At 52.5% G+C, this 131,727-nt stretch overlaps 10 protein-coding genes across 17 annotated transcripts; 5 read left to right on the forward strand and 5 right to left on the reverse strand.

The window, feature by feature from the left end:
* The first annotated feature begins 11,292 nt into the window (after positions 1-11,292).
* Positions 11,293-14,366, forward strand: TYROBP (transmembrane immune signaling adaptor TYROBP). 4 transcript variants are annotated; one of them, XM_065899459.1, is made up of 5 exons: positions 11,293-11,413; positions 11,795-11,821; positions 11,979-12,113; positions 12,294-12,337; positions 14,140-14,366. In XM_065899459.1, the coding sequence occupies exons 1-5, from the start codon at positions 11,362-11,364 to the stop codon at positions 14,197-14,199; spliced, it is 318 nt and encodes a 105-aa protein (XP_065755531.1). In that variant the 5' UTR covers positions 11,293-11,361; the 3' UTR covers positions 14,200-14,366. The 4 variants fall into 4 exon arrangements, with proteins under 4 accessions (XP_065755531.1, XP_065755530.1, XP_065755532.1 ...); XM_065899458.1 differs by having other exon boundaries at positions 11,323-11,413; positions 12,291-12,337; XM_065899460.1 differs by lacking the exon at positions 11,795-11,821 and having other exon boundaries at positions 11,362-11,413; positions 12,291-12,337; positions 14,140-14,199.
* Positions 14,367-14,507: 141 nt separating this feature from the next.
* Positions 14,508-15,954, reverse strand: HCST (hematopoietic cell signal transducer). The gene is made up of 4 exons (XM_065899469.1): positions 15,847-15,954; positions 15,429-15,452; positions 14,882-15,013; positions 14,508-14,656 (listed from the first exon to the last, which is right to left on the reverse strand). Exons 1-4 carry the CDS (start codon positions 15,887-15,889, stop codon positions 14,616-14,618), a joined length of 240 nt encoding a protein of 79 aa, XP_065755541.1. The 5' UTR covers positions 15,890-15,954; the 3' UTR covers positions 14,508-14,615.
* Positions 15,955-16,560: 606 nt separating this feature from the next.
* Positions 16,561-24,596, forward strand: NFKBID (NFKB inhibitor delta). Its single transcript, XM_065898340.1, has 14 exons — positions 16,561-16,606; positions 17,070-17,160; positions 17,297-17,397; positions 19,040-19,140; positions 19,337-19,397; positions 19,792-20,009; positions 20,312-20,457; positions 20,540-20,645; positions 20,764-20,910; positions 21,028-21,079; positions 21,164-21,312; positions 23,280-23,396; positions 23,685-23,849; positions 24,543-24,596. Exons 1-14 carry the CDS (start codon positions 16,561-16,563, stop codon positions 24,594-24,596), a joined length of 1,554 nt encoding a protein of 517 aa, XP_065754412.1.
* A 4,288-nt stretch (positions 24,597-28,884) lies between these two features.
* Positions 28,885-38,240, reverse strand: APLP1 (amyloid beta precursor like protein 1). Of its 3 annotated transcripts, none has more exons than XM_065899391.1 (17): positions 38,018-38,240; positions 36,969-37,112; positions 36,010-36,142; positions 35,672-35,784; positions 35,306-35,439; positions 35,011-35,195; positions 34,419-34,549; positions 33,972-34,046; positions 32,947-33,105; positions 32,740-32,868; positions 31,711-31,810; positions 30,559-30,666; positions 30,272-30,295; positions 30,011-30,081; positions 29,707-29,769; positions 29,432-29,575; positions 28,885-29,330 (listed from the first exon to the last, which is right to left on the reverse strand). In XM_065899391.1, exons 1-17 carry the CDS (start codon positions 38,144-38,146, stop codon positions 29,232-29,234), a joined length of 1,941 nt encoding a protein of 646 aa, XP_065755463.1. In that variant the 5' UTR covers positions 38,147-38,240; the 3' UTR covers positions 28,885-29,231. The 3 variants fall into 3 exon arrangements, with proteins under 3 accessions (XP_065755463.1, XP_065755464.1, XP_065755462.1); XM_065899392.1 differs by having other exon boundaries at positions 30,011-30,072; positions 38,018-38,183; XM_065899390.1 differs by having other exon boundaries at positions 29,232-29,330; positions 30,272-30,298; positions 38,018-38,146.
* Positions 38,241-40,081: 1,841 nt separating this feature from the next.
* KIRREL2 (kirre like nephrin family adhesion molecule 2) lies at positions 40,082-50,255 on the reverse strand. The gene is made up of 18 exons (XM_065898341.1): positions 50,229-50,255; positions 48,438-48,514; positions 47,450-47,502; positions 47,081-47,230; positions 46,321-46,470; positions 45,999-46,159; positions 45,471-45,621; positions 45,093-45,198; positions 44,828-44,976; positions 44,372-44,499; positions 44,148-44,280; positions 43,746-43,846; positions 43,365-43,584; positions 42,798-42,900; positions 42,380-42,488; positions 41,965-42,030; positions 40,423-40,461; positions 40,082-40,153 (listed from the first exon to the last, which is right to left on the reverse strand). The coding sequence occupies exons 1-18, from the start codon at positions 50,253-50,255 to the stop codon at positions 40,082-40,084; spliced, it is 1,995 nt and encodes a 664-aa protein (XP_065754413.1).
* Positions 50,256-51,118: 863 nt separating this feature from the next.
* Positions 51,119-68,456, forward strand: NPHS1 (NPHS1 adhesion molecule, nephrin). The gene is made up of 29 exons (XM_065898342.1): positions 51,119-51,257; positions 51,365-51,580; positions 51,657-51,779; positions 51,986-52,114; positions 52,765-52,846; positions 53,232-53,335; positions 53,519-53,646; positions 53,734-53,905; positions 54,093-54,250; positions 54,517-54,661; positions 54,764-54,888; positions 56,085-56,271; positions 56,497-56,626; positions 56,776-56,948; positions 57,365-57,505; positions 57,596-57,736; positions 58,243-58,364; positions 59,351-59,522; positions 59,618-59,774; positions 59,870-60,021; positions 61,393-61,504; positions 61,588-61,769; positions 63,366-63,422; positions 65,119-65,238; positions 65,379-65,403; positions 65,511-65,586; positions 65,742-65,835; positions 65,921-66,036; positions 68,325-68,456. Exons 1-29 carry the CDS (start codon positions 51,119-51,121, stop codon positions 68,454-68,456), a joined length of 3,810 nt encoding a protein of 1,269 aa, XP_065754414.1.
* An 11,459-nt stretch (positions 68,457-79,915) lies between these two features.
* On the forward strand, positions 79,916-91,904 carry PRODH2 (proline dehydrogenase 2). Of its 2 annotated transcripts, XM_065899415.1 has the most exons (10): positions 79,916-80,176; positions 80,253-80,449; positions 80,540-80,678; positions 80,761-80,847; positions 86,322-86,402; positions 86,489-86,644; positions 86,747-86,913; positions 90,108-90,218; positions 90,607-90,692; positions 91,672-91,904. In XM_065899415.1, exons 1-10 carry the CDS (start codon positions 80,003-80,005, stop codon positions 91,854-91,856), a joined length of 1,383 nt encoding a protein of 460 aa, XP_065755487.1. In that variant the 5' UTR covers positions 79,916-80,002; the 3' UTR covers positions 91,857-91,904. The 2 variants fall into 2 exon arrangements, with proteins under 2 accessions (XP_065755487.1, XP_065755488.1); XM_065899416.1 differs by lacking the exon at positions 86,489-86,644 and having other exon boundaries at positions 80,003-80,176.
* Positions 91,905-101,086: 9,182 nt separating this feature from the next.
* ARHGAP33 (Rho GTPase activating protein 33) lies at positions 101,087-113,620 on the reverse strand. Of its 2 annotated transcripts, XM_065899373.1 has the most exons (21): positions 113,557-113,620; positions 112,119-112,224; positions 111,955-112,039; positions 111,520-111,600; positions 111,273-111,410; positions 110,748-110,840; positions 109,672-109,794; positions 109,507-109,584; positions 109,355-109,421; positions 109,212-109,271; positions 108,969-109,121; positions 108,783-108,885; positions 107,215-107,359; positions 107,056-107,138; positions 106,864-106,971; positions 105,326-105,471; positions 104,537-104,690; positions 104,308-104,453; positions 104,153-104,227; positions 102,439-103,104; positions 101,087-102,345 (listed from the first exon to the last, which is right to left on the reverse strand). In XM_065899373.1, exons 6-21 carry the CDS (start codon positions 110,838-110,840, stop codon positions 101,087-101,089), a joined length of 3,459 nt encoding a protein of 1,152 aa, XP_065755445.1. In that variant the 5' UTR covers positions 111,273-111,410; positions 111,520-111,600; positions 111,955-112,039; positions 112,119-112,224; positions 113,557-113,620. The 2 variants fall into 2 exon arrangements, with proteins under 2 accessions (XP_065755445.1, XP_065755444.1); XM_065899372.1 differs by lacking the exons at positions 111,273-111,410; positions 111,520-111,600; positions 111,955-112,039; positions 112,119-112,224; positions 113,557-113,620 and having other exon boundaries at positions 101,087-101,869; positions 101,954-102,345.
* Positions 113,621-118,511: 4,891 nt separating this feature from the next.
* PROSER3 (proline and serine rich 3) lies at positions 118,512-128,196 on the reverse strand. Its single transcript, XM_065899387.1, is given in 12 exon segments — positions 118,512-118,653; positions 118,809-118,890; positions 118,990-119,941; positions 120,081-120,256; positions 124,433-124,575; positions 124,676-124,758; positions 125,419-125,519; positions 125,627-125,754; positions 126,732-126,934; positions 127,243-127,259; positions 127,262-127,323; positions 128,186-128,196. Coding segments are annotated over 12 exon segments (2,100 nt in total).
* A 1,216-nt stretch (positions 128,197-129,412) lies between these two features.
* HSPB6 (heat shock protein family B (small) member 6) lies at positions 129,413-130,981 on the forward strand. The gene is made up of 3 exons (XM_065899454.1): positions 129,413-129,610; positions 130,574-130,696; positions 130,808-130,981. Exons 1-3 carry the CDS (start codon positions 129,413-129,415, stop codon positions 130,979-130,981), a joined length of 495 nt encoding a protein of 164 aa, XP_065755526.1.
* The last annotated feature ends 746 nt before the right edge of the window (positions 130,982-131,727 follow it).

Consider the following 131,727-nt stretch of genomic DNA (forward strand, 5'->3'; position numbering starts at 1 on the left):
TATCTAGATTTTTTAAAAAGTCTTTTACAGAGTTTCCCTGTACAGGCTTTTCATATAGTTTGTTAGATTTATTACTAGCTACTTGGCCATTTATGCTAATGTAAAGGGTTACTTTTCTCCACCTTTGTTTGGTTTATGGCTGGTATATAGCAATAAAATTGATTTTTGTAGATTGATTTTATATCCAGTTACCTCACTAAATTCTGTTATGAATTCTAATAAATTAGTCTATAGAGTCTTCTGAATTTTCTTTAGCCAGAATCATATAATCTATGGATAATGGTGGCAATAACCTTTTATTTATTTTCCTGCTTTACTTCAGAGTTAAGGTCTCCAGGACAAAACTGAACAGAAGTGATGACAATAGGCATCTTTCTTTGTCTTAGTCCAAGCTTAGAAGGAAAACATTTTTTTTTAGATTTTTGTTTTGATGTGGACCATTTTTTAAGTCTTTATTGAATTTGTTACAATGTGGCTTCTGTTTTATGTTTTGGTTTCTCGGCCCTGAGGCATGTGGGGTCTTAGCTCCCTGACCAGGGATCAAACACACACCCCCTTCATTGGAAGGCAAAGTCATAAACACTGGACCTCCAGGGAAGTCCCAGAAGGAAAACTTTTAATATTTAACCATTAAATGTTTTAATACTTAACCATAAGTGATGCTAGCTCTCGGTTTTGGTAGTGCTATTCATCAAATTTTTATAAAACTTTTTTATTGGAATATATTTTATTTAAAATGCTCTATTAGTTTCAGGTGTACAGCCAAGTGAATCAGTTATACATATATGTGTATCCACTCTGTTTTAGATTCTTTTCTCATATAGGTCATTACAGAGTATTGAGTAGAGTTCCCTGTGCTATAGAGTAGGTCCTTATTAGTTGTCTATTTTATATATAGTTATTCATCAAATATTTAAATTCACTTCTATTCCTAGTTTTCTGAAAGAATGTTGAATTCCATCAAAAACTTTTGGCATCTGTTGAGGTAATCATATGCTTCCCCCCTTAACCTGTTAATGTGCTGGTTTACATTGATTTTCTAATATTCAACCAATCTTGCTTTCTTACTATAACTCTAACTTGGTCATGATCTATTCAAATATTGCCTCTACCCCATTCTTCTATGACTACAATGAAATAAGTTAGAAATTCTCTTTCATCCTATCTTTTGTATTTCTCTTTTTTAAAAAAATATCTTTATTGGAGTATAATTGCTTTACAATGGTGTGTTAGTTTCTGCTTTATAACAAAGTGAATCAGCTATACATATACATATATCCCCATATCTCCTCCCTCTTGCGTCTCCCTCCCACCCTCCCTATCTCACCCCTCTAGGTGGTCACAAAACACCGAGCTGATCTCCCTGTGCTATGCAGCTGCTTCCCACTAGCTATCTGTTTTACATTTGGTAGTGTATATATGTGCAGTGGCTTCTCTTGTTGCGGAGCACGGGCTCTAGGTGTGTAGGCTTCAGTAGTTGAAGCACGCGGTCTCAGTAGTTGTGGCTCACGGGCTCTAGAGCACAGGCTCAGCCGTTGTGACACATGGGCTTAGTTGCTCCGCAACATGTGTGATCTTCCTGGACCAGGGCTCGAACCCGTGTCCCCTGTACTGACAGGAGGATTCTTAGCCACTGCGCCACCAGGGAAGCCTTTAACCATTTTTAAAGTGTACAATTCAGGGGCATTAAGTACATTCACAGTGTTGTGCAACCATCACCACTATCTATTTCCAGAATGTTTTTGTCACCTGAAGGCTTCGACTATTCTCTTCTTTGATGTCTGCCCTTGCATCATCTCTGGGATTCCTGTAAAGTAACCCATGATGACATCCCTCGACCATTCTGTGTCCCCTCTCTTGCTCTTGTCCACCAGTTAGGAGAGACCAGTGTAGAAGTAATCCTTCAGCAGTTGGCGCTGTCCTTTTACGGGAGGGGTGTCTTCGAACGCGCAAGCGCAAGAACACGGGGACTCCTTCTGGGGCCAGGAGGCTGGTCAGCCCTCCCTCAGCCTGACAGCTGTGTCAGGAGGGTTCCAAGGGGCCACAGTGGGAAGTACAGGAGTATTTTATCTTTGTTTGCAGGAGTTCTGCTGAGCTGGGAGTCCCTCATGAGGGCCCTGGAAGGGAAGCGGCTTTATGCCCTCCATGGGGATTATTTATTTATTTATACTTTTTTTTTTTTTTTACATCTTTATTGGATTATAATTGCTTACAATGATGTGATAGTTTCTGCCTCTACTGAATTCTGGATAGTTTTTTTTCTTAATTTTTTTAACCTACCTCCTTTTTCCAGCTATGTCTAATCTCTGTTAAACACATTCATTGAGTTTTTAATTTCAGTGATTATATTTTTTCCATCCTAGATTGCTTTTTGTTTTGTATTCGAATACCGAAAAAAAAAAACCTCTCTCACTTTTTATAATTTCCAGTTTCCTGATAAAAACTTCAAACTTGTGTTTTGTTTTCTTGAAAATTCGTGTAGCTATAGCATAGTGAAGGGGGTATAAGGATAAACTGTAAGTTCACATGAAAGCTAGGTGACTCCGGGCTCATTCTTACCTTGAGTGTGATGGCCTTCAGGTCTCAGCTTAAAATGAAGAGCTGAGGTTCAGACTCTCCAGTCTGGGTGGATCTGGGCCTTTACTTTTGCTCCTCTACTCTCAGACTGTCTTCTGATTTGGAAAATGCCTTTGGGACAAATGAAGGCATTTGTCCCAAAGGCATTTGAGTTTTGAACTCCTCTCTTGTTTTATTCTGAGTTTTCAGTACTGTTTCCTTAGCCTCTTACTAGTGCTTTGCTGCTTTTAGTAAATTTTTTTTCCCATAGATTTCATCCTGCATTTTTATCTGTTCTCCAATGGAGGGTGGTTTCTGATTTCTTTAGAACATCACTCCTGGCAGAAGAAGTCCTGTATTTTTTTCTTCTGCAAAATTGAATTTATTTGTTTGTTGTGTTTTCTGATATTGAAATATCTTTTCCTCCCAATTACATAGATTAAAAATACTCCCCATAAAAAAAATCAAATTTTTAAAAGTAAGAAAATATAGGGCTTCCCTGGTGGCACAGTGGTTAAGAATCCACCTACCAATGCAGGGGACATGGGCTCGAGCCCTGGTTCGGGAAGATCCCACATGCCGCAGAGCAACTAAGCCCGTGCGCCACAACTACTGATTCTGCATTCTAGAACCTGTGAGCCACAACTACCGAGCCCGCGTGCCACAACTACTGAAGCCCGCATGCCTAGAGCCCACACTCCGCAACAAGAGAAGCCACAGCAATAAGAAGCCTGCGCACTGCAACGAAGAGTAGCCCCCACTCGCCGCAACTAGAGAAAGCCCATGCACAGCAACAAAGACCCAACACAGCCAAAAATAAAAACAAATAAATTAATTAAAAAAATAAATAAATAAATAAATAAATAAATAATCTAAATCCCACTGCCCAGGGATACCACAGTTGGCATTCACTTGACTACACATTCATACTTCTTTCTATGCAGATATACACAACTTTACTTACATCATTTTATGTAAATGGCATCATGTTATACCCACATTGTTCTCATATAGTTCCTTCACTTTGTTTTTAGATTTTTTTTTGATGTGGACCATTTTTAAAGTCTTTATTGAATTTGTTACAATATTGCTTCTGTTTTATGTTTTGGTTTTTTGGCTGAGAGGCATGTGAGATCTTAGCTCCCTGATCAGGGATCGGATGCGCACCCCCTGCTTTGGAAGGCGAAGTCTTAACCACTGGATCACGAGGGATGTCCCAGTTCCTTTCCTTTCAACCCTGTTTTGTGATTACCCTCCCCCATCTCCTATCCTGATCCAGGTCACAAGTATTACCAGCGTTAGCAGCCCAGGTGTGTCCTTACATAGTTTACTCCACCATCACTCAAATATGCAAACATGTATACATATATTTATAAGGGATTCTTTTTGGTCATTGTTTGGAATCGTACTAGATTCACTTCTCTGCATCTTGCTTTCCTCAGTTAAAATCCCTTCAAATCAGCTTGTAGAGTTCTAATTCATTTGTAATGACTGCGTTTATGATATGGGTAAAACACAGTTGATAAATCTATCAAGTATTGCTTTAATTATATTTAAAAGGCCTTCATTTTATGAATAAAACTTGGCTGTTGTGGTCTAAGATGGGTGCCCACTGCCAGTGTCAGGGCCACACTCCAGCCAAGAGGAGGGGCAGAGACGGGCAGGGCACACTTTTGCCTTCAGAAACACAACCGGGCCACTTCCCTGGCGGTCCAGTGGTTAAGATTCCGTGCTCCCAATGCAAGGGGCACGGGTTCGATTCCTGGTTGGGGAACTAAGATCTCGAATGCCACACAACGTGGCCAAAAAACAAACCGAAAACAAAACAAACAAACAAAAAGACAGAAGTTGCTCATTTTGTTTCTTCCCACATTCCATTGGCCAGAAGACAGTTACAAGGCCTCACCTGGCTCCAAAGAGACTGAGAAACATAGTCTTGGCCAGGGGACCAGATGCCCAATTCCAAATGCTATTTCAATAGAAGAAGGGGAGAAAACAATGTTTGCTGATCACTAGAATTCAGGCTCACCCACCTTCTAGCCAAACAGTGCTTGCTAGCACTTTCCCTTACGCCAGAGTGGGAAACATCTGGGTAGTCATCCACTGATAGGAAATAACTGATAGGAAATAAAGAGATTGTGAAACCTCTTTACCAGTTTCTTTGGTGCTTACGGCTGTCATTTCATTAAAAACAAAAACAATTTTTTTTATTCAGGTAGAATTTACATAGAGTAAAAATCACACCCTTTTTAGTGTATTTTTCTATGGGTTTGAAGAATGCATATAGCCATGTCATTGTCACCACGAAGAAAACATAGAATTCTGTCACTCTCGGATTTCCCTTTGTGGTCAGCCTCTCCCTCTACTTCCAGCCCTTGGCAGGCACTGATCTGATTTCTGTCCCTATAGTTTACCTTTTCCAGAATGTCATGTGAATGGAATCGTGTATGTAGACTTTTGAGTCCGCCTTCTTTCACTTAACATGATGCATTTCAGATTTGTCTGTGCTGTTGTGTGTATTAGTAGCTTATTCCCTTTAATTGCCGAACAGTATTCCATTGTATGGAAGTATCACAGTTTGTTGATCCATTCATCTGTTGACGAACACTTGGGTTGTTTCTAGTTTTGGGCAATTATGACGAAAGCCACTATTCATATGGCATACTGGTTTTTATGTGCACTTAAGTTTTCACTTCTCTGGGGTAAAAACCTAGGAATGAGGGCTTCCCTGGTGGTGCAGTGGTTAAGAATCCGCCTGCCAACGCAGGGGACACGGGTTCGAGCCCTGGTCCGGGAAGATCCCACATGCCATGGAGCAACTAAGCCTGTGTGCTGAGCTCAGCCTGCACTCTAGAGCCCGTGAGCCACAACTACTGAGCCTACTTGCTACAGCTACTGAAGCCCGCGCACCTAGAGCCCATGCTCTGTAACAAGAGAAACCACCGCAATGAGAAGCCAGCACACTGCAACAAAGAGTAGCCCCCATTCACCACAACTAGAGAAAGCCCGCGCACAGCAAGAAGACCCAGTGCAGCCACAAACATAACAAAACAAAACAAAAAACCACCTAGGCATGAGATTGTTGGGTCATATGGTAAGAATATGTTTAACCTTAGAAGAAACAGCCGAACTGTTTTCTAAAGGGTCTGTACTATTTTGCACTCCCGTCGGCAATGTATAAGAGTTCTAGTTGTTCACACCTTTGGCGGCTCTAGATGTTGTCAGTGTTGTTGTTTGCCATTCTAATAGATGTGTAGTGGTATCTCGTTGTGGTTTTCCATTTTATTTTGACCAAAGAATCAAACTATTATCTAGGAAGGGTAAGGCAGGCCAGATGGATGGGTCCCCCTGGTATTCTGGACAACTCTCATGCTTTCTATCCAGAGGTCCAGGGCTTTCTGAACATCAGCTCTACATTTTAGGAATTTCCTACCCTATGAATTTGGCCTCCCCAGTCTAGAAATCAGAGACCACTTTTCCACCCTTCCTTGCAGCTGTGGTGTGGGCATGTTTCCCATACTCTGCCAACCAAATGCACCCATGTTTGAAAATTGTTTTTTTAATTTGGAAAATTTTGAAAAGACAGAAAAGTAGACAGAAAAGTATGAGGAGTCCTCAATAATCTATCTACTCCCAACAACCGGCCAACCATGGCCCATCCTTTACCACTCATTCCCCTCTTCTGTCTTGTTATGTAGCAAATCCCAAACATCATATTTCATCTGCAAGTATTTTGGTACTCACATCATGATTCGATTTGAAAGAGAGTGAGAAGGAGGCAACCTGTAAAATCGATTCTGATGTGGACATCAGAAGTCTTAGCAGAAAATTCTGTGTGGGCATTAGGATTTGTGTAGCCCCGGGAGTGCTTCTCTGGCCCTCCTAGAGATTCAGCAGTTTCCTTAACATCACTGAACACACCTCCTTTTTTGTTGCCTTGGTTTCTATGGTATGTAACGAAGAACCCTGACTGCTATGTTTGGGTCAAGTGTAACGTTGGTTTAGTAACAGGTGCATGGATAATTCCTACTTTCAAATTGTGGAAGCAGCAAGTCTTTTGAGAAAGGGGTAGATTAAGAGATGTCACGGGCATCCATTGTACTGATGACCCGGTGCCCCTCTTTCCTTCTGGATATTAAACTCCCTTTGTCTTAGTGTAGGTTCCCGCAGAAGCAGACGCTGAAAGGGGATTCAAGTGCAAACCATTTACTTGAAGTTCAAAGAACACCAACAGGGAGTGGGGAAGGGAGACAGGGTAGGATGAGCCAGTGAAGGGTGTGTTATCTAGAGCAGTTGGAGCTTAATCTTGCTGGGGAATCCTGGAAGATGGTAGAACAGTCTAGAGTTGTTCATCCAAGGCTTGAGGGAGCTGGGGTATTTATCTACCGACTCCCGTCAGTTATTGGTAGAGAGCTGCTCCCGGGAGCGTTAACTCCCTGGCCCTTTCCAGCTTGGGCGGAGTGGGTTGCAACAGCCAGAAAGAGCCCTCAAGAAGATAGCCACAGTGCAGGCACTCAGAAGCCAGGTTGTGTGCTTGGAAATGGTAAATGCTGAGGGAATATGGGTGAGACACCAACAGCATCCCCTCCACGCTGCTTCTAGGGACTTCCTCCCTCCCGCTCCATTTCAGTGTCCTCATGCATCCTGCCATTTTCTTACAGATTTCACCCCTCACCCCAGTTCTGAGGTGGGCAGATGATTTGTGTTGAGCCAATCTTTGCCCTTTCCCAGGATATATATCTATATCTATATTATATATCCCTATCTATCTCTCTATCTATCTAACCAACCAGGGTTCTTGGACTCCTTAATCAATAGTAATTGATAAGAGGCCAGATGAGAAATTCAGGCAAGGCTCTACTGGGACTCGAGCTGCAGCACGAAGGAGGAAAAACAAGTAACAGTTCCCCTTGCTAGCTTCCTGAAGGGGAGTGAGCTGGTAACTTAAATTGGGTGAGGGTAGGGGTGGGTTCATGGGTCCCGGCCCGGAGGGTTGGCTTGGGTGGTTGGCCAACCCACTTGGTGGTGCTGTGTGCAGGGACCACGTGCAGTATCCTGCTTTTGCTCTTGACACCTCAGAAGTGGTAGTTGGGTTTTTGATCTTTTTTGGTTTTTTTAATATTTATTTATTTATTTTGGCTGTGCTGGGTCCTAGTTGCAGCATGTGGACTTCTTAGTTGCAGTATGCATGTGGGATCTAGTTCGCTGACCAGGGATCGAACCTGGGACCCTGCACTGGGAGCGTGGCATGGAGTCCTACCCACTGGGCTACCAGGGAAGTCCCAGTCTTTTTTTTTTGCGGTACGCGGGCCTGTCACTGTTGTGACCTCTCCCGTTGCGGAGCACAGGCTCCGGACATGCAGGCCCAGTGGCCGTGGCTCACGGGTCCAGCCGCTCCGCGGCATGGGGGATCCTCCCGGACCGGGGCACGAACCCATGTCCCCTGCATCGGCAGGCGGACTCTCAACCACTGTCCCACCAGGGAAGCCCGAGGAGCCATGTTTAATACAACCTGTTACCACTGGTGGTCATTAGGGCCAAGAGCCAAAGAATATTTATTGAGCATCTGCTATGTGTGCTGGGGACACAACAGTGAACAAGACAGAAAGATTCCTCTTCTTATGGAGTTTCCATTCTAGAGGAAGTGGCGGACCGTAGAAATAGGAATACGTAAGTCAGAGAATTTCAGGCATGACAAATACAGGAAGAAAATGAAATTGGTAGGAGGTGACTTGAGCAGTGGTGACTAGGAGAGGACTCTGTGAGTGTGTAGCATTTGGGTTGACACCTGGAGGATGAGAAAGGGTCAGTTATTCAAAGACTTCAGGAAAAGTATCACAGACAGGGGGAACAGCAGGTACAAAGGCCCTGAGGTGAGAATGAGTTTGACTTATTCAAGAAACAGCAAGAAGACCAGTGTAACTCGAGTAGGGGAAGTGAGGTGAAAAGAGGCCCGAGGGGAGGACACAGAGATGGGCAGGTCTTTATATGAACATATGTTTTTATTTCTCTCGGGTAAATGCCTTCTTTTGCAGAATTGCTGGATCTATGCGTAGGTGACTATTTAACTTTATAAGAAACTATCAAACTCTTTTCCAAGGTTCTATTTTACATTTCCAATTGCTCCACGTCTCTGCTGACACTTGGTAGGGTCCGTGTTTTTAATTATTGTCATTCTAGGGACTTCCCTGGTGGTCCAGTGTTTGGGACTCCACACTCCCAATGCAGGGGGCCCAGGTTTGATCCCTGATCAGGGAACTAGATCCTGCATGCCACAGCTGAGACCGGGTGAAGCCAAATAAATAAATACTTAAAAAATTTTTTTTTTGTCATTCTAGTAGGTGTGTATTTCATTGTGGTTTTAGTTTGTATCTCCCTAATGACTTATGATGTTGAGCGTTTTTTCACATGCTATTCGGCCAGTCACATCTCTTGTTTTGTGACGTGTCTGTTCAAATCTTTCAGCCATTTAAAAAAGTGGGTTATTTGTCTCACTTTTCAGAAAGCTTCCTCTGGCTGGTGTGGGGAAGATGGACTGTAGGGGGCAAAAGTGGAAGCAGGGAGAGTGGGGAGGGACTGTAGCTTCCACAGAGGCAAGCTTGTCACAGACTCAGCACAGAGCCTGCCTTCTGGGAAAGTCAGCTTTGACCTTCCCCAACTCTTGGACTGCTGCCAGGAGAGACTGAGACACTAACAGATCTGGTGGCCAGGGGGGCAACCCTGCTTCCTGGAGTCTGGCTCTGGGAGAGGAGGGCGCTGCCCTCCGTCTCAGCCTGTTCCTTTTCCTGTGGAATGGAGACCAGGGAGTGGAGACCAGCCCAGGCTGGCGTATTGGGGTCTGCACCAGTAAAGTTGTACCTGTCGCTAAAATATTGAAATACTTCACTTTTGGTTGGTAAAGAGCCTCTATCCCACATCCCACAAATATCTACCACCACCCCAGTCGGCTCCCTTGGGACACCTCAGACTTCCCCACATCTCGTCAACCAAAGGGGAGCCCCAGGACTCTGATCCAGCCCTGTGGCCACGTCTGTTCTGACTAGGTGCTGCCTGGGTGTGGGGCTGTTAGACTGGGGACAGCCTGGGCCTGGTTGGAGTTGGAAGAATCAGATCAGGAGGCTGAGGCTGAGAGGTAGAGGGAGGATTTTTCTCAAGGAGAGCCCAGAACTGAAGACTTGAAGTACTAATAACAGTAACAGCAATGATGTTGATAAAGATTAACATTCATCGAGCACATACAGGGTGCCAGGAAGCCTGATTCTAACAGACCTCACAAAATCCTCACAAGAAACTGGATCATTGCAGCAGCCTGGCCCCCAGCTCCTGCCCCTGCCCCCCACAGTCTGCTCCCCACCCCCAGCCAGAGGGAGCCCTGGGAACACCCGAGTCAGATCAAAGCCCTCCTGGCTCAGAGCTTCCTCTGGTCTCTGACTGCCCCCCCGGCTTGCTGGGCTTTAGCCACCTTGAGATGCCTGGTGTGCCAGTAGGGCCTGCAGGACCTACTCCCTCCAGACCTGGTGGTGGTGGTGGTGATGGTGGGGTGTTGATTCTTCTGCAGCGGAACTCGGCCAGGCCTGGGCAGTGGCGGCGTTAGCAGCCAGTGCTGTCTGGGACTCGGCCCTGGCCCTCTTCCAGACTCGAATACTACGCCCCCGCAACAGGCCACTCAGCGTCTGTCCCATGACCAGCATCCAGTTTCCCCTTTTTTCTCCTGAGCCCGGCCCCCTGGGGAGCTGTGGGTGTTCCGCCTGGACAGGGGAGGGGGGCTTCCTGCTGCTGGCCCTAACCTCAGGTTCCTCCTTCCCCAGCCACAGCTCATCTCCTGCTGGGGCTAGAAGTCCTTGTCATCTCCTGGGTGGCCTCCCTCAGTGCTCGCTTCCAGCCACTTCCTCATTTGGTGGGAGGAGCCTAACCTGGCCCAGTGTTACCACGTTTCCTCCACCTGCCTCATCCCAAAGCCCCAGTCCTGCATCTGTGCTGTGTGCATCTGTGTCACTGCCTATTCCTCTCCCTCTTTCTCTGCCTTCCCGCTACTTTCTCCTTCTTCCTCCATCTTGGTTCTTTTTTCTTTCTAAGGGTCAAATATTTGTCTTTGGGTCCTGGGTTCCATTTCTGCCTTTATGTTCTGTGTCACCTTGGGCAAGTGTCTTTATCTTTCTGTAAAATGGGGATCAGAGCATCTCCCTCAGAAGAGTGTTCTTGGGGGTTAAACGCATGAACACTTGGGACGGGGTGCCTGCACGTCGTTAGTACCCGTATCCTGATGGCTCTCTTTTAATATCCTATGAACATCACACGGTTCTGACTGTCAAGTAATTATAACTGGTTCTTGTAAAAAGCTGACAAGGGTCAGACCCTGTTCTAGAAATATTAATTCATTTGATTCCCCACAATAGTATAAAGTAGGTACTATTTTACTCCTCATTTTACAGATGAGGAAACTGAGGCCCAGAGAGGTTGAGTGACTTGTTCAAGGTTGTCCAGCCAGGAAGAGGCAGAGATAGCTTCTATCACAGTCAGCCACAGACCCTCCTGTTATAATGATGTCTGACCCCTGCCTAGGGATGGAGGTCGAGTTGACACATGTATCTTTTGCCCTTCGTTCCAGCCATTGGGGGCTGCAGCATGGCCCTCTGGGATGTCTGGGCCTGACTCTTTGGTGGTATCCATCTCCGTTCCTCCTCCCCCATTGTCCCCTCCTCCCTCCTGCCACCACCCACCTCAGACTTCCTCCTTTCCTTGGTTGGACACTACGTCACATCCCACCCGCCTTGGACTGTGGTGTCTAGCAGCGTCGCCTGCATCATGGGGGGCCTTGGACCTTCCAACAGGCTTCTGTCTCTCCTGACTGTGGGTGGTGAGTTGGGGGCTTTGGCAGCTCTTGGGCTCAGCTCTGGCCAGGAAAGGGAACAGGGCGGAAAGAGAGAACCAAAGGGTGGGGGTTGATACCGGAGCAGATCCCTGGCACCCAAAACCCTATGGGTCTCTCCCAGAGCCTGTGCCCCACAAGATCTGGCCTCTGGGAGAAGCAGAGGGAGGGGATTCTGAGGGTGTTGCAACAGGACACATCGATGTAGAAGTAACACAGTCCGGTGGCCGTGATGCCGGCCCGCAGGTCCCACCAGACGTGGCTCTCCACCCGCGCCTACTGCCTGTTAGGACCCACCCTACCCAGCTTCTCTGCCCAACCCCCAGTCATAGTCACGTGTCTCAGTTTACCTTCTTTTTCTCTCCTCAGGTCTCAGCCTCGTTCAGGCCCACGCAGGTAGGCCTAGACCTTGCGATCTCCCTCCCTACCTCCCAAAGACCACCCCACCTCTGTCCCTTCCCCAGTCTCTCCACACCACCCCCTGATGACTGACACCACCTCCCAATTCCCAGCTTCCACTGGTCTCTGACTCCTGTGCCACTTACGTTCCCAGACTGCAGCTGCTCCTCAGTGAGCCCCGGCATGCTGGCAGGGATCGTGCTGGGGGACCTGGTGCTGACCCTCCTCATCGCCCTGGCCATGTACTCCCTGGGTCGGCTGGTCCCTCGGGGGCGAGGGCCCACGGAGGGTGAGTGGAGCTGGCCGGGGATGGCCTGGGACCCTCTGAGGACTTCCCTGGCGGGGAGGGGTAAGTTCCCAAGTCACAGTCCACCCAAAAGGAGGTGATGGAGGGCGGCTTTTGCAACCAAATGGTCCCAATTCTCACCCCGTCTGTCTCTGAACTCTGCTGTTCCCCACCCCCAAGCAGTGACCGGGAAACAGCACATCACTGAGACAGAGTCGCCTTATCAGGTGAGGAAACCAGCTTTTCTTTCTCACACCTCACTCCTGCGCTGAGGGTGTCCTGTCCCAAATACCCCTCCCCCAGCCCCTGCAGAACCTAGGCCCTAAAGCCCACTTTCTCAGCAGCTCCTCAAACGCTTGAAGACAAAACATCCAAAACTGCTTTCAATGATCAATCACCACCTTATGCACAGCTTAAAATGCGTGGAGGGGAAATACAGGGAGAGTTTGTCTCAGCCAGAAGGCAGGCTCTGAACTGTTCTGCAAAAGCCCAGCCCAGGACAGGCTGATTTCTCAGAGAAGTCCTCATGAGGGCAGAGGACATAATTCAACCCTAGTTTGGTAACTCTAAAGAGAGGAGCTCTGAATTTGTGGGGGAGGGACCCTGCAGCCTTTGAGAAACTGACGAAAGCCAGAGACTCTTCAGAAAAATCCACACAAAAAATACAAAATTGTGCATATAATCTAGAGGCGGTGCAAGTATCCTTGAAACCCTTCTTAAGAACCATAATGCAAATGTCATCTTTCCGTCTCCCACCTCCTGTCCGTGCCATTCTTAACCCTTTAGGGGGTCATGACCTCCTCTGAGAATCTAATGGAAGCCAAACAGACCCTCTCCAGAAAGATGAACTCCAGACTGGGCATTTGTATATGATTTCAGGGATTCTATCTGAGGCCTGCATCTTGGGGCCATAGAACCCCACCCCATCCCCATTGTGAACCCTGCTCTGTGAAATCTGTTTTACTTGTCTGCAGCCAACTTTGCTTTGCCTCACTTGTGGATAAAAAGTCTCTTTGTAAAGTATAAGAATCTCAAGTTTGGCTCTGTGAGGTCCAGAGGACTGAAGGGGCTTTCCAGTTACTGGGGGAGGTGGGGGACAGTGAAATTTTAGGGCAAAGCCCCAGTTTATTCATTCCTTTGGTGGAATTTGTTGAGGGCCTATATATGCTAGATGTTGGAGACACAGCAGCAGAGCTCACATCCTAGTTGGGGAGACAGACTTTTTTTTTTTAATTAATTAATTAATTTTTATCTTTGGCTGCGTTGGGTCTTTGTTGCTGCGCGCAGGCTTTCTCTAGTTGCGGCGAGCGGGGGCTACTCTTCATTGCGGTGTGCGGACTTCTCACTGTGGTGGCTTCTCTTGTTGCAGAGCACAGGCTCTAGGCGCGCAGGCTTCAGTAGTTGTGGCACGTGGGCTCAGTAGTTGTGGCTCGCGGGCTCTAGAGCACAGGCTCAGTAGTTGTGGCTCATGGGCTTAGTTGCTCCGTGGCATGTGGGATCTTCCTGGACCAGGGCTGGAACCCGTGTCCCCTGCATTGGTAGGCGGATTCCTAACCACTGCGCCACCAGGGAAGTCCTGGGGAGACAGACTTGAAGCAGATTAACAGATAAGATCATTTGGGGAGGCAACATGAAGGAAATAAAGTAGGTTGATGTGACAGTGAGTGACTCGAGTGTGTGGGGAAGAAACTATGGATGGGGAAATCAAGAAATGCTTCTATGAGAAAGTGACGTGAGCTGAGACTTGAAGGGTGAGAAGGAACTACCCATGGGAATATCTAGGGGACCAATGTTTCAGGCAGAGTGAACAGCACACACATAAAGGCCCCTTGGCTGGGGCATAACAATGAGGCAGAGGAGAAGGGGGAACATTGAAGGCACTTGAATGAAGTCCAGATCTCTTTCATGGCTACAAGGTTGAAGAAGCTGCCAGGGGCCTTGCAGGCCCCTGGGAGGAGGCTAGATTTTATTTTCAGTTTATTTGGTGGACCCCCTTCGCTGATGGTCCACACCCTGTCCATCCCTTTAGGAGCTCCAAGGCCAGAGGACAGATGTCTACAGCAACCTCAACACACAGAGGCCATATTAAAAATGAGCCCAGACCAGGGCAGTCAACAACCTGATGCCTGGATCCAATCATTCCTGATGCCTGCCCAGCACTCTATTTCTACTCCCACCAAGATACAGATCCACAGAGTGTCCACAATGACACATCAGACCTCTCCCCACTACTGCCCCCAAATAAACATGGAGCACACAATGTTGAGTTATTCCAGATCCCTGGGCTGACGGGATGGGGATATGCGGGGTTCTAGGTGGATCAAGGACCCAGAAACAGCTAAATGAGAGGGAGCCTTTGGGGAACCTGGGTTGTCTGAGAAAGAATCAGAACAAGAAGTATTTCAATTGCTTTATTCCAGCCCAGAAGAAGGCTGGATTTCCTGTGCCGCCACACACAATCCAGGATGACAGGCTCAGAAGTCCTGTGTGGCAGTTACTGGGGAGTCAGCCCCTGCCAGGCATGTTGATGTAGATTTTGCCATCTTCTGGGGGTGGGGGAGAGAAAGCACGAGGCCTGACCACCCACCTTCCACCCACATCTCCACTTCCTTGGGGACCCCCTGCCTCAGGGGTTTCCTCAGGAGTTCCCCTAAGCACCGCCCCCAGGGTTTCCCCAGAGCCTCAAGGGCTTGCCCGGGGGCGCCCGCCCTGGGGACCCCCTCCCTAGGGACACCATGCCTCTTCAGGCCCAGCTCTGTCCCTGCCCTCACCTTGGGTGGGCCTGCTGCGTGGGCGCACACACACAAACAACACCACCACGATTAGCAATGACACGACCGCATCTGCAGCCACGAGGCCCGCCAGGAGTGGCAGGGAGAGGGGCCCACATCCAGAACAGGAACCTGAAGGGGTGGGAGCCAAGATAGAAGGCAGCTGAGGGGGGTTCCAGACACTTGGGCCTGGGCTTTGGGCATATGGGTCAGAGGAAGTCCCTTTGGAGGTGGGTGTCCCAGATTCCCTGGGGAATGAAAGGGGAGAGGGAGATCCAGAGAGAGGCTGGGGGCTGTCCCAGGGCTCCCAGGACTGTGCTTTGGGCATAGTAAGTACTCCTGAAGACAGGCTGGCGGATGGCCGAGTCCCTGGGCCTTCAGTTTGGTGATGAGGACAGTGAGATGGGGACCTAGAGAGGGCTGCAGATCCTCTGGGGGCTCTGATTCAGGGATGTGAGGTGAGATCCAGGACCCACAGGCCACACTTCAGGGATGGAAGCAGGACCTGAAGCGGTGCTGCAAAGGGGACAGGGTGTTGACTTCTCACCTGGGGTCGTCTGAGCTGCAGCCACTGAGGAAGGAGAGGGAAGGTAGATCAGTGGGGAGAGGTGGTTCTCAAAACAGGGTGCAGGGAAAGGTGATGTCCTGAGAAGTAGCCTCCACTCGGGAGAGGTCAAATAAGAAAGAGGCACCCAATGGGAGGGAAGCACCCAGAGACACAGAGGGAGACAGGAAATCAGAAATCTCACCTCACAGCAAATCTCACCCAGCGGTGAGAAGGGGACGAACAGCAGCCATCCAAACTCAGCTTCCCTCCGCAAAGAACCAGGCCCAGAAGTCTCTCTCTGGAAGGGAAAGGGCACTGGGAGAAGGACCCATCCTCAGCACCCCTCCCTTCAGATGCCACCCCAAGCCACTCCTTTCACAAAACTCTGCCTAACAGCCCCCATAACCACTGGCTTCACTTGGGAGCAAAAGCAGGAACAGGATGTTGCCTGCAGGAACCATGGTGGGCCCGGGGCTGGAAGAGGTCTGTCAAAGGGTTTTGGTCCAGAGAAGTCCTGAGGAACAATGGGGAGTAGAGAGGCAGCAATAGCGGATGTCACTCTGCTGGTGGCAGGGCCACCTGCTTCCTGTGTGTGTGTGGGAGGGGGAGAGGTGATGGATCTCTCTGACAGCCTTTAGGGACAAACTAGGGGGAGGGTTAGAGAGATCAGGGAGGCTGCTGTGATCGTCCAGGTGGGACATGACAGGTGGACCAGGGTGTGGGCACTGGGGAGATCCTGGAAAGATTTTGAAGGTAGAGCCAACAGAACTTGCTGATGGAGTGGATATGAGTGTGCATGAGAGAGAGGGGTCCAGGATGACCAAAGCTTCTGGCCTAAGCAACTGAGAAGACAGAGCATCCTTTGACAGGATGGAGAAAGAGGGGAAGCAGGCTTAGGGGGGAGAGTGCCAAGGTTTGGGCAAACTGGGTTGGAAATGCCTGATAGATCACCCTGTGGAGAAGCTGAATGACCACAGCTGCCTCTTTGAGTTCAGGTGGTAAGTCTGGTCTGGAGATGTAAATTTGGGGATTGCTGGCTTATGGATGGTATTTAAAGCCATGAGACTGGATGAGATCATCAAGGAAGTGAGTACAGACAGAGGAGCAACAACACCTCCTCCCAACACCGAGAATGGGTGAAGAGGAGGAAGCAGCCAGTAAAACGGAAGGAGCAGCAAGTGAGGGAGGAGAACCAGGAGAGCATAGAGTCTTGAGGGCAGGGGAGAAATATGATTTACATGGTCACCAAGATGGGAACTGAGAACGAGCCTCCCACTGGAATGTCAGTTGGCTTGAGGGTTGGGAATTCCTGCCCGCTTAGTTCACAGCTATACCACAGCACCCAGCAAAGTACCTCCCTTGCAGTAATTATTTTTAATGATGAATGAATAATGAGAACTGGCCTCTGAGAAAGGTGATGTGTGGAAGGGGGTAAATTTGAGTTCACCTATATCCCTCTTACCTACAGACCTTTCTTCCCTAGAGACCAGGGAGTTCTGAACCCCAGCCCCCTTCTCTCTCGGGATCCAATAATACTGGCAGCGTCCCCCCACCCGCCCCTCGGCCAGCCCAGGGCCTGGGAGTCAAGGCCTCCAACAACCCCTGGACAAAATCCAGGTCCCCAGTTCCCTCCTCTTTCAGGAGTCCGCTACCTCAGGCCCCTTCTCCCTCAGACCAAACACGGGGTTCCCAATCCCTGTTTCCGGGGAGACTTAGGAGTCGGGCTCTTAAAGTCAGCCGCGCCCATTTAGACACCAAGTTTGCTCGAGCGCAACGCGGGGACTCCCGGGCTTGTGGGCGGGGCCCGCCCCACGACTGGGCGGTGCCAGAACCTCAGTTTAAAAAGTCGCGGGGGGACCCGACCCAAGATCGGGGACCCGGCGGCGGCTCCGCGGGGAAACAGCGAGGCTGGCGCAGCGCCGAGGCCGGGGCCCTGGGGCCCCACAATCCGCACCACGGAATCCCCGAGGTAATGGAGGGGCGGGGAGGTGAGGCACGCTCGGCCCCTAAGAGAGGGGCTGTGGGACGGACTCTTGAGGCTCTGAGGGACGGAGCTGGAGCATCAAGAGTGAGGGGTGTGGGCTTCCCTGATGGCGCAGTGATTGAGAGTCCGCCTGCCGATGCAGGGGACACGGATTCTTCCCGGTACGGGAAGATCCCACATGCCGCGGAGCGGCTGGGCCCGTGAGCCATGGCCGCTGAGCCTGCGCGTCCGGAGCCTGTGCTCCGCAACAGGAGAGGCCACAACAGTGAGAGGCCCGCGTACTGCAAAAAAAAAAAAAAGAGTGAGGGGTGAAGCTGAGAGTGAGGGTACCCGGTGTTTGGAGGGGGCGGAGGGTCCAGACTCCTGGGTCGTGATCCCGGAGCGGCTGGGATTCTGGACTCTTGAGTCCCGGGGTGGGGGGGGGGGGGGCGTGGGGTGGGGTAAAGGACTGTTGATCCTGAATCCTAGGTCCCGGGAATGAAAGCGCTGGGAGCCCCGACTCCTGCCTGGGTCCTGGGAGGAGGGGGCTGGGGACCCGGACTCCATGCTGTAGAAAAAGGCTGGATCGAGTCCTTGGGGGCGTTGTTTGAAATCAGCCAAGGTCTGGGTGGGCAAGGTCCGGAGTTTGGCCGCAGGAATGCACTCTGGCCGTGACCCTGCCCCACCCTGGGATTTCCCGAGTCGCCACCCGGCCCGGGTCCCCGGGCTGAGCAGGAATTTCCCTTGTGCGGGGATTCCACGAGCGCCACGCTTGGCCACGCATCGCGTCTCGGAGCGGGACACCTGGGTCGCCGGGCGGAGAGGAAAAAGGAGATGGAAGATTCCCTTGCGTGAGCGACGTGACGTCAGCGCGTCGCGTCTGGGCGGTTTCCGAGTCCGCCCTCCGGCGCTTAACCCTTCCTATGCTCGAGCGGGGCTCGGAAGGGTGAGGGCTGAGGGCCTGGCCTTCTTGCATCGTGCGAACAAGGAGTCTGGAAACTGGGATTACCAGGTCCTAGAGGGGAGTAGGCTGAGGGCCCGGACTCCTGGGTCCTGGGGAAGGGTATGCGAGTCTCCCAGACTCCCGTGAGGTGGGGCTTGGACTTCTGGGTCTGAAGAGGGGGGCGAGGTCTGAACCTTTGGATTCCTAATGAGCTAGGGGGCTAGTGACTTCGTGGTTCCTCAGGGAGAGGGGCTGGGGACTCGGATGCCTGGTATCCCGAGGAAAAAGTATCAGGGCAGCTTCTAGGGCAGAGAGATATTGGGAACCTGGATGTGCGTCTCTGGGGAGTGATGCCCGGCGACGCCCCGAATCCCTCAGAACTGGGAGATCTGGGGGTGGGGTGGGATTTTTCACGGAAGTGTTAGGCAGAGGGAAGGGGGCTGCAGAGAGCGCCCTCCACCTCCTTCCTCAGTTTCCACGACGCTGGCGGAAAGTTGGGTCAGAGGGGAAAATGCGGAGCAAAAGGAAGGAAACCGCGGAGGCGGCGCCGCACCCGAAATCTTAGATTGGCTTTGGAGTTCTCAGGCGGCATCAGTGTGCCAGTTTTTCCGCGCGGGAGGGCGAAGAGGGCGCTCAGATCCACTCCCCGGCGCACTTGGGTGACGTAAGGACCCCTGATAACTTCCCTCCCTCTTCACCCCGCAGTGAGCCGGAACGAGCGCAGCCACTGCCCATCACAGACGGTGAAGAAGCTCCTAGAAGAACAAAGGCGCCGCCAGCAGCAGCCTGACGCTGGCGGGCTACCGGTGAGGCCCATGAAGCGCTGTAAACTACAACTCCCGTGAGGCCATGTTCTGTTGGGCAAGGACTTGCTGCCTTGCTGGGCCCTCAGGGCTGATGAGAGACGTAGTCCTGACTTAGATGCCCTGTAGGTGGGGAATGGATGCTGAGGAATCTGCCAGATAAATTCACCCTTGTTTCTTTTTGCTTATGCCTCTACAGGGACAGTTCCTGGCTCCCCTGGCCCAGCCCCTGACCCCACCTGTGAATGAGGGTGAAGCTGGTAAGTCTGGAAACTCAACCTGGTTCCCTCAGCTCCTAGCCCCAGCTTCCCTCAGGGACTCAAACATCCCAGCTCTTAGAACTTTCAGGAACTTAGGAGTTAGACCCTCATTCTTGCTGAGACCCGCAGAGTAGAGCCAGATTCTCTGGAGCCCAGTAGTCTATGCACATAGTCCTTCAGGGGCCCAGGCTCCCAGCCTGGAATCTAGGCCCTCAACCCCTCAGTGTCCCAGGCATTTAGGTCCCATAAGTCCAAGCTTCCAGCTCCTTGGTGCCCCAGAAGTACTAGCTTTCAGTACCTTGAGGACTCCAGGCCCTCACACAGGTCCTGTCTGGGCTGTGACTTCCCTAACTCTGGTAACCAGGCCTGCCTCTGCTCCTCCTCTCACATGCAGGCCATACTCACTTCCCAGCACACCAGGAGACTGTGGGTTCTGGACTTGGCAGCCTGGCACCCCCCATGGGCTTTCCAGACTGGGACCCCAACACGCATGCTGCCTACACGGACAGGCCCTACTCTTACCCTGCTTCTGCTGCTGAAGGTTTCCTGACTCCTGACTTCTACTCACACTCGGACCCAGGGCGGCCGTGTTCATTTCCCCTGGGGATGGAGGTGAGATACAGAATGGGAACTGGGTGCTGAAGGGCTCCTAAGATTCCCAGTTGCCCTTATGCAGCATTCTGAGATGTCTGGGGTTGGATTAGGATCCCATTCCTTAGATGGGCAAAACTGAGGCCCAAAGGTCCAAGGTCACTTGGCACAGATGGGACGCCCAGCCACTCTGCCTGGCACTCTGTATGTGTATGTGTGTGTGGTAGAAAGAGGGAATTCTCAGCTGACTGGCTCTCCCCATCACCTGTACCCTTCAGGACCCCCTGGATACTCGGCTCTATGTAGAACCTCCCCTGCCACAGGCAGGATCCTGGAGAAGTTCTGGACTCCCTTCAGGACCCCCACAGTTGCCTCCTGTGGTCAACGGACCATCCCTGGACGCTGCCCGTGCTCACATGCTGGCTTTGGGGCCACAAAAGCTGCTGGCCCAGGATGAGGAGGGAGATACGTGAGTATAGGGGAATGGAGTCTGCAGGCTCTCCTGCTTAGCTGGGGTGCTGTGCTCATTGCTTCCTTCCACCTATCCTCAGGCTCCTGCACCTGTTTGCGGCTCGAGGGTTGCGCTGGGCCGCATACGCCGCAGCTGAGATGCTCCAAGCCTACAGACATCTGGACATTCGTGAGCATAAGGGCAAGGTGAGGGCTGAGGGCCTGGACTCCTGGATCTGAGGGCAGAGGGTCTGGAGGCCTGGATTCCTGGTTTTCAGAGGGGAGGGGGCTGGGGGCCCAGACTGACCTTTCCTGACTCCTGCAGACCCCTCTTCTGGTGGCTGCTGCTGCCAACCAGCCCCTGATTGTGGAGGATCTACTGAACCTGGGAGCGGAGCCCAACGCCACTGACCATCAAGGGCGTTCTGTCTTACACGTGGCCGCTACATATGGGCTCCCAAGAGTTCTCTCGGTATGTTCACCTGGCAGGTGGGATGAATGGGATGGACTGATTGCCTAGATCCTGGCTTTCAGGGCTAGGAGGCCTGGGGAGACCCTAATCCAGCTCTCTACCTCCTCCTCCTCCCAGGCTGTGATTAACTCAGGGGTTCGAGTTGACATCGAAGCCAGAGACTTCGAGGGTAAGTTGGGTGGTGGGCAGGGTGGGTGGGGCTGGGTGGGGTCGGTGCTCCAGATGTAGAGTCTTCACTGTCTCTACTCTGCAGGCCTCACCCCTCTCCACACAGCCATCCTGGCCCTCAACGTTGCTATGCACCCACCCGACCTATATCCCCCAGTACTGAGTACCCAGGCCCAAGACAGGCTGGCTTGCGTCAAGATGTTGCTGCACGTGGGCGCTGATCATACCAGCCAGGTGAGCTGGGCAGTGGGCAGCTGGCCTCCAGGAGGGCATGTGGGATGGGGGCGCCTGGCTATCCAGAGGCTCGAAACAAATTCTGACTTGCCTCTTCCCAGCTGTGTGACCTTGAACATGCGACTTCACTTCTCTGTGCCCCAGTTGTCAACTGGGAGTAATATTACTGATCTTAACTTGTATTTACCAAGCACTTACTATTCATCAAACACTGTTTCATGGATTAGCTGATTGAATCCTCACAAACACACTTTGATGTGTATACTATTATTACTTTCTCTCTTTCACTGATAAGGAAACTGAGGCTCAAGGACTTTGCCTTGTGAGTGTCAGAGAGGGGATTTGAGCCCAGGTGGCCTGACCCCAGAATCCAGCTGTGAATACATATAGTTTCCTCCTTCCTGACAGTGGCTCCTTCAAAGGCTGGCTGAGAGAATCAAACATCTACTCATTGTTTTGGATTTTTACATTTTAGTTCAAGAACTTTGAACATAGATAAAGTAAAGAAAATAGTATAATGAACTCCATGTAGCCAACATAAATAACCAGCAACTCATAGCCAGTCCTTTCCCATCCACTTCTCCTGTATTATTTTGAAGCAAATCCAAGCTTATAGTTTTACCCATAAATATTTGTCTTTAGAAGACAAGAACTCTCGTTAACCTCAGTACCTTTATTCTACTTTTAAAAAAATTAAAAGTCTCATAATATCAAATATCCTGTGTTCAAATTTTTATTTGGCTTTAAAGTGACATACATTTATTTTTTTCATTAAAAAAAAAAACAAAAAAAACCCTAGGATTCAAATAAAGCCCACACATTGCAGTGATAACGTCCTTTTAAACTCTTAATTTAGAGCTACCCCTCCTTTAGAGCTTTCTCTTCATAATTTTTTTGATAGAGCCAGCTAGGTTGTTTTGCCCTATATAAACTCACAACTCTTTTTAAAATTGAAGAATAGTTGATTTACAGTGTTGTGTTGGTTTCTGGTGTACAGCAGAGTGATTCAGTTGTACACATATACACATATTCTTTTTCATATTCTTTTCCTTTATGGATTATTACAGGATATTGAATCTAGTTCCCTGTGCTATACAGTAAGACCTTGTTGTTTATCTGTTTTACATGTAGTAGTTTGTATCTGCTAATCCCAAACTCCTAATTTATCCTCCCCCATCCCCTTTCCCCTTTGGTAACCATAAGTTTATTTTCTATGTCTAAACACACAATTTTTAATGTTTATTATCATTACAAATTCTTTAAAGGCACATAGTAAAGTTTCATTGTGGAAAATGTCTTTACTTGCTTCAAAATATGAAGAGAGGGGCTTCCCTGGTGGTGCAGTGGTTGAGGGTCCGCCTGCCGATGCAGGGGACACGGGTTCGTGCCCCGGTCTGGGAGGATCCCATGTGCCGCGGAGCGGCTGGGCCTGTGAGCCGTGGCCGCTGAGCCTGCGTGTCCGGAGCCTGTGCTCCGCAACGGGAGAGGCCACAACAGTGAGAGGCCCATGTACCGCAAAAAAAAAAAAAAAAAGAGAACAGTTCAGGATGGAAGTAGATACAGGCTTAGATAGGCCACTGATTAATGCTGCTCAGTTCCCATCTTTATAGATAAAATACAGTCCATGTGGGATGTGGGCGCATTTTACTGTGTTTAATAGAATGTGGGCTGGCCAGGGCAGCTGCTAGTCCAGAGAGCTCCTTTGGAGGAATAGAAAAGAAATCTTTTTCTCAAAGATACTTGGGCTGGAAAATTGTCTTAATAGATGTACCGTTCGGTGATGTGTATGATGTGAATGGCACCCCCTTAAATCTGGTATTCCTGTAGAGTGCACAGCACGTACAACTGAATAAGGCACTCCTGGGTGCTTGAAAAAGAGAGACAGGGTGTCTAAAGGCTCTTGGGTTCCATGGGTGGAGGCTTGGGTGTGAGGACTGGCCTGACCTCTGTCGTTCCCCTCCTCACAGGAGATCAAGAGCAACAAGACGGTTCTGCACTTGGCTGTGCAGGCTGCCAACCCGACCCTGGTTCAGCTGCTGCTGGCGCTGCCACGGGGAGACCTGCGGGCCTTTGTCAACATGAAGGTAGGGGCCTAGGCTGGAATGTGCAGATTGGGTGAGACGTGGCAGAGAGCGGGCAGGGGGATGTTGGGAGTCCCACGGGCTGTGTCTGGGGAGGGGCTGCTGTGTGGGTCGTGGACGGGGCACGTGTAGGGCCTAGAGGGGTGTGTGGAATGTGGCCCTGGAGGGGGCTTCTGGGGGATGTGAGGAGGGACATGTGGGACCTGGGTGTGACGGAATATGAAACGCGCCATCGAGGGCCCAGGCCAGCTGAGCCTGCGTCTTCAGTAGACCCCCCCTCACCGTCCCCAGGCCCATGGGAACACAGCCCTCCACATGGCGGCCGCCCTGCCCCCTGGGCCGGCCCAGGAGGCCATTGTGCGGCGCCTGCTGGCAGCTGGGGCGGATCCAACGTTGCGCAACCTGGAGAATGAGCAGCCTGTCCACCTGCTACGGCCCGGGCTGGGCCCTGAGGGGGTGAGCACTGAGCCCGCCCTGACTGCAGGGTGCACCCCCGACCCCAGCATTCCTGATTGTAATCTCAGAAGGTGACCTTGACCCTTATCCAACCCTGACTTCAAAATGTGACCTTGAGGGACTTCCCTGGCTGTCCAGCGGTTAAGACTCCACGCTTCCACTGCGGGGGGCATGGGTTCCATCCCCGGTTGGGGAACTTAAGATCTCACATGCCATGTGGCACGGCCAAAAAAAAAAAAAAAAAAATGACCCTGGACCTCAGTGTTTGCTCCCTTGCCTGATAATGGTGACTCCTCCTGACCTCTACTTTCAACCCTGTATCCTGACCTCAAGTTGTGACCTCTGATCCCCAAGCATGACCTCCAGCCCCCTGACTTTTAGTCCTGACCTCAGAGTGGGACTTCTGACCCCCAAATGTGACTCTGGCCCCTTGCTTCTCCCCTTTGACTCCCAGTCCTCAATGCTAATCCCAAGGTGGCAACGCCCAGCCAGCAACACCTTTGCTCAGGAGCCTTGATTCATTGTGTGAATGAGCCTTCATCCCCAGCCCCGCATCTTGACTCAGAACCTCTGACCTTCAAACCCAACTGACCCTACTCACTTCTCTCTGGCCCCCAACTTCACACCCCAACAGGGTGTGCCTGTTCTCCTTGCAACCTCTCAAGCGTCTCCCCCATCTTGTCTTGTCCACAGCTCCGGCAGCTACTGAAGAGGAGCCGTGTGGCACCCCCAGGCCTGTCCTCTTAGGACTCAAACCCAGAACCTGGACTGATTTTCCAGTCCCCACCGTCCTGTGGGACAGCCAGCGTATGCTAATGTTGCAAATCCGTGATAATGTATGTGCATAATGTCCTGCCATCGGGGTCTTACATTAAAACCCCAAAATGGCTGTTGGTGGGTAAACAGTCCCCAATATTTGGGGTGGTGTGATACCCTTCCTCCACCCACAAGGAGCCCCCTTGATGATTTCTGTGAAATCGAGGCCCCTTGATTGTTTCTGTGAAACACACTGGACCCCCAACCCTTTCCCCACCAGGATCTTTTGGGGTCCAGATGTAACTCCCCTATATGGTACTTGGAGTACGCCAAAAGAGCTTCCAGTACCATCCTAGTAGAGCTCCTAAGATGACCCCTGACCTCCCCAGGACCCACCCCCTTCAGGTCCTTAACCCTGAGACATAGGAAGGACTCTCGATCATAGTCCCCTAGGTCCTACTGCTTTAAGTCAGAACACAACCAGGCCCCTGACCCAGACCTCAGTATTTCTAGTGAATCCCTCCCCTATCTGAAACTCTTGATTAAACTCAGTTTGGACTAGAACCGTTACTGTCTAATCTCTAATCATTGTGCAGGGAAGCGGCTGAGGAGCCGTGTTTGGGTGGATGTGTCTGGGTGGGGGGTTGTAGCAGACACGGCGGGTGCCAAGTCCCTATCCTGTCCCCCTCACCCTGTCAACACCTGGTGGTCTAACTGCCAGGGCCGGCACGTGACTCTGCCTATGGGCATTCTCAGACCACTGGTGCCCGCTTTGCCCTGGGTATGAGTGTGGTAAGACTTCCATGCCAGGAGGATCATGCCTCTTCCCACTCCAACAGCTCTCAACCAGTGACTGACTGAAGGGAGATGGTATGTAAATGCTCCAGGTCCCCTGCCTCCGTGGGGATAACTGGGAAGTGTGTGTTCTACACGGGCTCTCAAAGCTCCCCAGTGGAACGAAGCTCCGGTTCTCCACCATGGTTCTGGCTTGATAACGTACCCTTTCTTGGCAGCTTTCCCTTTTCTGGGTCCCTTCCTGCTCCCCTATCAATGTTCTCTACTCCTTGCAGGTAATCTTGTCCTCAAATCCTTGCCTCAACCTCTGCTTCCAGAGAAACCCAAACGAAAGACGGAAGACCTCCACAATGCCCCCTTGTACCTCTGTCCCACAGCCTCTGCTCTGTCCTCCGTCCCAGTCTCGTCGCTCCAGAAAGCCCTCTGACGCACAGTAGCCCCCACTGCTTGGAGCCTCTCACGGACAACAAACCAAGCACACTTCAGGGCATATGCCAGAGTCTCTACCCCAAAACTTAAGGCTTAAAACAACCACCACTTTCGTTTTTTGATAAATTTATTTATTTATCTTTGGCTGCATAGGGTCTTCGTTGCTGAGAGCAGTCCTTCTCTAGTTGTGGCGAGCGGGGGCTACCCTTCACTGTGGTGCGCAGGCTTCTTTGTGGTGGCTTCTCTTTGTTGCGGAGCACAGGCTCTAGGCATGCAAGCTTTCGTAGTTGTGGCACCCGGGCTTCAGTAGTTGTGGCTCGTGGGCTCTAGAGCGCAGGCTCAGTAGTTGTGGCGCATGGGCTTAGTTGCTCCGCGGCCTGTGGGATCTTCCAGGACCAGGGCTCAAACCCGTGTCCCCTACATTGGCAGGCGGATTCTTAACCACTGCACCACCAGGGAAGTCCAGCACCACTTATTTTGTTCATGATTCTGCGATCTGGGCTGGGCTGAGCTGGGCAGTTCCACTATCTTGCTTTGGTCACACACGTGGCTGCAGTCAGCTGGAGGCCCGATTGGCCTAGACAACAGCACTCACGTGTCTGATAGCTCAGCTGAGATGGCTGGAACTTCTGAGAGTGAGCCGAGCATCCCTCTCCCAGTGGTCCCTCCAGGAGGGTAGGAGAATCTCCTCATGCAGTAGCTCCAAGAGGGAATATTCCAAGGGAAAAAGCCCCTGCTTGCATCATGTCTGCTGATACCCCATTGGTCAAAGTCAGCCATGTGGCCAAGCCCAGAGTTAGTGGGGAGGAAGGTACTGCACTAGAACGAGAATACTGGGAGGTGGAATTACTGGTGGTGCTGGCACAAGTCTCCCACAGCAGCCGCCTTGGACCAGCATGAGTGTGCTCTTCTGTGGTACTCACATAGTGGCAGCTGACCCATGAGAAATTCATAATAGTATGTTGTATTTCATTAATTCTAGGAAGAACTTAATTGGAATTCATCTTACAATTAGGTGGCATAGTTTAATGTCTGCGTAGTTTTCCTTGTGGTACATAAAATAATGGTATTTCTTATTATTATTTTTTTTTTTGCGGTACGCGGGCCTCTCACTGCTGTGGCCTCTCCCGTTGCGGAGCACAGGTTCCGGACGCGCAGGCTCAGCGGCCATGGCTCACGGGCCCAGCCGCTCTGCGGCATGTGGGATCTTCCCGGACCGGGGCACGAACCCGTGTCCCCTGCATCGGCAGGCGGACTCTCAACGACTGCGCCACCAGGGAAGTCCGGTATTTCTTATTTTTGATGGCATCTTAGATTCTGTTGACATATAAGATGTGTTTCCCGATATGTATCAGCGCGCACACACGCACACACACACACACACACACACACACACACACACCACTAACGTGATAACAAGTCTCTAGGAAACTTTGCTTTACTGAAAGAAGAATTAAATCGTATTCAGGGGGAAAAGAAGAGTGGTTTAGGGGCACAAGAGCATCAAATGAGCAATAGTAAAGTTATTTTTCCTGCTGGAATTTCAATAAAAACGGTGTTTTTAAACTAATTACTCTAAGTATTGCCATTAAAATGCAAATATTATTAGGGAATCATGCACTGAGCGTATTGAGCAAAATGGCCTTTCATTTCCTATCCCACCTGCTTGGAGCTCCTTACCTATTGTTAGCCTGTGAATCACCCTTGGCTGTGAAAATACAAAGGCAGTTTTTCCCCTGCTTGTGGTGCTAGCTATAGATTTCTACTAGAATGGTCTGAGTATACCTGATGGTAAAGCCAGTATCAGAAGTTGCAAACTGGGTTCTTAATAAAGCTGTGGCATTGCATCCAACTCGCATCATGTAGGCATCTTCCTCCCAATACCTACCACGTCTATATTTAATATACATGACCTATAATTCACGTATATCTTATGTAGAGCTCATCACTGTGAGCTCATCGGTCCGTTGGAAGGATTAAAAATACGTGCTCCCTCCCTTAGCCATCTGTCAGAAAATTGTGCTATCCTGATATTAGAACATGGCACACTACTGCTGTCTGCTGGGAAGTTGTGGTAAAAATGCAAATCTACAATGTCTGGGAGATGAATGGTATCACTTACAATTTTGCAGTGAGCAACCCAAACACCATATGGGACGGCCATGAATTATTAGCCAGGAGGTTGGCAAAATGGCCTAGAGTATGGGCACTGGAGCCAGGTTTCCTGGGTTGGATTCCTAGCTTCATCCCTTCCTAGATGGTGACCTTGGGAATGTGACATAACTTCTCTTTGCCTCCCTTTCCTAATCTATAAATGAGAATAGTCATAGTACCTACTTCACGGGGTAGAAATAATGATTAAGTGTGCCAGTGCGTGAAAGCCCTTGGAGCAGTTCCTGGCACAGGGTGCCATATGAATGTTTGCTGCCATGTCATTTTAGAATTTATTCAACAAGTACTTGCGAAGTGCCAGGCACAATTCTAATGTCCCAACAAATATCACTCCTTTTAATCCTCGTAACAACCCTCTTGAGACAGGTAACAGTATACGTAGAGGGACAACTCTGACATGTCACAAAATGCGATGCACTTGCAGACATCACATAACCCTCTCTGGGACACATGGTTGGATTTCCACACTCCAAGGGGATTCTTATCACCTCCCCCAGAAGGGCTTAAGACTCAAGAATGGGAAGAGCAGTTCAAGATTCCCTGTCCCTCATCGAGTTCACAGGTTGGGGGTGGATGTTGTATGTGACTGTGTATGAGGGTGAGTGGGAGGCAGGGGAAACTTGCTAGAGCCCAGCCTCCTTGGAGTCCACCCTGGAACCCAGCTGATACAGGCTTAGAAGTGGCTGCCCGTTCAGTACCACGGAAAGCTCCTGGGTGGGAGCCTAGCCTAGATCTCTGGACCCCGCCCCTTCCCAAGGCCCCGCCCAGATTTAAAGATCTCTCCAACAGTTTAAAGAGGTGAAGGAGGTCTGGGCGGGCTTGCACACCAATGTCCAGAGCTGATTACACCCTGATTCCCCCACAGAGACGGAGGATGGCCTGGTGGGGAAGAGGACTTTATTGGGATATTAGTGGGGGACACGTGGGAGGGTGAATTCCAGGGAACAACAGACAGTGGGACCAACTGGTGGTCACCTTAAGGAACAATACATAAATGTACAAAATAAGTTAAAGTGAGGAGGTCCCAAGCAGGGAGGCAGCTGGGAATACCTGGGGATTTCTTAGGGATTAAATTTGGAATTGGACAGGGGAAATAAGAATTTCCAGCCCCCTCACAAAGAGTGTGAAATGAACTTTTTCAAGACCCCTCTCCCAGGCTGGGAGTTGGGCTTCTGGGGCTCCAGGAAGAGGGAAGGTCTGGGCTCAGCCACAGGGGTGAAGGGGGCTGGTTCAGGGTCGTTCCTCCAGGAAGCGGTAGGTGGGGTTCTCATAGCCGTGACGCTGCAGTTCACGCAGCTGCTGCTCCTCCAGGGTCAGCATGGGGTCCACCTGCAACAGGGGCAGGGGAAGCAGAGTGGGCCACAGGGGCCTGGCCGCACACCTCCCAGGCTCTGGAAGTCCTCCCCATTCCAGGTCTCTCTGCCTCTCACCTCCACCACTCCATGGCTGATAGCCCCGTAGGGCTTCTTCCTGCGTAAGAGCAGCACGGAGAGGATGATCAGGGAGCCACCACCCGCTCCCATGATCAGCAGACCAGACACAGCCTCTCGGGACATGCCTGTTCCAGCTGGTGCCTGCAGGGAGAGGAGATGGGGCCGGGGTCATCTTGGAGGCTCACCAGGGCCCTGTGTGGCTTTGGGAGTCACAGCCTAGCCACTGACCTCTGACCTCTTCCCCTAAGTACCCACAATATTCCTCCTCTTACCAGCTCATCTCTCTGAATCTCCGATGAGTGGAAAGGAAAACCCCTTGGAACAGACACATTCACCTGGGGGAGCAGGAGGTGTCAGGGACCCAGAAGTCTGGGCCCCTGCCTCCCCCTCCCCTGGGCCCCAAGAGGGCATCCCCCAGCCCTCTTCTTCCCTAGGACCCTGAAGTCCATGTCGTCAGTCCCTTCTTTCCTCTGAGGCCAAGGAACCCAAACCCCTAGCACCCTCCTCCTTCAGACCTAGGAGTCCAGGCCCCCTGGCCCATCCTCCCTCCGATGCCCGCGGGTCCGACTGACTTACCTTTCGTTCATACTGCTCCAGGGGGGACATCTTCTCTTCCTCAGAGGATGCAGCATCTTGTTCTGTGGACCCTACCCCCCAAATCTTATCTCATTCCTGAGAGCCCAGAATGGTGCTACCCCCGCCTGAAGAGGGGGTCTGAAGGGGCACCAGACTCCACCCCAGGAGGCCTGGGGTTCCCCGTGTACGGGCCCTCTTCCATTCTGGGCTCAAGGACTCAGAGGGATTTGGTGGCTGGGGGCTACTCTGTGAGATACTCACCTTTTGGAAGGGCCATGGGGGTGTCTGCTGGCAGCCAGAGGAGGCAAGACAGGTGGAACAGTGAAGAGAGGAGAGCATCACCAAATATAGTGTGGGGAAGCCCCCTCCCAGGGGCCGAGGAAGGAGGATCGAGGATCCTACAGAGGCCTCTACAACCTCAGACATTCCTTCCCACCCTCTTCCACTCACTGTGGTGGCTAAGACACCCCCAGATTTTAGGGGATTAGAATTGAGGTTGGGGACCTGTACCCCAAAGTCTGGGATTATGTAGATTTGGGTTAACTCACCATCCTTGGAATCCAGGGGCTGCAGCCCACCCTTGTCCTCATTGCTGCTCCCCGGGGCAGGGACTTCCAATTCACTGGGGCCCAGTTGTTCAGAGTGGAGGAGTTCCTCTGAGGGGAACATGCAGAAAGGTGGTGAGGTTGTGAGCATGGGGATCCACAAAACAAAAATGGGTGAATGGATGGCACCCTAACAATAGAGCGATCGGGGTGGGGGAGCCATACGTGTGACCTGGGGAAGTGAAGCTGAGTGTTGGAGGATGGAGGTTGAAGTTCAAGAGAATAGCCTCCTTAAAGAGCAGGAGAATTAGGGTTTGGCATGGGACATCCAGGAGGAAGTCGCAGTAGATCTGGGGGTTACACTTTCCGGTCTTCATGCTCTTGTGAAGGCCCTGCAGCTTGAATCTGGACTGGGTTTGTGACTTGCTTTCACCTACAGAAGGTGGGCCCAAGTCTTAAGAAGACCTGGCAGTTTCCACTTGCACGGTATGGGGAGCCTGAACCACCATGTAGGAAGTCCAGCTCCCCTGTTGGAGAGACCACGTGGAGGGGCTCCATGGAGAAGAGAGGCCCTGAGCCTACACAGAGAGGGAGAGAGGCTCATTCGTGCCAGAGTCCCAGCCCTTAGCTGACCTGCTAGCCAAATGTAGTGACACGCTTGACTACTGACAAGACCGGCAGAAGAAGCACCCAGCAGAACCCAGAGCAGACGGCAGGATCATGAGCGATGAAAATGGTTGATTTAATACAGCTGTAATACCTGGTACATGCTGTCCTATGACCAGAAGATGAAGATTTCCTATCCTCAGTGTGCATTTGAATCACTCAAAGAAGTTGTTAAATGCAAATTTTCCATCCATGTCTCAAAAGATTCTGATTCAATATGTGTGGAGTGAGGTCCCTAAACTTGCATTTTTAACAAACTTTTCAAGTGATGCTAATGAAGGTCCTTGAAGGACTGTGGACCATTTAAATTTAAAGAAAGACTGGAATAAACCTTGGTTTTCCAAACTCAAAAAAAAAAGAAAGAAAGAAAGAAAGAAAAGAAAAGAAAGTGGTGGATTTAAGCCACTAAGTTTTGCAGTTTGTTACACAGGAATAGATAGCTGAAATGGCAGGGGAGTCAAAGGCTGGGGGTCAGGACTGGGCACTCACGGATCTGGGGCTGCAGCTCCTGAGCCAGGCGGGGGTTCTGGTCAAGCAGCCCCAGGCTCTGATTCATCCTTTCCTCGATTACTTGAAGGTGAGTCTGCACCTGTGGGGGAGTGAGTACGAGGGATGAACTGAGCAGTGCAGGCTAGAGATGGGGAAACGGAGGCAGGGTGAAGGAGGAAGGTCAAGAGGGTCCAAGCAAAATTAGCACATACAATGGACAGGAAGTAGGGTACAAGGGCAGGAACTTGGCCATGGGAGGAAGGAAACTGGAGAAGGAGAAGTGGAATACAATGAAAAGGAAAAGATGTACAGAAGACAGGCTGTGAGAGTCTTGGGAAAGAAAGTAAGGAAGAAGGAAAAGGAGTAGCTGCTAGGAAAGGTGGGGCACAGGAGACAAGGTAAGTATAGGGTACAAGGAATATGGTATAGAAGATGGTAAGTGGGTAGGAGGGGCAGCGAGTAGGGTCTGAGGAATAGGAGGTGAGGCTTGAGGTTCTGAAGAAGGAAGAATTGGAGGGTCATATAGAAATGATGTGGTTCAAGGGCAAGACTTGGAGTTCAAGAGCATAGAATGGAGTATTCTTAATGGCTTAAATGGACAGGAAGAGGACATCCAAGAAACAGGAATTAGGATCTGAGGGCACAGAGCAAGGGTTCCAGGGAGAACAAGTGGGGTTAGGGAAAAAGGAGAGTTGAGGGGCAGGAGCAGGGTTCAAGGCACAGGAGGGGGATTCTAGGAAAGGAAGAATCCAAGGGACAAGAAGTGGGGTCGAGGGACAGAGAGTGGGAATTCAAGAAAGGGGTCAAAGGCACAGGGGTCGGGGAGGCAGCATTCCAGGGTCAAGAAGTAAGGATCTGAGGGACTGGAGTGGGTCCCAAGCACAGAAGGGGGAGGTTCCAGGGATACGAAGGAGGTCCAAGGGATGGAAAGAGGGTATGAGGGGCAAGAGAAGAGCTTGAGGGATGGGGTCCCAGAGGCCGGGGTCTGAGGGCTAGCTGAGCATTTGGGAGCTGGAAGAACCTGAGCACCTGGAGGCGCGTCTGCTGGGCCTTCTCGGGGTCCACGGCAGCCACGTGCTGGTAATGCCTCAGCGTGTGCCTTTGCTCCTTCCGTTCTGCTCGCAGGTAGCGCCGCAGGGCCAGCAGGACGCGCTCTGGCTGTGGAAGCGAGGAAGGCTGCCCAGGCCTGCCCCAGCCCTTTCCACCCCCTGCCCTCTGCCCCCACGGCTCCCGCACCTGAGGCGGATCCTCCTGCAGTGCCGCCAGGAAACCTTCCAAGGCAGCCCGGCGCTGGTCGTTGATAAGGGCAGTGACTCGGGTGGCATGGGTCTCCACCAGGCGCTGTCGCTCACCAGACACCTGCTCCTCCAGGGTCTGCAGAATGGACTGGAAGTGCTGGCGAGGGGGTGGGCACAGGGCCAGGAGAGGCGTAGTGGGGTGAAACCCGGGTCAAAGGCAGTCTGGAAGGGTAGGGCTATAGGGTCAAGTGGCGGGGGAGAGGGAGGCGTGCAGTGGATCCAGGCCTGGGCAGAGTCAACCTGGGGTGGGACTAGATGACGGGAGACCGACTGGTGGAGCTGAGGCTGCAGGGCCAGGTAGAGTGGGGGCAGGGCTAGGCCTGCTGGGAGCCCCGCTGAAGGTGTTCACTACATGGGTGGGAACAATCTAGGCACAGAGCTGGCCTGTGTTGAGATGAAAGGAGCCAAGTATTGTAGGAAAGGTAGGGCTCAGGCCTGGACAGGACCCACTGGAGACAGGCTGTAACTAAATAAGACTGAGCTGGGTAGGAGCAAGAGTCAAGTAATGGGACGCAGCCAAGTGGGGTCTACACAGGGTAGGGCTGTACTAAAGTGAGGCCGAGAGAGGTGGGTCAGAGAGTCATGAGGCTGGGACTACTGAGGAGGGATTGAGTAAAAGGGAGATTACAGGGGCAGGATCAGAGTCAGGGAGCAGGGCCGAGCATCAAAGAGAGGCTGAGAAGGACCGGGCTGTGTCTGCAGAGGCCCAGCTTGGGAGAGGCCTCCAGAGCCAGCCCTCAGAGGCTAGGATCAAGTTAAGACAGGGCAAAACATGGCCAGTGGGAAGAGGAGGGAAGCAAAGTCAGGTTGGATGTAGGCCAAGAGGGGCCGAGCCGAGTGTAAGGGTGGGGCCCGGGGAGGCCCGTGCAAGTAGGAAGGGGTGAAACTGGATGAGGCCAGACAAAGCCAGTGTGCCCCAGGTAGTGGACAGGCCTGAGTAGGACACCCTGGAGGCTGTCCTACCTCATTCAGGGCCTGTCTGTCGGCTTTAGGCAGGTTCTTGGACTGGTTGTCCGCCATGGCCCATTCACGCATCACCTGGGGACAAGGGGGAGCTTCAGGATCCTAGAATCCACCCTGCTCTACCCACTGAATCTCCCCTGCCCCCATCCTTCTTCAGAGTCTCCAGATCCCTTAAGTCCCTCTGCCTCTTGGATTCCCGAGAGGATTCAGAAAGAATTTAAAGTGGAAGAGTACCATGCATCAGAGTTTCCATAGAATCTGGTGGCATCTCAGTGGGATTCTAGGTGGGTCAGAGATCCCTGGTCCTCTTAGGGGTGGTGTTGAGGACTGGGGGTTAATGGGGACTTGGGGACTCTTTAGAGGTAGTCTCAATGTGTCCCTGAGGAATTTCCTGGTATTTAGGGAGCTCTGCGTTATGGGGGGTCCTGGGGCCCCCGGCACCATCACCTCGTTAATCTGACGCATCCTGCGCTCCTCCAGATCCATCTTGGCCCGTAGGAACCCCTCATGCTCGCTGACTTCTCCAGGCATGCCAAAGTACACGTCCACACCATCCGTGGGCCTCGGGGTGGGAGTCACTGCAAGGCCAGGAACCAGGGAGTCAGCCAGAAGCCCAGCTCCAGGTCTCCTTCCCTTCCCAGAGAACTGCATTTCCTAGAGCTCACTGGAGACCTTCATGTGTTCACTTCAGCCATAGCTGCTGCCTGGCATCATGCGAAATGTGGTTCTGAACTGGGCCTGTTCTTGTAAAGCTTAGGAATCCATTACACTATCCTCTAAGCTTTCCCCCCAATAATCCTTCAGACCTGCCAAATGACTCCTCCACTTCCGGGCACCCCCAAACCACCCTCCCCCTTTGCATTCCTCACAGGCTGCCCCTTCCACCTCTACTTTATTCAAAGCCATTCCCATCCCTCCCATTTTCCCCACCAGGGCTTCTCCCCCACAGGTCCCTCCCAAAGAGGCCCCTATACCAAGGCTCCCTTAAACCATCCTCCCCCAAGGGTGGAGGGGACTGGGGGTTCAGAGCCTGCCTCACCTTTGCTGACCCCTGCAGGGGGATGGGAGCTTGAGGGTGGGACTCTTTCCTCCTCTTCTTCCTCCTCAGCCCGTGGGGGCTCCACAAAGTAATCATCTACTGGCTGTAGGAAGGATTCCTCTTCTTCCTCATCCTCACCCCCCTCAACTCTGCCCCCGGGGGGCCACGACCGAGTGGAAGGATCCCTGAGGGAGCAGAAGACCCAAGGCAATGAGAACCTGGGCCCAGGCCCCCAGGCTTCCATCTCCTGCCTCAGGAGTCTTGGGTTGGGCATGGAGGCTTCCCTCCCACTCACCCAACTGCTGTCCCAGACGGGTTGGGGGTCACTGGAGGGGGGCAGCACACATACTCCACACCTCGGAACCGATCCGCGCCACAGGGCAAAAGCATGCCCGAGCCATGCAGGATGAGGCCCTGGGAGCTGCAGGCCTGCGGGAAGAGTGGGCCCAGATGCCAGGACTGTGGGGTAACAGAAGGTAGGGGGTAGCCTGGATGCCTGGGTCTTGGGGGCTGATGGGGCTGGGAGCCTGGATTCCTGGTTCTGTCCCATTGGGAAGAGAAGGCTGAGGCCCAGACTCTTGGGTTCTGGAGGAGGAGGGTGTTAGAGGACTGGATCCCTGGGTTCTGGGGGGCGGTGAGAATGAGTGAGCTGGGTCCTGACCTCCTGTGCCTCCTGACGCCTCCGGGTTGAACTCTCGCACTGGTCCATGCGCTCCTGGTGCAGGAACCGGCAGCCTTCAGGCACCAGCAGGGCCTCGCTCACAAATTCACCCTCTGGCAAATGGGGGTCATCGATGTGAGACACTGCCGCAACCACTAGCCCTACCCTCCTCAGAATCCAGATCTCTTATCCTCCATAGGCTTTTCTGTCCCACTCTGGACCCAGGCATCCATCTCCCTAATGTGAGCCTGAAACCAGGGCCAGAATCTCACCCCTCGGAGACGCCCCCACCCCCACCCCCGCCTCCTACCGTTCCCCTCCCCCAGCCTGTGACTCACCCAGGCAGCGGAAAGGCACAACCTGGTGGTGAGGGTGGGCACAGCGGCCACCTCGGGCATCCCCGCACCATTGCTCCATGGGGATGGCCTGTGTCGCCTGTTCCACACGTGCAATCTGCAGCTCCGGGTACATCTGGGGGCACCGGGTGGGGGTGATCAACCCACGGCCCGCCTGCGCTTCTGCACTGGCCATGTCCCTTTTCAAGTCTCTAGTATTCATAAGGACCTCTCCTCCCTAGGCCCCGCTTCTCTGTAGAACAGGTCTTAGATATCTAAGCCCCTCAAGCCCGTTGGCCACGCCCCCTAGTACCTCTCCCTTAAGCCACGCCATCCTTAGGCTCCGCCCCTTTGCCTGTCCAGTTTCTTTACGAAGGTCCCTCCATTGCCCAAAAACTCAATCCCTCTAAGCCCACCTCTCTTGTAGTCGCCTCTGCCCCTTCCCCCTATCAGGTTTATCTCCCCACAGATTCCTCCCTTCGTTAAGCCTCGGCTCTCTCTCTGGCCTCCCAGTAAGTATCCTTTCTTTGTGTTAGACCTGCTTTCATAGCCACGCCTCCTAGCTTTCCACTCTCCCATTGGGTTCCACCCCGTTCCCAGTCACGCCGGTCCAAAGGTCTTTTTGTCTTAGCCCCGCGTCTCCTTTGGTCACGCCCACCTACACCTGCTCTTTAAGAAGTCCACCACATTATTGCTAAACTCTGTCTCTTCACTGGACACTTTCCTCAGCGGGCCGTCTTTGGCCGGTTCTTCCCCTTTCCTGACCTAGTTTCTCAGGAACAGGTCCTGTCCTATCCTAACTTCGCCTCTTTGTTGGCCACGTCCCCTAGTTTCCCATGCCTTCTTGGATCCCTCATCTCCCTGGACCTTGCCTTTGCACGACTAGCTTCTCACGCGCGACACGGTCCCAAGCTGGATCCCCTTTCTTGCTGGCCACGCCCCTCCCAGTAGGTCCCGCCTACCTGTCTGCAGTACTCCAGCACGCGTTGCGGGTCCCGGAGACAGCGTCGTGAGAGCTGTGGGTCTGGTTCCCAGCGCCCGGTACGCAGGTCCCGGTGAAGGGTTGGGCGCCCGCATAGTCCAGCCACCTGAGCAGACCCTGGGGCCTGGGGGTGGCGACGGAGGGGTCAGCGAGGGCACGGGGGACGCGGGCATGTGAGTCCCCTGGTCCTTTGCTCCCTAGGACCCAGATATTCACACCCCCAGCACCAGCCCCCTCCACCAAGCACCGCGCACCGCCTCCATAGACGTTCGGTTCCCCGGGAAACAGCTCCCACAGGGCGGGGGCGCCCCAGCTCTGCCGTTGCTATGGCGACCCGGGTCCCCCGGGATTCTCGCGGCCTTGTTGCCGCGGAGACAGGCTCCGCCCTCACCCCAGCTCAGCCGCACTAGAGCTGAAAGGGTTAAACGTGAATGGCGGGGGAGGAGGTCAGAACCCAGGCGTTCTGACCCCTCCTCCCTCCATCCCTAGCTCATGCTCGCCTTCTCGGGTGCAAAGACCACAAGGCCTGGCTTCAGCGCCCCGCAGGCCTGGACACCAAGTCCTTGAGGGATGGAGAGCTACATCCTGGGTTGGGGGGCGGTGGCTGGAGGCCTAGACTTCTGGGTCCTAGGAGCCTTGCGGGAGGCCTCATATGGATCCAGAGGATGCAGGGGGCCCAGATTCTTGGCTGTAGGTGCCTTGCTGCCTGGTGGGTCCTGTTCAGGTGGGAAGGGTCTGGGGCTGAGTCACCTAGGTCGAGAGGGTCTGAGGGGGCTGGACTTCTGGGACCAGGAGCTCTGGAAAAGCCAGTTCCTACGCTGGGGGCTGGAGCGGACTGGGACGACAGATGATGAAGGAGATGGGGCCTGGACTTACGGTTTTCTGAATGCCTAGTGCAGTTTGCGGCGCCGGGGAGCCCGGCAACCTAGCTGGAAAGACTGCGCTTTCTGCTCTGGACCTGTCCGCATCGGGGTCCAGAGGCCCGGTCCCGCCCCTTCCCCCATCCCCTTGGACCCGGCCGGGCCTCACCTCGGCAGCGCTGGGACTCCCACCGGCCAGGCTCCCGACGGCGAGCTGCGCGCGCAGAAGCAGCAGCAATAGTGGCAGCAACAGCGGCAGTGGGCCCAGACCGCGAGCGGCGGGGATGGCGGGTCCCATGTCCCGGCCCTCGCGCCCTCAAGTCCCCAGCACTTCCGCCCGGCCCGGCCCGGCCCCAGCGGTGACAGGAGCTCCCAGCGCCACGGCCGCCGCCGCCGCCTCCTCCTCCCGCCGCCCCCGGGCTGCGCCGGCGCCGCCAGCCCCGCCCCGCGCTGGCCCCGCCTTCCTGGCCAGGACAATAGCGTGGCAGCTCTGCGCACAGCGGAGAAGCTTGGAAACCCCGGGTGGGAACCTGCGCCAGGCCCCCGCCGCCTTGAGATTCTAGGCGTCCCACCCCATGCAAGCGCCTAGCCAGGAGTCTGGGTCACGGGCTTCCTGGTTGGGGATTTTGTGTTCTCCCTCAAGACTCTCACCACCAGTGTTCCCCTCCCTCGGATACAGATAGTCACAAATCATCTCCCTTCTCCTCTAGGGATGCAAGCATTGGAGAGCGGCCCCCACCCCCAAATCGTCTCTTGAGGTCCCAGGAATACAGGCCTCCAAAGTTTCCCCGATCAAGAACATAGCACTTGGGCTTCCCTGGTGGCGCAGTGGTTGAGAGTCCGCCTGCTGATGCAGGGGACATGGGTTCGTGCCCTGGTCCGGGAAGATCCCCCATGCTGCGGAGCGGCTGGGCCTGTGAGCCGTGGCCGCTGAGCCTGCGCAACGGGAGAGGCCACAACAGTGAGAGGCCCGCGTACCGCAAAAAACAAAAAAAACAAAACAAAACAAAAAACATAGCACTTGAGACCCAGTCCCCTTCTCCCTCAGATCCAGGAGTCTGGGTCCCAGGTACCTTCTCTCTCAGGACCAGAGACCAAGCTCTCAGCCCTTTCTCCCTAAGACCCACGAGTCCAGGCCTTCTGCTCTGCTTCCCAGGAACCCCAGTCATCTAGACCTTTAACTCCTAGATCAAGGATTCATGAACCAAAGCCCCCAGACCCTTTCTTTAAGGATGAGCTGAGTCAGGTAGCCAGCACCTCAAGGTAAGAGTTGACCCCCATCCTTGCTGTAAGGATCAGGGCATTTCTATTTTCCCTCCCCTAGCCTCTCCTTCGCCCCCTCCCCTTCAGGGCTCACTTCTTTGTCTCCTCAAAATGCAGTGTAGAATTGTCTTCCCCAAGCTGACTGGGGCAGTCCTGTCATGTGTGTGCACCTGTGCATGTATGTTTGTGTAGATGTATCTTAAAAGAGCCTGGAGTGCTCAATGGGTAGCAAAGGGCTGGGGGGTGGCTCACGGTTTTTTCTACAGCCACTTCATAGTCTAGGGTAAGAAGAAGGGCCTTGGGGCAGCTTCGATGGACCCCTTCCTTGACAGACAGTAATAATGCCAGGAGAATCTCTAAGACATTCACTTCGCAACTTTTTTTATTAAACATAAATATTCTCATTCTCAGATTCCAACACCACCCCCTCACCCCCACCAACCCCACAACAGCTCTCACCCTATCCTTACTCCTTGGGTCCAGTTCTTCCAGGGCCTTTAAGGAAGGTAGAAAAAAAATCAAGATAGTGACCATCTTGGATTCCCAGGGAGTGAATGGGCATTTTGGCTGCAATTCCACGGGTGAAGCAAAGTGTCCCTTGGGGAGAGCCAGGACAGGTCCTCCATCTTAATCTGCCTTATGTTGCCTTTCTTCTCAATGCAGGTGGTCATCTTGAAATATCTTCTTCCAGTGTTGGGAAACAACTTCCTTCTCTGCCCCTAACTCCCATCACCCCCTGCCCCCCCATCCCTCTGCAAAGGGTCCATGTGCCATCTTGCATCTCTTTTACACAAGGGAAGAGGTAGGCACAGTGGCCTTCTTGTTCCCACTTGGGGCATCCCCTTTGGCTGAGCTGACTGTATATCAATGACCCAGACAATTGTAACGCTCTTTCCCTCCCCTCAATGTTCAATTTTGGAAGAGTAAGGTAGCCAACTTGTTCTGGTTCCTCAGAAATCAGGACAATCCATTATGGGAAGTTGAAGATCCCAGGACTCTTCAGTTGGAGAGATGTCACACATGAGTCTGGAGACGTGGGTGGCTGGGGGTGGGGAAGGCAGCATATGGGAAGGGGGGAGTGCTGGGGGCCAGATCTGGGGGTCCAAAGGATGTGGGTTTGATGTAGCTGGTAAAAGCTTGAGGATGGGGTGTGGTGAGATAACCTGCCTTGGCTCTATATAACCTGCAGGGGGGGACAATGCCCACATGTGTTTTGAAATCATAGAAGGTAGGGGTCCCTGGAGGTCCAAGAGGGGAGGAGGGTGGTAGGAAGAGACCTCCTCCAGGGGCTTCTCCAAGGCTCAGGCTCACACTGACTCCTCGGACCTTGTAGTAACCATTGGTTGGGTCCTGAGGGGACAAAATGGGACTTGGTAAGGTATATAAGGGTACAGCGGGGTGAGGGTCACTGATGGAGAGACACACTGAGATAGAGCCAGACCTAGGGGGAGACGAAAAGATAGAAACAGGAGCAGTCAGAGACCCAGAGACATATGGACTGGTAGAAGAACAAAGTGACACAGAAAAACAGTGACAAGAGATGAAGGGACAGAGGAGATGGGCAGAGAAAGACAGAGACAGAAGGATATAGGCCTGCTGAGGGGTGGCGGTGGGGAAGGAGATGCAGAGGGAACGAGAGAGAGAAATGGAGATCAAGACATTCATTCATTCATTTGCCCAACAGCCTTGAGGCTTTGATTTTGAGTCATGCCCTGTGATGCATGCCTAGGATAGACCTAGCCCTGTCCTCATGGAGATCCAGGCCAAAGGAGAAATGATGAATCACTAGATAGAGCCAGGAAGGTCAGGGTTGTGATGGAGGAAGTTCAGGGAGTGACTGGGACAGCTATGGGGGGATCTTCAGACTGAGATGGGGAAGCCTAGCTCACAGTGGTCATGGCTATGACAGGTGAAACACAGACAGAATGATCAGGGCTACGAGGAGGGAAGCATGAGCTTTCTGGAACCAGAAGTGTTTGAGTTGAGACCAGAGGAATGATGGAGAGAATTAGGTAGGTATGTGAAGAAAGGTAGGAGTGTTTCGGGCCAAGAGAATAGCATGTACTAGGTACAGAGAAGAGAGAGAAGGGCTCTGGATTGGGGACTGGGGTCAGTGGGGCCTAAAAGAGATGGGACCCTAAAGGATGTACAAGTTTGGGGAAATGTGAGGCCAGTGTGGAACCTGGTAGGTAGAAGGGGCCTGGGTGAAGCAATCAGGGAGAGGCATCTAGGAGGCCTGAAATATGACTGTGTTGGGGAAAGCACAAGCAGACTGAACTTTGATCTGGGGCTCAAGATGGAGGCCAAGGCTGGGGCTGATATGTGGGCACAGTCAGCAGATAAACAAACTGAGACTGGAGGTGGGTGAGACAGCCCAGGAGGCAGCAAGAAGTGGGTGGAGGGGGTTAGGTGCCAGCTCTGGGGGCAACAGAATGAAAAAGGAGGGAACAGAAGTGGAGAGAGGGACTTCTCTGGTGGTGCAGTGGTTAAGAATCCACCTGCCAATGCAGCGGACACGGGTTCGAGCCCTGTTCTGGGAAGATCCCACATACCACGGAGCAACTAAGCCCGTGTGCCACAACTACGGAGCCTGTGCTCTAGAGCCACAACTACTGAGCCCGCATGCCACAACTACTGAAGCCAGCGTGCCTAGAGCCCGTGCTCTGCAACAAGAGAAGTCACTGCAATGAGAAGCCCACGCACCGCGAGGAAGAGTGGCCCCTACTCGCCACAACTAGAGGAAGCCCACGCGCAACAACGAAGATCCAACGCAGCCAAAAATAAAAAAATAAAAAGAAGTGGAGAGAGAGTTGGAGATACAGTGAAGGGAGCCCCTCTTTTCCCAACACTCACCTTGGTCTCCAGAGCTCCCTCCTCATCCAGAGCCAGGTCACTGTGGTCTGTGTGCACGATGGGGCCCTGGGGTAGGGTGCTTAGTGAAAGGGAGTGTAGAGGACCCTCTGGCCCCAGTGCCAGACCCCAGAGACCCTCAGTTGAACATCTGAGGCCAGGCAGGAGGGACCAAGGGCACCTGAGAGCTGGGGTCTGGGCTCAGGACAACAAGGAGCCTTAGGGACATATTGGGTCTAGGGAATAATTGGGTCAGTGGTGTATTTGGATTTGGGGAATATTTGGATCTGGGGATCACTGTTGGGACTACGGCTCTTTTTGAGTTTGGGGCACCCAGTTGCAACTGGGATCACAACTGGGACTGGGTTACTATTTGGGTCTTGAGGTACCGTCAGGTCTGGGGACCCTGGCATCCTACCTGGTTCTTGCTGCTGCCTGTCTCCTCCTCGGGACCCCTCGAACTGGAGCCGTTGCTGCTCCCTGGGATTCGCACCAGATTCTTTTGCTTGGAGAAAGAGGCTGAGGCCAGGGACATTGGGGGTGGGGGCAGAGGTAAACGATGGGGCTGGATCACGGTCTGTGGAGACCAGTGCGCAGGAAGAGAGAGGACTGGGGCAAATCAGGTCGGGAGACTGGGAGAGAACCCTGGCCTAGGAGAGTAAGGGGTGTGTGACCCTGAGGAGATGGAGTTAGAGCTTGAGCAGGGAGTCAGGTCCTAAATGTGAGCCAAGGCCATGAGGGTCTAGAGAGGCAGGACTGGGACCAGGTCCAAAGGCCAGGCCAGTCAGTGGGCAGGGCCTGTGTCTGGGCCTGCGGTGGGGCTCAGGTACTGACCCTTGCCGTGGCGCCAGCAGCAGAGGGCCACCCCAGTGACGGCCATAAGGAGAGTCATGGCCACAGCGGCCACTCCAGCCACAATCCGCACAGCAGGCAGCAAGTCTGTGGGAAGAAGAGGGGGTTCCTGAGGATGCTGAGCAGGAACTGGGGAACAGGGCTTGGGGCTTTTGTAGGGAATCTCTGGGTTCAAAGGTCACCAAGTTTGGGGATTCCAAGTTTTGCAGTCCCCTAGCTTGGGGTCCCTTGGGTTTAAGGACTCATGAACTTGAGGTTTCACAAGTTTAAACTCCCTGGCTTTAGAGAGTCTTAGACTTTGAGGGTATTTTTACTTTGCCTATATTTGGAGGTTGCCTTCTTTGGAGCCCCTAAGTGTGAGGGGTCTCTTAGTTTAGGATTCCATATTTGAGGGAAATTATTGTTTGGGGATCTCAGGATTCAATGGACTCATAGTTTTGAGGCTCCCAAGGTTTGGGGGTCTCAGCACTTGAGGGTCCTCTGTTTGGGGGTTGTGGCATTTTGGGGGCTTGAAATATTCAGATTTGGGGTCTTCGGGCCCAGGGTCTCACCTCTACGTCCCAGCCTGACCTGGGTGCCTCCTTCGCCCAACCGGTTCCGGGCAGTGCAGTTGAAGCCCCGGCTAAAGTCGGACTCCTGGGTCCCCGAAATGTGCAGGACAGAGATCAGGCCTGGACCCTGTGCCCCGCGGCCCTCTGGGGCTGGGAATGTCTCCACCAGGAACCGACCCCTCGACCCCGCCGTCAGGAAGCCCTCATCCCAAGACCAGACCTGGGGCACAGAAGAGGAGGGTCACTGAGGAGACGAAGGAGGGCGGGAAGAGGAGGTCAAGGTGTCGGGAAAGTCACAGATAATCCCAGCAGTTTTGGGAGTCCGGCTAGGAGGTCTGGGATCACCGCTGGAAGGGTCATGAGAGTGGGAACTTTCCTTACCACGGCTTCTGGGGCGGGGGAGGCGAAGACTAGACACTGGAGGCGGGCGGGGCCCCTCAGGAAGGCGGGCGCAGAGTGCAGGGCGGTCACCACTGGGGGAGCTGGTTTGGAGATTGTGGACCAATCAGAGGAGAGGCCCCGCCCACCCAAGGCCCGTTCTCAAGCAGGCGAGGCCAGGCCTGGGCACTCCCCACTAACCCCGACCAACTAGGCCAAGCCTCTTAACAAACTTCGAACCCCTCTGAGGCTTGCCTTCCCTAGGTCCCGCTTCAATCCAAGGGCCCCAGCCGTCAGTTAAGCTCCCCTTCTCGAGGCCACGCCCACTTCCATTAGCCCTCGCCCCCTCTGTCCACTTCTTATCCCAGGACATGCCAGGTCCACTAGGAAGCACCGCTTTCTCACCGTTCACAGTCAACCTAGCTTCCGCAGCGCCACCCAGCAGGCCCGAGAGCCCCGGCCCGGCTCTGCACACGTAGTCGCCTGCATCCTCCGGCCCCACCGCGAGAAGACGCAGCGTGGGCCCGGAGGCCAGCACCTGGGATAGGGAAGGGGCGTCAGGGACACGACCGTGGGAGAAAGCCGCATCTACTGCTAGCCATGGCCACAAGCCCCAGGTCTGGCCTCACCTGCGCGTCCCCGCGGCGGGTCCAGGTTACCCGTGGAAGAGGATTCCCGCGCCAGACACAGCTGAAGGAGGCGTCTTCCCCTACGTCCACGGATAAGGGTTTCGGCTTTGCCTGCAGAATCGGCCCGACTGGAGGAGACAGAGGAGGGGTCACATGACCAGGGAGGGATGCAACTTCTGACTTGGGATTAGCCACTCAGAAACGACACTCCCAAGGGCCATTGGGTTTAAGTCCCTGGTTCACAAATCAGCTCGTACGTCCGGCTCACAAACCCCGGGCCCGCTCGCGCCCCGCCCCTACTCCACTTTGGTACTGATCCAGCACAGCCAAATCCCGCCTAAATCCTACTTCTGCCCCACCACCTCCCGCAGTCCGTCAGAGCCGCGCCTCACCGTAGCCCCAGTCCCATTTCTCTCACCCCACTTTGGCCACACCCACGGCCCCGCCCCTGCTCACATCGCACATCCAGCGCTGTGCTGCGGTTGGCGCTACCCACTGCGTTGCTGACCTCGCAGGACACCGGTGCAGTCAGGAATGAAGCGTCCGCCACTACCTCCAACGTTGGCCCGCGGGCCCCAAGCACAGAGGAGCCCCCCTTTGCCCACCTGCGAAGGTGGTGGGCTGTGTTGTCCTTGCTCCCGAAGCACACCTACTCACGTCCTAGCCCCAGCCCTCCCCAAGCCGGTTCTCCCGGCTGGGGAGAAATGATCTGTGTCCTCACCTATAGCCAGTGACAGGAGGCTGGGCTGTGGCCTGGCATAGGAAAGTGACCTTCTCTCCCTCCTGCACTGTCTGTGGTTCTGCAGACAGAGTCACCACTGGGGGGTCTGTAGAGGTGAGTCAATGGTCAGCGGTGGGCAAGGACATGCAACACCTCCATTGATGACCTAGTGGTCCAATTCTCAGGTCCTCCACCCCAGGAGTCTGAGTCCCCAGTCCCCTCTTCCCTTTCAGCTAGGAGTCTAGGCTTCCAGTACCCAATTCCTCCAGGGACCCGAGGTCCACAGCCCTCTCCTTTCTCATACCCTGAAGTCCAGGCCCCAGCTGCCTCTTTCCCCAAGGACCTCAGGCTCAAGGCCCAGTGTCCAACTGCACTCACACTGCAGGCTCAGTGTGATAGCTGTGTCCTTCCCCGCAGGCAGGGCCTGGCTCCGAGCCCGGCAAACCAAGATGGCTCCATCATCGTGGCTGGAAGGGGTCAAAGATAAGATGCTCTCCACTGACCCAGTGGTTCCTTCCTTCAGCAGGGTCTGTAGGTTATGAATAATAACGATGATTTCATCTACCCTTAGGTAGTACTTACTTTATGTCAGGCGCTCTTCTAGGCATTTATAAGTATTACTTTATTTAATCTTCACAACTATCCTAGAGGTGCATACTACTATTAACTCCATTGTACAGATAAGTAAACTGAGGGACGGAAAGGTTAAGATCAACTAACGAGTGGCTGAGCCAGGATTTGAACCTAGGTAGTCTAGCCCTAGAGCCCTTATACTTAAGTACGTACCAAGGATCCCAAGCCTTGAATCCCTGCCCTCCCATGCCTCCTCTGGATGAGCCTGTGGTCTGAGTGGACCCCCAAATTTCCCTGAATGAGCAAGGGCTGGCATAGAGACTTGGACCTGACCTGGCGGAAGGTGGCCCCATCTAGCCGGACCCCATCTCGGAACCACAGCAGGTCAGGGGTGGGGCGGGCATCCCCACGGCTCCGACAGGTCACATTCGCAGGAACCCCAGCAACCAGAGACACAAAGGGGCCACCCAGCACCTGGGGGGCTTCCGGAGGCACTGTAGGGTGGATCTGGGGTCAGAGCTGGATCCTGGGCCCAGAGACCCTGATCTTCCCAGCTCCGACCGACCACTCCTCCGTTCTCCCCGGACTCTCATATTCCCAGCTAGCACTGGCCATCCGCCTGGGCTCCCCAGGGGCAAGTGGGCTGGGTCCTCACCCAGCACGTGCAGTTGGGCTCGTCGAGAGCGGAGGCCTGCTTGGGTAGCTTGACATTCGTAGGACGCTTGATCCTCTATCTCTACGGGCCTAATGTGGAGGTCGTGCTGGCCACTGGCTGCATTCCCTGATATCCAGTACCGGGACCACCCTGGAGTCAGGGAAAAGGCAGTCACACCATGGTTCTGAGTTCTTGGCCCCAGGCCTCCAACCCCAGACATCCCACACCAGAAAGACACTACCAAAAGTGGGTGCTGGGCCAGAGAGACACTAATCCTCTCCCAATCCAGAGTCGCTGCAAACTTGCGGGGGGTGGGGGTGGGGTGTGTGTGACAAATTCAGGGAAAAAAAAAAAAGCAAGAAAACAATTGTCATAAAAGTCAGATTAGATACTACCTCCTGGGTGAGGAGGGAGTGGGCCATGACGGGGGAAGGGGATAAGGAGGGCTTCTGGGGAGCTGGCAATGGACCTGGGTAGTCGTTACATGGCTGTCTATTTTAGAATTATTTGGCAAATCTTCCATTTATGCTTTATGAGCCTTTCTGCACTTATGCAATATTTTACAATAAAAATTAAAATTCCCAAACCCTATGGGGTCACCTCTAAAGAAGAAGCTGAAAATTCTGAACTTGCAAATGTTTCCTTGAGCCCATTCATTTCCCAAACTTGAAAACGTCAAAATAGAAGCTTCAGTTATAGCCCAAGCCCAACACCCTCACCCTGGAGTCAGCCCCTCCCTGAATAGATAGAACAGCCTCACCTGGCAGGTCTCTTTCGCCCCCTAGAGCCAGTCCATCCTTAGTCCACTGAACCAGCCCCCAGTATGCGCCCAGGGCACAGGGCAGACGGGCCTCGTCCCCCAGCAGTACTACCAGGTCTTCTGGCTGTTGCAGGAAGTAGGGTGACAGGCCTAGGAGAATGGGGCGGAGGAGCAGAGCAGAGCTTAGCACATTCAAGAGTTCCCTCGCTCAGGAGGGAGTTCAGTCCCCAATCCCCTCTGCCGTCAGATCCAGAAGCCCAGGGTCCCTCAGATCTAGGAGTCTGAACCCTCAGCTTCACTTACCACAGGAAAGCGACAACTGGCAAACGACCCTCTCTTGTATTTATCTGCCCCTGCCCCTCGCGGTACCTGCACGCCCTCTGAGGCAGAAGAGAAGGACAAGGAGTGCGGGGACCAGCATCCTGAGTGTGTGTCCCCCAAGATCCAGCAGACTTGCTGTTGCACTGGCTTCCCTGCCAGCTCCTTCCTCCCACCACTCGAGCCTGGAGTCCCCTTCGCTCCCAACTCTTCGCTCCAGGCTAGCAGCACCCCCTGTCTCTGGCCCGGAGTTCTCCTAGCCTGCTCCGCCGCAGGCTCCGCGGCTCTGAAACGCAGGCCAGTTCCGCGCGCTCGGTCTCGGAGAGACCCTGGAGGGCCTGATCCCCCTCGCCCCGCCCCGGCCCGCCTTCTGGGAGACCCGCCCTCTTCACGCTGAGAAACTCCCGCGGCCCAGAAGCAGATGAATGGGGGCATGCAGGGCCGGGTCCCCCCAGCGGGAGGACACCCCAGCGCCCTTTCAGTCTGGGAGCTGGAACACCTGGGTTGAAGAAGGGGGTACCGGCTGGGTTGGACACCTGCACCCTGCTGGGGTTGGGGGGTAGCTGGGGGTGAGGAGGAGGGAGGGGAGGGAGTGGAAGAAACTTGCTCAGCCCGGGTCCTGGAGGGACCGCGCTGAGTGGAAACGGAGCTATAAATGGGAACCCCTGGGGACTCGCTAGTTTCCGCGCCCCGGAGAAGCGGGGCCCGGGGCTCCTCGGGGCCTGGTGGGTCAGGAAGAGGGCGCCGTGTTTGCCTGGGGGGCAGCTGGGACCCTCCGAGAAGGCGGGTTCAGCTCTCCCCACCTCAAAACCCCTTCTCAAAATATCCCTCTGCCTGCCTTGCTACCGCTGCAAACCATAGCACGTCCTAAGATCCAGGAATCCAGGCCCCCGGCCCCTCCTTTCCCAGGACCCTGCGTTCCGGGACCACCCCCTCGCCCCACTCGGCCGTGGTTGCCGGGCGACGGCTGGGAGGCGGCGGTGTCCGGGCTGAGTCAGGCGGGGAGGCTGGGAACCACGCAGCTTGTCCTGACGGCTACATGCCGCCCAGCTGGGGCGTTCCCACGCTGCCGGCCCGCGGTGCGCTGCGCAGCTGGCCGGGCAGGTGGGAGGGACCCTGAGCCGACAGAGCGGGGACTGGGGGCCTGGGACCCTGGGTCTGACATTCTTGAGCCTGTAGGGACTGGGGCTCCACACTCCGTTGTTCCTGAGCTCAGATTCTTGTGTCCCTAAATAGCAGGGGCATGGATCCCCAGGATTCTAAGACTAGGGGTTCAGACCTCTGAGGACTGAGAAGCTAATGGCCTGAACGCCAAGTTTCTGAGGAGTTGGGGACTCAACTAGGTCCCCTGCCTGCAGAAGAGTGCAGTTGGGAAAGGATGACCTGGGGTCAGAAAATCTGGCCTTAAATCTTAGAGTCAGTGGATTTAACCACCAATCTCTCTCCCACCCCCACTCAGGCCCAGAAGGATTTGAAAATCAGCAGACAGTGAACATCTGCCCTAACTCCTGTGTGTGCATGGGGGGGTGGGGTGGGTGGGAAGGATTGGAGGCCTGAACTCCCAGGTCCTTAGGAAGAAGGGGCCTCGACTCCTGAGTCTGAGAGGGTAGATCCTGGGGGCCCAGACTTCTAGAACTCTTGGCTTTTGTTTTGGGGATCCAGCCCCTGGATTTTGAAACAGGATGAGCTTGGGTCCAGGACTCCTGAGTCTTGGGGTGGAAGTCAGGTAGTAAGGCTGTTTTTCCAGACACCTGACATCACTTCCCCTTCCTGGCTCTCTGGGGCCACAAGCATGGAAAGATGGAGAGCCTGAGGTCCCAGGAATATCCAGAGAAGGAAAACATCCAAGGTGGAGGGTGGAAGGTTTGTGCTAATTAAAGGTCCCAGCAATGGACAGCTCTATGCCCTGGCCCCGAGGGACACCATCTGGTGACGGTGCTGTGAGAGAACCTCCAGCTCTGCATCCAGCCCATTCCCCAGGAGGCGTGGGGGCGTTGGGAGAGGGAATGTGGGAGGAGCGCAAGGAGTCAGGAATGGGAGGCAAGAAGAAAGATTAGAGGGAGCATCAAGGATGGAGGTGTGGGGACTCAGGCCAGATGCCTCATCTTGTTTCTGGATGAGGACCAGATGGGGGTCATAGTGGGGGAGAGAGAGAGAAAACGAGCAGTTCCAATTCCTGCAGGAGATAAGCGGACAGAAGAAGCTTATCCCATGTGGGTGTGTATGCACACACTGGAGTGGGGAGGGCAGGCCAACCAGCATATGGTCATAAAATCCAAAGATGTAAACAATCAGGAGGACTCAGAGATGAAGAAACAAATGAAAGAAAGACACACAGTCAAAGGCTGACTGAGAACAAATATTTATTGAACTCCTGGTGTGCATGAGAGACAGAGTATGGGGTGGGGGAGAGATAGAGATAAGAACAGAGACAGAAAGTGAAAAACAGAAACATACAGGCACAGACAGTGACAGAGTTAAAGGCTGGCTGACATGTAACCACCTAATGGAGGGGGGGGGGGAGAAAGACACTGAGTCAGAGAGGGAGAGTCTCAAAGCGATGGAGAAAGATAGGAAAATAAATCGAGATGGCTTGAGGGAGGGAGAGAGACAGACACCCAGAAGGCAAGAAGAGACAGAAAGAGATAGAGGGAAGCTACGTGAACTAGAACTCACAAGGCCCTTGCCCAAGTGTTCCCACACTGGGCTCAGTGCTTGTGGCCTCGGACCCTACCTGTCACTCCTACCCACTCAGATTGCCAGGCACGCTTAACACCTTAGACATTTACACACTCACACACTGCACAAACTTCCACAGATCACAGCTCACTCTCGCTTTCCCCAGGCTCACACGCATGCTCACACACTCACAAGCACTTCACACATATGTGTGCACACAGATATCGGCACTCTCCCAGCCCCTCTCACACACTGTTGCACAGTCCTCAGCAGAGACCCCTGGCGTCGCTGAGAGGGAGACGTCTACACTGAGAGGGAGACGTCTACTCAAAGGAAGGGACTTGAAGGTCAGGCGCCAGGGTGGGAAGAGCCGAAGAGTCTTACCCCCACGCTGGGTCCAGCTCTCAGCTCCCCATACTGAGCTGGGACCTCCTGGGTCTGAACTGCTCCTCCTTTACGCCTGGCCCAAGCCAGGCCCTTGGGGTCATGGGGGCTGGGGAGGCACCGAGGAATGTGCCTGGCATGTGCTGACAGGGGATTTCTTGCTCCAGCTGTGCCGGAAGGAGCCTCTGGGGCAGAGGCCTGAAGCTGGAGATGCAGGAGGGTGCCTGGGGGAGGTAACAGTGTGAGGACGAGATTCGACTGAGAACTGGACCCAGCTCTGCCATTGACCGCATCCTCTCTCTCCTGGGCTCCCAGCGCCTGCGCGACTCAGCAGGGGGTCCTCCCTGAGGGGCTGAGTGGTGAGAGGAGACCAGGGGTGGGAGTGGCACAGGAGAAGAAAGAGAAATAGACACTGACTTCAGGGAAGGAGATAGAGACTGAGAGAGAGAGAGAGAGAGAGAGAGAGAAAGAGAGGGAACTTTAGACCAGGAGAGCACGATAGAGAGAATACAAGAGGGAGATCAGAGGGGACTTAGGGCAGGAAGAGAGAGAGAGAAAGACAGTGTGGGGGAGGGGAGACTGACTCCTGGGAGGAGAGAAAAACAGAGAAGGAGAAGAAGAAAAAGAGAAACAAAGAGAAAAGTAAGAGACGGAGACATGGAAAACCCAGAGAAAGACAGAGGCAGACGCAGGAGGCGGGCAGTGGTCCCTGTGGGAGCCACAGGCAGAGGACCTGGGCTGGCTCTGAGGCTCCCCATCAGGACGTCGCTGCTCCTCTTGGGGCTGCTGATGACAGGTGAGTGGGATCCTGGCCGGTGACCAGAGCCAGGTGGCCCTCATTTTCCACCCACATTCTCCAGGCAGACCCTCTGCCCTCTCCTACTGATACCTCTGTGTCCCCAGGCCTGGCCCAGGTGCCAGTCCCTGCCTCAGCCCCGCGAGGCTTCTGGGCTCTGCCTGAAAACTTGACGGTGGTGGAGGGGGCTGCCGCTGAGCTGTGGTGTGGGGTCAGCGCCCCTGGCAGTACAGTCCAATGGGCCAAAGATGGGCTGCTCCTAGGCCCCGATCCTAGGATCCCCAGTTTCCCACGGTATCGCCTGCAAGGGGACCCTACGAAAGGTAAGGGACAAGAGCCTGAGATTCTGAGCTACCAGCAGAGGCTGACCGCGGCCCTGATCTGGGGTCCTCCCCGCAGGTGAATTCCACCTGCATATTGAAGCATGTGACCTCAGCGACGATGCAGGGTATGAGTGCCAGGTCAGCCGCTCGGAAACAGGTCCTGAGCTCGTGTCGCCCAGAGTGATCCTCTCCATCCTGGGTACGGGTGAGAGACCTCCAGGACCCATGAGTCTGGACTTCCACCCTCGCCAGCTCCAGGGTCCAGGAGTCCAAGCCCCCAGTTCCCCACCACCCCCTTCCTTAGACCCAGGGTGCAGAACTCATTTCCTGAGCAATGAGACACGAAGCCCAAATCCTCATATCCTTCTGGGTGCTTCTGGCTTATCCCAGACCCTTTCTCACCAGTGCCCCCCAAGGTGCTTCAGCTGACCCCCGAGGCAGGGAGCACGGTCACGTGGGTAGCTGGGCAGGAGTACATGGTCAGCTGTGTGTCTGGGGATGCAAAGCCAGCACCTGACATCACCTTCCTTCTGAGTGAGTGTGGGTGAACTGACGGGGGCAGCGGGAAGCCCCTGGAGTGGGGAGGGGATGTGTCCCTGCCCAGGGTTCTCCTGAGATGGGATGCAGGAACAGGCCTGGGGAGATGCTGAGGCCACTGTGGGACCCAGTGGATGGGAGGGGACATCCAGGAAAGGTACCAAGGAGTTCACAGGACTGCTAGGCCGGGGCTCAGGGGAGAGGCCGAAGCTCCAGATAGAGATACGGGTGTCCTTCTGGTGCAGCAACGAGAAGCTGAGGTGATGGGGGTGGGTAATACAGCCCAGCAAGGAGGGGAGGGGAGAGGGACTTCCCTGGCGGTCCAGTGGTTAGGACTCCGCACTTCCACTGCAGGGGGCATGGCTTTGATCTCTGGTTAGGGAACTAGGGTCCCTGCAAGCCAGATGGCGTAGCCAAAAAAAAAAAAAAAAAGAGAGGAGGGGTGAGGCCCAGGCCAGGACTCAGTCCTGAGTGAGGACTCCAGGATTCAGGGAGGCTGGAATGTGTGGAGGGAATGGATATAGTGTTTTTCCTCCAGAACCAGGAGGGAGGGGTTGTATGTCCACCCTGAGGAATTCCAGGCCATGCTCCCCAGGATCTACCTTGGGGGAAACCTGGCACCCCTGCAGCCTTCTTGTTACCCTAAGGTGGACAAACAATTTCTGACATCTCTGCTAATGTGAATGAGGGATCCCAGGAGAAACTCTTCACCACGGAGGCCACAGCCAGGTATGGAAATTGGGGTGCCCTCCCTGCAGACGGATCCCCAAATTTTTGCATGAAAACCCCATATCCTAGGGGCTCAAGCATGGAAACTTGGGTCAGGTAGGAACATCCGGGACCCAATTCTTCACCCTGACACTCTAAAATTTCTTCATGGAATCCCAGTTCCAGAGGATCAAGTACAAAGGTTTTGGCCAGGTGTGGGCCTCTGGGACCCCAGTTCTCGCTGTTGACCCTGAAACCTCTTCCATAGAACTCTATCTAAATCCTAAAGGAAATCATCATAGAGACTTAGGCCAGGTGTGGGGAGCTGGCATGCCCACCTCTTCACCTTGACTGCCCAAATTTCAGATGATGACTCTGACTTTAGAACCCCCACTTCCCACCCCAGGGTGACACCCCAGAGCTCAGATAACGGGCAGTTACTGGTCTGTGAGGGGTCCAGCCCAGCTTTGGACACCCCTATCAAGGCTTCAATCACCATGAATGTTCTGTGTAAGTGGGGAACTGAGTCAACTGTTGGCACTAAGAATGGGGAGCAGGAATTGGGGGGCCCGGGGAGCACAGGGATTATGGAAGGCTCAGACTCTCAAGGGGGAAACATAGGGGTTCAGAGGCAGGTTGTGGGGCCTGGAAAGAATGCATGGGGTCCCCAGGCCCGTGACTGCTGTTCCCCAGTCCCCCCAGGACCCCCTGTCATCGAGTGGCCAGGCCTGGACGAGGGGCACGCGAGGGCAGGGCAGAACTTGGAGCTGCTGTGCATGGCCCGAGGGGGGAATCCGCTAGCCACGCTGCAGTGGCTGAAGGTGAGGGCAGAGGCAGGTCTGGAGATGGGGGAAGGGGCGAGGGCCAGGAGCCGGCGCTGAGCTGGCCAGGCCTGTCCCTGTCTCCAGAACGGCCAGCCAGTGTCCACAGCCTGGGGCACAGAGCACACTCAGGCAGTGGCCCGCAGTATGTTAGTGATGATCGTGAGGCCGGAAGACCATGGGGCAAGGCTCAGCTGCGAGGCCTACAACAGCGTATCTACAGGGATCCAGGAACGCGGGGTCACGCTGCAAGTCACCTGTGAGTCCCGGGGCCAGCTGCCCATCTGTCAGTCTGTGCCCCAGAGAACCATCTGTCTGTGCCCCCAAATCATGCCTGTCTGATGCCAAAAACCTCATCATCTGTCCCCAGTCTCCTCTCTGTCTGGGCTCATCTGTGAGCCATGCAGCCCAGCTTAGTGTCTCTCCTCTGTCCGTCATCCCTGCAGTTCCCCCCAGTGCCATTACCATCCTGGGATCTGCATCCCAGTCTGAGAACAAGAACGTGACACTCTCCTGCATCACCAAGTCCAGTCGCCCAAGGGTCCTACTGCGATGGTGGCTGGGCTGGCGGCAGCTGCTGTCCACAGAGGAGACGGTCATTGATGTGAGGCGGGGGCCGGGCTCCTGGGTCTGAGGGAGGAGGGAGCTGAGGGCACAACTCCTGGATCTGGGAGAGGAGGGGTCTGGCGGCTTGGATGCCTTGGTGCCTGGGGAGCAAGCATGGACTGGGGCCCAGGGCCTCCTGGGTCTAACAGAGGAGAGGGTGGAGATGATTCATGTGTCCCTGCTGGGGTCTGGGGTGGACCCAAGTCACTGGTACCATGGATGGGGGTGCCCTACTCCCCCAGTCTGAAGCTTGCTCCCTGCCAGGGCCTGCATGGTGGCTACATCTCCATGTCTAACCTGACATTCCTGGCGCGACGGGAGGACAATGGTCTGACCCTCACATGTGAGGCCTTTAGTGAGGCCTTCACGAAGGAGACCTTCAAGAAGTCACTGGCCCTGAATGTGAAATGTGAGGCTCCACCATCACCCGGGGGTGCCCCATGCCTTAGAGACCCCCACCCTCAGGCCCCAGCTGGGAGAGAAAATCCACTCTTCCTGGCTCTCCCCACAGATCCTGCCCAGAAGCTATGGATTGAGGGCCCCCCAGAGGGGCAGCGTCTCCGGGCTGGGACCCGGGTGAGGCTGGTATGTTTGGCCATTGGAGGCAATCCAGACCCTTCCCTCACCTGGTACAAGGTTGGTGCCAAGCAAGGGTTGTTGTGGGGTGGCCGGGAATGTGGGGGAAAGATGAAGCCCCTTCTCTCGTCCTCTTGGGAAATCTTGGGAAACCTGAATTTCTTGAAAAATACTGGAGATTTTGAGTTTCGGCAGGGAATTGGAAAAGACAAACGCCATGAGAATTAAATGCGACCTTAGAAAAAGTGAGGAAATTCTGGGAAAACAGTGAGAATTCTAGAATAAAAGAAAGAATTCTGGATCCGGATTGGGAATTCTAGAGAAAAGGCAATTAATTTCATTAAAATTAAAGGAAATTCTGGTGAAATCTTGGAATTCAGGTGAAATGGCAGGAATTTTAGGGAACGACTAAGAATTCCAGAAACAAAGACAATGGTGGGCAAAGCCTAGAAATTTTGGGGGAAAGACTAGTAATTCTCCAGCACATTTGAAAAATCCATTAATATTAAATTGAATTCTTGGGACTTGGGGGTAAGAAAATGAAATTCCATTAAAATTTTAAAATGCTGGCAGAATTCTGGGAGACTTTTGGGAAATTAGGAATCTAGTGGAAATTCTGGGGGAAAGACTAGGCATTATAGGAACGAAATTGAATTCCATTTAATTGGATGGAATTTTGGAGAAATACCACGAATTGGGACAATACAAAGGATTCTAGTAAAAGATTAGGATAATAAGAGAATATTGGGGAAGGATTTAGAAATTTGTGACCAGCCAATGGAATTAAGGGAAAGATCAAAGGAAATCTTTGAGGAAGGTGGGGAGTTTAAGAAAAAGAACTAAGGATAGGCAAAAGTGAAGGAATTCTGGGAAAGGTTTGGGAATTCCAAGGGAGTTTCCTGGCGTAGGGTGTCTGGTAAACATAGCTGGAATGAATTTTGAGGAGTGGGGCTGAGGGTCGGCCAAGGGCATCCAGAGAGCAGAGGAGGCGGGGGGCGGGGGTGGTGAGGCGTGGGACTGGAGGCGGAATCAGACAGCAAAATCTCGGGGCTCCGGGGGCCCAGTCGGTGGGAGAGATTCCGGTAGGATGTGCTCAGTTCCAGTCCCCATTCCTCTACCCTAGCTGGTGCCCACGGAAGGGGGCGCCTTTTCCTCATCACACAAAAGCTTTATCTGGGCTGGCAGCCAACCCAGTGGGGCGTCTCGCGGGGAATGGCAGGGCTACCCGCCGTCCCCCAGTCAGTCTCGGCCCTCAGGACTCGCGCACAGTGACCGAGCCGCGGCCGCCCCAGGAGCCACGGCGGGTGCAGCTGGGAAGTCTGGAGAAGTCCGGGAGCACCTTCTCCCGAGAACTGGTACTGATCACCGGTCCGTCGGACAACCAGGCCAAGTTCACGTGCAAAGCCGGCCAGCTCAGCGCGTCCACGCAGCTTGTGGTGCAGTGTGAGGGGGCGCACGGCCGGGCTGGGGGCGAGGGCTGGGCCGCGGCGGGGAACTGAGCCGGAGCCGTGGCTGGTGGCTTGGGGATGGGGGGCGGCTGGGGGAGGGGTGAATGCCGCAGAGCCCCGGCGCGCTCGGGGCTGGGCGGGGCCTGGGTCACTGCCAGGCGGAAGCAGGCCGGGCCCCCTCCTCACCTCTGAGCCTCGCTCTTCCCACCGGTTCTCGAAGTCCCCCCAACTAATGTGACGATCCTGGCCAACGCGTCAGCGCTGCGCCCCGGGGATGCCTTAAACTTGACGTGCGTCAGCGTTAGCAGCAACCCTCCGGTCAACTTGTCGTGGGACAAGGAGGGGGAGAGGTGAGAGTGCGAGTGGCCCCATCGCTCCCTGGTTCTGGCCACGCTCCTTGACAGTCAGAATCCCGCCCCCGCCCGACTTGCCGTTCTGTCCAGTACCCTGCGCAGTACCCAGACTCTGGCTCTGGTCCTACTCCCTGCCCGGTCCACAGGCTGGAGGGTGTGGCCGCCACGCCCCGGAGTGCTCCATTCAAAGGCTCCGCTGCCGCTAGGAGCGTCCTTCTGAGAATGTCATCCCGCGACCACGGCCACCGCGTGACCTGCCGTGCCCACAGCACCGAGCTACGGGAAACCGTGAGCGCGTTCTACCGCCTCAACGTGTTGTGTATGTACGCAGGCGTGGCATCCCTCTTGATTCCCTCCTGACCCTATACTACGTGGGTCTTCATCTTGATACTGTCTTTGACTTCCATCCTAAAATTGGAAACTTTCCTGACCTTTATCCTCACACCTGTCCCTGCACCAGCTCCTATCCTGCCCAACCCCCATCCTGCCTTTTGTCCTCTATCCTTACCCCTGACCATCACCCCCATCCCGAACCCTCTTTCCATCCTTAAAGCTGACTCTGGCTTCTCCTGAACCTAACCCCCATCTCAGCTCTGAACTTAATTGCTACCTTGTCCACAACCTTAAAATCTAGTCATGATCTCGACTTTAACATTTCATGCCTGCACCTGATCTCAAATCCTCCCCGGATCCGAATCTTAACAATCTTGACTCCCAGCGGCGCCTCCTCCGCAGACCCTCCAGAGTTCCTGGGTGAGCAGGTGCTTATGGTGACCGCGGTGGAGCAGGGCGAGGCACTGCTACCCGTGTCCGTGTCTGCCAACCCCGCCCCGGAGGCCTTCAACTGGACCTTCCGCGGCTACCGCCTCAGCCCAGGTACAGGGAAGGGGAATGAAGAGAAGCGCAGGTCTCCGGGACTCCGGGACGGGAGGGTCTGGTAAGCCCCTCAACCTTTACTTCCCCCAGCTGGCGGCCCCCGGCACCGTATCCTGTCTGGTGGAGCTCTGCAACTATGGAACGTGACCCGCGCTGACGATGGCCTCTACCAGCTGCACTGCCAGAACTCAGAGGGCACCGCTGAAGCTCTCGTGAGGCTGGACGTACACTGTGAGCCCCCTCGTCACCCTAGGCAACTAGGGAGCTTTGGGAGCCCCGCCCACCATGGAAACCACACCCACCCAGGGAATCTTGCCCACTGTGGAGTCTCCTCATTGTGGAAGCTCCACCCACCCAGGGATTTTCACCCATCCTGGAAGCCTCCCACTCTGGGAGCCCCCACTGTGATGGAGCCACATCCACTTCGGGAAATCTGCCCACTAGAGAGACCCTATGTAGAATCTCTGCCCACCTACTCCCATCAGGAAGCCAAGCCCACTGTGGAAGCCCCACTGCCACACAATTCTGGAAGTCCACCGCACCTACCCTTGTCACTACGGTGGTATAGTAAAGGGTGGGGACAACCTCATTAACCTTGAGAACTTTACTCTCAAGGCAGACTTTATCCCACCCATGACTTTCTCGGGCACCTCTAAGACACCTCACCCACCTGGGGCCCTCTTCCACCATGGCCTGTCTGGGCCCAAGTGCCTTCCCCAAGCTCCTCCCTTCCCTAGATGCTCCCATCATCCGAGCTCTCCAAGACCCTACTGAAGTGAATATTGGGGGCTCTGTAGACATAGTCTGCACTGTTGATGCCAATCCCATCCTTCCTGAGATGTTCAACTGGGAGAGGCTGGTGAGGATCCAACCTTTGGTAAATGGAGGGGCCTGGGGGGATGTGATTTCTTGACTGTGGGTTCCTTGGGAGGAGGGGTCACGTCTACATGACCTTCTATAACTATGTACTTGTCCGGGCATGCTCCAAGAAATAACTGTTGAATGGCAGATGGATGGGTGGATGTGTAAATAAATAACCAGGTGAGTGGGTGGGCAGGTGGGTGGATATATGGATGGATAGGTAGATGGGTGGATGGATAGGTAGATGGGTGGATGAATAGGTGGATGGATGAATGAGTGGATGGAAGAACAGATGGACAAATGAACAAGTGAATGACTGGATAAATGGATCAATAAATGGGCAGTTAGATGATTGAATGAGAGAAATGAGTAGATTAGACTAGAGAGTAGATGGATGGATAGATACACCATCAGTGGAAAAGATGTCTGTGGAAGGATAATGGGTAAATGGATGGATGGATGGATGGGTGAGTGCACAAGTCGATGGAGAGATGGAGAGATAGATAAATAGGTAGCTAGATGCATTGATGAACAGATGCATGTATTTATTGGTGTGTGTGTCTATGAGGAAATAGATGGGGTGGATGGGTTGAGAGATGGAAGGGTGAATGGGCAGGTAGAAGGAAGACAGATGGTTGGATGAATGAATGGGTGAATGGATGAATGGATGGAATGGGAGGTTGATGGGTAGGATGGTTAAATACATGGATGGATGGGTGGGCAGGTAGATGGTTCCAAGCATGAATGGTTGAATAAATGGTTGGGTGAGTGGTTGGATGGATTGACGGATGAATGGATGGATCCATGCATGAATGTTTGGATAAATGGATGGATGGGTGCATGGGTGGATGACAACAGAAATTTTTTCTTTGCTAGAAAGGGTGATTGTGGCTGGGAGAATGAGGCTACAGAGGGGACCCAGTTTGGAGGATAATGGAGCTGGGGCCAGATTTGGGGACCATCTCCTGAGTCTTGTGCCTCCAGGGAGAAGAGGAGGAGGACCAGAGCCTGGATGACATGGAGAAGATATCAAAGGGGTCCACAGGGCGTCTTCGGATTCACCATGCCAAGTTGACCCAGGCTGGTGCTTACCAGTGCATTGTGGACAATGGGGTGGCACCTCCAGCCAGAGGGCTGGTCCGTCTTGTTGTTAGATGTGAGTAACAACCAAAGCCCTAACGTCAACGCCTGCCACTAAATCCACATATCATGTCCTTCCATACACCTCATGTTGACCTCCAACCCCTCTAGTTGCCCCCCACGTGGAGCATCCCTCTCCTCTAACTAAAGTGGCTGCAGCTGGAGACAGCACTAGTTCTGCCACCCTCCACTGTCGTGCCCGAGGTGTCCCCAATATCGTCTTCACTTGGACCAAAAATGGGGTCCCTCTGGATCTCCAGGATCCCAGGTGAGCCCAGGCCCAGCCAGGTAACAGTCCAGCCCTAACTTTGATCCCCCAGCCCCAATCACCCTCCCTGAGTCCCTGCCACACCTCCTCTCCAGGTACACAGAGCACACATACCACCAGAGTGGTGTCCACAGCAGCCTCCTGACCATTGCCAACGTGTCCGCAGCCCAGGACTATGCCCTCTTCACGTGCACAGCCACCAACCCCCTTGGCTCGGACCACACCGATATTCAACTCGTCAGCATCAGTATGGTGGGAGGGGGCTCTGAGGGTGTTGGGAGGGTGCTCCCCTAGGTCAATCCCCAAGTCTCTGGTTGCTCTCAGAATGGCAGTGTTCCTGAAACCTGAGAAGTGTTTAGGAACGAGGATGGAGTTTTTGCCTGCCCCGAAATCCCAGTGGAGACTGGATTTTTAGGGAAACCCACAACAAAGGAAAAAATGGAGGGGGTTTCTTATTGGCCCAAGTAACTGAAAAGTAGATTTTCAGGAGTTGCTGGATCTAGGTTCAGCCGTCATCAAGAACTCCCCACCTCTCAGGACCGCTTTTCTCTGTGTTGGCCTTATTGTGAGATGTCTGTTAGACATCTAACAACCACTATGAGAAGCTTTACAGTAAAGTAAGGCTTCCTAACAGTGGTGTGAAAGTACTAGAATTAAGATCCATTGGTTCCACTTGGCTCCCAGCCCATCCCTGATCCAATCAGGTGGTGAGGGGAAGACAACCTGATCTGATTGTTGCTCCTGTTGGCTAGGCCTAGTCACATGTCCATCCTACAAGGAGTGGAGCCACTTCCATCAGAAGCACGTGGCCTGAGAACGTGGGCGAGTGGTTCTCCAACGGATATTCAGGGTTCTGTAACCAGAAGAAATGAGGGCAGTGGATATGAGATAGGCACAAAAATCCACTACAAGAAACATATATTATACAGTCAATCCTCCATATCTGTGGAGCCTGTATTTGCACGTTTGCCTGCTAAAATTTATTCATAACCCTCAAATCAATACTCATGCTGCTCTCTCAGACATTCAGGGGACTGTACAGAGCGGGTGAAAACTCTGAGTCACCAATGAGTACATTCTCGGCTGCGGTGGAGCAAGACAACACTCTGCTTTCTTACAGCTCTCATATTTTGCACCTTTGTGCTTTTTGTTAGTGATTGTGCTAAATAAAATGGCCCCCAAGCACAGCACTAAAGTGCTGTCTGGTATTCCTAAGCTCAAGAAGCCTGTGCTGTGCCATTTGGAGAAAATACTTGTTTTGGATAAGCTTCGTTCAGGTGTGAGTTATAGCACCACTGGCTGTGAGTTCAATGTTAATGAATCAACAAGATATATTAAATAAGATGTCTTTAAGCAGAAACATGCATAACACAAGATCATGTATTAATTGGTTGATGAAAATGTGACTAGAGCCTCATGGGAATCTACGCCTGCATTTCCCCTAGAAGCAATGGTTTGGTATTTGCTCGCTGAGGGTTCACAGTGATTTTAGAGAACATGACCACCATGAGTAATGAGAATCGACTGTATATTTAAAATCATGCTTAAGGAATCTGGAAGGAATCTTTCAGAATCCTTCTGTACCCTCTGACTATGTCCCCCATCCCTTACCTCAAAGGCCGCCCTGATCCGCCATTGGGATTGAAGGTCGTGAGCATGACCCCATACTCGGTGGGGCTGGAGTGGAAGCCTGGCTTTGATGGGGGCTTGCCACAAAGTTTCCAAGTCAGGTGGGTCCCTGTCATGGCAGGAAGGGGTGGTAGCCAATAGGACTGGGGCACCTCCCTGAATGACTGCCCTCCCTTTCATGCAGGTATGAGGCTCTGGGGACTCCAGGGTTCCTCTACATGAATGTCCTACCACCCCAGGCCACCACCTTCACACTGACTGGGCTGCAGCCTTCTACACGATACAGGGTCTGGTTGCTGGCCAGCAATGCCCTGGGCGACAGTGGAATAGCTGACAAAGGGTCCCAGATCTCAGTCACCACTCCAGGTGGGAAGGGACATTCTTGGGCAGGTTGCAAAATTCCTCAGAGAACTTATAGGGTGGTATAGTGAAGTCAATACTATTATTCCCTTTTTGCAGTTGGAGAAACTGAGGCCCAGAGAGGTTAAACAGTCAAAGCTCGCACAGGTGGAGGGAACTACAGAGAAGTAGTTCAATTCAGATTTAAACTCAGGCAGATGAACTCCAAAGACTAGTTTTTGCCACTAGACTCTACTGTTGGAATGTGATTGATGACACAAGGGAAATTATAAGAGAATTTGAAGTGAATTAAAATGAAAACATGAAAATTGTAGGGTGCAGCTAAAGCAGTACTTAGCAAGAAATTTATAGCATTAAGTGCTCATATTAGATTTTTTAAAGAAGACTTCAAATTGTCTCTCTAAGTTTCCATCTTAAGAAACTAGAAAAACAAAGACAAATTAAATCCAAATCCAAAGTAGACAGAAGGAAGGAAATAATAAAGAGCAGAAATTGATGAACTAGAAAATCAAAAGACAATAAAGAAAAATCAATGAAACCAAAAGCTGACTTGTTGAAAAGATCAATAATGTTTACAAAGCTAATCAAGGCAAAAAAGAGAGAAGACACCACTTAACCAATATCAGGAATGAAAGGGGGGACATTACCACTGATCCTACAGACATTAAAGGAAATTAGGAAGTATTACAAACAATTTTATGTCAATAAATTCAGCAACTTGATGACACGGATAAATTCTTATATGACTGAGAACATTTTGAGTCTGGTAGACACTACAGTGTAGTGGCTAATCACACAGAGCCTGGTTCAGACAAACCTGGGTTCAAGTCCCAGCTCTGCAACTTCCTAGATGTGAGACCTTAGGCAAGTCACTTAAGACTCAGTATAATCTTTGAGCCTCAGGCTCTAAAGATAAGGCGTATCTCCAGCCTCTGTATCTCAGTTTCTGAAAATAAGGTCTATCTTAGACAGTTGTGAGGATTAAATAAAATATATCTAAAACTCTTAGAACAGGGCCCTGTACAAAGTAAGTGCTATGTAGATGCTAATTTAACGAAATGCCCCCTGCTCACCTTCTGTTTACTTTGCCCCATGAAAGCTCCCTTTTTCTGTTTTTCCCTTCCTGACAGAGCAGCCTTTTTCCTCCTGGAAGTAAGGACTCTTTCCCATCCCTACAATCTTCCCTCCCCTTCCCCCCACCTCCATTCCAGTTTTCCCTTTAAGCACTAAAGCATAAAGTAGTACTATACTTACCTCCCTTGCTCTAGAACTTATATCTCTATTAAGGCATCCTGAGAACACAGCATCTTTTTTGATTAATCCCCAAATTTGACAATTCAGGTTAAAAGAACCTTCCACGCCATAAAGCACTCATCAATAATTTATTATTATTTTTTTTATTATTAGCATTAGAATGGCTATTAATAGTATTGTCATTATCATCAGCAGTTTCCAGTTCTCTTTGAAATATTCCTAAAAAGTCATAAATTAGTTCCCATGAGTCTCAAAATGGGTTGCAAAGCTTAATAGGAGGCTGAGAAATATTTAAGGCTTGTCTCAGATTAATGGTATTAATTTGCATTCTCTATATTCACCTCCCAGGTCTAGACCAACCTTCTGGAGAACCTGACTACCAGCTGCCCACAGAGCAGCCCGCAGGCAAGTCCTCAATCCCCAAACACCCTCTCTCTCCCGGAAAAAACGTTCTGGTCTCTAACCCCACCTCCTCTTCCTTGTGGCCACAGCCTTTTAAGACTTAGGTCTGCCCTGTAGGCCCTCACTCATATCCTTAGCTCTTCCTCTTACCTGGATGTGATAAATTTTCTCTCTTCCTAATTCAGTTTAGTTCTGAAAAACAAAGCAAAACGAAAAACTGGCTGATTCCATGCCCTGTGCAGAGCCTGTGTCAGTTGGCTTTTGCCGCATAACAAACCACTCCAAATATGCACACTTACAGCAACAAACATTATTTCTTGTGATTCTATGAGTGGCTGAACAGTTCTGGTCTGGGCTATAGTCATGTAGCAGCTCTGCTGGGACTGGTTGGTCTAGGGGGGCCCCTCCTTGCACGTCTGACAATCTGGCTCTTGGTTGGGACAATGGAGGTAAGTGGGCCGCATGTGTCTCCTTGGCTTGTTCACATGGAGGTGGTCACTGGAATCCCAAGAGCAGCAGGAAGGGGCAAGTTCCAACTTACAGGCACTCTTCAAGCTTCTGATTCTGTCTCACTGGCTGAAGCAAGTGACATGGCTCAATTCAGAGTCAGTGTGGAAGGGAAAATCTCAAGGGTACGCATATAGGGAGACAATTATGATCATTTTTGCAAATAATCCCCTTTAGAGTCTGAGAAGGTTGCAAGTGACAGAAATTCAGCTGTTGTTGACAATAAAAAGAATGGCTTGGCTCATGAAATTGAAACCTCTTAGTGTGCCTGGATTCAGGTGCTCAAAATTTTCACCAAGGATCAGTTTCTCACTCTCTCAACTTTGCCTTCAACTCTGATGACTTCCTTCTCGGATTCTTCTCTTAAGAAGGCAAAGAAATCCTCCCACACCTTCAGCTTTTATTTCACTTCTTAGCAGCTAGCAGAAGAGTGTCCTAGATGTTCTTGCAAAAATCCACCTTAGGTTAAATGCCAGTCTCTGAACTGATCACCGTGGGAAGAGGGATGGGTGCTCTTATTGGCCAGGTCAGGCCACGTGTCCTTCACGGAGTCCTGGGGAGCCATCCAGACTGAGGAGAGCAGGGAGTAACCACCGTCAAAGGAAAATGAGTCCTGTTAGCAGAAGGTGGGGAAATGAGTGCTAAGCAGATGTCTGCTGAGAGGGACTTAGTCCTGTCCTCAGGGATATAGCAGGGGATTCTGATATTGTCTGGGATGGAAGTTTGTGCAAAGAGGAAGTCATTCGAGACGGAGTTTGAAGGGAGAAGAGAAGTTTGCTTGAGATGAAAGGACATTTAAAGACAGGCACTTGACTATTCGAAAGCTTAGAAGTGTGGGTTTGTCTCAGTGATTCTGGAAACAGCCAGTTGTTAGTTTTGTGTGGCTGGAGGGTCAGTAGTTGGTGAACAAGAGTGGGGACATGGAAAGAGGCCAGATCACAGAAGGTCTTGAATGCCCAGCTAAAGAGCTGAAGTTCCTGCTTGAGTCCATACAAGGGGCTTGGGCAAAGGTAGGACCCACTGCTAATGGCCTGAGTTGAGAAAGGAGCCACCTTCCCTGGGGTGGCAAAAGGAGTGGACATGGAAACCCCTGCCCATCTGCTTTCCTGACCTAGGAGGAGGACTTTGCTTGGTCAGGGACAGGCTTTTCCAGAGAACCCCAATTGAAGTCTAAAACCAATTGTCCCCACAGGACCCTCAAGGCTGCCCCTGCTGCCTGTGCTGTTTGCTGTTGGGGGTCTTCTGCTGCTTTCTAACGCCTCCTGTGTCGGGGGATTCCTCTGGCAGCGGAGACTGAAGCGTCTTGCTGAGGGTGAGGAGGGACCTTTCCCCTGCCGGGACGGAGGCCCAAGGGTGATGGGAGCCCTGGGTTGGCTGCATATTGAAGGTATCCCAGGGCCAAGTGGGCTCCAGGAGCATGTTTCTGACCCTTTTTTTCCCTACTTCCCTCAGGCATCTCAGAGAAGACAGAGGCAGGGTAAGTGGGTATATTTTTCTGTAAGGAAGCCTCTGGGGGAGGAGGTTTGAGGGAGACAGCTGTCAGCGGGTCAACACCCAGCTGCCCCCATGCCTCCATCCTGGAAGGTCGGAGGAAGACCGAGTCAGGAACGAATACGAGGAGAGCCAGTGGACTGGAGACCGTGACACTCGAAGCTCCATGGTGAGTGGGGGTGGTCCTGACACCCCCCTGACAGGGAATCGACAGTGACTAAAATTCCACTGTTAGCTTCACGTTAATCATTGCCCTTTCCAGGAATGATGGAGTCAAAGGATGGAAAAGACTTTATCTGTTTTTATTGGGGGGGGCATTGACAGGTTAGCACAACAGATGTAGAGCCATATTACCACTCCATGAGGGACTTCAGACCCCAGCTTCCCCCCACGCTGGAGGAGGTGTCTTATCCCCGCGGTGAGTGGTGAGCACAGCGGAACCCCCCCCCCCATAAGTAACCCTGACATCTGGACCTGGTGTCCTGATCATCTCTCCCTTCCAGGTGTCACAGGTCTTAAGGAGGAAAATATGGCTTTTCCTGGGCACGTGTATGATGAGCTGGAAAGACTGTACGCCCCGTCTGGGGCCTGGGGACCCCTCTACGATGAAGTACCAATGGTGAGGAGATTTGTATCAGCAGAAATATTTCTTGGCCAGTGCTAGAAACCCACCTCCTACTGCTTGTATTAATTAGGGTAAGCCAGCTGCTGTAGCAAAGAGGCCTTGGCCATAATCCAGCGGCCTAAACGAGACAGTCTATTTCTTTCTCACATAGCAGTCAGAGGTGAGTGGCCCTGCTGCATGCAATTATTCTGGAACCCAAGTTCTTTCTGTTGTGTTCCTCTGCTATCCTCTAGTAAGTTGACCAAGTTTACATGGATGGGACAGTTCCCTGGGGGTTTCAACTGGTGGGAAAGGGAAAAAGAGAGCATGGTAGAGGCACAACCCTGACTCATGGTACAGGCCCAGAAATGGTGCATTCTGCTTTTATTCCACTGGTGAGAATACGGACATGGTCATACCTAACTGCAAAGGAGTTTGAGAAATGCAGCCTATTTGGCAGCTATATCCCCTACTACAATTCTGTTACTGTGGAAGGAGGAAGGTATGTATTTGGTTGGATAATTAGCCGTCTCCACCATACTGGTTAAGCAGAGAGATATAGAGAAATAATTTTTTGGCCTACTCAATGGAAAAGTCAAGGGATAGAAATGTCTTCAGGCCCATCCAGAATTTCCTCTCTAAAGATGTCCCTAACAAATTCAGGTTTGTATCCTATTAGATTGGAAACCTTCAAATAAAGGGAATGCCTCTAGAAACCTTCAGATAAAGGGAATGCCTCTAGAAACCTTCAAATAAAGGGAATGCCTCTAGAAACCTTCAAATAAAGGGAATGCCTCTAGAAACCTTCAGATAAAGGGAATGCCTCTAGAAACCTTCAGATAAAGGGAATGCCTCTAGAAACCTTCAGGTAAAGGGAATGCCTCTAGAAACCTTCAGATAAAGGGAATGCCTCTAGAAACCTTCAAATAAAGGGAATGCCTCTAGAAACCTTCAAATAAAGGGAATGCCTCTAGAAACCTTCAGATAAAGGGAATGCCTCTTTTTCAGTAGCTCCAAAGCCCCAACGCAGGTACTTATTGGCTTAGTTTTGCTCATACTCATTGCTGAACCACTGAAGTGGGGAGTAGAATATGCTAATTGGACAAGTCTGAATCAGTGCCCACCCATGGCATCAGGGAGTAGGGGCCAGCACCATTCAATCCACTGGGCTGAGCGTGGGAGAGGGATGGAGAGCACAGAGGGAAATGAAGATTGTGGCCAGGCAGGCAAAAGCAGCTGACAGGGACCTTGGCCACAAACTAAGCCCCACCTACTGCCTCACAGTAAGGGAGGTGGGGCAGAACCCCTACTTTCTGTGTGGCCTTGACGAATGCTCTGGCTACAGTGGGCCAAAGATTTCCCTCTGTAACTTTGTCCAGGTGGGGAACTGTTCTCCCCACAAAGGTGGAGATAAAGTGCACAATGCTGTCCATGGTGCTGAACCACACGAGCCCTCTAAAGCACAGATGCAGTCTGCACACTTTCTGAAAAGGGGCAGATAGTAAATATTTGGGGCTTTGCAGGAAATAGTGTCTTTCTAGAAACTACTCACTCTGCCATAAAAACAGCAATAGACAATAGATAAACAAACAATTGTGGCTAAGTTCCAATAAAACTTCATTTTGGGGCACTGAAATTTGAAATTAATATAATTTTCACATGTCACAAGTATCATTCTTTTTTGATATTTTCCCAACAATTAAAAAATGTAAAACTATTCTTAGGCAATAAAAAAATACAGTGGGCCATATTTGGCCCGTGGGCAAGTCTGCTCTAAAGTTTGCTGATCAAAAAGAACCATTTTCCCAAATCTAGGGAAAGCACAACCCCAGTAGCGACCACCCTACATGGTCTTTTATCTCTTCTCATTTGATGAGGGAATGTTTTGGACCTTCATAAGACTGACAGAATCAAGACTCACATTCCACAATTCCCATATCTGATATCGTGGGCTAACTAAAAGTTTCACATGTCTGACATTTAAATTACTTTTTTGACAGTAAATCACAAGATATCTTGGACTTGCTTAAAAATAATCCAGTTGGGGGTGGGGTGGGGGATGAGAAGATAGAGATATAGATAAATAAAGATTGACCAAAGGTTGATATTGTTGAAACTAAGTGATGGGCTCACGGGGGTACATAATAATCACTCTCCTCTTTGTTTATGTTGGAATTTCCCCCATAATTAGAAGCTAAAACATTTTTTTCTATGAAATAGAGCAGGAGGTTGTATCCCCCAGAGCTGCAATGATGACACACAGAGCATCTCTCTATGGTTCTAACTCCACCTTTGCTTGTCAGGGCTCCTGTGACCTCTACTGGCCTGAAGACAGGTATGAAGATGCAAGAGGAATCTATGATCAGGTGGCAGGAGATTTGGACCCTATGGAACCTGATGCTCTACCCTTTGAGCTGAGGGGACAGCTGGTGTGAGAGGTTTCTCAACACCCTTTTCCTACACCTGCAAGACATAATATCCCAATTGTCCTTTTTATTCCAGCCTAGGCTGAGCTTGTTAAGTGATCTCCATTGGACACAAAGGGACTGGACTTTTTCAGAAAGGGAAGTGGAGGGGTGTGTGTAAGTGACAGAAGATGGTTCAAGCTGGTGTCAAAGTATAAACAAGCCTCCTCCTGGGGTTGGATTTAGAGTTCTCCATAGGGACACATGAATTGTAAAAGACATCTCAATAATGAAAAGGTAGTCTGAGGGTCTTCATGCTTTTTAAAGTAAACATTTCAGAAGTGGGAAAAGACATGTTAAAAACTCAGTTCATTTTGAGTTCAACTGCATCCGAAATAGCTTGGTTTATGCTTTTCCATAGTTATCTACAACACAATGTATAAACTATGACACACATGTAAACATAAATAGACTCTATAGAAAATAAACAGCCTTTATTGAAACAAGCTGGACACAAAATTATACATGCTATGTGATTTCGCTTATAGAAATTCTAGAACAGGCAAAGGTAATCTACAGTGACAGAGCCAGATTAGTGGTTGCTTGGGGCCATGGGAAGGAACTGACGAAAAAAGAGTATGAGGAAATTTTTGAGGGGGTGATAGAAATGTTCTTTATGATGACTGTGGTGGTAGTTATATGAATGTATAGATTTGTCAAAACTCACTGAACTCTACACTTAAGATGGTTGCATTTTATGGTACATAAATTACACCTCAACAAAAGTGACTTTAAAAACAGGCACCATAGGGGCTTCCCTGGGGCTTCCCTGGTGGTGCAGTGGTTGAGAATCCGCCCCCCAATGCAGGAGACATGGGTTCAAGTCCTGGTCCAGGAAGATCCCACATGCCGCGGAGCACCTAAGCCCGTGCGCCACAACTACTGAGCCTGCGCTCTAGAGCCCACGAGCCACAACAACTGAAGCCCACACACCTAGAGCCCGTGCTCCACAACAAGAGAAGCCACCGCAATAAGAAGCCTGCACGCAGCAACAAAGACCCAACACAACCAAAAATAATAAATAAATAATAAAATAAATAAATTTATTTTAAAAAGGCACTATAATAAAGCAGCTCAGCAAGAGAATTCTTATATTTTTTAATTTTATTTATTTTTTTATACAGCAGGTTCCTATTAGTCTCTTATTTTTTTTGTACTGAAAAGCAGGAAAAGATAACTGAGAAGCTGTCTATTTCCATGGAGAACAGAGTATAGTTAGGAATAATCTTTCTTTAGGCCCCCAGTTCTATTTTATTAATCATATTGTCAAAACTGTTTAGTTCAAATGTTTGTCCAGGGACTTCCCTGGTGGTCCAGTGGCTAAGACTCTGTGCTCCCAATGCAGGGGGCCTGAGTTCGATCTCTGGTCAGGGAACTAGATCCCGCAGGCCACAACTAAGAGTTCGCATGCCGCAACAAAGATCCCGCGTGCCGCAACTAAGACCTGGCACAGCCAAATAAATAAATAAATTTTTTTTAAAAACCCACAAATGTTTGTCCACATATTATTTTTTATCAGCATAGGCTAAAATAAGTTTTTATACCACAGCACTTGAATACACAAATACATTGGAGTCCAACTGATTTCCCTTTAATTAAAAAAATACTCCATTCCTAAGAATAGAATTTTTCTAATTGTATATTTTTCCTGTTCAAAGAAGAAAACTACAGGGTATTCCCTGGCTTCCCAGTGGTTAGGACTCTGCGCATTCACTGCTGAGGGCGCAGGTTCAATTCCTAGTCAGAGAACTAAGATCCCACAAGCCAAGCTGGGTGGCCCACACCCACCCACCCACCCCAAAAAAAAGAGAGAGGAGAAGAAAAAGGAGGAGGAGGAGGAGGAGAAGAAGGAGAAGGAGAAGGAGGAGGAGGAGGAGGAGAAGGAGGAGGCGAAGAAGGAGAAGAAGAAGGAAGAGGAGGAGGAGAAGGAGGAGAAACATACAACATTCTGTTTCCACTTTGGCTAAGGAGAAAAGGTGAATTTATTGAAACAAAACTATGAGGGGTCTATCTCTCTGTATCTCTTGGCTTTGCTGTTCTCTGTGTTGACTTCATTCTCAGGTAGAGCCTTCATTTGGGGACAAAGATGAGCACTTGCCGTTCTAGGCTGGCATTCCAGAAGCTCAGGAGCCAGAGTACATCTTTTGCCAATAGTTCTGGAAGGTCTTGGGGCTGTCTTTCGTCAGCCCAGCTTGGGTCTTACGTCCATCCCTGAACCAATCATTATGGCTAGGGAACAAAATATGTGGATAATCCAGGTCCTGGGTTGCTCAGAACCACTTAAACCACTTGGGTAAGGCTCACCAAAGGAACCCCCAGGCTGTGGTTGGGTCTCTTCACGCACTTTTTACTTCCTCTTTGCTACTGTCTGAATCAATGTAACAGATATCTATTGCTTCTGTCTGCCCAGAATCGAGTCCCTCTTAATTTATATAGATATCATTGAATAAGACAAGTTCCTAATTATTCTAAGCCCCTGGATCAAGCTATACCCAAAGTCAGAGCCACTCCTGGACTATACATTCCCCTTTTCCCTTAGGTAAATCTGAATGGCGTCTTCAGTTAGTTGCAACCATAAATTACCCTCTCCCTTAAGCCAGTTTGAATGGGGTCTTTAGTAAACTGATACAGAAATGAATAATTTACAAGGGGAAGAAACTCACTCAAATTAGTAGAGCTAAAAGGCATTTACTTTATTACTTACTAAGGGAAGATTAGTAATTACCAAATGATCAAAGTTAACATTACCAGGCATGTAAGAAATTGACATCATGGGCCTGCTGATATGAAATATTGAAGGTACAACAGTATGTCAATGATATTCCTGACTAAAGTGCATAGCCTGAATCTAATCATGAGGGAGACATGTTGAAATTGAAGGATATTCCACAAAATAGCTGTCCTGTAATCTTCATATATGTCAGGGTCATTCAACACAAAAGAAGACTGAATTGTTCCAGCTTAAAGGAGACTAAAGAGACATGGCAACTGAGGGCAACACATATTTTCAATAAAGGGTATTATGGGGACAATTGACAAAACTGAGTAAGAATTGTAGATTAGATAACAATATTGTGTCAATGTTAATTCTATTACACTACGGTTGGGTAAGAGAATGCCTTGTTCTTAGGAAATGTGCACTTAATCGTTTAGGGTAAAAGGTTATCATGTCTTCAATTTACTCTCAAACAACTGAGAAAAATAATGTGTGTTTATACAGAGAGATAGAAAAGGACAAAACAAAGGTAAAATGTCGACATTTGGGGAATGAGGGTGAACTGTATTGAAATGCTTTGTATCCTTCTTAGAACTTTTCTGGAGGCCTGACATCTCATCAAAATAAAAGTTGATTTTAAAAAGTGCATTGTAGGGCTTCCATGGTGGCGCAGTGGTTGGGAGTCCACCTGCTGATGCAGGGAACGCAGGTTCGTGCCCGGGTCCGGGAGGATCCCACATGCCGTGGAGTGGCTGGGCCCGTGAGCCATGGCCGCTGAGCCTGCGCGTCCGGAGCCTGTGCTCCGCAACGGGAGAGGCCACAGCGGTGAGAGGCCCGCGTACCACAAAAAAAATAAAAATTAAAAAAAAAAAAGTGCATTGTAAAGGTGCATGACAATGTCATAGAAGAAAAGAATCGGAAGTACAACTGGGTCTCATGGGTTGTGCAAATCTATCCAGTTCTTTTTATCTTTCATTGGTCCCATCATCTTTTGTCTACATCCCTCAGCAGATTTCCTCCATTCTCTCCTTGTAGATACCTAGCTTCCCTCTTTGTCCATAATTATTGCTTGTCCAGGAATTGACTGCCCCAGTTCTAGAGCACCACACCCTTGCCTGACTCTGAAATGTAGTGCCTTTATTCCAAATTTCGGACAGATCAAATCGGATTGGCTCAAGCTGGGTTAAGAAAAGGAGATCATAAGGGAAATGAAGACTATCTAGAGCAACAACATGGACAGTGCTGAATTAAAAGTCAGACCCAAAAGAGAACATACTGTATGATTTCATCTCTTTAAAGTTAAAAACAGTCAAAACTGATTTGTGGCAAGAGTGGTTACCTTTGGGGGAGAGGGAGAGTGATTGGAAAGGGACACAAGGAGGGTTTTTACGAGACTGATAATGTTGCTCCTTGACCTGGGTGCTAGTTACACAGGTGTTGTCATTTTTTGAAAATTTATCACACAATACTTGTGATATGGGCACATTTCTTTATGTGTGTTATATATCATTAAATTTTTTACATTATATCTCATAGCTGGCATTATGGTTGGAATTATAATTTTCTGATATGGTTAATAACGCTTGGTACCGTTCTGAACAAATAAATTATAATTGTCACTCTATTTACTGTATAGTTTCATTTCAGAAAAAAAGTTCGTATATTTTAAACCATACCAAAATTTTTCATGCATGCGTATTTATATTAATTTAAGATAATTATAAACTTATCTTTTTACCCATATGAATGCCTTTAACGATGTTTTCAAGTTGTTCAGGACGCGGACGCAATATCCAGCAGCACGCCTTGACGCTGGCCTCTTAAATGTCTGGAGGGTGGGAGGGAGGGAGACGCAAGAGGGAAGAGATATGGAAACATATGTATATGTATAACTGATTCACTTTGTTATAAAGCAGAAACTAACACACCATTGTAAAGCAATTATACTCCAATAAAGATGTTAAAAAAAAAAAATGTCTGTAGCGCCCTCCGTCAACGCGGCAACCAAAAACGTTTGCGCAAATTTCCAAAACTCCCACCAGGGGGCGGTACCGCCCCTTTTGGGAAGAACCAATCTACCAGATTTGTTGTGTATTGGGAGCTCAGGGGACGGGTCTGTGCTGGAGATAATAACTCGGTGGTGGTGGTGGGAGTGTCTTCTGCATGTTAAGTGGTCACTGAGCCCCAATATTAAAGGCTCAGTAGCTGTGCAGGGCATCAAGACATAGGGGACCGCAGGAGCACAGCGTGCGGAGGGATTTTCTTAAAATTGTCGCTGGAGAATAACTGTCAAGGCAGGGAGAGGTAGGAATTGAGGCTGGCGAGATGGGCAAAGATATATCACGAAGGTCATCTTATGGCGTTTGTACTTTATCCTATGGGTGATACGAAGCCACTAAATAGCTGAAATGCAACAACGGACAGACAGCATTTATTAGCTGTTTCCACATGCCAACCCCTTTTCTAAGTTCTTTTTATGTATTCTCTTCCGGAACCATCAGAATTACTCATGAGCTCAGTTGTTCTGTCATCCAGAGTTCATTCACCCTTTTCCTGGTCACCTGCAGTCTCCCCTCGGGAAGCATTGGTGCCTGGTCTCCTACTTCAGATATGCTTTGTGCTTCGTATGTAGCCCACTCTACCTGGGGCTCCACGAATAGGGAGAGCCCTGGGAACTGACCAACCCGAGCGTCTTGTTTTCTAAAGCCCAGTGATTGGCTTACGGGTCATCAGGTGACCCAGTCAGAACCAACGAGAGGACTCTGACCCCCGCAGTTGTTCTCCCCCTTAGAACTCTGCCCTGCCTCTGAGCTAATATTAAAGCCCCTTTTACTCTCAGCAGGAAGTGGGTGGTCACCCACAGAAGGACCATCTGGGAACTTCATTCAAGAACCTTCCCTAGCTACTGTTGAGCGGCTTGTCGTGTTCTGCCTGTTCTGCCAGGAGCTCAAGGTTCCCCACCTAGCCTCTGCCCCCCACCGCACTGTCATTTTCAACTTCACTTTCTACCAATCCTAGCTCTGTGTTTCAGGTAGTTAAGAAGAAATGCTTTACCTCCTTGTCTTTAAATCGTCTGTGATCTCGACCTGGTATGCCCACCCATTTTATTCAGTAAGAATTTGTGGGGCATCTAGTCCATGCTGTACTCTGGAGGATGCAGAGATAAATAGTAGATCTGGTTGTCTTCAATGTTGTGCAATTTCACTTTGATGTATTTAGGCATGAATTTATTTTTATTTATCTCGTTTAGGATATACTTGCTTCTTGGAACTGTGGATTCATGTTTTTCATCAGTTCTGGAAAATTCTCAGCCATCATTTCTTCAAAGATTGCTGTTCCTCTGTTCTATTTTCTGCTTTTTGGTCTTTTATTAGATATTTGATGTATCTTAATCTCTCTTTCATATATCCATCTCTTTGTCTCTTTGTGCTATGTAATTTCCTCTGATAAATCTTTCAGTTCAAAAGTTCTGTCTTCAGCTATGTCTAATCCACTGTTTTAATTTTTATTGTGGGAATTATATTTGTTATATTTTTAATCTCTAAAAGTTTCATCTTTTATTTTTCAAATCCACTTTTTTCATTCCTGAAACTCTCTTGTTGCTTGCTTACATTTGTGATTGTATATTTTATTTCTTTAAAAATTTTACAAAGGGCTAGTCTGTAGTCTGATTTTGACAATTCCAATATCTGAAATTCTTGCAGGTCTGAATCTTTTGTCTCTTGTTGTGTTATGCTGTATTTTTCCAAAGATGGCCAAAACAAGATTTGCTCTTTACAATATGACTTGACACAGGGCAAGTTTATGACTATGGCAGAAGTGACATTGTGATTTCCAAAGCTAGGTCATAAAAGGCAGTACAACTCCTCCCTGATTCCTTTAGGATGCTCACTCTAAGAACTCCACCACCATGCTGCAAAGAAATCCAAGCATCCTATGGAGAGGAACTGAGGCCCCCAGCCCACACACCTGACCGAATCTCCAGCCAACAGCCAGCACCAAGTTGACAGGCACGTGAGTGAAAGTGCGTCCTCCAGCCCCAAGTTGAGCCAACCCTGCTCATACTACATGGAACAGAAACAGACAACGGAACTGAGCCCTGCCCAAATTGAGAAATTGTGAGCAAAATAAATTATCGCTATTTTTAAAAGCTACCAATATTAGGGGTAGTTTACTTTGCAACAGTTGTTAACTGGAGCAGTCGCTTCTGCTAACCCTCACGGTGGCTTACTTTCTTGTGTGCTTGGTGATTTTATTTTTTTTTATATTACCAGGCTGGAACATCATTATTTTAGAGTGATTTATCTTCTCTTTTAGGACAGACCTCGAAGTTAACTACTGATGAGATTTCCCACTTCTCATCCCTTTTCCTCGATAACCCTAAAGAACTCACCCCTAGTCTTGGATGGCCCCATCCTGGGACAGTCTGTACTTTTCACATTTGTAAATATCAACATCAGACTGATAATAATCTCATCACCACGCCCCAGTTCACCCCCCACATCTCTACCCTGGGAGAAGAACTAAATTCTTCGATTGGTTAACACATTGTCAGAGCTCAGGGAGCAGGCTAGTTTCCTCCTACTATGGGAAATTGATACAACCACACACATCACTAGTTCAGTGTAAGTGTGGCTCACCTATGCCTAATTTGATAAAGGAGCAAATTCATTCTCCCTTCAACAATCTCCCTCCATCACCATTAACCTTTGAGATCCCTAAATGCAAGCAGTTCACCTGCTGCTGCTTGGTTCTGTCTCCTTAGTTGTGGCTCGCTGGCTCCTTAGTTGCGGCACGCAGGCTCCTTAGCTGTGGCGTGTGAACTCTCAGTTGCAGCATGCATGTGGGATCTAGTTCCCTGAGCAGGGATCAAACCCGGCACCCCTGCATTGGGAGTGTGGAGTCTTAACCACTGTTCCACCAGGGAAGTCCTGGTTCTATCTCCTTAAGAACAAGCAAGGGGGGAAAAAAGTAAGATCTGCCAGCTGAGAAATAAAAAATATCTTCTCCAAATCCCACTAAGGTGCCTTTCCCACCCAGAACTGAGTTTTCCCACTGCTGTATATCTCCTTGTAACTTAATTAAAGAGCAATCAGGGCCTGCCTGCCTACCCTCCAGCATAAACATCCTTGGAAAACGTCAGACACACCTGGATAACTAATTTTGTCATGAGAACCTCTCATGAGGGAGGGGAAGATCTTGGCACCGCCTCTACTGGAGCGATGAGTGCAACACCACGGCACCTTGGTAAGCAGCGCCGCTGTCAGTAACCACTGTTAGAGCAACTCTACCTCTCCCAGCTGCCCCCTACTCTATCCCCTGTCAGATCATGACTTTTTTGAGGGAGTGATTCTTGTGGCCTCCTCTACTTCTTGCCGGATCAGCACTGACTCAAGAAGTTGATCTTATCCACGTGGAAACAACTTAGATGTCCATCAACAGATGAATGGATAAAGAAGACGTGGTGCATATATACAATGGAATACTACTCAGTCATAAAAAAGAATGAAATCATGCCATTTGCAGCAACGTGGTTGGACCTAGAGATTATCATACTCAGTGAAATAAGTCAGAAAAAGAAAGACAAGTTCCATATGATATCACTTACATGTGGAATCAAAAATATGACACAAAAAACTTATCTATGAAACAGAAACAGACTCACAGACATAAACAGAATTGTGGTTGCCAAGGGGTGGGAGAGGGATGGGTTGGGAGTTTGGGATTAGCAGATGCAAACTATTATATACAGAATGGATAAACAACGAGGTCCTACTGTATAGCACAGGGAAGTATATTCAATGTCCTGTGATAAACCATAATGGAAAAGAATATGAAAAAGAATGATGTCTATATATATGTATAACTGAATCACTTTGCTGTATGGCAGAAATTAACACAACATTGTAAATCAACTATACTTCAAAAAAATAAATTTAAAAATTTATGACTTTAGACCCAAACTCTGGTTTACAGGAAATACAGAAGATAAAGGAACACGTTAAATGACATCACAATGACATCATGATCAGGCGAATACAATATGTAGGACATTCTGTAAGACAACTTTAAACTTTGTTTGCAAATTTTCATGATAAAATATCAGGGAGAGTGAAGAAATTATCAGTGATGGGAATGCATTCAACACAACGAGCTGCAAATGTTAAAAATGAGGCAGATCAGCAAACTATACAGAAAATGAACAAAGTTTGAAAAAATCAGCAAGATTGATAAAATCCCCAGTTAGACTGATCATGAAAAAAAAAAGAGAGAACAGAAATTACTAATATCAAGATTGGAAGAGAGATTATCACTACAAATTCTGTCATCATTAAAAGGATGTAAAGAGAGTATTATGACAACTTTGTGTCAAGGCCTTGACCATTTAGATGAAATGCCAATTCCTTGAAAAACACAACATGTGAGAGCAACTCAAGATGCAATAGAAAATATATTTATTCAAGAAATTGAACTTATTATTAAAATCCTTCCCACAAAGAAAGCTCCAGGCCCAGATGGCTCTGCTGGTGAAATCTGTCAAAGATTAAAGAGAGAAATAACATAAAATCTTTCAAATCTGAGATCCAGCTATATGTGCTGAGATGGAAACAATCCCTCAAAATACATTAAGTAAAAGAATCAATGTGCAAAGGGACAAGTAGTATTTTCTCATTTATGTAACAAAAAGGAGCTACATAGGTGTGCACAAACTACCCTCTGCAAGGATACCCTGTTGCTTTAGAGGCGTGAATTGAGGAATTGGAGAAACTGTTTCACTCCTTTTCCTTTTGTATTATCTTAATTTTAAAATATGAACTGTGCATGTAATAAGAAAAGTTTAAAGACTTTTTAACCCAGGATTTTCTGGATTTATAGTCTGACTCTTGTCCCTTCATTCTGTGAATTAGGTACTGAGGAAAAGACTGCAAAAAGGGTGGTTAAAATTTTATTCCTGGGGTTTAGGGGACAAGGACATTAAATCCACACTTGGCCACTGGCTGTGTGACTTCAGACATCTTTACCTCTCTGAGGCTCCACTTTTACTATCTGTGAATGGGAGGTTGTGCATTAAAAGGATTAATTTTGTCCAACTCCTGGGAGGTAACCTCTAATCCCTTGGAATATCCTGCTTGTTAGGAGTATCTTTGTTTACCTGGGGTCCTTGGGCTGTGCAGTATAAGCTTGACCCCTGGAGGGGCTGGAGACTAAGGTCAGTCATGTGGGAGGAAGACCATGCCCATGTGACTGACCCCCAATAAAAGTCTGGACACCACGGCTCATGTGAATGTCCCTGGCTGTGGCACTCCAGGTGTGTTTTCATGTTTTGTTGCTGGGAGAATTGAGCACCATTCACTGGGCTCCGCTGGGAAAGGACACTGAGAAGCTTGCTTTGGTGTCTCCAGGACCTATGTCTTGTCTTGGTGTCTCCAGGTCGTATGTCTCCTATGTCCCATAGCTTCTTCCCTTTGGTATTTTTAATCTGTATCCTTTCACTGTAATAAATCATAACGGTGAGTAAACCAGTTTTTCTGAGTTGAGTCCCTCCAGCGAATCGGTGAGCCTGATGTGGTTTTGGGGATCCCTAAACATGGGGGTGATTAATGTCATATACCTCTTCAGGGGCATAGACACCAATGGGGTCGTACGTACACAAAACTTAATGATCACAGCCAGTATGTATTGAGCACATAGTGTATACCAGGCTGTGTGTGTCCACGAGCTCACTGGATCCTCATAACAACTCCGTGAGGCTGATACTATGATTAATTTCTTATTTTTATTTTATTGTGAAATGTACTGTACACTCAGGAGTGTAAAATATAAATGTATGGCTTTAAAAAATACTTATAATGTGAACAACTGTGAATCCTCATCAGGTTAAGATAAAAAGGACATAGGAGCCCCCATGAGCCCCTACCCAGTTACAACTCCTCTAATCCCTTGAGGTAACCACCTTTCTGACTTTTGTGGTAATAATTCCCTTGCTCGCCTTTCTTTATAGTTTGACCACCCATGTACGTATCCCCCATACTATACTGCCATTTCATTATCCCTGCTTTTGAGTTTTTTGAATAGAATAAGACAGCATGTCCTGTTTGGCTGTTTGGTGTCTGGTTTCTTTCACACACCACGTGCGCGAGATTCATCCATGTGGTTGTATGTATCCGTAGTTTACGCTCTTTTTACTGCTCTGTAGTATTCTGTTGTATGACTATACCACCATGTATCTATCCATTCTCCAGTGGATGGAAATTCCCATTTGGGACTATTACAGACAATGCTGCTAGGAACATTTCTTCCTGTACATGTTTCCTGATGCCCATGTTCAAGTTCTCTAAGATATATACTTAATATGGAACAGATAGGTAAAAGGTTATGTGCATTTTCAAATTTATTTAGTAGCACTACCCTCTCTCCCACTTTAAGGTGAAGCAATTGCAGCAAGAGAGGTGAATACCTTTCCCAAGGTCACAAAGCCATACTGCCTTGCTCCCAGAGCCCATATTCTCACTTAACACCCACTGGCATAGGATGGGCACCTAATAATTGTGAGCTGTTATTCTGAGGGTTGTTGGGGGCTGTTTGGGGGGGTTTCCTTTCCTGTCCCCATTATTCTGAACTATGTCCCCATAAGTTAATAATTAACTGCCCCTCAAGGAGCCTGTGATCCTAAAGATTTACCTTTCCCTGGTTACTGTCTGGTTAATCAGTCACTGCCCCTGGCCGGGCAAGGGGCACTAGGTGGACCAGCTGCCTCCAAAGCCCTCTGACCTGGTGTGGAAGTGGCGAAGTATTCCTGATGCTCTGGACCTGTCGTGTGCTCTGCTCCCAAGCGGGGCCCTCCGCTGGGGGCTGGAAGCCCCTGAGCTTTGATGGTGGGGCCTTCCACCTCAAGGGCACAGGAGAACTGACCCGGGCTTTGCTGGTGCTACGGCTGTGTGCCTGGCCCCCTCTGGTCACCCACGGCCTGGCGGTGAGCAGTGACCGTGGGGACTGGCCCAGGGGGTCCCCAGGACCAGGCTCTGAGCCCTTGCTCCCTGTCACCCCAGCTCCAAGCCTGGTCTCAGCGACTCCTGGGGTCTCAGCTCTCGGGCGCGCTTCTCCGAGCATCCATCTACGGGCAGTTTGTGGCTGGTGAGACCACAGAGGAGGTGAGGGGCTGTGTCCAACAGCTGCAGAGCCTAGGCCTCCGGCCCCTGCTGGCGGTGCCCACTGAGGAGGAGCCAGACTCAGCTGTCAAGACCGGGTGAGTAGGGGGCCAGGGACCAGGGTGGCCGGGAGGCTTGCAAGAAGGGGGTTCGTGGGCTCCAAACCCTGACGCCTGCTGGCTGGGCAGCGAGGCCTGGTATGAGGGGAACCTCAGCGCTATGCTTCGATGTGTGGACCTGTCACGAGGCCTCCTGGAGAGCGCTGGCCCGACTGGAAACATCCTCATGCAGCTGAAGATTACGGCCCTGCTGAGCACTCAGCTCTGTGTAAGGGACGGGCAGGGTGGGACGGGAGGGGGTGGGCGCCCCCCAGGTCCCCCTCGCTACCCCACCTACCACCCCATTCCAGAAGGAGCTGACCTCACGCGTCCGCAGGCCAGGGGGGTCCCTGGAGCTGAGCCCTGAAAGACTGGCTGAAGCCATGGACTCTGGGCGGGTAAGGAGCTCAGGCTGGGGGAGATTGAATGGCTGGTGGGGAATGTGGGGGAAGCAGAGCCCCCTGGACTTGGAGGTAGCAGGCACCCGCCAGCGGCATGTTCAAAATGTTTAACTACCTCTACTTTCCAGGCTTAGAATGATCAGAATAAGTGTGGCTACAGACCTGGGGCATGGCTGGAATAAATGGAATATGGGTCACCCGGGGACTCTAGGGGAGGGGCCTGGGGGCTGGGAGCTCTCAGAGGAGACACTGAGACAGCAGCTCTTTACCAACTAGAAGAAAGTAATCAATATTTTATCAATTGACTCAGCTACGCTAGTGTGTGCTAACTAGCTGGAAGCTATGATTAGACCAATGGGTTTTGGTTCATTCATTCACTCATTTGTTCTTTCACTTATTCTTTTCTTTTAATTAACTGTAACTTTTGAAAAATATTTACTTTATTCGTTTACTTATTTGGTTGCGCCGGGTTTTAGTCGTGTCAGGTGGGCTCCTTAGTTGTGGCACGTGTGCTCTTAATTGTAGCCGGCAGGCCCCTTAGTTGCGGCATGCACGTGGGATCTAGTTCCCTGAGCAGGGATCGAACCTGGGCCCCCTGCGTTGGGAGCACAGAGTCTTAACCACTGCGCCCCCAGGGAAGTCCCTCTTTCATTTATTCTTTATTTCCATATCTTATTTCTACCTTCCCTGCCATCAGCAGCATGTATCTCTTTGTTACTGTGATTTTGTTTTGCCAAGTATATGCTCTTTGGGGGCATATTTTTCCAACATTTTAGTATGAAAAATTTCAAACATACAGAAAAGTTGAAAGAATTTTACAGTGAACACCCATATACCTGCTGCCGTTAACATTTAGCTATATTTGCTTTATTTATTTATTTATTTTTAAACATCTTTATTGGAGTATAATTGCTTTACAATGGTGTGTTAGTTTCTGCTTTATAACAAAGTGAATCAGGTATACATATACATACATCCCCATATCTCTTCCCTCTTGCGTCTCCCTCCCTCCCACCCTCCCTATCCCACCCCTCTAGGTGGGCACAAAGCACCGAGCTGATCTCCCTGTGCTATGCGGCTGCTTCCCACTAGCTATCGGTTTTACACTTGGTAGTGTATGTATGTCCATGCCACTGGGCTTATACTTGCTTTAAATCATATCTATCCTTCTATCCATTCCTCTATCCATCCATCAATCCACATTTTTTGGATGCATTTCAAAGTAAGTTGCAGACATCAGCACACTTGTCCCCCAAATGCTTCAGAACGCCCATCACTAATTAGAGTTCTGTATTTATTTCTTTTCAGGTAAAATTTACGTACAATGAAATGCACACATTGTAAATGTACCCTTTGATGATGAGCTTTGACAAACACACACATGAGCAATTCAAATCCCTATCAAGGTATAGAACATTTCCATCACTGCAGGAAGTTCCCTTGTGCCCTTCTCCATCAATGGGGCTGGGTGGGGGGTGGAGAGTATAGTTTTAAACGCACACAAGTAACATTATGTTATCTATGACATTCTGTTTCTTACTTTTTTCACTGAGCATTCTGATTTTAAGATCCCTCCAAGCATCTTTGTGTACATCTAATCCATTTTTTAAAATATTTATTTATTTGTTTGGCTGCTCTGGGTCCTAGTTGTGGCACGCAGGATCGTCATTGCTGCGTGCGAGATCTTTTAGTTGTAGCATGTGGACTCTTAGTTACAGCACGTGGGATCTAGTTCCCTGACCAAGGATCGAACCTGGGCCTCCTGCACTGGGAGTGTGGAGTCCCAACCACTGGACCACCAGGGAAGTCCCTAATCCGTTGTTTTTAATGGCTGCTTCTGGCCACATGGTTTACCTCTCCTGGGATGGACACCCGGGTGGTTTCTGAGTCTCCGTCACCCCAAGTAATGTTGCCTGGGACCTGTTGAGGTTTCTTTTCTTAATTCGTAATTTTTAATATGTGTCACAGAACACATAGAAGCAGGACTTAGTGCTTCAAAGGATCAGCTCTGGAGTGTACCGAATTTCACCTCTTCATGAACTTAGTTTACTCAGGTGAGGGCAGTGATAGTAATTTCTTCCCAGGGTGGTTTTAAAGACTAAAGCCTCTGCCAGGCTGGCATCTGCACGATGACAGAGGGGCCCTCATCCCTCTGTGTCACTAGCTTCCCTTGGCTTCCCCAGCACCATCAGACCTGGTGTTCCTTTTCCATCTCTGCCACTTCATTCTCAACCTTTGTTAGGTTTTACTCTGCCTGACTCTTAAATATGGAGGTTCCTCAGGGCGAGGTCCCGGCTCACTCCCCTCTCAGTCCTTACTCCCCTCCGAGGCGCCTTCACACCCACCCCCACAGCCTGTTTCCCTGCTCAGCACTCATGACGCCTGCCTTCTGTCTCCAGTCCCTCTGGAACCTCCGCCTGGTCGTCCCCCAGACCCCTCACACCACCTGGGTCTCACACTGGCCTGTCTCTCTCCAAACCTGCCCCTTCCTCCTGTCCCCATCTCAGAGCAGCCCTACCACCCCCATCCCCATCCCAGGCCCCACCCATCCTTGGTCTTCACAGCCACTGGCTCCACAGCACGCTTCATAACTGTCCTGTTCACGGCCATATCCCAGGCCATGGCACCTAGACAAGATGTGATAAACATATGTTAAATAAATGAGTAAATGAATGGAGCAAGTGAGTCTGAAACAGAACATTAATGGTGGAGAACTTACCACTCACCACGTGCACTGTCCTAAGTGGTTTTTATGTGTTCAGGGGAAGCATTTACTCTCTGCCTGAAGATGCTGAGGTTTAAATCCCAGGTCAAGCTGTGTGATTTTATAAGTTTATTTATTTATTTATATTTTTGGCTGGGTTGGGTCTTCGTTGCTGCGTGCGGGCTTTCTCTAGTTGCGGCAAGCGGGGGCTACTCTTCGTTGAGGTGCGTGGGCTTCTTATTGCTGTGGCTTCTCTTGTTATGGAGCACAGGCTCTAGGCATGCAGGCTTCAGTAGTTGTGGCACACGGGCTCGGTAGTTGTGGCTCACAGGCTCTAGAGTGCAGAATCAGTAGTTGTGGCTCATGGGCTTAGTTGCTCCGTGACATGTGGGATCTTCCCGGACCAGGGCTTGGACCCGTGTCCCCTGCATTGGCAGGCGGATTCTTAACCATTCTCCACCAGACACAGCTTGGAAGTCCCAAGCTATGTGATTTTAGACGAATGACTTCAACTCTCTATGTCTTCACCTCTGTTTCCCCCTCTGTAAAATGGGGATGACAATAGTCCCTACTTCAGAGGATGGTGAAAGGTAAATGAGGACCTGAAATTGCATGTGGCACCCTGTTGACCCTCTGTGAGGGTGGCGGCTCCATCAGCTGCTCACACCCCAGAACTCTCCTGGGATGATGCCCCATAGGGAGACAATTCTCTGACTGAGGAGAAGAACTCTGCAGGTGCCCCTCACCCTTCCCTTCTCCTGGAGAGTCTTCTCCCCCAGGATGGGATCCATATCCACCCTGTTGACTATACTGGAGCCCTAAATCTCACCTGTTCCTCTTTCTTTAACTTCCCAATTTCTTTGAACCCAGCTGGACTCCCTGAGTCACCAGCAGCTCGCATTCACCCTTGAATCCCCATAAGAGGACCCTGAACTAGGGATAGTTATTATTTCCACATTATAAATGTAACAATTCTCTAAACGTTTGTTGAACATCTACCACATTCCAGGTGCTGTGCCAGGGGTGGGGATGATGACCAAGATAAACAAAATCTCTGCCCTCGAGGTAATTACTTGCTAGTCTGGGAGGCGCAAGAGACACTCAATTGTTAAAACCAAAGCCCAGTTGGGGCTTGCAGGGCCTCGTGCCGGGGCGTGCCGGGGTGGGGGTGGGTGGTGGGTGGGGGGGTGGGCAGCGCACTGAGCCAAGAAAGTCATTCTTTTTCAAGTTTAGTTTCTAGTACCCCTCGGGGTCTCAGTTTCCTAATCTGGAAATTGGGAATAATATTTACTTAATTGTTTTAGGGGGTCAAATTTATTAATGCAGATAAAGTAGGTGCTTTTGAAATTGGGCTCCGAGGGCTTCCCTGGTGGCGCAGTGGTTGAGAGTCCGCCTGCTGATGCAGGGGACACGGGTTCGTGCCCCGGTCCGGGAAGATCCCACATGCCGTGAAGCGGCTGGGCCCGTGAGTTATGGCCGCTGAGCCTGCGTGTCCGGAGCCTGTGCTCCACAACGGGAGAGACCACAACAGTGAGAGGCCCGCGTACCACAAAAAAAAAAAAAAAAAAGAAATTGGGCTCCAAGAGCTTCCCCATATGAGTAAACTGCCTTTTCACTTGAGCTCTTTTGAAAGGTTTCTGTTTATTGTTCCCTTACAATCAAATGATCTTGGATTCAGGTGGGGAGTGTGGCGCAGAGACAGACACAGAGAAACATCGCCCTGTCTTCACTCTATCCATAAGTGTGTGGAAAAATGTAATAAATGTTTAATTATACTAAAACAAAAAGCAAAGCCGATATGTTACAAGTATAGACAGCCATTGTAGGGAAAAATAAGGCTGAGGAAGGGGAAAGGAAAGCCCCAGGAAGGGAGTTCCAAGTTCAAACCAGAGAAAACGTCATAGAGAAGGTGGCATTGAAATAAAGACCCTGCGGAGAGGTTGGAGTGAAGTAAGTGGACATCTGGGCGAAAAGTGTTCCAGGCGGAAAGAACAGCCAGAGCAAAGGCTCTGAGGTGGGAAGGTACCTGGCATGTTCAAAGACTAGCAGGGAGGCCCGTGAGGCTGGAAGGCAGTAAGCCAGGTGGAGGGTGGGAGGAGGTGAGAGCAGAGGGGTCAGACCAGGGGAGCCTAGTGAGTTGCAATGAGGCCTTCAAAGTTTGATGAGGAAACAGGTCCCAAGAGACGAATGCGAGGTAACACTTATGGCTCTTATTCTGAGCTAGCTACTGTTGCAAGCACTTTCTAGATGCTAATTCCAAGTCATGTCACTCTCCCACTGGAAAATGGAGCTTGGAATAACATCTGCCTACTAGGATCATTGTAAAGATTAAATACGTAAGATGGCGTTTGAAGCCACCTGTTATTATAACAGGTATTGAGTGCTTACCATATTCTGGCACTGTCCTGTCCTGTTTATGTCCAGGCACATCTCACATATTAACCCATTTTTATCCACACGGCAACTCCATGAGGTAGTTATTATTATCACCCCCATTTTACAGAGGAGAACACTGAGGCCCAGAGAGGTTATATGATTTGTTCAAGGCCACACAGTAAGTGGTGGAGCCAGGATTCAAACTCAGATTCTGAGCTCTCAACCATTGTATTATACCTCAATAAATAATATCAATGTGATACAGCTACTTTTCAGATTTCTAACAACTTCTAAACTGTTTTTCCCTCCCTGCTGGTGGGGGTGAGAAGACTTAGGCTCTGGAAGGGTCCAGTAGCCCTGAACTGCTCTTGCCACCCCCCACCCCCCACAGGATCTCCAGGTCTCCTGCCTCAATGTCGAGCAAACCCGGCATCTCCAGGCCTCCTTGAGCCGTTTGCACCGGGTGGTACAGGTAACACCTGCGGCCGCGGTCTGGCTCCACTGCACCTGCTTGCTGGTCACTCCTGGGGGCCCGACCACAGTCTCTCTCACCCTCAGCATGCCCGGGCCCAGAATGTGAGGCTCCTGGTGGATGCTGAGTACGCCTCCCTGAACCCTGCACTCTCTCTGCTGGTGGCCGCTCTGGCCACTCGCTGGAACAGCCCCAGGGAAGGCGGGCCCTGGGTGTGGAACACTTACCAGGCCTATCTGAAGGTGTGTGGTGCACTTGGGGCGGGTGGGGGGGGGGTCCGGGGGAGGGGACCGCAGGCCGGGGTCCCAGCACCTTGACCCGAAGCTGCCCCTGTGCTCTGCCAGGACACCTACGAGCGGCTGAGGCGGGATGCTGAGGCCGCAGACAGGGCTGGCCTGGCCTTCGGGGTGAAGCTGGTACGAGGGGCATATCTGGACAAGGAGAGAGAGGTGGCCCGGCTCCAGGGTACCGAAGATCCCACTCAGCCTGACTACAAGGCTACCAGTCAGAGGTGGGACTGGGGCAGGCTGGCCTCTGAGACAAATAATATTAGCATCTAACCTTTCATTAGAGCTCACTCCCCAGGGTGCTGAGTGTCCTGTGTGGGTCTACACAACACTCCCTCTCCCCAGTCCAGGACACCGTCACTTCCCACCTGAAGAGCAGCCTCCTCCTTGGGCTTCCTGCTCCCTTCTCTATCCCCCCTCCCCATTCGGTCCCCATGTGCAGCCAGAGGGAGCCTGCCTCAAATCTTGTCCCTCCTCAGTTCAAAATCCCCCCATGGCGCCCAGTGCACCCTTGATAAACCCCAGATCCTTGCAGCGGCCTGCAATCCTGTCCCCTCGCTCACTTCACTCCAGCCACACTGGCGTCCTTGATGACCCCCAGGGCCTTTGCACTTCCTGTTCCCACTGCCCAGAACCTTCTCCCTCCAGACAGTGGTGTGGCTCAATCCCTCATTCCTTAGATCTTTATTTGTTGGTACCTTCTCAGGGGACCTTCCTGCCCTCCCTATCAAAAACTAGAACTTCCCACACCCACTCACTTCTTAGATTTATTTTTCTTCCGGCACTTGTCAGCAGTTGAGGTTTCACATTCAGTTGCTCATTATTCGTCTCACCCACGGGAGCGTGGGCCCAGGAGGGCAGGGCATTCTGATTTGTTCACTGCCGAACCCCCAGTGCTTAAAATTGCGCCTGCTGTGTGGTGGGTGCTTGGTACAGATCTGTTGAAAGAATGAATAAACAACCCAAGCGGTAGATACTATTATTATCATCCCCATTTCACAGAGGATGAAATCGAGGCACAGAGAAGTGGAATCACTTACCCACGGTTGCACAGCTAGTGAGTGGCAGGGCCAAGATTTTTGGCAGACTGGCTCTAGAACCCACATTTTTACTCACTTCAAATCATCGTGAGTTCCTTGGGCCACCATCCCATGGCCCTGGGAGGAAAGAATTTATTCTTTCAGGGAATTCCCTGGCAGTCCAGTGGTTAGGATTCTGGGCTTTCACTGTTAGGGGCCCAGGTTCAATCCCTGGTTGGGGAACTAAGATCATGTAAGCCGAGAGGCCGCAGCCAAAAAAAAAAAAAAAAAGAATTTATTCTTTCAATACATACTTGCTGACCACTTTATTTATTTTTCTTCTAAATTTATTTATTCATTTATTTATTTTTGGCTGTGTTGGGTCTTTGTTGCTGCGCTCAGGTTTTCTCTAGTTGCAGCAAGTGGGGGCTACTCTTCGTTGCTGTGCGTGGGCTTCTCATTGCGGTGGCTTCTCTTGTTGTGGAGCACGGGCTCTAGGCGCACGGGCTTCAGTAGTTATGGCACGCAGGCTCAGTAGTTGTGGCTCACGGACTCTAGAACTCAGGCTCAGTAGTTGTGGTGCATGGGCTTAGTTGCTCCACGGCATGTGGGATCTTCCCGGACCAGGGCTCGAACCCCTGTCCCCCGCATCGGCAGGCGGATTCTTAACCACTGTGCCAACAGGGAAGTCCCTGACCACCTGATTTAGATCAGGAACTGCGTTGCACCCTGGTTGCAGTGGCAACCAAGGTGGCCACCAGGCCCTGTCTTCATGGAGTTTTCAAAGCCCAATTCCATTTCACAGTGGACCAAGGAGAGGTCCGTAGAATTGCAAGTACTTACCAAGCTTCCAGAGCAAGTTGCCAAGCCACGAAGGCTAAGCTTGCATCCAAGCCCATGAAGGTTCCTAGGCACATTTGTGTCCCATAGGCTTAATCATTTGGCACCATTTTTTTTACTGAGATATAATTCACATATCGTAAAATTTGCTATTTTAAAGTGTACAATTCAGTGGCCTTTAGTATGTTCATGAGGCTGTGCAGCCATCACCACTATCGAATTCCAGAACATTTCCATCACCTCAGAAAGAAACCCCAGGGCTTCCCTGGTGGCGCAGCGGTTGAGAGTCTGCCTGCCGATGCAGGGGACACGGGTTTGTGCCCTGGTCCGGGAAGATCCCACATGCCGCGGAGCGGCTGGGCCCATGAGCCATGGCCGCTGAGCCTGCGCGTCCGGAGCCTGTGCTCCGCAACGGGAGAGGCCACAGCAGTGAGAGGCCCGCGTACCGCAAAAAAAAAAAAAAAAGAAACCCCATATGCATTAGCAGTCACTCCCCATTCCCACCCCCGCTCAGCCCCTGGCAACCACTAATCTACTTTCTGTCTCTCTTCTGGACATTTCATATTAATGGAATCATATAATATATGACCTTTTGTACCTGGCTTCTTTCACTCAGCATAATGTTTTCAAGGTTCAGCCACGTTGTAGCGTGTGTCAGTGCTTCATTCCTTGTTATGGTCGCATAGCATTCCATCGTATGGAGAGTCCACATTTGATTTATCCTTTCCTCAGTCGATGGATATTTGGATTGTTTCCACGTTTTTTGTCAATTGTGGATAGTGCTGCTATGAACATTCACGTACACATTTTTGTGTAAACATACAGTTTTCATTCTCTTAAAAGTTGAGTTCTCTAGGACTGGAATCGCTGGGTCATATGGTCGCTCCACGTTTAACTTTTTGAGGAGCTACCAGATGGTTTTCCAAAGTGGCTGCAGCATTTTAGACTCACCCCAGCACGGTGGGAGGGTTCCAATTTCTCCACATCTTCTCCAGCACAGTACCATTCATGTTTTAATAGAGATTTTGAATAAATAATACATTCCCATGATTCAAACATCAAAATGATATGAAAATGAACACACCGACACAGCTCACGTCCACTCACGTCACCATGTAATCACGGGGTCTCCCTGCCCCCGCAGGGGCACTCCACTCTCCTCTGGGTGTTCATTTAGCCGGTCCCCCACTTACAGTCATTTGGGTTGTTACTAACCCTGCTCTGTAGACACTGCTGCAGTGAATGACCTTGGATAAAGGTCATCTTGTGTGATGCGGCCCTTTGCTGTGAGAGTGCCATTGTGCCAGAGGCTTTATGTCCACCCTCATCTCACTCCATCCTCACAACAACACTGTTAGGTGAACGTGGGTTGTTAAAGAGAAGAAAAAGGCTCAGAGAGGGGATGTCTCTCGCAGCGGAGGCAGGTGGGATGCAGGTACTTCCTGACTGCAGGGTCCTTGCCCTTAGGCACCCCACCTCCCAAGGACAGAAATCCCCAGTCCCTGGGGCCTAACTCTCACTTACCAGGTGTCATATGCCAGACCTTCATCTCCCTTCAGTTACAGCCGCTGTCTGGAGCTGATGCTGACCCAGGTGTCCCATCGTGGCCCCATGTGCCCCCTCATGGTGGCTTCCCACAATGAGGACTCTGTTCACCAGGCAACCAAGCGGTATGAAGTAGGGGACTGGGAAATAGGTGGCCAAAGGGTGGTGGACGTGGAACAAGGGGAGGGACAGTGTGGGCCAGTAGGTTCAAAGGGGATCTGGGGAGGATATTCAAAATATTTAACTCCTGCTACACCTGCAGGTCCCATAGGCCCCAGCTGAACAAGGCATTGCCCCTTATTTGCTGGGACATGGGGAGGTCCCAGGGCTCCAGGGAAGAAGTGGGGACTCACTGGGGATCCTTCAGGGGGCCCAGGGCAGTGGTTATTTATCAGTGAGTTTGGAAGTACTTCAACATTTGAATAACTAGCACAGCCATATGAGTGCATCATGGCTGACTTTCAGCTCTGGATCCAGCCACTGTCTGGATTGATGATGTGGCCTTTTCCGTAGCATGTGGGAGCTGGGCATTCCTCTGGATGGGCCTGTCTGTTTTGGACAACTTCTGGGGATGTGTGACCATGTCTCCCTGGCACTGGGTATGTGAATGATCTGTCCCTCCCAGCCCCACTCCCACATCCCACCCAGTCAGCCCCAGGCCTCATTCCCTCCCAAACAGATCCCATCTTCCATTCCCAGACAATGCCTGGCCAGGCTCCCATCCAGAGCCTGCAGCCGGCCCGAGCGCCAGACCCTTCCAGATAGATCTGTCCCATAGCTGAAGGCCCTGCGGGCCTGTGTCTCTGTGTCTGCGGTCTGTTGCTTTTGTTGGTTCTTCATCATGGTATCTTGTCGCCTGTGTGCTTTGTTATCTTTACTGTGTTGTTCACCAGGGCCTGAGACCAGAAGATTTATGTTTTCTTCTGCCAGGTGCTAAGGGGTACAAAGTCAGTGTACCCTAACTTCACAGCTTGAGGGTTTTTTTTGAGATATCCCAGGGATGCAAATTGAGGCTGCAAATATTTTAGGGGACTAACCCATGGCCACAACCTATCAGAGATGGATTTCTCTATTTTTTTCCTTGCTCTGCTCATGGTCAAGGCCATTCCCCGGGAGTGAGGGAGGGTGGGAGGTTTGACTTCTTGTTATCTCTTACTTTGAGGGTCTAGATTTTTGGATTCCAACTTAATCTGGGGAAGTTGTCCTTTATAACTCTTACCGTGGTCAGGCTTTGGGCCTCCATTTCTGTACCCCCTCAGCTTTGAAGTCATTAAGTAGCAGCTCAATTTTGCCTTCAGGATTGAAATGCTTCTTGTGTAACCCTTTCTTCTCTGGATTCTCACTTTCTCTTAATTCTTGGATTAGTAAATTCCTTATTCTCTTGGCAGCATTTTCATAACTTTGAGAAGATTTTTTTTTAACGTTTACTCCAGGATTTTTAGTTTTTTCAGTGGGAGGTTTTGTCCAACCCACCTAGTCTGCCATGTTCTCAAGAAATGGAAATCTCTGTTCCAGATGGGGCCTGGGGGAGCCTCTCCCCAAACACCAGCCCACACCCTGCAAATACTCTCCCTCCAGGGCAGGCTGGCTATGCTGTGTACAAGTCCATCCCCTATGGCTCCTTGGAGGAAGTGATCCCCTACCTGATCCGGAGGGCCCAGGAGAACCAAAGTGTACTGCGGGGTGCCCGCAGGGAACAGGAACTGCTCAGCCAAGAACTTCGGCGGAGGCTGCTGGGGCGGGGCCTGAGGGTACCCCACTAGCACCCCCAGGGGTCATATGGTCAATAAAGGTCCTGAGCTGCTGCCCAGGCAGCTGCCCTGTACGGAAGCTACCTCCTTGGGGAAGGGCTCATCTCAGCCTCAGCCAGCCCAAGCTAAGGGGGCTCTGTGGCTCAAGAGAGATCTTTAGATGACCCTAGAGCATAGCAAGGGCATTGATCAAAGACTAATGAGCTCCCCCACCAACCCTGAGGCAGACGATCCTGCGATGGGCCTGGGGTCAGCTCTACTCAGCCAGTTAGCGACTCACGTGGGAATTTTCTTTACTCCAGTGGACGCCCGGGTGAAGAGCACAGATGAAGAGCAAACACTGAGGCACTGAAATCTAGAGGCTGGGCTAAGGCCACACGTCCACGGAGGGACAGAGAGAAGAACCAAGCCACTCTCTCATTTAATAAGCATTTACTGAATCTCCTTCTGAGCTAGGCTTCCAGGTGAACAGTGTTAGGGATTCAACAGTGACCAAACACAACCCCAGGCCTGGCCTCACAGAGCTCTTAGTCCGGTAGGGGTAGACAGACCCATCTTCAGACAGCGACAGCCCAGGGTGGTCAGGGCTGTGATGAGGGGAGCCCAGGCAGAGTATCAGGGCAACGTTGGGAAAAGCCTGGAGGCTGTAGGAGGCCAGAGGAGACACCTGGTGATCAAGAGGGCGTCCCAGAGAATTCATAAGAATAACCAAGTAAATACTGAGAAGGGCATTCCAGGACAAGGGCATGTGCGTAAACGGACTGCAGAGTGGGGGGACAAGGATGGAGGCTGGGGGGCCAGAAGATGCAGTCTTTGGTGCCACACTGCAGGGTATCAACTCTGTCCCAAGGGCACTGGGGAATAAGGAGGCTTTGAAGCAGGGGAGGGACAGAGTCAGGTTGGGCTTTAGTGAGAGTCCCTTGGCTGCAGCACGGCGAGTGGACCTCGAGCTTTCCGCCTGAGAGCCCAGGGGAAGCTGGGGTAGAGAATCCTGGCAGGTGGGTAGAGCAGGGGAGGGTGTGGGGAAGGGAGGAGGGGGCTGGTGGAAAAAGCAATCGGGAGGCTGAGCGGAAGGGCCGTGGAGCTGATAGGCTGGATTTGAGGGAGACATTCAGGGCCAGGCCCAGGGCTCTGGCTTAAAGAGGGGACAGTGGGTCCAACTCTGAGATGGGGATCTGGGAGGAGATGCAGTTTGGGGGAGATACTGAGGCCAGCGCGGGACCCAGTGGATGTGAGCGTCCCAGGGGACGTCCAGAGAGAGGCAGAGTATCAGGACATTGTGGGGCAAAGAAGAGAGGCTGGGGCTGAGATGGAGGAAACCGCCCATGGGTGTGGGTGAAAAGCATGAAAAGACAGCCAAGGGCGGGGATCATAAAGGGCCCGCCAGCCCAAACAAGAAGGCGGTAACATTAGGGGGCAGTCAGTAGCTCTGGGGTGGCCGCTGCTGTCTCTCCTACCGGGGCACCTCAGGGCCACGGGGCAGCTCTCAGGGGAGGGAGGCTACTGCACAAGCACACCGGTGGCCAGAGACAGCTGGTGTGCAGGAGCCTAGGATTCCCGCTCAGAACGCCAGAACTAGCGCACGGGGTCACGTGGCAGCCACGTGGGGATCGCTCTCGGAGCCCAACGGTAGGTACAAAGCTGCAGCGACTGGGCCCTCAGCTGTCCACCAGGCCCCTTCCCCAGCCCACAGACCCCCGCCCTCAGACCTCCCCCTCCCTCACACTCCTCCCGTCCTTCCCACCCCTCCTACGCCCTCAGACCCACCCCTTTATCAGACCCTGTCTTCATTATGCGCTCCCTTCCCTCCTCAGCCCACGGATGCAGTCCTCAGACCCCTTCTTTCCCTCCGTCCCTTCTCATAATCCATAGACCCCATCTTAGCACACAGACGCTTCCCTAAACCTCAGCCCACGCCCCCAACCCTCAGACCCTCTCCCAGGTGACAGACCCCAGCCACTACCCTCAGACCCTCAGACCCCTCCTCAAGCCTGCAGACCCTGCCCTCAGACTGTCCTCCTCCCTTGGACGCCTCCCTCTCACAGCCCATAGACCCCAGCCCCTCTCAGGTCCTAACCCTCAGACCCCTCTTCCTCCAGCCCCTAGGTAGTCTTCAGACCCTCTTCCCAAGCCCCCAGACTCCTTTCCCTGGCCCAAATCCTATCCCCGTAGCCCTTACACCCTCTCTCCCAGACGGAGTGCCCAGCCCTCAGATTTCCATAGATCCTCTTCACTCCCAGACTCCCTTGGACCCCTGACCTGTTCCGTAGCTGTCCCAGAGCCCACCCCTTTTCTCATTCTAATGCCTCTCTCCAAAGCAGACCCCTTCTGAATTGCCTTTTTTTCTCAGTCTACCCCCCTGGACTCCCAGCCAGCTCTGTCTTTATTGCCCGCCAGAGATCTAGTCCTTCACTTCCTCATGCCCTCATGAGACCCGCTAGCTGATCCCTGGCCAGGAGCTGAGTCCAGAGCCCACAGATGCCCTCATGATACCCGCTAGCTGATCCCTGGCCAGGAGCTGAGTCCAGAGCCCACAGATGCCCTCACTGCGTTCTCGCTTCCCCGTGGAGCTGGGCTCCGTTCGGGATCCAGGAGGCCAGGTGGGCCGTCTGCATCGCCTGGCTATGGCCAGGGGCCCAGGCTGGGGCCTCACCTGGCTCCTTCGGAGAGGTGAGAGTTTGGCTGCTGGAACTGCCTGGGGGGACAAGATCAAGGGGCAGAACGGAGGGTGCGACTTCAGTTGGCCAGTCAACAATTGTGTAGCAGGTACCTATCGTGTGCCAAGGCTCTGTTGTCTGCGATGGCGATTTATGGGTACACATGACCTTCTGGGTCATTGTGAATGAAATCTAATATAAGAATTTAAGAGAGTGATGAGAATGGCGTAGAAAGGAGAGGTAAAGGGGATGGCCTTTCAGATAGGGTGATACCTGGGTCCCACAGTACGAGTCAGTCATGCAGACAGCTGGGGGAAGAGCACTTCAGAAAGATGGAATAGCCAGTCAAAAGGCCCTGAAGTCAAAACACACTGGGTATGTGTAAGTAGCAGCAAGGAGCAAGGGGGCTCAGGGAGAGAACTGAAGCTGAGGGGGCAGCAGGTACAGACAGGAAAGGGCCTTAAGAGGGGTGTGAATTTTGTTGGATTTTGTTCTGTGTGTGATTGGAAACCATCGGAGTTGCAGGCAGGAAATTAACACCATCAAATTTAGTTTCTGTTTTTCATTGATTTTTGTAAGTTGATTGTGTATCCAGCCACTTTCTGAACTTGCTTAATAGTTGTAATTGTGTGTTGATCCTTTTCCTTTTTTGTTATCTGCAGACGGTGACAGTTTGGTCTCAGCTATTCCATCTTTAAACTCCAATCTCTTTTTCCTGTCATAAGGTACTGGCCAGAACCCCCAAACCTTGCTGTCAATGGACATCTCTTTCCTTGTTCTTGATATTAAAGAGAAGAGAACTATGTTTCTGCACTAGGTACCATGCTTGCTCTTTGGGTTTTGGTTTGTAATTTTTATCAAGTAAGGAAGTTCCCATCTATTCTTAGTTTTCTGCGGTGGGTTTTTTTTCTCCCTAATCATAAGTAGGTATTGAATTTTATCAAGTGCTTTTTTCTACTGATGCAGTTGTATGTGATTTTTGTCCTTTAATTCATGAATGTGTTTTGTTACATCGATAGATTTTCTTTTGTTGAATCATCCTTGCTTTCTGGGAATAAATCGATTGGGTTACCCTTTTTACTTTATTTAGGGGCTTTGCGTATATGATCATAAATTGAATTGATATATAGCTTCATTTCTGATTCTGGAAACTCTCATCTGGTTTTGGAGTTAAGGTCGTACTAGCCTCATAAAAATGAGCCTTGCCCTCTTTTTCTATTTTTCTGTTTTGGAACAACTTGTATAAGGTTATATGTGAAATGAAGTGATTATCGTAATGATTATATTGTGAAATGATTTGTGTTTTAAGATGCTCCCTCTGCAGGGCAAAACAAATGCAGAAAACCAGTTAGGATGCCGTTGCAAAAGATGGCAGGCTACTGAGTAAAATAGGATGCAGTAAATATGATATTCAGAGGTGCCTGAAGGACCACATTTGGAGGGATTTTGCGGCAGAGACCAAGCTAGGTTGGACCAAGTACATTGATTAATTAGCTGTGGCTGCCAGTTACATAGGAATGCAAGGACAGAGACACCATGGGTATATGGGATAGAGTCTGGAGGAAGAGGCACTCAGGGATGATGCATGCAGAGAAACAGGGCTTGGGACGTGATGCGTGTGGAGATGAAGGGTTGGGAGGGGGGCTCTGAGCAGGATGACGGTGAGTAGGGGATTGGCAAGGGCATGGAGGCTGAATCCAGAGGAGGTTACTACCTGGATTCAGCTCTTAAATGCAGTGTTCAAAAATAAACTTGAGAGATTTCGTGACGAAATCCAGAGAGTTTGCTTTTCTTGAATTTGGTGCTGACCACATGGGACCCGTATTCATATAGTGAAGTAGAGCTGGGTGGAGCCTGCCTGCCCTAGACGGTGCACGAGGCTCCTATAAGCCCAAGTGCCCATGAAGTCCACCTCCTCCTGGCCCCTGGGTACCTTGGTGTGATTTTGACACCTCTGGGATGGGGGATGGATATTGGCATAGCAGGTAGATGTCACCTTGTTCCAGTTCTGTGGACTTAATGGTGAGGACTGTGGTGAGATGGATTCTGAGGCAGAGTCCCCAGCAGCTGGAAGGTGGGCGTTCTAGGACATAGAGACGGAACCTGGAGTCAAGGATCACCCAGTCAAGGAGGGACTGTGGGGGCAGGGAACTGGGAGAGGACCTCTGCCCCCGGAGTAAAGGGCAGGGGTAATCCTCAACCTTGCTGCCCCTCCGTTGTCCAGGTAGATGGTGAGAACTCTGCTGGGCAGACGGCGCTCTTCCTCGCGGCGCTGCTGGGCCACAGCTCTGCCGTGCAGCTTCTGCTGGCCTTTGGTGCCAGCCCCAACCAGTGAGTGGACAGGTGGTGATGCCCCACACTCCCAGCGCCCTGAGTCTGAGTCCCAGGGAGCCTGAGAGCCAGGGCTGTCTTCCCCAGAGGCCTCTCTCCCTCAGACCCCCTCCCATCCCCAGTGACCAGCCCCCACCTTGTTCTCTCAGTTCGCCCCTTCTTATCCTCCAGTGACTATTCCCATTCTCCCACTGCCTCCCATGCTCACCGCTATCCTCTCACCCTCTCAGACTCCACTGTGTTCCCAAGTGAGCCCCCCGTCTTGAGAGCCACCTCCCATGATCGTAGTGACCCCTTTATCCCTCAGTCCTCCCACCCTGCCACCGCCTGTCCCTTTCCTAATCCACTACTGTTCTCATCGTTCTGCTGCAGCCGCTGCCTGGACGGCAGCACCTGTGCACGCGGACGCCTGCTCGGGCCGCAGCCTGGTGACGCTGCACGTGCTGCAGGCGGGGGGGACCTGCGTCTGCACGACCCGCAGGGTCGCACCCCTCGGGAGTGGGCAGAGCAAGGCGGTGCCAAGCAGAGCTGGGAGGTGGGCCGTGGCCGGGGTGGGGTGAGGGCGTCGGGGCAGGCGCCCCACCCTGCCTCACCCCACGGGCCACCCCCTGTCCGGGTGCTGGAGCCGTTACAGCTCTGCCGTGCCCACACATCAGCACTGGTGCATGGCAGTGAGTTGGCACCCACTGCCCCCCCGGGCCAGTTGCAGGCCAGCTCTGGACAGAGCCTGTGTGGTGGTGTGCGGCTGATGCAGGCCGACAGGTGACAGCCCACATCCTGAAGCCTGCCCACCCACCGCTCCCAGCTACCCTGGACTTACTCTCAGACGGCCCTTTACCCCAGGGCACGGAGGCCGGAGCAGATCAGGAGAACCCCCCAAATCCCAGCCGTAGGGTTCGGCCAGGTAAGCGGGAGATGTTGGAGGGAGTGGGGACCACTCCGTCCTCCTCCTGCCTCGTGGTCCCGCTCCCCACCCCCAGCGGAGCAGCTTGTGGCCACTGGGGCTGGTAACAGGTGGACCCCGAGGAGCGGCTGCCAGCCCGGGGCGAGCCCGACCGCACCTATGAGAGCAGCTCCCACACCCTCATGGCCAAGTGAGAGAGAGACCCCTCCCACACGCCTGCCTGGCTGTGTAGCAGAGCTCGGGGGAGAGTCCAGCTCTCCTCTCCCCTTACAGGGAAAACCCCCTTGTCTCAGACCCACACTCTCCCCCTCCCCGTTTCTCCAGCCTCCTGTGGAGGGGCCACCCCGTGCCCGTGACCGTGTGGCAGCGGAAGGCACCTGGAGCCCAGCCTGACGTGCTGTTGCCTGACCTTCAGCACTGCAGGTACGTCACCGCAGCCTTCCCGCCAGGCCAGCCCAGTCCTGCAGAACAGTCTCCTGCCTGCCCTCCCGACTCAAGTGTTTCGGAAACAGAAGCGCAGGGAGTGTGGCCGTGGCCGCGGTTACAGTCTTCACCTCTGGGCCAGTGCTTGGCATGAAGCCCTCCTACTGGTGTGACCCCTCCCCACGGGCAAGTGGGTACCCAGTTCTGTGCACTGTCTTGTAGGCCTCTGAGAGGAGGCGGGCGTAGGGAGGGATACCACAGACAGGGTGCTGGTTCTACCACTGCCACTGTGACCCGGGGTCTCGGTTTCCCCTCCCTCTGGTGGCTGAGGCAGATCGTCAGCCCCTGGTGCGTGGTGATCTGTGCCCGAGGGCAGCCCCCTGCCCCGTGTGGGTTGGGGCCTCCTCACGAGTGGCCTGCTCTCCGCCTGCCCAGAGCCCTGCACCACCCCAGCCTGTTGCTGCTGACGGCACTGAGCCCCTCGGCCGACCCGTCGGGGCTGTGCCTTCTCTTCGAACCCGTGTGGCTGGGACCAAGAGAGGGGGCCCCTGCCCTGTGCCGGCCTGCTGCCTGGCCACCTGCCGCTGCAGGTGCTGGAGGCCCTGCTGTTCCTGCAGGCCCGCTGGCATGCTCCTGGAGGCCTCAGCTCCCATGCTGTGCAGCTGATGCGGCCAGGCCTGGCCAAGGTGGGCAGCCTGGAGCACGGTCGCACGCTGCACCAACTATGGCTGCGGCCCAGGTGAGTGCCTGCCTCGCTTGCCTGCCCCTGCGTCCCTGTCCGGCGGCCACTGGCTCACCAGGTTCCTTGGCCTCCACAGGCCACGGCAGGGCTACCCGTGGGGAGGCCCAGGCCCAGGCCCAGGGCTGCCCCCACCTCCCGAACTGTACCCGTGGTTGCCGCTTGAGCTCATCTGCGGTAACACGCCTGCCGCCACCTCAGACCTCTACAGCTTCTGCATCCTGGCCCAGGAGGTCTTCACTGGTCAGCGAGTGACCCCGCTCCCTGCCCCAGTGAGGCCCCCACCCGTTCGGGTCCCCCAATCATGCTTCCCTGGGCTGGAAGAGAAGGGCCTGAACTGGAGGCCGCTGAAGGCTGAACTGGAGACCGGTGAGAGCCCAGGTCTGGACCCCCTGGTGCTAGCCCCCCACCAGGCCCTGGTTCGGGCTGGGCTGGGTCTAGGGCCTGCTGACCACTGGGGCAGCCTGCAGAGTACACAATACCTGCTGAAGAAGGCCATGGCTCAGGTATAGGGCAGGTCGGCCAGGGTGGGTGGTAGCCCTGGAACCTCAGGCAGGGCCCATGTCCCACACCCAGCCTCCTCTCCACAGGACTCAGCCTCTGAGGTGAGCTCCCCAATGGATTGGACCACACTGTACCCTTCACCCCAGGGGTCTCCACCAGGTTAGAGGGCAAGGAGGGGATGGTAGCAGGAGCTGTGGGGCACCTGGGCAACCATGCCAGCTCTCTGCCGTCGCTCTCTGCAGGTCACGGGCCACAGCAAAGTCCAGAGGGGTGCAGCCTGGGACTCGGGCAGCAGCTCGAGTCCCAGCCCCAGCCTCTGCCCAGGGCACAGCCCCACAGCCAGCGTCAGCCTGGACCGCTGCCTGGAGCCCAGATCAACAGTATGGATACCCTGAGCCCTGTGCCACCAACCATTTGCTCACCTGTGACCCCTCCCTCCAGTTGTCACCAACCCCAATTTCCCTGGCTGCCTCTCCTCTGACCAGGGACCCGCTGGGACCCCCAACTGTCCACTCGATGACCTGTGACCCCCAACCAACCCTGCTTCCCCCAGGGCCCTGCCCTGTACTCCAGCCTTCAGGACTCAGCCTCCCTGCTGGGGACTCAGAGCTCTGAGGAGCAGTTTGAGAGGAAGTTCTCAGCCAAGATCCAAGCCCTGCAGGGGCCGCGGTGGCACACACACAGGGCTGCCCTGCTGACCCCCAGCCCTGTGAGCGCACCCCCTGCCTACTGACCCACAGGGAGGCTTCCCACACCCTGGAGACTGCTGGCAGGGAAGGCCACGTGGGCAGGTGAAGCAGAGGACCCTGAGCCCAGCCCCTGCCCCACCCCACCCTCCCAGGGCCATCCTGAGCTCCGTGGCCACCAGGTGGCAGCTCTAGTCTTTTATTCCTGCAGGCGCCCAGTCCTGAGCTGATCAGAGGAAGTCTCTTCTCCAGCCTGCAGAAGTGAGAAATGGGGCACTGGTGGGATGGCCACAGGCCCCTTCCTCATCCCTGAGATAACCCTCACCTGCCCGCCCCCCACCCCGCCCCCCACCCCCAGGATGGATCTGCTGGAGCTCATAGCAGAGCTACAAGGTGGATGCCAACTTGAAGACAGGCCCAGGCTCAATCCCACTCCTGACACAAATTGTTAGGGCACCCGTGGCCCCTTCTCTGCACATATTGCCCCTCAGAGTCTCCCAGGAGTGACTCGCCACTTAGCACCTGCTGAAATGATAAAATGAGAAAGCAACCCATCTGTTACTGCCTCTTTATTCACTGAGCCTGGCCCCAGCATGACACTAGCAGCCACATTTTCACCATTTTTATTCATTAATTTTGTCAGATGGTTTAGTGGGGTATGTGGGGGGAGATGGCAGGAGCTGTCCCCCCACCCCCTGTGCACAGGACAGGACATGCTGGGAACTCCTGGAGAGAAAGGGAGGACAGGGAGTCAGCCTAACCCTCTCAGATTTGTGCAAGAGCCCCCAGGATGGAGGGTGGTGGGGTGATGGGCATGCCCTTCAGCCCAGGGTAGGTAAGCTATGATAACAGGTTAGGGACCCACATCAGAGGCAAGTTACAAAGTTAGAAACCTGGGGTAGGGGTCAGGAGCTCAAGAAAATACAAAACAAGGGATTAGGTTGGACCAAGATCAGTGAGGGAGAAGAGAAAGGAGGAAGGTCTCTCCCAGCTCTGGCTCAACAGTAGCTTCGGGTCTGGCCCTCAGAGTGGAAGGACCAGCTGGGAGTGGGGTAGGGGGGTGGGGGACCAGCCCCCTCCCTTCCTTGCCCCCCATTCCTGTACAAGGACCCTCGGTGGTGCTCGCCCCCCCTTCCATAGGCTGGTGGGGCTGCCCTGTAGGGGAGAGGGTCTGGAGGGCCCCAGGGCCCAGGCACCCTGTGAGGGGTGTGGTGGCCCCAGGGGGCCCGCTGTTTCTGGGGGAGGCGGGGGGCTGGGGGACCAGGATCAGAGCGGCTTCTGGGGTGGGCCGGAGGGGAGGAGGAGCTGGAAGAAGCGGGTGAGGGACCCCTGGGCCCTAGGGCTAGGTTGACATAGAGGGGCTCAGGTCGGGTGGGGCGCCGGGCAGGGTGCTGGGGGGCTGAGTAGCCAAGGTGGTCGTGGGGAAAGCAGGAGGGGGGTGGTGGGTAACTGAGCAGGAAGTCGGGGGACCTATGGAGTGGTGGTGATTGGCCAAGCATGCCATACGAGGCATTGAGCCTATCTGGGGGCATGGAACGCAAGGGACTCCAGGACCGGGTGGGACCAGAGTAAGGGGACCCCTCGCCTGCCTCGATCTCATAGTACAGGTTCTCTCCTCTGTCCAGTGGTGCAGGGGGACCCAGGGTGCTCCTCCAGACTGGGGCTGGGGAGCTGGGCTGGAAGGATGGGGAGCCAAGGGGGTACAAGCCTGGCCTGGGGACCCCGAGGAAGGATGGTAGGCACTCCCGGGGGGCTGAGGAGAAGAAGCCAGGGGTAGGAACCTGTGGGGGGACAGAACACAGGAAGTGGGCTGCCATCTCTGGCACATCCCTGTACCTCCCACCTGTCCTGAGCTGGGCACTGACCTGGGAAGGGCCCCTGGGTCCCCTCCTTGAGGTCCCCGTGGGCCGCTGGCTCCTCACCAGGCTCCCATCGCTTTGTTGTCTTGGTAGGGAGGGTGGGGGTCCCGGAGCCCAGGTACCTGGGTGGGCTAGGGAGCGGGGGGGTGGCCCACTCCCTGAGGTCCCTGGGGGCTCACTGCCCACCTCCAGGGACAGCGAGCCATGGAAAGGGGAGTGGGGAGCAGACGGGGTGCTGCCCTGCTCCTGCTGACTCTGTCTCTGAGCCACCTGCTGAGCCCGCTCAGCCAGGGCCAGGGCCATGAGGCGCGCTGGGTTTTTGGGAGGCGGGGGCGGGGCCCCCCCAGGACGAAGGAGGGACAGGGGTGGGGGCAGCAGCAGTGAATCCATACCAGCACCTAGGAGAGGAGTGGGAAGAGGAGTCGGCAGGGTCTTGGGCGCAGCCTCAGGGCTGTGAGGGTGCGGGATCAGGTGGGCTGGACAGTACTCACCGTGCTGGCCTTGGGCTCCCCGGGGACCAGGCAGTGCCAGCTTGCTGCAGATCTCCTGTTGGCAGGTGTCGCTCAGCTGGGCCTCAGCTCCACGCAGCAGCAGGGGGATGAGATGGGGGCGCAGGCCTGGGCTGGGGCTGAGGGCTGGCGCTGGGGTGGCCGAGGCAGGCGTTCCTCCAGCCCCCAGCAGCTCCAGGACAGCGGGTGGCACCGATACAGCCAGGGGCTCTGAGATGTCCAGGGCAATGGGTGAGGCAGGGCCGGTGGGTCCACGGGGCGAGAGGGCCTGGGGGGTCACCCTGGGTGGAAAGGCAGAGGCGGGGGCCGGGGGTGCCGGGCTGGCGGGAGGTGCAGGGTCCCCTGGGGTGGGGCTGCTGCATCGAAAGGTAAGGGGATCAAAGTCAAGCCCCCGGAGCCCCTCCAGGCAGCGGGGTGGGCTGAAGTCCAGCTCGTCCCCATCATCTAGCCAGGCTGAGGCTCGGTGTGAGGGGGAACCAGAGAGCGCCCCCAGCCCAGCTGCGGAGGACTCGGAGGTCTCGGAGGACTCGGAGGTCTCAGAGGACTCGGAGGATGATAGGCTCTCGCAGGAGCCAGCAGGTGCTGGGCCCACAGGAAAAGCATCACTGCTGGAGTGGGGTCGCCGTAGCCTGTGCAGCCTCTGGAGGCCTGGAAGGGCAGTATGGGGGGCGCAGTTAGGGGTCAGGGGTCAGAACTTTACATACCTATATGCATCAGTGAGAACAGGACACACCACCCAGTAAGTTGGGGAAATAACATGAAGAGGCACGTCCCTGGACAGGGTCACAATGGCTGGGAATCCAGGGAGAGCTGTTCAGCCTCATGGGTGATAAAGGAAATAAATGGCAAGTCCATGAAGAGAATCCTTCCAGACCCAAAGGCAAGAATGAAGTCTGACGACCCCACTGGCTGTGAGCATGAGACCAGCAAGATCTCATACACAGTGGCTGGGAGTACAGCGTGGGGCGACCACGTCTGGGAAATACTTGGGCCTTGTCTTGTACAGTTGGACGTGAGCATACCGTACAGTATGCACCTCCACTCCTGGGCAAGCTCATCAGAGCCCCCAGATCCATCAGGAGGAGGATGGACAAGCAACTCCCAAGGGGACACCCACACATGGAACACTAGAGAGTGACGGAGAGGAAGGAGGCTGAGCTATACTCAGCAGCGCGGATGGCAGCCTATAATGTAGTGGTGAGTGAATCCACACATAGCACGATACCGCTTTTAATGGTACCCTTTAATTAAAGTTTCAAAACAACGAGAACTTCCCAGTATGTTATTGACGCCTGCACCTGTATGTGATAAAACTGTAAATGCAAAGGGATGAAGACTATCAAATTTAGAGGATGCCTGTGGTGGGGAGGCAGCAGGTGGGAGGGGGAAGAGTTCGCAGGTAACACAGTGGCGCTCTTTTAGTTCTGGCCAGTGGGTTCATGGGTGTTCATTATACTATTTAATTTTTTTCAAAAGGGATGAATAAAAGACTTTGAAAGGACGCTGCATGGACCAGTGATCATAGTGCATCAGGAAACAAGGGTGAAGCTTTATCCAACTTATTGTACCTATGGTCCAGATTAAAAACGAAAAAAATCCAAGACCCCCAAATCTGAAAACACCACTTGGAGGCCAGCTCAGGGCCCCAGTCCCTCCCAGCTCCACCTGGGCATAGGCAGCGCTGCCCTGTGCTCACCAGCCCCGCTGGCCTGCGATGACAGAGACTCCTCACTCTTGGTAGATCTCAGCGTGACAGTGTCAGGTCGGCTGCCTGCAGGGAGAGGAAGAAGGGTCACGGGGGGCACTACGCAGTGCCTCTCTGACCACCACGCCAGCTGCCCGGCCTCTGACCTGAAGGTGGCGGTCGGGCACGGGTGCCCCCTAGCCAGGGAAGAGGCTTCTTTCGGGGGATGCTGGGGCCCCGGCCCAGGGCAAAGAAGGTCTTCCAGCTGCTACCCCCAGGCTTCCGCTGTTTCTCGCCTCTCTCCCCTTTCCTCCTGGAGTTTGGGTGAGACACAGGAGGCAGGCTGAGAGCTGGGGCCCCCCGGCGAGCCCCTCCCCTTCCAGGCCTCCCACTCACCTTTCCACAGGTGAAGCTGGTGCCTTGGAAGTTGTGGGCTCGGTGGGCGTCCCCAGCCGGCCCTGGGTACGAGCCTGGGCTTCCTCCAGCGTCAGCAGGCGAGTGGAGGGGCCGCTGCCCGCAAGGGACTTGGGCCTGGGGAGGAGGCAGCGGCCTGGGAAGTCGGGAAAGGGGGCAGCCGTCAGCTCTGGGACCATTCAAGGCCACAGGCAAAGCCAAGCGCTACAGCCCAAGCCCCGGCCCAGCAGCGTGCCCACCCGGGCTGGCAAGGCAGGGGGCCAGGGCGGATCAGGCGGGAACGGGCGGGCAGCAGGCAGGTGAGGAGGAGGCGTGAGGCAGAACGAGCTGATGAGGAGGCAGCTCCCAGCAGCCAGCGAGGACAGCGGCTCTGGCTTCAGTTACCTCGAGCCAGAGGGCCCTCCGACGTGCTGAATCCTGACTGGGCTGGGGTCCGGGGCAGGGCGGGGAGTCTGGGTGGGGCTGGGGCGGGGTCAAGTCTGGGGACCTCCCACCTCCTCCCAGGTGGACCCAAGGCCCCGAGCGCCCCCAGGAGCTACAAGGGGTGAAGGAAGAACGATGTCCGGGCCAAGAAGTGGGGATCCTGAGCGTAGGAGCTGAAATGAGAAGGGGGGGGAGGGGAGGGAGAGGCCGGGGCGGGGTCCTCAAGGAGCCAGAAGGGAGGTCCAGCTTCAGTGGGATAGGGATGGGGCTGGGAGCCCACCTGCCCTCCCGCTGCAGCCCAGACAATGAGGGGGCAGTAGTCAGGACATCGGGGGTGGATGGGCATACCTGCAGGGTCAAGGCCAGCAGAGGTGAAAGTGTCGCTGAACAGGACGTCCACATGGGTGAGCAGGAATTCCACCACCACCGACTGCACCCGCACCTCCCGGAAGGCTGCTGCCCCCCCCAGCCCCACTGACTCCAGCTCCATGGACCTGGATGGGAGGACGGGGAGGGTGGCCCGGTGCCTCGAGCCCCAGCTGGTGGGTTCTGGCCAGGCGAGGTAGGGAGCCTTAGAAGCAATGACTATCATTCAATGTCTCTGACCCTGTCAAACTAAAACTGCATTCTCAACCCTTCCCCAAACCTGCTCCCTCCCTGCCTATCCCATTTCAGTCAGTGTACTTCTTCTAGTGGTTCAGGCCAAGCACCCTAGAATTGTCCTTGGCCCGTCTTTCCCTCACACGCACATCCAGTCTCAGCAGACCCTGTGGGCTCCACCTACAAAGTCTATCCAGAATCTAAACTCTGCTCCTCCACTACCCCCACCCTGGCCCAGCCTCCATGCTCTCCCTCCTGGACCATCACACAACCTCCTCCCTGGTCTCCCTGCTCCCATCCCGCCCCTACAGTCTGCTCCCCACACACAGCCAGAGGGAGCCTGTGAACCCCTGAGTCAGATCAGGGCCCTCCTGGCTCAGAGCCCTCTTCTGGCTGCATTTCACTCCTGGTAAAAGCCAAAGTCCTCACCATGACCCACAACCCATAAGTCCCTCCCCTACCTGTTCCATCACCTCTCTGACCTTACCATCTCCTCCCCCTCAACCCCTCCCTCACTCACTCAGCTCCAGTCACACTGGCCCCTCTGCTGCTCCTCCAAAACACTAGGCCCTGACCCAGCCCCAGGACCTTTGCACTTGCTATTCCCTCTGCCTAGTTTGCTCTTCCTCAGATATCCACATGGGTCCTTCCCTCACCTTCTGCAGGTATCAACTCAAATGTTACCTTCTCAATGGAGTCTTCCCCACCCACTTCATTTAAAATTGTAAACCTCTATATTCCAGGTCTGTCTTTATTTTTTCTCCTGTAGTTCTTATACCTACCATGTACAATCTATTTCATTTATTTACTTATCTGTTTCCCAAGAACTGAACTCCTCCAGAACAGAGAACTTGCCTGTCTTGGTCACCATCAAATCCTCTGGGGCTTACCCTGCTGCTGGCCATGGAAGACTTCTTCCTGAAGCCTTCACTGCCAGTCTAAACATTTCGAATGCCATGGCCCTGCAGATCTCCCTTCCCCACTTTGTAATCTTTCTCCTTGCCACTCATCGCCATCAGACAGCGCTCTGTGTTTTTCTTGTAATGGTTCACTGTCATCTCCCGCATGAGAATGTGAGCCCAGAGCACAGGTTCCTGCTCACTACTGTGTCCCCGGTGCTGAGAACAGGGGCTGGCATACTGGCATCCGACACTTAAGAAATATGTGAAATGAACAAGAGAGCAAAAGCTGGGTGGGTTCCTGGGGTGGGGGAGGGGGAGGGGGAGACTCAAGGCCCAGCCTGTGGGAGGGAGCTAGGGCGGCAGGCTGGTGAGCTGCCAGCTTACCGTAGCAGGTTGGGTGCCCAAACAATGGCCAGGTTGCGGGCATGCATGCTGGTGTTGGCACTGTGTCTCGCCATGCGGGCCAAGTGCCTCAGCAGGTACTCCAGGGTCCTGGGGGTGGAAGCGGAGGGGGACGCCTGAGCCTCAACTCCCTTGGGAGCCCACCACAGCCCTTCCCTGCCCCTCCTGGTTTACCTGTAGTGCGGCGGGGGCAGCTGCTGGATGACGTCGTGGACCCGCACCAGGCGTTCCTCCTCCCCAGGCACTGACATGGCTTCCTGAGATTGTGTGAGCATGAATGAGGGGGCCGCACGCCTCCCAGCACCCTCCAACCTTGCCAGCACCCTCACTCACGCTGAACTTCCCGTAGAGCTGGTATGTGAGCAAGGGGTTCGGCAGCTCTCGGAAGTAGAGCTTGCAGAGGGAGGACACGCTGTGGATGTCCTGCAGGAAGGCGGGGCCAGACAGTTCAGGGATCCTCTCACTGTCAAACTCATGCCTGAGGCCACCAGGTCAAGGAGGAGGAAGATTCGGGTCAGAGCTAGCCCACCTGGCCGTGTCCTTCCCCCGCCCCCTAAAGTGTCCACAGGTGGATGCAATCCTCTTCCTGTGCTGGACTCTTCAGAGGCTCTCAGAGCCTTACTGAGCCCCCCTTCCCCCCAACAACCCTATGTGCCAAAGACAAGGGCACCCCACTTACAGAGGAGGACACTCAGGTGGGAGATGCCCTGCTTGTAGCTACCCAAGGCTATCTGCCTCCACAGTGTGACCGGGCTCTGTCCACAAAGTTGTGCCATTTTCCTGGCTCCAAGAGGTCACACTGGAAAATGCAGCTGAAATCCCAGCGGCCCCTGCTCACAACCTGGCGGTGTCCCACCCTCTCAGGTAAAAGCTCTATGCACGTGACCTCGGCCTCATCTCTCACTGCCCCAGGCTCCACGCTCTTGCTTCACGGCCTCCTGTCAGCTTGAAAGCCCATGACTCACTGCTTCCCACCTCTTTGACTGTTGTTATGCGTGCTGCCCCTCCTGGGCTCAGAACCCATCCTGTGGCTCCCCTCTTACTCCCAGTAAAAGCCCAAATCCTAACAGTCATCAAAAAGGCCCCCCATGGGGCTTCCCTGGTGGCGCAGTTGTTGAGAGTCCGCCTGCCCATGCAGGGGACACGGGTTCGTGCCCCGGTCCGGGAAGATCCCACATGCCGCGGAGCGGCTGGGCCCGTGAGCCGTGGCCGCTGAGCCTGCGCGTCCGGAGCCTGTGCTCCGCAATGGGAGAGGCCACAGCAGTGAGAGGCCCACGTATCGCAAAAAAAAAAAAAAAAAGGCCCTGCATGCTCTGCCCCTAATCATTTCGCAGACATCATCTCCTGCTGCTTTCCCCTCACGCTGGCTGTTCCCTCCAACGTGGATAAGCACATGGCTCGCTCCCTCACCTCCTCCACAGCGAGCTCTCCCCCAGGAGGCCTTCTCCGCCCACCCTACTGAAAACCCCAATACCTCCCCCCCCACCGTTTTCTTATTATGATCTTGCTTACCCCTGTCTTTTTTCCTCCACACCACTTGTCACCTATTGTAAACTCTCTCATTTCCTTGTTTGGCTCCCCCTCTAGCACGTGGGCCCCGTGAGGGCAGGATTTTCTGGTTGCCTCATTCACCACTGCGTCCCCAGTGCCTAGCGCTTGGATGTGGCAGGTGCTCAGTGAAGGCCGACCCCTCTGCTTTGAGTGCTTGCTCTGCTCTCACCTTTCAGACCTCAGCTGGGGTGTCACTTCCTCAAGGAAGCCTTCTCTGCCCCCACCACGGTCCAACCCTGCCCTGTGCCCTCCCAATAACTCTGTGTCCCCAGCACATGGCACAGGGCCTGGAATAGAGATGATGCTCAATAAATGTTTGCAGAGGGAAGGGGTTGGTGGAGGGTCCTTACCGTAGCCTCTGGATGTTGGATGACACACCCGAGAGCCGATAGATTCCATCTACCACCCCATGGGCCTCGATAAACTCAGAGCAGCAGCGAAGGACCTGGGGCACTGGGAGAAAGAGCGGGGTCAGGGCTGGGCAGGTTGCAGCCTGGCTGGGAGGATCGGGCAGGGCAGGTGGGCCCGGGCCTCACCATCCTGGCCTGAGTTGCTGAGGTGCTCTCCAAGGTCACAGCCGAAGACCCTCTGCCGCAAGATGCCCCGCTGCCGCAGCCGCTGCCGGGAAGGGCGGGAGTGCATGAAGGTGCGGAGGAGGCCGGCCAGCTTCCCACGCGGCCGGGGCACAGCTGTGGGTGTAAAGGCGGGTCAAACAGGGTCAGTGCAGCCCCCGGTCTGATGGGGTGGGAGGCAAGGGCCTCGCCCCTCGTTTGCATTACCTGAGGTCAGAGAGGAGATACCCTGGGGAGCTGGGACACCACCCGGGGGACCGTCGGCATCTGTGGGGCGAACAAGCGGTGGAAAGGATGGATGGCAGACAAAGGATGCAGGAGGGCCTCCCCACTTTGCCCAAGACACTCACCCCCCTTTAGTCCTGGACCCGGCCGCTCTGTGAACAGCTCCACACACTCGCTGGGGAAGAATCCGACCTGAGGAGGGTTTGGGGTCAGTGACTGGGCCATCTGAGCTGGCGCGGTGCCCCGACCCCACGTGTCCACCCCAAGCCAGGCTCACCTGGAAGCCCCGCTTGCCCCGCCACCAGCTCCGATCCTCCGTGGGCGGCATGTCGATCACTGAGACAATGTCTCCCACCTGGGAGTGGGCAGGTGTGAGGAGGGAGGGTCAGAAGGCGCAGGGGAAGTGGGGACCCAGCTGGAGTCTGCTCCTCCACAGCCTCACCTCAAAGGACAGCTCGTCTGGTGCCTGGGCTGTATACCGCTTCACCACATGGGCAGCGGCCACCGCAGGGATGTTGAGTGAGGCCTCCTCACTGAGGAGCAGTCGCCGGCCGTGGTTGTCCAGCTGAGATGGAAGAGAACGTGGCAGGGAGAGGCCAGAGAAAGGCAATAATAAAGACAGAGAAGGTTCCTCCATGCCCAATGGAGGCCACCACCTGTCTCCCACCCAAGAGCCCCTGTCACTCAGAGCTATTGGTCAAACACCTACATCCTTGCCCCTCCCAAAACAAGGCCCTTTCCATGTCCCAGGACTCTCCTGCCCAAAGTCTTTCTGATACACCCCTGCACCCTCGTCCTCCATAGCAGACACTGCACATCTGCTATCTAAAAACCTGCTGCTTAGGGCTTCCCTGGTGGCGCAGTGGTTAAGAGTTCGCCTGCCAATGCAGGGCACATGGGTTTGAGCCCTGGTCTGGGAATATTCCACATGCCACGGAGCAACCAGGCCCGTGCGCTACAGCTAGTGAGCCTGCACTCTAGAGCCCGCGAGCCACAACTACTAAGCCCATGAGCACACTACTGAAACCCATGTGCGACAACTACTGAAGCCCGCGCTCCTAGAGCCTGCCCGTGGTCCGCAACAAGAGAAGCCACTGCAATGAGAAGCCCGTGCATCGCAACGAAGAATAGCCCCCGCTCCCTGCAACTAGAGAAAGCCCACGTGCAGCAACGAAGATCCAACGCAGCCAAAAATAAAATTAATTAATTAATTTAAAAAAAACCAACCCTGCTGCTTTAAGCCACTCTTAGCCCGGCATTCTGTGAGCTACAGCCAAACCTATTTCTAACCAATATACCTTGAAATTCTCACATCCCTACAGCTCAACACCTGTGCGTGCATGCGCGCACACACGTCTTTTCCTCATAGGCAAGCGCCCACACAGACACTGAAATACCAGCGTCTCCTCCACTCCTACTCGTTTCTTTCCTGTGCCCACACACACCCTCCCAGGCTCGTTCTTGCTCCCCAGACATTCCTCATTCACTCCCAGCCCAAGCCCTCCTGCCCGGGCCCACCTCCATCCAGGTGAGCACGGGCCCACAGTTGAGGTTACTGTCCACCAGCCCTGACAGGGTCTCCAGGTACTGCAGCAGCAGCGGCACCAGCATCTGGGGGCAGGCGGTCAGAGTGGACTATGTGAGAAGACCCCACCCAAGACAGCCCACTGCCCTCCTATACTGCCCTAGCTCGCCTCTGGCAGAGCCGAAATTCAACTTGTACGCATGGGTGCTGCTCCGTTCGCTCTTAAGTACTGAAATGCTGTTATATCAATTGGTTAAATAAACTATGCTAAGTCCCCGTGTGCCCCCATTGGTCTGGCCATTCTGACCCTTCCATTGGAGCCCCCGGGAACTCCCTATGATCCTACAACTAAAAGGAGTCTCCAGAACCCTGCTGCAGTTCTAAGGCCTCTGACTGGCTGGGACTCGGGCCATACCAGTGCTTAAATATTGATCTATTCCCCTGCCTTGATGGTTTCACACATCTCTGATGAGGACACACCTTGGCTGAGGTAGGGGCTGGGACAACAAGTAGTTTACCTGGGCAGCCCTGGCACCCTCTGGGGGTGGGGGAAGCTCTGGGAGGCAGGAAAACCTCCGGTCAAATATGCACCGGTGGAGGTGGGCGTCCAGGGAACGGAAGTCATCATAACTGCGGAGAACTGGCCAGGAACGGCCCTGTGGGAGCGGGAAGGACAGGAGGGAGCAATGGTTCCATTACCCTGAGCTGAGGACTGTGGCAACCAGTCCGCCAGGCTCGATGAGAGGCAGGGGTGGGTGGCCTCACCTGACAGGTCACCTGCACCCCAAACACCAGTTCATTCTCTCCAGAGAAGCTGGGACCTTCACGCTCTGGAGACAGCAGGAGCTGTAGAGGGAAACAAAGGTCCAGGTGAGGGTCTCACTTTTTTTCCAGCCCTGACCTCTCCAGATCGGCATTATCTAAGGATGGGTCTGTGTCCCCCTCCTGAGCCTCCCCAAAAGCAGGGCCTCGTGATGTCTTAGTCAGAGTACAGGGTCCTGGCACAAAGCATACACCTAACAAAAAGTTGTTGCTGAATGAATAAAAGAACAAATGAAAGAATGAACAACTCTCCCCTTCTGCCCTGCAGCTCCTGCCACTGAGCAGCCAGTCCCAAGGGTAGGTTTCAGCGGTAAAGTGGCTGATACTGCTTCAGGGCTGGGTGGGATCTTGCCTACCCACCTGGTACTGCCCCCATACCTGAATGTGGCCGAAGTCAACGTTCTCGTAGTGGAAATGGGCACAGTCAGCCAGCCGGGGAAAGGGACCTCGAGGAGCCGAGAGCCTGGGGGACAGGTGACAGGTCACTAGTGGCTCCTGCGCTTGGTTCCCCTCCTAAGTTGAGCCTCTCCCTCACCTCTCACCTCTTCCCAGGCTTGCCCTTCACACTGGGCCCCCCAGCTGGGGGCAGGGGCTGCACTGAGCCTTCCCCTGGGCCATCCAGGCTGTCAGTGCTGCGAGCCTGTAGAGCAGAAAGAAGAATCAGAGGCCCCCAGAGATGGGGGCAGAGAGACAACGGGAGCATTGTTATCTGTCAATTGCTCCATACACTGCCCTGAGCAGGGAGGTAAAGGCTGGGCTGAGGGTAGGTCTGCTTCTTCGTGTGTGGTCTGGGGTGGGGGGCTGGCAGAGCAGGGCCCACGGGTGAATTAGGGAAAGAGCATGTTGGTACCATCTCTCCCCATTTAAAACCCTCCTGTAGCCCCAGCAGAGTACAGTCATCTCCCGTATGTGCCTCTCCACGCCTTTCATAGACATCTGGACAGTCACTGCTCCCATCTTATCAGTCTTCCTGCTTCCACCTCTCCCTCCCAGCCAGCTTCTTCACAGCAAGAGCCTGTATAACTTTCACAAAACACAAATCTGCCTCTGTCTCTCCACAGGTCATGAATCTTCAATGGCTCCCTGTTGTCTTTAAGATAAAGTCTAGGGCTTCCCTGGTGGCGCAGTGGTTGAGAGTCCGCCTGCCGATGCAGGGGACACGGGTTCGTGCCCCGGTCCGGGAAGATCCCACCTGCCGCGGAGCGGCTGGGCCCGTGAGCCATGGCCGCTGAGCCTGCGCGTCCGGAGCCTGTGCTCCGCATCAGGAGAGGCCACAACAGTGAGAGGCCCACGTACCGCAAAAAAAAAGAAAAAAGTTAAAGTCTAAATATTCTGGTCTGTTTACCTCTCCAGCCTCATCTCTTCCCACTGCCTCTGCTCTCAGAGCTCTCAAACTTCTAAGAGTCCAACAAAAGTACCATCTTCTCATTTCCTTCTAGGGCTTTGCAAAGGCTGGTCCTGCTGCAAGGAACACTCTTCCCCATCCTTTCCCTGTCTTTTCACTTATCCCTCAGGTCTCAACTCTCATGTTCCCACCTCTCGGAAGTTCTCCCTGACCCTTCAGGTTGTGTCAGACTCCTCTTCTGGACTCCCGCATCCCCTGAGCCACCCCCATCCCAGGCTTGATGTTTCCTGAGCTTCCCTCATTACAGCCTTGAGCACTCTGAGATGTCCCTGTCTGGTGACAGTCCAATGGAGGAGTCCATCTCCCCCACTGGACTGGGGCTGAGTCCCTAGTCCCCCAGCATTGCCCAGCACAGAGCTGGGCACAGAATTGATGCTCCTCACAGGTTGGGTTGTGCCTGATTCCTCTCTGGGTCCCAATGCCCAGTGCCAGCTCAGTCCCACAGCAGGGGCTGGGTAAAATCTGATGAATAAATTAACCATCTGCCAGATGAGGATTCCTCAGACTGGGCTCTAGCCTCTCCCTCCTTCGTATCTCTACAACGCCGACTTCATCCTTTGGGTCTCACCCTTGGGTGGGTCCCTCTCCAGCCCATGAAGCTCCCCAAGGCAGGAGGGGATCTGACTTTCTCTGTGCCTGGAGCAAAGGGGCTACACAGAGGTCTCAGTGAATGTTAAGTGAGCGAATGAGGGAATGAATGGATGAATGAGCAGGAACAGCAGGGTGGGAGAGGGAGATGGTGGGGGAGGGTGGATGAGGACAAGAAGATGGAGAGGACCCACGGATCACATCGGGGTACAATGCACGCTTGGGATTAGGGTGGAGTAGGGAGGAGGGTAGAAGATGGAGAGGCTGAAGTAAAGGTTCAGGCTGATGGGGGATAAGGGAGGGTTGGTTGAGAGGGACTGGGAAGGGGTGAGAAAGACGAGAAGGAGAAGAAAAGGGTCAGGCTGAGGATGAAGCCGGGTGGGGGTGGGGCTCAAGAATGAGAAACCGGCTGATGGTAGGAGGAGGAGGGGTCTAGGCCAGGGAGGGGTGGAGGCTGGGATGAGGACGCTGAGGATGGCTCTGGGATAGGGGCTGTTGAAGGACCCAGAGAGCCTCAGCAGGCCCCTGCGGGGGCCACTTGGAGGATGCGGGGTCCTTCCCTGGACCAGCCCTTTTTCCTCCCAAGTCTGGGTCTTCGGCCACTGTCACCCCCATCCAGGGCGTGGAAGGGGGATGCGCGCTGAGGGGGTGGGGCTCGGGTAAGAGCTCGGGCCCAAGACCAGGCCGGGGTACGAGAGGGACCGCGGTGAGGGGTGAGGGGCGGCGCAGGCCGCGGGCTCGGGCGGGGCCGGGGGCGGGGCGCGCGGGGCGTGGCCCCGCGCGGACAGACTGACTTCGCCGACAGATTGACGGCCGCGTGGGCGCCTCACCACCATGGTCGCGTAGCCTCCTCAGGCGCCGGCCGCGCTGGACCCCTCGCTCGTCTTCTTCGTCGCCGATGCCGCCGCCATGGCGACACAAAGGGGAGGGCGCGAGCTGCGCGCGGGCGGCTGCAGGCCCCGCCCCTAACGGCCGCCCAAGGCTCCGGCACTAGCCTCACAGGGGCGGGGGCAATGGGGGACGCGGCGGAGCGTCTCATTGGCTCCACCCTTGGCCTTAGGACGACGCCCCGCCCACCTGGCGGATTTTCATTGGCTTGGGTCTCATTTCTGGCTCGGTCTCTCCGGTCCCGCCCCGCGAAGTTTGACAGCGCCACGCCTATGCCTGCTTTTCATTGGCCGTCATTCCCCTCCTGAGACACACCCTCAGGTTCTTTATGCTTTGCTTCTAACATTTGTAACACTAAGCTGTGGACCCCTCCCTTAGTCCACTGTCAGTGACCGCTCCTCTGCCACTTTCAATTGGCTTCTCCCATGGCCTCAAGCTTTTCTCCATCCCCTAAGCAGCTCTTCAAAGTCTCGATCCTCTGACCCCACTTTGTCAGTCCTTGACCCCTCCCCTGCCCACAGAATACTAACAACATTGGCCTCTGGATGTTTTTCACTGGCTCAGATGCCCTGCCTGGGACATAAGCCTAGGCAATCTGCGACTTAGCCTCCCGCTACTCACTGGACATTTTCCTTGCCTCCTCCTCTACTGCTTCTTACAGGCTGGCCTCCAGCCTTGACTCCTTTTTCCTAGGAATAAATTTAGCCTGCGTGCCTGAACATGACCACGCCTCCCATATAGCCAGTCCCAATTGTTCCCGCTGTTGACTGAGGCTCAGAAAACACTCTGTAGGGACTTCCCTGGTGGCTCAGTGGTTAAAGATCCGCCTACCAATGCAGGGGATACGGGTTCGAGTCCTGGTACGGGAAGATCCCACATGCCGTGGAGCAACTAAGCCCGTGTGCCACAACTACTGAGCTTGCTCTCTACAGCCCGCAAGCCACAACTACTAAGCCTGCATGCCACAACTACTGAAGCCTGCACACCTAGAGCCGGTGCTCTACAAGAGAAGCCACTGCAATGAGAAGCCTGCGCACCGCAACCAGGAGTAACCCCCGCTTGCCACAACTAGAGAAAGCCTGTGCGCAGCAACAAAGACCCAACACAGCCAAAAATAAATAATAAATAAATTATAAATAAATAAATACAGCTCTCTGGTCCCTGGACCAGGTATGTACATTTTAAAAAAAAGAAAGAAAGAAAAAGAAAACACTCTGTAACAATGCCCTTTTCAAGAGAATTTGCCATTGGTCATGCCCTCAACAAGGCCCTCGAAGGTACATCCTTGATCCACCCATTCATTCATTCAAAAACTCTGATCGCTTAATTTGTGGATATATCGGTAACCAAAACAGGGGAAAATATAACCTGCCCACATGGAGCTCAAAAGCTAGTGGGAAAAGACAGTTTACAAAATAAGAATTTTAAAATATAGAATATTAGAAAGCGATAAGTTCTATGGATAAAATTTAAGCCAAGATTGGGGAAAGGGAGTGCTTGACTGGGGGGTAAATTTACAGCTGCTTATTTCAGTTTATTGAACTTGCTGACCTCACTTCCATAACAGGGATTTCCCACATGAATTTCCCTCTGCCCGGAGTATTCTCTGCGTGTCACCCCCACCCCCACCCCCGCCATTAAAACACGACTGCAAATTCTTTCACAGTCCTCTCATGAAAAGGTAGAGTCTATCTCCATCTGGGCAGGATTGTGACAACTTCAACCAATAGAGAATAGGAATGAATAGAAATTGACACTATGTGATTTCCAAGGCTATGTAGTAAAAGGCAAAGGCATTCTTCGTCCACTGGAATGACTAGCTCTGGAGCCTTGAGGCATCATGTGAGAAGTGCAACTCTGCCGAGGTAGTCGTGCTCTGAGGAAGCATAAACCACATGGAGAGACCTTGTATAGGCACTACAGTCCGTAGTTCCAGCTTAAAGTCATCTGAGCCCTGATGTCAGACTTGGGAGTGAAGAAGCTCCAGAGATTCCGCCCCCAGCTGTCAAGCCACCTTTGTCTTCCCAGCTGAACCCCTAGACATCATGGAGCAGAGACAAACTGTCCCCAACTGTGCCCCGTCCAAATTTCTGACTCACAGAATCCATGAGCATAATAAAATGATTGTTTTATGCCACTAAGTTTTGGGGTGGCTTGTAACCCAGAAATAGCAATTAGGCTGGCCCTTTGTTAGTTATTAATTCCTACCTGTCTCAGCTCAAATATAACTTCCTCAGGAAAATTTCTAGGTCCCACTCACCCCCCAAGATCAGATTCTGCTACTATAAACATCTTTTTTTCTCCTTATATCTAAGCAGCTATTTCCTTCTTTTGATTTTATTTAAATGTATGGTTTGTTCAAAAAGACTGAAAACAAGTATTTACCATGTCTGTGACATACAGAGCTACTTTTTACAGAAATCTATCCTATCTTCTCTTTTTTTGCAAATACAAATATCAAAATAATCCTGATCATATATTCTCCAACATTTTATTATAAAAATTTTCTAACATACAGCAAAGCTGAACAATTTTATACCCACCACTTAGATCCTACCATTAGCATTTTACTATATTTGCTTTATCTCACAACTACCTATTACTCTATTCATCCATTAATCTAATTTTTGGATGCATTTCAAAATAAATTAAAGACATTGCATACTGTCTCCTAAATATTTCAGCATGCATATCCTTCATTGGAGTTCAATATTTATTTTTCTTTTGAGGTAAACCTTACATACCATGCAATTCATAAATTTCACTGAATTTTGACACCTTTGTAGTCAAAATCCTTATCCAGGATGGCAACTGGACTTTTTATATGGCATCCCAAGGCTCCAAAAGGAGGGGGACGGGGAGAGATGGAGAGAGAAGAGAGACTGGGAGAAAAACAGGTGGAAATTATATCATCTTTTCTAATCCAATTTAGAAAGTTAAAGTAATATCACTTCCTCTGCATTTTATTTGTGGAGGCAGTCACAAAGTTCAACCCAGTTTCAAGAAGGGACATAGACTCTACTTTTTTGATGGGAAATGTGTCAAAGTATTCACAGATAAAACAATAGGTTTTTCACAATAGTCCGGACAGGTGATGATAGCCTAGACTGGGGTGGGGCAGTGGAGTGGGGAGAAAGGCAGGGTTAAATTCTGGAGAGATTTTAAAGGTAGAGATGATAGAACTTGCCGGTCAACTGACTGTGGGTGTGAGGGAACGAGAGGAGTCAATGACAGCTGTGAGGCTTCTGACCTGAGCAAGTAGAAGGATGGAGCTGAGAGCCAGGGAAGAGCAGGTTTAGGGGGAAGATTAAGATCTGTGGAGTTTGAGACATCTCTTAGACCTTTTTGTGTGGATGATGAGCAAGTAGCAGGGTACAAGAACCTGAGGTTCTAGGCTGAAGATAGAAATTTGTGGACTATCAGAAAAGAGATGGGGTTTAGAGCCCATGATGCCAGATGAGAGCACCTGGAATTGACTGTAGATAGAAAAGTCAAGGCCAGGGCCCTGGGACACACTAAAGTGACAGGTGTGAGGCACAATGAGGAGGCACAACCAGAGAGGTGAGGAGAGGGCTGGGGTTCTGGAAGCCAGGAAAAGAAGTGCTTCAAGGAGGGGGTGGGGATCAGAGCACCAAATGCTGCTGCTGGGTCAAGCAGGATGTGGACTGAGGCCTGACCATTGTCCAACGCTCTGATGACTCTACAAGCTTCATACCCAGAGGACAGTTCCTTTGGTCTCATCAGAGACAAGAGGATACACTCCTGAGTTGAAGGTCAGATAAGGTGAGTCCCAGTCTTGCCCGGAACCCCTCTCCTGCTCTCATAGAGGATGAAACCAGAAGAGACTTTGCTTCAGTGGTCAGAAACTAGGGTGAGGTGGGGCAGGGCAGAACTAGGGTGTGTGGCGGGGCAGGGGGGTGGGGGGGGAGGCGGGGCATGGGAGCTATTTCCCTAAATTAGCATGACCCTTGGACTTTCCAAAACAACTTCTTTCTCAGAGACAACCAGTAACCTGAAAAAAAATTTTTATTAGGAAAAATAGAATCTGTACAATTCAAAGTCGTCTGGCCTCAAGAGAGTCTCCTTCCCTCCTCAGCCGCATCCTTGGGGACCCGGGAGGCGACCTGGCTGGAGGAGACCAAGACCCTGGGTCTTCAGTGTGGCCCAGCAGGCGGGATATCTGGGCATCTACTTTCCTGGAAAAAGGACAGGGGAGTAGAGGCTGAAGTTTTGCTCAGGATTGGGGTCTGGGGCTGTGTATGTTCTGGGAAAGGGGCTCAGGAGAAGTGGGTACCAAACGGCAGTCTCAGAGGATTCAGGGGCCGGGTGTCTTAAATCCTGGCATGGTCACCTTTTCTGCCGCCGCAGCTCCGCCCTTTGAACCCTTAGCACCTGCAGTATAGGGTCGTTCTGGAACTCGCTGCCGTCGGAGTCTGGGGGAAAAAGAGCGAGATTCAGGGGGCCGGACTCGTAGCGTGCTGGACTGCCATCCAGATCCGGGCAGCCACGAGCGTCGGTGCGCATCTGCTCACCTTCCGCAGCCTGCAGAAGTCTGGCAGCCTGGGAGAGGACATCCTCTGAGGGGGCGTGGCCATCAGCGGATGAGGGCGTGGCCACAACTTCAAGAGCCCCCTCCTTGAACGGACGGGGTGGGGCCTCAACACAAGTGGCCGCCTCCTCAGCTGGAGGAGGCCGGACCTTGGGCGGCTTATACCCGACGTCACCCAAGAAAGTGTCTTTGTCCTTCCTAGGCACCGATCCCACTAGGGGGAGCATGGCCTTGGCGTTCCGAGACTCGGCCTTAGACCAATCCTGCGGGGTCTCTGCCTGGGGACACCGTGATTCAGATGGAGGGGCCGTGACCTCTGAACGAGAGGACCGAGTCTTGGTTTGAGGGCGTGTGGCCTTGACTTTCTGAGATTCAGCCTCGGGTGGAGGCTGGCCCTCTTGGCGAGGGGGCGTGTCCTCCAGGCTGTCCGGAAACAGCCGAGCCGCCACTACTTGGCCCAGCGCGCCTCTGAGCTGCGGGCCAGGGCCCTCGTCCGCTGCCGTGATTCGCCCAGCAGACTCCCGGCGCAGGGCTCTGCTTCTTCGAGGCTTGGAGCTCTGCCTCTCGAGCTCGGCTGGGCTGCATGGTGCAAGGGTGGGCGGGCCCTGGGGGGCGGCAGGGGGCGCGGGAGTGGAGGCAGAGGGCGCAGTGGTTGAGGCTGGAGGCGCAGGAGTGGAGGCGGGGGGCGCTGGGGTGGAGGCCGCGGCCGTGGGAGGGATGGCCCCAAGAGATACCCAGGAACCGGGCTGCGGGGCCCAGAAGAATCCATGGGGGCTGTGGCCCCAAAAGATATGTGGAGAGAACCCTGGGGGAATAGGAGGCCTCTCCAAGTGGAAGGCTTCCCGGGGACCAGGTGGAGCCACACTGCCCCAAAGTGGGATGCAGTTAGGCTGGGTTCCCAGGGAACCAAGGGTCTCCGCAGGGGCAGGAGAGGTCTGTAGACAGATGGGGATAGGGACCTGAGAGGGAGAGAAAGGGTAGAGGGTCCTCAGATCCCCTCAGCCTCCCCCTTCCTCCAACTTCCCTTAGGATCCCTGCTCCAGCCCCCTCAGTCTCCTCCCTCCCCCATCTCACCGTAGGGGTGAGGGCAGGGGTCTGGGGCAGCACCCAGGTTCCATCACCCTGGCTTCCTCGAGCCTGTTCAAGCTTCCGCCGCTGCCGCCACTGGTACAGAATGTCATCCTCTTGCCGCAGGGGTGCCCGGGAGGAGACTGGGGATGGAGTAGGGATGGGGGCAGGTGCTGGGGTTGCTGTGGAGTAAGTAGAGGGAAGAGGGGTAAGGCAGGGCCTGGGGGGATGAGCAAGGACAGCCTAGCACACACCCTTCGACTGTACCAGAAGGTTATTCAGGCAGGCTCTCCAGATAATGTCCCAACTCCCCTGCAGATTGGGAAGTGGGGAAAGGGGCAGAATCAGAGAAGAGAGCCCTCATGGGCTTCTCAACCTGTCATCATTCAATTCTTCATTCATCAACAAATATTTATTGAGCTCTTACTATTTGCCAGGCACTGTTCTGGACGTGGTGGTTATGGCAGTGACCAAGGCGGATCCTCCAGAATCTGCCCACTTCTCCCCACTTTACTTCCCTCACCTGCCAACCTCAGAGCAACTTCCTCCCTGGTTTTCCTTCTTCCTGTCCTCCCAAACTGTCCCCACCCGAAGCCAGAGGGAGCCTGTGAACACCTGAGTCAGATCAGGGTGCTCCTGGGTTAGAATCTACCCCGGGCTGCACCTCTCTCCTTGGTAAAAAGCAAAAGTCTTTGCATTTGTGGTTTCCTCTGCCTGGAAGGCTCTTCGTTCATGTAACCACAGGGTTCACTCCAAGTCTTTCCAATATTTTCCCAGGTACCACCTTCTTAATGAAGCCTTCCCTGGCTACCCTATTCAAAACTGCAACAACCCCAGCCCTACCACTCTCCATCCTCTTTCCTGTTCCATTTTTCTCCTTAGCACTTATTACCTTCTAACTACTAAATATCATACTTCTCTGCTTATTTATTGTTCACCTCTCCCTCCACAATGCCAGCTACACAAGGGGAGCAATTTTTGTCTGTCTGGCCATTTTTATATCCTCAGTGTCAAGAACAGGACCTAGTGTCAGTATTTGTGGCATAAATGCAAAATGAACTGTTTATCGTGTTCCATCCCAGTGCCCAGCCCTGTGCTGGGAATACAGCAGTGACTAAAGGCAGGGCCACTGGCTGTCCTCAGTCCTGTGGGGCAAAGAGACACCATTCCCTATCACCCAGAGCATCATTTTGTCAGTTATGATTAGTATGGCTACCATTATCTCTCGGAAGCCCCACCTACTAATGCTCCACCGAGAAGGGGGGTGGGGGTGCATCATGTGGGACCTCTTCTTCTCTCCCTTCTATATACTGTGATTCTACTTCCAGACCTGGCCACTCCCCTCTACTCTGCTCCTCAGGCTCTGGCCCAACCCAAACTACCAGAGTCTGTCTCTCACTAGATGTTGATAGCAGCCATAGGGAGCGATAAAGGTCCCGTGCCCTCCTTGCTCAGAACTCTCCCGTGGCTCCCCGGTAGATTATGACCAAATGCCTCACATGCCTACATAGCCCATGGAATCCGACCCCTGCCAATCTCTTCCACCTTATCCCACACTACTCTTACTCCTGGCTCTTGCCTTTCCTAGTTCATTGTCTGCATCGTGTTCCCTCCGATCTCAGGTCCTTTGTACAGGCTAGAGGGCTATTGTCCCCACCTGCATCATTCAGGTCTCCACTTAGATAGCACCTCTTCCAGGAAGGCCTTCTCTGACATCCCAGCATCGCAATTCTCTCCTGCATGGCCCTCATTTCTGCTTATATTTCACATTTGTTTGTGGAGTTATGTAGCTATTCTCTGCCCCACACTCACTATCCTGTGAGGACCATGAAGGTGGGACCATGTATGGTTGGTTCACTAAGGAATCCCCAGTCCTGCTCACAGGCTTCATACACAACAGATATTCAATGTTTGTTATGTGAAATAATGAATACATTTAATCTGCAAAACAACTCATGAAGTAGGTAGTAGTTTTATCCCCATTTTACAGATGAGGAAACTGAGGCTCAAGGAGGAGAAGTGAATAAGAAGAGAAGGAGCAAAGAATCAGACAGGGGAGTGCTTGGGCAGGATCACACAACATGCACAAACACCACTCTGTTCTCTCTGCTTGCCTGTCCCCACTCACGGGAGTCCTGTGAAACATGGAAAGCATCTGTCCTGTGCACCACTGCATCCCAGGACCTGGGCACAGAGTAACGGTAACAACGATGACCGTAACAGTAACCCAGGTCCTTAATCCAATCTCTGAAATCTTGGGGGCAGAAATTTGCGAGTTCAACAGTTTGCATGTTTTAGTAAAGTTACATGGTATGTACAGTGTTGACAGGGGTCTGGGTCAGTACACCAGACTCAAACACATTGGTATTTAGTTGAACAATATGAAATTGCCATTATTCAACCATTTTTCACTTACAGACAAAAATTTCATATGGTTCAATGTTATATATCCATAGAAAGAAGAAAGAATATTTACTCCCTGGCTTCGGACTATACTACAAAGCTACAGTAATCAAAACAGAACAGTACTGGCACAAAAACAGACAAGTAGATCAATGGAATAGAACAGAGAGCCCAGAAATAAACCCACACACTTATGGTCAATTAATCTACAACAAAGGAAGCAAGAATATACAATGGGGAAAAGACAGTTTCTTCAATAAGTGGTGCTGGGAAAACTGGACAGCTACATGTAAAAGAATGAGATTAGAATATATTCTCCCACTTCATACAAAAAGAAGCTCAAAATGGATTAAAGACCTAAGTGTAAGACCTGGAGCCATAAAACTCCTACAAGAAAACACAGGTATAGAACACTCTTTGACACAAATCATAGCAATATTTTTGTAGATCTGTTTCCTAACGCAAAGGAAACAAAAGCAAAAATAAATGAATGGGACCTAATTAAACTTAAAAGCTTTTGTACAGCAAAGGAAACCATCAACAAAACAAAAAGACAACCTACTGAATGGGAGAAAATATTTGCAAACAGTATGACTGCTAAGGGATTAATGACCAAAATATATTAACAGCTTATACAACTCAACATCAAAAAACAAACAACCTGTTTAAAAGATGGGCAGAAGACCAGAATAGACATTTTTCCAAAGAAGACATACAGAAGGCCAACAGGCACATTCAAAGATGCTCAACAATGCTACTCATCAGAGAAATGGAAATCAAAATCACAATGAGATATCACCTCATACCTGTCAGAGTGGCTATCATCGAAAAGACCACAAATAACAAATGTTGGTGAAGATGTGGAGAAAAGGGAACCCCTGTACACTGTTTATGGGAATGTAAACTGGTGCAGCCACTGTGGAAAACAATACGACGGTTCCTCAAAAAACTAAAAATAGAACTACCATATGATCCAGCAATTCTACTCCTGGGTCTATATCTGAAGAAAATGAAAACAGTAATTCAAAAAGATACATGCACCCCAATGTTCATAGCAGCATTATTTACAATAGCCAACATATGGAAGCAACCTAAGTAAGTGTCCATCAACAGACAAATGGATAAAGAAGATGTGGTGTATATATACAATGGAATCCTACTCATCCATTAAAAAGAATGAAATTCTACCATTTGCAACAACATGGATGGACCTGGAAGGTATTATGCTTAGTTAAATAAGTCAGACAGTGAAAGGTGAATACCATATGTTATCACTTATATGTAGAATTGAAAAACTAAAATAAACGAATGAATAGAACAAAACAGAAACTGACTCACAGATATAGGGAACAAACTAGTGGTTACCAGTGGGGAGAGGCAAGTAGAGGAGGGGCAGGATAGGGACAGGGGCTAAGAGGTACAAACTACTATGTATAAAATAAAAAGCTACAAAGAAATATTGTGGAGCACAGGGAATATAGCCAATATTTTATAATAACTTTAAATGGAGTATAATCTGTAAAAATTTTGAATTACTATGTTGTACACCTGAAACTAACATAATATTGTAAATCAATTATACCTCAATAAAATAAGATAGATATATGAATATTCTTCATATTGTTTACATCAAATTTCGCTGGCAAATCAGCTGTGGTGCCAAACTTGCAAAAAGCCTTCTGATTTGGGGGCTTCATGTTCAGAACTGCAGACAGGATGCAGAGAGAGAACATGCATACTCCTGATAGCTACTGTTAACAGAGCCGTGCTAGGTTTTCCATGTATTCACCAACTCATTTAATCCTCACAACACCCATAGCAGAGGAGTACAATTATTTCCCCTGTTTTACAGCTGGGGAAACAAGGCCCAGAGAGGTCCAAGGTCACAGAGCTGGTAAGTCGAAAGGCTGGGATTTGCACCCAGACTGCCCTCATCCTTGGCTCCCAGAACCTACCTTGTGCCTTGGGGTCAGAGCCCTTGCTGGAGTCAGGAGCGAAGGTCATGGAGAAGGGAGAGAGGCCATCAGAGCTGACGGGGAATGAGGAGATGCCGGCATCGCTGGGGCTGAGGGAGGAGGAGGAAGAGATGGAGGCCTTGCTGTAGGGAGAGGCATAAGTGAGGCAACGGGGGTCTCAGAGGCAGTGGCCCGAGCCTGGAGGGGTAGGAGTGGGGAGGGTGATGGGGGTGGGGGAGGCACCTGCGTTTGAGCAGCCTGGCAGCTCTGCTTTGCAGGCTCAGTGTCTCCAAGTCCAGCAGGGATGAGTTCCACGTATTGAGGCTCTGTGAGGTGACAGGGGTCAGAGGCCAGTCCCCATCCCAAAGGCAACTGGGAAAGGGGCTCGGGACAGAGGGCCTGGATGCAGGTCTACATTCCACCTGGTGCCCTCACATGCTGGCTTAGAATCTGCTCTTCCTCCTCAGGAAAGAGAGACCAGGTTTTCCTCTGTGGATCCATATCCCTCAGTGCAGTCATTGTTATAGAAGGGTTGACCCTGCCTTCCTGATCAGGCCTGGCTAGTCATAATGTTCCGTCCTCTGGTTCACAGTGATTGGTTCAAAGATGAGCGAATGAGAGTAAGCCCTGGGGTTTAGGATGGAGCGATTGGAAAAGCCTTCTCTTTCCACTGGAGTGATCAAGTACATTAGAAGCCTAGAGTTAATGGGGCCATCTTAGCTATTTTGAGGGGAAAGCCTACCTGAGGTTGAGCCAAACAAAGAGGAACAGAGAGCCACGAGAGTCAAGTTCCTCCCAATATGGTGCAAACACCTGGATTCAGCTATGCCTGAAAGCAGCTACCTTTGGATTTCTTGATTGCATTAGCCAGCAAGACCTTCCTTTTTTGTTTACACTTCCTTGAATTGGGGGTTGACTCTAATTCTATCCCCGGGCGGGTACTGCCAGTTCAGGCATGTAGGGGAAGGAGTGGATGGGGATGTCACCTGCTTTATTTCCTGAAGGGGGGCCATAGTCTGTGATGCACTGGCCACCTTGGCACGAGTCGGGACTGCTGTGTTGGGTCTTCCTTCTGGTTCATTGGCTCCTGTTGAGAAGCTCCAGTTGATTTAGGGGGGGCCAGGAGGAGTGGCTGCTGGGGGTATCGCTCAGGAGAGGTTATAGGCCAGGAGTAGATGAGACTGAAGCAGGTACCTGCTGCAAGCTGACTGCTGGGGTCTGGTGATTCAGGCCACAGCCACCAAAAGTCAGCTGGGGTTGGGCCTGCAGACTCGCGTTCCTCTCGGCTTGTGGGCTGAGCCTGTCGGAACCGGTTTATGTACCTGTGAGCATCAGAGAATTGCAAGGTGGGTGGGATGAGGAGAGCCTAATATTTAATAATAACAATAATAATCACAATAGCCAATGTTTACCTAACTCCATAGCAGCACTTGGGAGCTGTCCCTCAACATCAGTTCTCCTTTCTTACAGAGTAATGCAATTTTGTTTTGTTCTGTTTTGTTTTGTTTGCCACGCTGTGCGGCATGTGGGATCTTAGTTCCCCAACCAGGGATTGAACCTGTGGCCCCTGCATTGGGAGTGTGGAGTCTTAACCACTGGACCGCCAGGGAAGTCCCCCAGTAATGCAGTATTATATAAGATGATATCATCTGGGGCACATAGTCACTCTTCTATAAATACATTTACCAGGTGCCCTTGTAGCTTTATGGCCATGTAACTCTGTTCTTGACCAACAGGTACGAGGAGATGTGATTCTGGAAAGTGGATGTGGCTGGGAGCCATTATGGGCCATGAAGGAAAGGGTAACAGCCTAGGGAAGTGAGAGCGACAAGACAGAAGGAAACTGTGTCTCTGAGACCTCAATTAGGGGCTGCCATATCAGGCCTGGTTGTTTCTGTCTGGACTATTAGGTGAGGAAGAAATAAGTACTCTCTTGTTTAAGCCACAATTAATTTGGGACTCTATGTTATAGCAGCTGAACTTGGATCCTACAAATCCAAGTGCTCACTATGTGACAGGCATTGTTATAGATGCTGCACGGACAGTAACTCATTGAAAATTTTAAACAGCCCTAGAGCATACATGCTATTAATATCCCCAATTTACAGATGAGGAAACTGAGGCCAGGATCATATACAGAGTTGGTGACAAAGCTTGGATTTGAACCTCGCTCCAGATCGCTTGCTAACATGCATGAAGTGTGGTCCTAAAAGTGCAGATCTGGCTGTGATATTATGGGATGTCTGCCCCCTCCCACTGATCCAAACCCTTCTTTTCCCCCAGGGCTACTGCTACTTACTTGGCCACCACAGAGTCCCCGCTGTCAGTCACGGTGAGTGGTGGAGAGGCTCCCATCTGTCCCTCAGTGGTGCTGGGTGGGGAAGAGGTCCCTGAGCTGGATGGCCAGGACTCCTCAAACAGCTCAGGGGATTTGGGACCTGTGGCCAGAGCCCTGGGAGCTTCTGGGAGCCTGGATCTCTGGGACCTGGATGAGCTCAGGGTCTAAGATAGGGGAAGCGAGGAGAAGAAAGGTGAGGCTGAGGGGTTATCCCTGTAGGGTAACGAAGACACATACGAAGTCTCAGTCCGGAGGGGAGGAAACATCCCACGATTGCAACAACTCAAAGTGATTGGGGCTGTGATGAGGGATTTAGGTGGTAGAGGACAGGATAAGGGTAGGGCCATAGGGAAAAGAGGAGGGACTGTCTTTTGATCTCTCACCCCCATCTCTCATCATGTCTTCCTTCCCTCTAGTCGTCACTCCCTTGCTACTGGGCTGGAACACAGCACTCTCTGTTGGGTGTCCTCACCTTGGGGTGCCAGGTCAGAAGTGACTTCGACCCAGGGGGCCGTCCCCCAAAGTACTGTCTTGGGTGGAGAAAACTGGCAAGCTGCAAGGGGAGAGGGGGGTTGGCAGGCAGAGCAAGGTCACTGCAGCCCTGCTGGGAGGCTGTATGTGGGTGGGGCGGATGGGAGAACGGTAAGAGGGCAGAACCACACTACGATTCCCATGGATTCCTGGAAGAGATGGACTATAATTCCCTTGAAGCACCACTGCACACTCAAGATAAAGATACTGGACGCACGATTCCCACCAGCCCTTGGAGCAGTCTCAACAGAGAAGAACGCAGGAACTGTTGATTGGTGGTTCTTAACGGTGGATCCAGTCTAGGAGGAATCTTTTAAAACTACAGATGCGTGATCCTCACCGCAGACCAAAAGAATCAGAATATCAGGAAGGGGGCTGGGCATCTACATACATCTTCTTCGCAGTGTCCCAGGTGATTCTGAAGTGGAGCTCACGTTAAGGGCTAAACCTTATCACTGTACATTTCCCATAAGTCCTTGGGACGCTATCAGAGGAGAAAGGGGTAGATGGATTACAGTCCCTATAGTCACTGGGCTCCGCCTAAGCAAGAAAGGTCAAAAATAACACCCATGGGAGTCTGGGGACAAATTCAAAATTAAGAATCTTAATTCCCAAGATGCCCCTGAGAATTGCGAGGTTAGAGGAAAAAAAAAAAAAAGCCCTCGGGGCCACTTAGCGGAACGTAAGACGCTATGGAACCCCCGAGACGGGGAAGTCCAAGGCGGGAGCCGCTTAAGGCTGTGGAGCATCTTGGGAGTTGTAGTTCCAGTGCCGTTGAGAATGAGAGACTCCGCACCCTAGAAAACCTGATCCTAGGCTGCGTTGCTCTCACCCTTGGTCCTCCCCAGGCCCCTTGTGATCCCCGGAAGAGGGATCGGTCTCACCTGCGGTCCATCCCGCAGCTACCTCGCCGATTCCGCCTGCTCTGCTCGGTCACCGGACTCACTCGGAGCGCATCTTTGTCGCTTAGCAATGCCCTATCAGTCCCGCCCCTCTCTGGGACTGCAGGCGCGGGAAGAGAGCGGCCTCCAAGGCGACGAATGATAGGAAAATAAAAGTAATTGGACGGTGGCCAAAGGGAGCTGTCTCACAATTGGTTGGCTGTAACGTGAATGAGAGAGCATGTTTAATTGGAGAACCGTAGCGAGCTGCAGTAATTGGCAAGTCCGTGGACCAATGGAAAGGAGCTGAGACTGGGCTCGCGGTTAGGAGGGGTTCCAATGTACTCTTGCTTTCCTGTACTCGTGTATTCTGGCCACTCCCCCTCTTGCTGCGTAAATCTCATCCAGATTTCAGTCTAACTACGGCTTTTCCCGTTGCAGGGGCAGTAAGGGCGTCTATGCCCTCTCTAACCGCCGTCCTTCCATCAGTCCAGCAGCCGACCAGTCCCACCCCGTCATCTAAGCACTTCCGTCTTGCTCCAGGAGCAGCTGGTTGCGCCAGATGCCAGGCCTGGGCTCCTGGCCGAGGTGGCTGGATCAAAATGAGCTATTTTGGGCCCCGGCGCGCTGCCCCAGAGGGGCCAGCCTGGACTGTTCTTGCCCGCGCCCCCTGGCCGCTGCTCACCTGGCAGACCCCGCTGTCCTGTGCACCCGAGGCTGAGTCAGACGCACAGAATTAGGCCCGGCTTAGGCTGGGACCAGGGCCCTGCTGAGATGGGAGTAGGGTCTGTTCTGTGTCCTCCTGACAGCCTGGCCCAGCTACGGCATTCCCTGTACCCAGGAATCTGCTCCTAAAACCGCCATCTGCGTCATCCTCAGAGCGCCTTTGGGGCGGGGGTGGATTAAAGGGACTGGGAATTCTTTGGTGGGTTTCTCAGGCCGTGGATCCCAAACGCCACGCTTGCACCCCACTCTGGCAAGGCTCCGCCTCCTCAGCTTTAGTTTTCCTTTCGGAAAATTGGGGAATGATACCTCCCTGGCATTCAGCAGGCGCTTAATAAATGTCCAAGTCATTGTTGGGCTGTCTAAATAAGGCTCTATTAATGGCCGGCTCTGGCCGCAGTCCCAACGTCCCCGGGCGGCCCGCCGAGGGGCGGACACAGAGCGTACTATAAAGCAGCGGCGGCACCCGCTGGGGCACTGCGAAGCCTAGGGCGGCGGCGGAGCACGATGGAGATCCCGGTGCCTGTGCAGCCGTCTTGGTTGCGCCGCGCCTCGGCCCCGTTGCCCGGGCTTTCGGCACCCGGGCGCCTCTTCGACCAGCGCTTCGGCGAGGGGCTGCTGGAGGCCGAGCTGGCTGCACTCTGCCCCGCCGCGCTGGCCCCCTACTACTTGCGCGCACCCAGCGTGGCGCTGCCTACCGCCCAGGTGCCAGGCCTGGGGGAGGGGCGGTAACCCGTCTACTTCCAAGGCTGGGGTCCCCGGTCACCCTGAGGGGGGTGAAGGAATGTCCCTTGACTTTGAGTGGGCCAGGCTTCCGGAGTTCCCTGAGTATGGATTCTCGGAGTTCAGGTTACTGAAAGGGGTGGGAGGTCCCCGTCAGTCTGAGGAGGGTCTCAGCTTCGAGAGGGAGTGTAAGGGCTGGGTCAGTAACTGGGTGGGGGCGGTCACTCTGAGGGAAGTCTTGGTGATTCTGAAGGAGGCTGGGGACCCAGGGAATCTGGGAAAAACGGGGAGCCCAGTCATTCTGAAGGGCGTGGGGTTCCCAGTGCCTCCCGAGGGGAGGGAATATTTTGTTATTCCTGAGGAAGAGAGTTTGGAGACTGTGGTGACTCTGTCTCCTGGAGAGGTAGAGGGGAGGGAGGGTCCTGTGACTTGAGAAAGGGGGGTCTGGCCACTCAGAAGTGGGGGAGGAGTACTGGTAACTACTGAGGGCTCAAGCAATCCCGTGACTCGAGTGGGAGGGTAGAAAGGGGAGACTGTGGGAGGAGGCATCTTGACGATTTCTGGCGGGGGTGGCGCAGTAAGGGCCCCTGGGGCTCTGAGGGGAAGGGGGCTGAGCAGTGTTCAGAAGGACACGCTGACTACAGCGTTGCTGACACTGGGGGAGAGGGCAGGCCTTACCCCGTGAGGACGGAGGTTCCTGACCTTGCAGGGTAAGGGGGCCTCATCACTCTGGTTGAGAGGGGAATCCCGGTGGCCACAAGGGGAGGGATGATCCCAGTTATTCTGGGCGAAGAGGTCCTCGGTGGCTACGTGTAGGAAAGGGGACGCCCCAGTTCCAGAGGCCAGGAACAGCTGCAGCACCGGAACCAACGGAGAACCAAGGGGAGGGGCCTTTCTGGGTCCCCGGAGCCTCGCCCCGCCCAATGACTATCGGGCTGTGCGCAGGTATCGACCGACCCCGGGCATTTCTCGGTGCTGCTGGATGTGAAGCACTTCTCACCGGAGGAAATCGCCGTCAAGGTGGTTGGCGACCACGTGGAGGTGCACGCGCGCCACGAGGAGCGCCCGGTGAGCCCGCTGGCGGGGGCGGGGCCAGAACAAGTACGCGGGATCCGCAGGCCGGAGGGGCGGGGCATCTACAGGGGATGGGCCGAGCCGCTCAAGCCTCTTTCCCTCCAGGATGAGCACGGATACATCGCGCGCGAGTTTCACCGCCGCTACCGCTTGCCGCCTGGCGTGGACCCTGCGGCCGTGACGTCCGCGCTGTCCCCTGAGGGCGTCCTTTCCATCCAGGCCGCACCTGCTCCGGCCCAGGCTCCACTGCCGTCGCCGCCAGCGGCTGCCGCCAAGTAGGAGCCAGGGCACGCTTGAACCCTGAGAGCCGCCTGAGGCCCCTCCACCGCACTTTTAAAGCCGACCTGACTCCGCCTAGCCAGATATCCCGAGCGCGCCAAGACTACCCGCCCACCCAATCTGGGATCTGCCTTGAACCTTCCAACCTAGCCTCAGCCTTGATAACCTAGACCTTTCCGCTGACACTCCCTCTCTCACACACTCTCCTGTTTTCAAACCTCCCAACACCTCTCTGGCTTCCAGACCCTACAAGCACAGTCCCTCAGCCTACAGTCTCCCATCCCCACTGACCCCGCTTGGCATAGAACCCCACTCCAAACTCTCTATTTCCTTCTGACTTCTCTAGGAAAACATCTCCACACCCCGTTTCAGTCCCCCCCCCAAGATTATGGTGTAGACAGACCTGCCCCCACCCTAGGCCTAGGCTAGTCAAGCGTAAGTCCCCACTTCCCCTCAAATGTCCCAGACTCTGCACAGACCTCCCACCCTGGACCTTCCTGGCCTGGTCCCCAAGACTCTGGGTCCTTCCCCTCATTCCAACCAGATACTCCACTTCTCCTCACTCTCTCCCCCCAACCCATCTTCTAACTTGAAACCTCAGCCAGCCACCGCCAGACTCTTGAACCCCTTTTCTGACCCCCACCCTTGTACACCTATTCTAGGCCAACCAGGACCCTCAACCTCACACTGTACAGATACCCACCCCATCTCCTCAGAGTCTACACGGATGTCCTAGGCCCCTACGC

Source organism: Phocoena phocoena, chromosome 20 (genome assembly GCF_963924675.1).
Source record: "Phocoena phocoena chromosome 20, mPhoPho1.1, whole genome shotgun sequence".
NCBI classification, from domain to species: domain Eukaryota; kingdom Metazoa; phylum Chordata; class Mammalia; order Artiodactyla; family Phocoenidae; genus Phocoena; species Phocoena phocoena.

Bases quoted from the DNA above. Each gene is read 5' to 3' on its own strand.
- NFKBID (XM_065898340.1), top strand. From the start codon at position 16,561: ATGGGTGAAGAGGAGGAAGCAGCCAGTAAAACGGAAGGAGCAGCAA. The intron at 17,161-17,296 runs GTCAGCCGCGCC...ACCCGACCCAAG, and splicing joins TTAGGAGTCGGGCTCTTAAA to ATCGGGGACCCGGCGGCGGC. The intron at 19,398-19,791 runs GTAAGTCTGGAA...TCTCACATGCAG, and splicing joins TGTGAATGAGGGTGAAGCTG to GCCATACTCACTTCCCAGCA.
- ARHGAP33 (XM_065899373.1), bottom strand. From the start codon at position 110,840: ATGCTGGTGCCGCTGCTGCTGCAGTACCTGGAGACCCTGTCAGGGCTG. The intron at 109,585-109,671 runs GTGAGGCTGTGG...GCCCACTCCCAG, and splicing joins CAGACGAGCTGTCCTTTGAG to GTGGGAGACATTGTCTCAGT. The intron at 107,139-107,214 runs GTGAGTGAGGGT...ACACAATCTCAG, and splicing joins AGCTCTACGGGAAGTTCAGC to GAAGCCATGTCAGTGCCTGG.
- NPHS1 (XM_065898342.1), top strand. From the start codon at position 51,119: ATGGAAAACCCAGAGAAAGACAGAGGCAGACGCAGGAGGCGGGCAGTG. The intron at 51,581-51,656 runs GTAAGGGACAAG...TCCTCCCCGCAG, and splicing joins GCAAGGGGACCCTACGAAAG to GTGAATTCCACCTGCATATT. The intron at 57,737-58,242 runs GTGAGCCCCCTC...TCCCTTCCCTAG, and splicing joins CGTGAGGCTGGACGTACACT to ATGCTCCCATCATCCGAGCT.
- PRODH2 (XM_065899415.1), top strand. From the start codon at position 80,003: ATGCTCTGGACCTGTCGTGTGCTCTGCTCCCAAGCGGGGCCCTCCGCT. The intron at 80,450-80,539 runs GTGAGTAGGGGG...CTGGCTGGGCAG, and splicing joins GACTCAGCTGTCAAGACCGG to CGAGGCCTGGTATGAGGGGA. The intron at 86,645-86,746 runs GTGTGTGGTGCA...GTGCTCTGCCAG, and splicing joins CTTACCAGGCCTATCTGAAG to GACACCTACGAGCGGCTGAG.
- KIRREL2 (XM_065898341.1), bottom strand. From the start codon at position 50,255: ATGCGTGTGAGCCTGGGGAAAGCGAGA. The intron at 45,199-45,470 runs GTGAGTGCAGTT...TCACCTCTACAG, and splicing joins TATCACACTGAGCCTGCAGT to ACCCCCCAGTGGTGACTCTG. The intron at 40,154-40,422 runs GTGAGCCTGAGC...CCCCACCCCCAG, and splicing joins ACAAGGTCCGAGGAGTCAGT to CCACCCACGTCTCCAGACTC.
- HSPB6 (XM_065899454.1), top strand. From the start codon at position 129,413: ATGGAGATCCCGGTGCCTGTGCAGCCGTCTTGGTTGCGCCGCGCCTCG. The intron at 129,611-130,573 runs GTGCCAGGCCTG...GGCTGTGCGCAG, and splicing joins TGGCGCTGCCTACCGCCCAG to GTATCGACCGACCCCGGGCA. The intron at 130,697-130,807 runs GTGAGCCCGCTG...CTTTCCCTCCAG, and splicing joins CGCGCCACGAGGAGCGCCCG to GATGAGCACGGATACATCGC.
- APLP1 (XM_065899390.1), bottom strand. From the start codon at position 38,146: ATGGGACCCGCCATCCCCGCCGCTCGCGGTCTGGGCCCACTGCCGCTG. The intron at 32,869-32,946 runs GTGCGGGAGCCG...TCGCTTCCACAG, and splicing joins TGCAGGAGGATCCGCCTCAG to CCAGAGCGCGTCCTGCTGGC. The intron at 30,299-30,558 runs GTGAGTTAACCC...TCTGGCTGCCAG, and splicing joins GCCCCTGGATTCCAAGGATG to CAGACACCCCCATGGCCCTT.
- HCST (XM_065899469.1), bottom strand. From the start codon at position 15,889: ATGGTTCCTGCAGGCAACATCCTGTTCCTGCTTTTGCTCCCAA. The intron at 15,014-15,428 runs GTGAGAAGTCAA...CCACCCCTTCAG, and splicing joins TGCAGCTCAGACGACCCCAG to GTTCCTGTTCTGGATGTGGG. The intron at 14,657-14,881 runs GTGAGGGCAGGG...CCCCACCCCCAG, and splicing joins ACGCAGCAGGCCCACCCAAG to AAGATGGCAAAATCTACATC.
- TYROBP (XM_065899458.1), top strand. From the start codon at position 11,362: ATGGGGGGCCTTGGACCTTCCAACAGGCTTCTGTCTCTCCTGACTGTG. The intron at 11,822-11,978 runs GTAGGCCTAGAC...TTACGTTCCCAG, and splicing joins CCTCGTTCAGGCCCACGCAG to ACTGCAGCTGCTCCTCAGTG. The intron at 12,114-12,290 runs GTGAGTGGAGCT...CCCACCCCCAAG, and splicing joins GGGGCGAGGGCCCACGGAGG to CAGTGACCGGGAAACAGCAC.